The following is a 144,179-nucleotide window of genomic DNA, read 5'->3' as shown; positions in this document are numbered from 1 at the left end:
TGAAATAAATTTGCAAAGCAGTTGTGTAGTTGAAAACTTAGCTTCAACCTAACCTATTTTAAGGTGGTGCATTGGGTAGGAATGATAAGCTCCTTGGATGCTGCTGTGCTCTTCCAGCACCACTAATCCAGAATCCAGAATGATAAGGTGGCTACTTATTCCTTGGAAATTAAGTGTCTCGATCAGAAGAATGGCAGAGGAATCTGGGCACTAATAAATAATTATTGCTACGACAAAGGTGAACAAAGAAAAGTAATGAAGAACATGGGTTCTTTTCTAGGATGCATAATTGAAAAGTAACTGAACTGTACTATGCTTAAATATAACCTTGGTTGGATTACACTTAGTTCTGTGAACAGTTTGGATCTCCATACTGTGAAAAGGATTTACAGCAACTGGAAGAAGTTTAGATAAACAGATTTATTAAAATGGTATTGGAAGTGATAGGTGATGTCAGTCATGAAGTAATGAATGGTCTGGTGTTCCTTTCTCAAGGGAAAATAAAGTTTTTTTTTAAAATGGGGTGGGAGGCACAAAGATCTTAAAAGGTTATAAAAAGGTTTGATAAGGTAAACTTTCCACAGGGCAACTATAACTAGGAACCATAAATAAGAGTTTTTGATAAATCAAATAGCAAATCCAGGTGAAACTACTTGACCAGTATAACATACTTGCTCCTAAGAAACATTACAAGCAAGAGTAAGCAATTCAGCCCTTCAAGCCCACTCCACCATTTAACATGATCATGGCTGATCTTATCCTGGTCTCAGCTCCACTTTCTGCCTGCTCCCCACAGCCCTTTATCCTGTGCTTTCAATGGAAGCATATCCATTTCTTCTTGACTCTGTTAATTGATTCTGTGACCGCTGCACTCTGTGGCAGAGTCCCACAGATTCACAACCTTCCAAGAGATGCTCATCTCAGTTTTAAATCTATCTTCTCTGACTGTACAACTATGCCCTCTTGTGCAAAATTGTCCCACAAGAAAGAACATCTGCTCAACACCACCTTAATAATCCCGTTTAGCATTATATATACCTCAATCTCATTCTTCACCCCCCCCCCCCCCCCCAACAAAAAGCTCATTCTACTGAACTCCAGTTGCTATAAGGCCAGTGGGGTGGGAAGAGTCCATCTTCCTTCCCACTTATCTGCTCCACCCTCCCCACTGACCTATCACAATTACCTGGTGAACACCTCAGGACCCTCCAATCCCATGGCATCAATGTGGATTTCACCAGTTTCCTCATTTCCCCTCCCCCCCCACCTTATCCAGAACCAACCTTCCAACTAGGAACCACCCACTTGACCAGTGCATCTTCCTTCCCATCTGAGCTATCACCATTACCCCCATTTCCACCCACCCATCGCACTCACAGCTAACATCCCCCCCCAGCCCCACAGCCTCATTCCTGATGAAGGACTTTTGCCTGAAGCGTCGACTCTTCTACTCCTCAGATGCTGCCTAACATGCTGTGCTTTTCCAGCACCACATTCTCGACTCTAATCTCCAGTCCTCGCTTTCACCTATCACAATTATCCCCCACCTACATCCACCTTCCCACATACCTTCCCTACCAAGCCCCACCGCCACCTCCCTCCACATTGCTTCAGGCCTAAGCTCTTCAACAGCATCGAATCTCTTGCTCCTTGATGTTGCCTGACCTACTTTGCTTTTACAGCACCACCCTTTTCGACTCTGTATTGAAGAGGAAGCTTGATAAAAATGAAGGAGTTGGGGAAAACAAGATACATTGATGCAATTAAATGAAGAAGTTGAAGCATAAGCACTGGCATAGACAAGTTGAGGCAAAGACCTGTTTCTATGTCGTAAACACTTTGTAGTCATGTCCAAAAATCCACTTCAGGTTTTTGATGTCTACATACATCAGGTATTGATTTGAGTTGTTTGCATCATGAACACATAGCACGCAGATGGAATAGGCAATGCATTACAGATTACATGCTGATGTTCCACACACCATGAGGTTACACAACTGCTCGCTGAAGAACTACTAGACTAGTTGTTTCTTCTAACAACTCTGTCTCCACAACTTCCCCAATCAAATCTTAAAATTTTCAATTGCAGCACAATGTAATTGTGTCTTAAATTAAATGTTTGTAAGAAGAACTGAAAAACTAACTTGTTGGCAACTATGTTTTAATCGATACAATGTGTCAACAGTCACTTAATTATACAAAAGTCTTTATTAGACTCAGGCAACTTAAAAATTGTTCAAACTATTTATACAAATGTCAAATTATCATTTGTAATATCTAGTAATAGTCTCCAGATTGAAAGAATGGCAGGAAGAGAAACACACTATTTCAAGTTGTCTTTACTATAACTTGTACAAAATATTAACCAAAATTAAAAATATAGAAGCCACTTTCAATGATATCCTTTTTAAAAAGATCAACTCTTTTGTGATCAGGTTTCAAATTAACAAAGCCATGTTGGAAAAAGCACTGATTGAAGTAATGTACCCCAACAGTCAGTGCTTGGTCCATTTGTGTTCTCTGTATATTTAGATACTTGCACTTGGGTATAGAAACATGTTAAAGTTTGCCAACATCACGAAATTAAGAGGTTACATAAACATTGAGCAAGACTACAATGGTTGGGCAAGCAGATGGCACATGCAATAAACTTAATCTGCAATGTGTAATATATTTTGGAAAAATGATAAGAAATGAGAGTACACATTTAACAAAACAAGAGAGAAATGAATACATGTAAACAGCCACTCGTTGAAGTAGATTATTCCTACAAATAAATGCTGATTCTGAGATTAAGCAATAAAGTAAAAAGAACTGACTTTTATAAACAATTAGTGTAAATAGATAAAGATGCAAAATACGATTAAGCTGCAATCAGACTGCTGACTGCAGGCCATCAGACCCAAATTGTGGCCACAGAACAAACATAGTATATGGATGCATCAGGATGATGCTAAGAATGAGACAAATGCCAAAAATATGAGAAAAGGGATACTGGGACTAAAGCAAGTTTCAAAAGGGACTCTTGTGGCACAGTGATGGCATCCCCAACCCTAAATCAGCAGGCCTGGTTCAAGACCACCTGCTTCAGGTGTTATAAAATCTCTGAACAGGTTGATTAAAAATATTTTTGATGTTTCAAGGCACTAAAGCAGAAACTCAAGAAATGTATCCCATTTGAGTAAAAAAAAAACTAGGACTCAATTTTCAATTATTACCAAAATGAAGAGAAATGGATTCCATAAATTATTGTTGGAACTGACAGCTAAGATTATTTAAACTACTTTCAGGAATACGGAGTTGGTATATTTCAGAAGGACTTGAGATAGGTGCAAAGAGTTGACAAGGGATAATATCAGAACTGAAAACTTATACCCAGTACAGCACTCCACCACCTTCTCAATGGCAGTTGGGGAATGGGTAACAAATGCAGGGTTAGGCAGCAACACTAACATTCCATGCATTGTTTTTTTTTGAGGGAACAAAAAGAAAGTGGCTAAGGAGTGATTAAAAAGCTCCTTAAAATAATATATATTCAGTGCGCACGCGCACACACAGTTTCTACTTGTGAGAAAAGCAAAACTAAGGCCATCAACATACAAAAGCCACCACAAACCCAAATGCTGAATTCATGACATATTTAGCAAGAGAGGGGTGAAAATAGCATAGAATTGTAGGAACAGACCATTCGGTCCATTGAGTCCACATCAATTCACCAAAGAACATCCCACTCAAACCTACCCTATCCCTGCATATCCCATGACTAATCCACCTAACCTATACACTCCTGCACAACATGAGACAATTTAGCATGGCCAATCACCTAAACTGCACATCTGTGTACTGGAGGAGGAAATCGGAGCACCCAGAGGAAACCCACAGACACAGGGAGAATGTGCGAACTCCACACAGACAAGTCACCTGAGAGTAGAATCGAACCTGAGTTCCTGGCACTGTGAGGCAGCAGGGCAAACCACTGAGCCACCATGCCAAGATGTGGAAAATACTAAAACAGGGGATAGTTGTATAGTGTTAATTGTAGTGTAAATATACTTAAAAGGAAATTAGATAAGCATGGAGGAGATGGAAATAGAGTGATGGAGCTAAATGTCAGATGGGGAGAAGTCTCAAGTAGAACATAAATACCAGCATGTGCTGAATGGTCTGTTTGTGTGCTACATATTGCATCTAATTCTATGCCACATGAAATGTTTTGCCACAGGGAGTAGTTGAGACCTTAAGATAGACAAGGACTAAAAGGAGCTGAAAATGTGTTGCTGGAAAAATGCAGCAGGTCAGGCAGCATCCAAGGAGCAGGAGAATCGACGTTTCGGGCATGAGCCCTTCTTCAGGAATGAGGAAAGTGTGCCAAGCAGGCTAGGTAAAGGTAGGGAGGAGGGACTTGGGGGTGGGGTGTTGGAAATGCGATAGGTGGAAGGAGGTGAAGGTGAGGGTGATAGGCCAGAGTGGGGGTGGGGGCGGAGAGGTAGGAAGAAGATTGCAGGTTAGGAAGGTGGTGCTGAGTTCGAGGGTTGGGACTGAGACAAGGTGGGGGGGAAGGGAAATGAGGAAAGTGGAGAAATCTGAGTTCATCCCTTGTGGTTGGAGGGTTCCTAGGCGGAAGATGAGGCGATCTTCCTCCAGCCGTCGTGTTGCTATGGTTTGGCGATGGATGAGTCCAAGGACCTGCATGTCCTTGGTGGAGTGGGAGGGGGAGTTGAAGTGTTGAGCCACGGGGTGGTTCGGTTGGTTGGTCCAGGTGTCCCAGAGGCATTCTCTGAAACATTCCACAAGTAGGCGGCCTGTCTCCCAATGCAGAGGAGGCCACATCGGGTGCAGCGGATGCAGTAAATGATGTGTGTGGAGGTGCAGGTGAATTTGTAGCGGATATGGAAGGATCCCTTGGGGCCTTGGAGGGAAGTAAGGGGGGAGGTGTGGGCGCTGACCTGACCTGCTGCGCTTTTCCAGCAACACATTTTCAGCTCTGATCTCCAGCATCTGCAGTCCTCACTTTCTCCTAAAGGACTAAAAGGAAGATAGGAGAGCAAAAGAAAAGTTCCACAAACATCATAAAAAGATTAATTGCTCTAGTTTTTGCTTACATTTTCACTACTGTACTTTGGAACCCATTTCACAATATTTACAAATATTTCAGTATATGTTAATAAGATGCACATTTAGACCTTTGGGTTTGGCATTCATTGTCATGGAGTTGGCTTTTATAGCCAAATCCAAATATTAAACTTAAATTGAACATTCACAGTCTAAAACTTTTTTCCCCACTTAAGCATATTAAGAAATACAAGCTTGCCAGCTTTTGAATGAACCAGTTGAGTTACAATGGCACAAGTTGTCTTTCCAAAAGTAACTTGATGTAAATCAGATCAGAATTCAAAAGCCTTTATCAACTAAGGGCTTTAAATAAACTGTACAAGTCCATGGCGACATTATGGACAGACCTTCAGACATAAAAATCGAGAGATTATTCCGAAATGCATTTACCAAGTGCCGAGTTGACAAAGGCTTGGAACAAAAGCCTGCACAGCTTGACAAAATATCTGTCATCTTCTTGCCAACTGAGAAGTTTCAAAGTCTTCGCGAGCATTTAGGCTGCCTGAGCTTTCTTTCCTGCAGCTCACAACTAAATCGCTATAAGGGAGCACTTTAAAAAAAAAGGCAACACAAAAAAAAACCCCTCTTGTCGTCGCCAGCATCGTAGACGATCAGAGGACTTTTCTTTTTATTAAAATAAAAACCGAGACGGTCTACTTCCATCTTGCAAAACATCTAAGAGCCAGTGAAACCACATAATTTCGAAGCGCTCGCCGCATAACACGGGGTTGGCAGGAAATAAGAAAGACATGTATGTTTACATTCTGAGCGCGCTGTGTAATTAATTAAAAAAAAAGTTAGAGGAGATTCGGCTGGAAAGCCGAGTTGAAGTTTGATTGTGAGTTGTCATTCTGCAGCTGGCCGCTGACGGCGCCTGCCTTGTCCCTTCCCCCCGCAGAGAGAGAGAGACTCTTTACTGGAAAACACACAAAGACTTTCACCCCCCCCCCCCCCCCCCCCCCCGGCCGCAACAGGAGACAGAAAAACCCTCCGGTTAACAGCTGCCAGACAGGCCGGCGCTTGGCACCCTAACTCCGGAGGCCCGCGCTGCCGCCACCCCACCCCCCGCTCCCGGCCCGGCGGAGAAACCAGAAGCTCAAACAAAAGAGCGGTGCGCACCGGGTTCGGGGCCCAGCCTCAGATCCCCGGACTTTCCTAAACCACGGACCGGTCAAGGGGCCGCCTGACAAGGGGATCGGGACTGGCGAGCCAGGCCCTCGCTTACCCGCTTACTGTCGTCGTGTTTGACGGAGGAGCGGGACGAGCGGGTCCGTGACGAGATGCGGCTGCTGATCAGCTCCGAATCCAGCACCGAGTTCCGCCGAGTCCGCACCATTTTCCTCTGTCAGACCCTTAGTTCCCGGCCGATCCAGCTCTACGGATCGTTGGGCGCCATTTCTCCTCTTGTGTCACTCAACACAACGGCAATCGGGCTTCCTCGGCTCGGGCTGGCGGAGGCTCGGCTCGCGTCGGGGATCCTCGGCTCGGGCTGGCGGAGGCTCGGCTCGCGTCGGGCTTCCTCGGCTCCGGTGGTTGGAGAATCGGCCACGGTCGGAGATTCCCTGCTCGGGCTGGGGAGGTTCGGTTCCGATCGGGGATACTCGGCTCTGGAGGGCAGGGACTCGGCCGCGGTCGGATATCCTCGGGTCGGCCGGTGGGAGACCCAGCGAGGATCGAGAGTCCTCGGGTTGGGCTCGGGTAGTCCCGGCTCGGGCTGACGGGAGGAGCTTCGGTCAGGATCGGGAATCCTCGGCTCGTGCTGGGGGTGACTCGGCTAGGGTCGGACATTCCCGTCTCGGCCGTGGGATGCCCGTCTCGGGGCTGTCGGAGACTCGGCTCGAATCGGAGATCCTCGGGCAGGGTCGGATATCCTCGCTGTTTGCAACACGCAGGGTCTGAGTGTTGAGTGAGTGACAGGGAGAGAAGTCAATGTGAAATGTCAATTGAAAGCAGGATCATGAACCTGGGTCACCTGTCTCAGAGGCAGGGGCATTATCACTACATCACAAAGCCCCAACACTCCACGCTGCCTTAAATTGACATCTAATATTGCTTCCACTCACTTGTTCCAGAGGGGTGTAGTAACATCTCTGAGTCATTTAAAACAAAACATGGGATTGGCATCACCCACTAGACAAAATTAGACAGACCAATTTTAAGACAGACAGATATCTGAGTTGACCTCACTTATTTAGTCTTTTGCCAAATAAATAATTCCATTAAAAGGGCCAGTTGGCTGCACACCTCGCCTGTGATGCAACATAGGTTCAATTCCTGCACCAGCTCAGGTGACCGTGACTCCCCTCACCTGAGGCACAGTGACCCTCAGGTCAAACCACTGCCTCCAATGACAGAGCAGTCTGTGGCAACCTTACCTTATTTTTAATTCCAATAATTCATCTTCAAAACTTAAAATGTTTTTCAAGCTCAACAGTAAGTTGCATTGATGTAGTGGTTTAAGATAGGAAGTCCCACAGTGTTAGGGTTTGTTTTGTATTAGAGGGTAGGTTAATAGTTAGGAGATAGTAGTTGTTTTGTGTTTATTTTCTTTTTTATTATACTGAAATTTGTTATTAATTGTATTTTTCAATAATTTTATATGTTTGTAAAGTTAAAAAAAATTGCTAATAAATATATTTATTAAAAAAGATAGGAAGATTCTTGGTATAACAGTGTGCAGTTGGCACTTTCTCCCTTTGTCTGCATGGGTTTCCTCTGGGTGCTTCAGTTTCTTCCCACAGTCCAAAGATGTGCAGGTTATGTGGATTGGTGATGCTAAATTGCCCATTATGTCCAGAGATGTGCAGGCTCAGTGGATTAGCCATGGGAAATGCAAGGTTACAAAGATTGGGTAGGGGGCGCTGTGACTGAGTGGGATGTTTTTTGGAGGGAAGGTGTGGATTTGATGGGCTGAAACGCCTGCTTCTACACTGTAGGGATTCTATGCTTCTATGAACAGAATTATCAGACAAACCAAATAAATAAATGTAAAATCACCATAGTTCCAAAGGACCAGAGGGCTGCTCTGTCGTTAGAGAGAGATGATTGGTGGTGATTTAACCTGAGGGACACAACACCTTTGGCACAGGTAGTATTTTTCATGGTAACCTGAGCAGGAATTAAAACCACACTGTTAGTATCACTCTGCATCGCAAACCATTCATCCAGCCAAATGAGGTAACCGATCAAACAAACCAACTGTAATATCAAACCATAAGACCATATCAGCGGAAGTAAGGCCATTCGGCCCATCAAGTCCACTCCGCCATTCAATCACGGCTGATGGGCATTTCAACTCCACTTACCCGCATTCTCCCCGTAGCCCTTAATTCCTTGTGACATCAAGAATTTATCAATTTCTGCCTTGAAGACATTTAGCATCCCCAGCCTCCACTGCATTCTGTGGCAATGAATTCCACAGGCCCACCACTCTCTGGCTGAAGAAATATGAAGAGTATAAAACAAACAACTGCAGATGCTGGCGATCTGAAAAAAAAAGAAATTGCTGCAGAAACTCAGCAGGTCTGGGGCCCGAAACATCGATTTTCCTGATCCTTGAATGCTGCCTGACCTGCTGTGCTTTTCCAGCAATGCACTCTCAACTCTGATCTCCAGTATCTGCAGACCTCACTGTCTCCTATCCTGTTTCGGAATGACTTCCAAGACCCAACAATCTAACTTAAGATTCCACTTTCCAGAGGTACTGTCGCACACCCCTCACCTCCCCCCCCAAAAAAAACAGTGAATGTGAGCTTGGCATCTTTGCATTGTTGCTGCACATGATCTGCCTATGAGCATCTGGGGTAATAATCGCTTCTGAAGACAGTTTACAAGGAAAACATCAATAGTCAAATGTTTCAGTGGATTGAAACAGCCCACAGGAATATTGTGCAAAGAGCTGTATTTGATTCAAATTTAGTGTTTAATGAAGCTTAACGCCCATGCAACCAAGTGGCTTTACAGTTTTTAATGTACAGCTTGGAGTAGCAGATTGGAGGCTTTCTCAATAGATGGCTGGAGATATCCAATTTCCTCCTCATCACCAACACTTTCTCCTAGCTCACTTGCGTTCTTTGCAGTCTCTTCCTTAAAGTGGGCGAGAATCTGTATACCCCATCCCCATACCCCACCCGTCTGTGCACACTGTGCTGGTTGTAAACATTTTTCTACTGCAAAGGATAAAAATAACACAAGACTTTAGCATGCACCATGCTTGCATTCATATACACAGACAAGGATGTGAATCCTTAGACTGTTCATATGCAATGCTTATGAGAAGAGTGTGGGATAGGGGATATTATGAGTTAACAGGCTCAGAATGAAAGATCCTTCAGTATAATCAAAGACTTTGAGTAGATGCAAATCAATAAAATTTTACATGATGTCTGCGACTGATATTCCTGTGAAAGGTTCATCCTGAAGTCACTTTTTGTTCTTTGTAAGCCTTTGGTGAGAAACAATCAGATGTGTAGGTTCTCCAAGCTGTGATATGTTAGAGAACTGGCATGAACATTATGTCAGTCCTTATTATAAGTGTGAACCCTGGCAGATTTGTACGAGGCAGTAGTACAGTGATGCAGGTAGTGCAACTTTGAAAAATGCAATAAAGACATTAATTGTACATGAGTCATCCTAAGGAGAGGCCTGGTATCCAGTTTGTGTACATCAGTCTGTGCAGTGGTAAACTTACAATACAAACATGCACTTATAGCATCATGAAGCATAAGTAGACAGTGATGAGTCGTTTGACAGTATGTAGTCTTGAGGGACTGGATCCAATCTCTGCACTGGTTCCTATAAGCAATAACATGCACAGCCATCTTGAAGACATAGAATCTGAAGGAAGCCTTCATTTCTGCATCACCATTCTAAGTCCACCTTCCTGTCTTTTCCCTCAAACCTCAATTCACTTACTGATTAAAAGACTGTCTACCTTAGCTTGAATATACTTAATGGCCCAGCCTTCTTTGGTAAGAATTCTGCAATTCACTACCCTCTGAGAAAATAAATTCCTCCTTATCTCTGTCTTAAATGGATGACCCCTCTTCTGAGACTATACCCTCCAGTCCTAGACTTTTCCACGAGGGGAAGCAAATTTTCCACATTTACCTGTCAAATTCCCTAAGAATCCTATATATTTCAATAAAGTGACCTCTCATTCTTCAGACTCCAGTGAGTAAAGGCCCAACCTACTCAACCTCTCCTCATAAGAAAATCCCTTCATACCTGGAATCAACCTAGTGAATCTTCTCTGGACTGGCTCCAATGGTAGTAAATTGTTCCTTGTGTAAGAGGATCAAAGTTTTACATAGTATTTTAGTTGTGGTCCAACTAATGCTTTTTGTAATGTGAACAAGCACTCTCTATTTTTAAACTCCATTGCCCTTGAAATGGAGGCCAACAGTTGCTTTCCCTATTACCTGCTGAACTTGGCTGCTGGCTTTTTGAGATTCTTGCACAAGGATCTGCAAATCCCTCTGTACCATCGCTTTCTACAATCTTTCTCCATTTAAATCATATTCATCTCCTCAGTTCTTCCTTCCAAACATTATTTTCATACTGTCAATTTTTTTGCCCATTCACTTAACCTGACTACATTCCTCTTTAGACTTTGTGCAACCTGCAAACTTGGTAATAGTCCATTCTCTTCCGTTGTCCAAGTTATTAAGATGTCATTACTGGTAATCTCACATTCCCTCTAGTGTAGATGCCCTGCAGGAGCACCTGTCGGGAGAGACAATGCTAGTGCATACCTCCAACATTTCTAGTGGTGACTGAATGTAATGAATCACTGTCCTTGAAAAGAAAAAGCTTCGAAGGAGTTTTGAAAATCATGAGTGACATGGACTGAGTGCATGAAAAGAAACTGTTCCCACTCCCTAATGAATTGTGAATCAGAGGGCATAGTTTTAAAGTACTTTGCAAAACAAGCAAATTCCTGAAGCATTTAACTGGTTATTTAAATGGAAATAATGTGCAGGGTTACAGGGAAAAGGCAGGAGATTGGCACTAAGTCAAAATGTGCAGAGAGCCATTGCATCATGATGGACCAAATGACCATCATCTGCACCATGCTAATTCTATGATTCTCTAATGTTACCAGGTTGTAGAGAGTGAAGTATTGTCTGGTTGCCTTTTAAATATGGTGCTGGAAAATCCCAACAATGGTTGGGAGACTGGGAGGGAGTGGAGTCTGAACTTCTTGCCTGCTTGCCCTTAACATTGAGCATTTTACCCACATAACGAATGTGTAATAGGCTTTGGTCTTCCAAATTTTTAACTGCAGCACGTTGAGGCTCATCCAGTGGACAGAACAGATCACAGTCATTCAGCTCCTTGAGCTCTTTTTGTTCACCATTCAAAGAGATCCTGGCTGATCTGTATCATAACTTTACCATCTGCATTGGCTCCATATTCTTCTATATCTAGGAAAATAAGCTGTCAATCTCAGATTTCAATTTATGAAAAAATCCTAGCATCTGCTGCTTTTTGTGCTTCTACTACTTTTTGCACAAAGAACTTTACCTAGAACCTTAGAGTCATACAACACAGAAACAGGCCCTTCAGTCTAATCAGTTCATGCTGACCATAAACGCAAATTAATTATTATAAACTAAACATGTCTTATCTTCTAAAAGGCCTTTTATGATTTTAAGATCATGTTATCTTTCACAACTTTCTCACCAGCAAAGTAATCTTCTCCCTATCTATTTAATTTTTCAATATCTATAAGCTTTTCAAGTAATCCACTAACACTGAATGAATACACAAATCTAGTTCTTCTAATCTCGCCTCATAAAAAACCTGTGGGCCCTAGTAACATTGTGATGAACCTGCACTGCATTCCCTTCAACACCAATGTATACTTTCAAGGTGTGGTCCTCAGAATTTGGACAATGCTGTAGCAATTTGTCAGGGTTTGTTTAACTCCACCCTCCAAAGTCCCAACCTCAATTGCTTAGAAGCACAAGGCCAGAAAGTGAATGGAAATACTGCCTTCTCCAAAAAAGAAAGGCTTACAATTATGAAGCATATAATCTCAAACTGCTTGCAAAGCATTTGCAAAGTTTAGGCACTGTTTGTAAGAAGTGGGATAGCCAATTCAGACACAGCAAACTCTCTCAAATCACAGCTTGATAATGATCAGTAATCTTGATTGAAGGATTAATACCACCCAGTATACTGCAGTTGACTATCCAGTTCTTCTTCAAAGTATTTCTTTCGCATCGAACAAATGGACTTGTAGTTTAAATTCTCATCCTAAAAAAAAGATGGTCCCTCCAACTGTACAGCACTCCTTATATATTGTACCAGAGTCTCAGTCTTTTAGATTAGGTTTCTTACTGTGTGGAAACAGGCCCTTTGGCCCAACAAGTCCACACCGATGCACAACCCACCCAGACCCATTCCCCTACATTTACCCCTGCCCCTAACACTACAGGCAATTTAGCCTGGCCAATTTACCTAACCTGCACATTTTTGGAGTGAGGGAGGAAACCAGAGCACCCGTAGGAAACCAATGCAGGCACGGGGAGAATGTGCAAACTTCACACAGTTAGTCGCCTGAGGTGGGAATTGAACCCGAGTCTCTGGTGCTGTGAGGCAGCAGTGCTAACCACTGTGATACCATGCCCCCCACAAGTCTTGATAGGAGACAAGCTAGAAAAAGTTGCAAGTTTATGAATGGGACAAGGGAGATCTTCAAAGAAGCTTATATTATTGGACAAGGAGAATGAAGGAATACAGCACTGAGACCTGAACAGATAGTCGTAATCTGAATGACAAAATGTCTGTCAACTTCTTGTAATGTATATTGTTGGGGATGAGGATGAAGAGGCCGGAGGAGAGAAACGTAAGAAGAAAGTTAGTGTTTGAGAAAAAAAAGAACACCAATGAAGCTGCAATGCCAAGCTTTTATAAATCACCAGACTGTCAAATTTAAAAGAGGATCATTAGCAAATAACGTATATGAAGACAAATATAATTGAGTTGCTGGTTTCTTCAAGAATGCACCAGTGGGTCTTAGGAGTCATAGTTTGGAAATCCAGATTTACAGGAACTGCTATGTGTCATACCACAGAACCGCAGGTGCAAAAGGAGACCATTTGGCCCATCCTATCTGAACTAGCTCTTCAAATGAGCATAATTACTCACTACTAATCTCCTGCTTTTTCCCTATACTCTTGTACATTATTTTTATCCAGATAATTATCCAGTACCCTTGTGGATGCCTCAATAGAACCTGCCTCCACCACATTTCCAGGTCGTGCATTCCATACTCTAACTACTCACTGTCTAAAACAGTTTTTCTCACTTTGCATTTGCCTGTTCTGTAAATCAGTTCAAATTTGTGCCACCTTGTTCTTAATTCCTTTTACAAGCAGGAATAGTTTCTCCTCATCTACTCTGTGTAACCCCTCCTCATGATTTTGAAAACTTTTGTGAGGTCTCCTCTTAGCCTTCTATTCTCTGAGGAAAACAATCCCAACTTCTTCAATCTATCTATCCTCTTAACTGGCACCATTCTTCTTAATTACTTCTGCACACTCTCCAACGTTCTCCATGTTTTTCTACAACCTCTACCATCGGGGAGAAGGTACTGAAGCCTGAACACACACACCAGCCAGTTTCGTTACAGTTTCTACCCTACTGTTGTCAGAATACTGAATGGACTCACAAACTCTTAACATTCGCCTGTACCTCTATTTTTGTCTTTGCCACTGTTTACCTATTATTTGTTACCTATGCTATTTAACTCTGTGATCTGCCTGTATTGCTCGCAAGACAAAGCTTTTCACTGTGCCTTGGTACACGTGACAATAAATTCAATCCAATGTGTCCACATTTTTCTGTAACATTTGCCCAAACATGTACATAATACTCCAGTTGAGGTCTAAAAAGTATGTTATACAAATTCAACATTACCTCTGGCTCTTGATGTCTCTACCCTTATTTCCTGAGCTGAAGACATAGCAATCATATTAATTCCTCTCTCAATTTGCCGTGCCAAGTGATCTGTGCACATATATGCTGACACCCCTATGTTCAGGCACACTTTTAGAATTGTAGCCTATTTTATATTTTGTTTCAACTTATTCCTACTAAAATGTGTTCACCTCACATTTCTCTGAATCGATCCCCATCTGCCATCTATCTGCCCACTCCACCAACTTGTCTATGTCATTTTGGAGTTCTAAACTGTCTTCTTCACAGTTTATAATTCTTCCAAATTTTGTGTAATCTGCCAGCATTTACATTGTTCTCTGCATACTAGAATCCAGACAATTGATAAATACCAGGAAAAGTAGAAGTTCCAGTACTGACCCCTGAGGAACTGCAGATAAAACATCCTCCAGCCCAAAAAATGCCCACTGACCACTACGGTCTGTTTCTATCCCTCAGCTAATTTTGTATCTATTTGCTACTGTCCCTTTTATTCTCAGATCTATAACTTTCCTAACACGTTTGTTGAGCAAAACTGTATCAAATGCTTTCTGGACGCCTATGTACATTTCATCAATACTGTTACCTCCATTAAGCCTTTCTGTCACCTCTTCAAAAAAGCCCAGGAAGGTAGGTAAATGCAATTTCCCCTTTAGAAATCCATTTTGGCTCTTCTAATCAACCTTTTTCCACATGGCTGCTAATTCTATCCCAAATAATTTGTTGTAGGAGCTTCTCCACCAGTGAATATGCCTGTCATAGAGGAGGATCTTAAGAATCTGGACAATTCTACCAAACTTATGATTTTTTAAAATGTTCCACTTGGTCATTGGCAGAATGCAGAAGCCCAATTATGCTTGAGGGGGAAAAGTGACTCAATATTCCAAACGCTGACACAATGTTTTCCTAGCTAGAGCCAAGAATTATATCCCAACATTTTCAGGCAATAGTGTTCTGGTTGTTCAGACCATCTGTTTGACTTGGTGTATCTCCACAATCCGCAGTGTGCCTGTATTATGTTCAATCATATTGTTTAATTAAGCATTTGCACGCTTGGGCAAAATATCACGCCCACAGGAACAGATGCCAGAGATGACAGATGTACCACACTGAAGAATGCAGCATTAATAGCAAATTCTAAAACAATAGCAGCAGTATCGCTTAGATGTTGTATCTCAGTCATGACACAGATCTCTTTAGCTGAAATAATAACAAAAAATGCTAGAAATACTCAACAGTTTATGACCTGAAACACAGAGCTGAATTTCATAGGATTTCATAGGAAATCTAGGAAAATCTAGGATTGGAAGAGGAACCGGAACAAAACTAAAAAATATCAAGTTGGGGCAGCTCCTTGACACATTTGAGTCTCTGAAAAATCTTGCCAATGGTTAGTTTCAGCCATTCACATGGCATTGTTGGAAGCTGGTTAAGCTAAATTAAGTGTTAAATTAAGCGCAGAAGAGTTGACCTTGAAACCAAAAACACCACTAATTTGCTATTTAGGAAATTTTACAAACAAGTGGTAGTACTTCAGTAAACGTTATTAGGCTATAAAGTAAATGTCCTGAGAATATGAAGGATGCTACATAAGTAGACAGACAATGGCCTAGTGGTGTTATCATTGGATTATTCATTCAGTGACCCAGATAACGTTCTGGGGACCCAGATTTGAATCCTGCCATGGCAGATGTTGGAATTTGAATTCAATAAATATCTGGATTAAAGAGTCTAATAATGACCATGAATCCATTGTGGATTGTCAGGAAAAGCCCATCTGGTTCACTATTGTCCACTGGGGGAGGAAACTACCATCCTTACCAGATCCGGTCTATACATGACCCCTGATGATATGGTTGACTCTTAACTGCCCTCTGGGTGTTTAAGAATGGGCAATAAATGCTGGCCTGGCTAGCAACGCCATCATCCCTGTGAATTAATTTTTAAAATACTTAAGTTATTTCATGTGTGCCGTGACTAATATAATCTGAGAACTGAAGCCAATCTAATTGTTAAATTCATAAAGTTGAAAGTGAACCAACAGGGTTGGTTTTCCAAACATACTTTCAGGGCATGGATCCTCCCTTGTCTTAAGCCTGAAATTTTTCAATATACACTTAAGCCAAGAAATGTCTTTTTAAAGTATGTCTTGTGAGTAAACTTAATATTTGATAAACCAGACTAACCCAAGAGTCCATTGATCTCATGGTCGGAGACATTGGAGCCAAGCTGAGTCAGAAGAACAATATTAGAATCTCTTACCTCAGTGCTGTCCAACAAGAATCAAATTGGAGGGACAATTGGAAGGAGTGAGAAAAGACAGAGAGGAGAAAGAGGGTGGATGATGGAGTACTGAGTGAAAGGAGGTAAGTAACAAAGTGAAGCAATATATGGGGTGGTTCTGCTGATTTAATCTCTTTTTTTAACATTTGTGGCATCAGCACAATCTACGATTAACTTTCCTGTCACAGTGATAGTTATTTCTCATGTTCTAGCTACCCATAAAAAAGGAATATGTTGCCAAAAAACAAACGCACAGAGAATTCTGTTTTCACTGTACTCAAAAGCTAAGTTATAGAAACCTCAGTCACAACAAAAACCTGAAAGCTTTGTTCCTTTATAAACCCCAGAGGAAAAAAAATTCTCAGGAGTTGCATGACAATAAGGATTACCAATGAATTTTCATGACGGAGATTTCCTTTTAAATCCCTCTGTACTTATGCAATTTAGGAGATATATCAAGGAGATAGCCCAGACTCCACCTTTTACTTTATTTAAAGGCAAGTGTAAGGTACTGTGTTCCAGATGTGATTTGATTGGTCACCACTAGGCTTTAGGCAAAACACTTTATTCTTACAGTTAAAATACACACAAAAAGAAGAATTGGCATAATTTTAACTCTATTGAAATACTTAATAAATGAATATGTTATTTCATGAAATCATCAAATGTACCAATATAGCAGTATCCCATAAATACACCCTTGGGAAAGGCAAATTCAGATTTTCCTCATGTGCTATCTTGCTTCCAGACCAAGAGAAAGGAAAGACTGAAAGAAACAATTTTGCAGCAGAGAGAGAGAGAGAGAGAGAGAGCAGTACCGATCAGCTTCAATAGCCACCTCCAAACCCCAACTGAAGGCAAAACTAAAACCCTGGATCTGTAAGCCTGACTCCGTTAGTCTAAATTTTTTTAAAAATCGGGAGTTCAAAGCTATTTGCCTACTGTTTCTGAAGCAGACATTCTGCTACCATTGTGTGAACACCTCTCTGCACGGGAACCAGAACAGAACAAATCTCTCTTAAAATGATGATGAACATATGCTAACGGAGAACCTTATTTGGTCTCAACATCTATAAGGCAACAACAAAGGGAGAAGAGCACCAATTTGAAAAAACACTGCTCAATGTATTTATAGGCCTCGAAGAGTACTCCTGGATCTTAATGAGGCGAGATGAATGATAAATCCTCCTCTCTTCGTGTGATCATCCTCTTTCCTGTAAGAAACTACAGGCTCTAGTGCAGGAGAGGAAATCTACCTGACAATCTAACATGAAAAGTCCTATTGCCTTAAACAAGACCTCACTTACTGGACCATAGAATCTAAATGCAAGTTACACTGATGTGATGGACATATTTACAGAGACTGTGAGAAAGACCCAGATGTTAGGTCTTATGCTTTCGAGATACTGACCTGTTTCCCCACAAAATTCAAATGATTTTTAAAACTACTCAGTGGCTGGGCTAGCATTTATTGGGCATTTATTGCCCACACCTAATTGCCATCAGAGGTTAATGCTGAATTGCTATATGAACTGCTGCCATCCATTTGCTGTAGGTACACTCATAATGCTGTTAGGGTGGGAGTTCAAGGATTTTGACATAACGATGCTGAAAAAGTGATGATGTATTTACAAATCAGGACGGTAAGTGTCTGGGAGGGGAACTTGCAGATGGTGATGTCCCCACATATCTACTGGCCTTGTCCTTCTAGATTGAAGTGGTCATGGGTTTGGAAAATGCTGTCTCAAGAGCTTTGGTGAATTTCTGCAGTGCATCTTGGAGATGATACACACTACTGTCACGCAGCATCGATGGTGGAGAATGTGAATGTTTGTGGATATGATGCCAGTCAAATGGACTGCTTTGTTCTGGATATTGTTGAGCTTTTGGAGTGTTGTCAGAGCTGCACTCATCCAGGAAGTAAGGAATATTCCATAATACTCCTGATTTGTGCCTTGTAGATGGTGGACAGGCTTTGGAGGTGTCAGGAGATGAATTAATCATTGCAGACTTTCTAGCCTCTGAACTGCTCATCTAGCATCCATGGAGAAAAGACAGTGTTAGTGTTTTGAGTGATCCTTCTTCAGAATTTCAGAACTTCTGCAGTTCTAACGAAGGGCCACTGGACTTGAAATGTTAACTCTGCTTCTCTGTGCACATGCTGCCAGACCTGCTGAGTTTCTCCTGCAATTTCTGTTTTTCTTTCAGGTCTTCAGCATCTGTAGTTCTTTGTTTAATTTGTATAGCCAGTCCAGTTCAGTTTCTTGTCAAGGTAATCCCCATGTTATTGATATTGGGGGCGTTAGTGATGGGAATGCCATTAAATATCAAGTGTGAATGGTTAGAATTTCTTTAGTTTGAGCTAGTCATTGCCTGGCACATGTGTAGCACAAATGCTACTTGAAAGTTTTGGCCCAAACTTAGATGTTCCCTACCTTTGGAGATGGATTGCTTCAGTATGTGAAGGGTTATGATTGGTGCTGAACAGTGTGCAATCAACAGGAAACATCCCTGCTTCTGACCTTATGAGGGAGGGAAGGTCATTGATGAAGCAGAATATTGGTACAACATCGAACACTACCCTATTAACGTATCCTGGGGTTGACGTTATTGACTTTGAACAACCATGGCCAAGCTCTTTTCTGCCAGGTATGACTCCAGCCAGCAGATAATTTCTCCTCAATTCCTCTGACTCTAGTTTTGCTAGGGCTCTATGATGTCACACTTCATCAAACATAGGCTTGATGTCAAGGTTAGGTTAGAGTGGTGCTGGAAAAGCACAGCAGGTGAGGCAGCATCCGAGAAGCAGGAAAATCGACGTTTCGGGCAAAAGCCCTTCATCAGGAATGAAGGCAGGGAGCCTCCGGGGTGGAGAGACAAATGGCTTTTAAAAAAAGTTTGGGTCCAAACTGTGCTGGTTTGAATGTAGTCCGGAGTCCATGTGGGATCAGTTGGTTACGGAGGCAAGCACTGAGGCTGTGTTAACGAGTCTGTTTCTAGCACATGGTTGAAGAGCTTCAGGGCAGAGGTGGTGACCTGGGGGTTGCAGTGAGAGAGAGAGAGACGCACTGAGGTTCTTGTGGAGAGAAGGAGAATTTCTTCAAGGTAAGCATCCTTGCAAGAGGCTTCGCAGTAAGGTTAAAATCAGCTCGGCAAAAGTGAGGACTGCAGATGCTGGAAATCAGAGTCTAGATTATAGTGGTGCTGAAAAAGCACAGCAGGTCGGGTAGCATCCAAAGTTCGTCACTTTTACTTCACCTCTGTACTAGCACTATTCTTTCCGTGTTTGAACCAAGATTGTAATGAGATCAGAAACCATGGCAGAAACCAAGCAATGCTTTAGTGAGCAGGCATAGTGAATTGTGATTAAGCTTTTCTTCAGTATTAACCCTTTTAAACCCTTATACAATCACGAGTATGCCTCAGATTTAGTAAAACAATTGTCAGGGAAGTATATAGAAAGGACATAACCTTCCAATAAATTGTCTTCTTCCATGAAAAATTATTCATACAATGACAATTCACTGATAATGCCTCCACTTTTGGAATAACAATAATAATCCAAATATTCATCCATGCCTCTTCACATTTCCTTCAAGCATTTTCGGTTTTTATTTCAAATTTCAAGCGATTGCTTTTGCAACTCTTTTGTGATCTTGTCAGATTGAGCTTCCATAGAGCAAGTTAGGGCCAACATAAAGGCACATTTAAAAGGTGAAAATGTATTTGCACACTTTGTAATTATTCCCAATCACACAAGAATTTCTAGGAAGTTGACATTTCAAATGCATTAACTAGAATTTGGTGGAAAAGAGAATATTAACCCTTAACAAAAAGATGGCAATCTCCTTCACCTTCTCCTGATACTTCTATATTTCCCTTTCCTCAATGAGTTCTCTGCTCCAGCAAAAACTCCTCTTCCAGCTGACCTACTTTCTCCTCTTGCAGAGACATCCATGGTTACTGAGATTTCCTCTTGTCTTTAGAGGACGATAGAAGCCAATAGAGTTCTCAACACTATAACTTAATCTTTTGCTGAATAAATCACGAGCCTTGTACCTAAATGAGTGTCTGAACTACAAACCCATGCCACACATAAGACTTTGAACACCTGAATAGGTTTTGTCGGAAATATATTTGATTCAAAGTAAAACTATGCTATAATCCTCCGGAGTATTGTTTAAACCTATTAAACATACTAATACATTTTGTGCAGAAAATTACTGTGATCACTGAAGCCTTATATTGTGAAGTGTCTTCCCAAACTGAGATAATGGAAATTGTTACATATTAAGGATTTGTAGCATTTAATATCAGTGAACACTGTTAACTTCAGTTGTAAAGAAATCTATGGTATCTATTCATTTTGAAGCTGCTTTTGTAGTTTGCATTGTAACAGTATGTTCTAGTCATTTTGCTATGTTGTGATAATCCAGATGAATAAATTTGGGATTTCCTGCACATATGTATCTCGACTACTGATTATATCGTACACTGTCCATGTTTATCCATGCGGCTAAACACTGCAGTGAAACTTGTGGGGTGTCCATGAGAAGAATATGCTGCATTGAACCCTTCTCTTTTTTTTTATTCATTCATGAGCTGAGGGCATCATTGGCTAGGTCAGCATTTATTGCCCACTCTTAATTGCCCAGAGGGCAGTTAAGAGTCAACCACATTACTAGGTCCGGAGTCACATGTCGGCCAGACCAGGTAAGGTTGGCAGTTTTTCTTCCCCTAAAGGGGCATGAGTGAAGCAGTTGGGTTTTTCCCACCTCAACGTTTGACAATGATTTTATTAGACTCTTAAATCCAAAGTTTTTTCTACTGAATTCAAATTCCACCTTCTGCCATGGCGGGATTTGAACCCAGACCCTCAGAACATTACCTGGCTCTCTGGATTAACAGTCCAGTGATAAAACCATCAGGCCGTTGCCTCTCTCAAGCAGGGAGAACTGCACACTTATCTGGGGCCATTTAATGCCCAATGATCTGCATGTGGCCCTATTGTATACCAAAAGACAATTAGAAAACTGTGGTGAGAAACTCTTCTATCACTTTCCAGAATTCTTTCAACAGCCTGAGATCTATGTTAGTAGGATCCAGCAACCATTCCATTTCCATTTATTGTTTTCATCCTTTGTTACAGGTATCTCTGCTTTTAACTGGGAGGAGGGACGGTAAATAGTAGAGTGATTTGAATGAATTGAAATTTTCACTGGATTGTTCTTCATTAAGAATATTGAGGGTCATGGAACAAAGGTGGTGAATGGAATTGAGGTACAAATTGGCAGTGATCTCATTGAATGATGGAACAGTGTTAAGCAATTTTATTACCTATTTTCACTTGCAGATATCAGATACATATCAATGAGCATCTCAGGAAGAATGATAAATAATGTCTTAATGTCCATATTGCATGAACAAATTAACATGACAAGGCTAAGAGCAAATGGCACATTGACACATTTTAAATATCATTTATGCTGTTACGGCATATGTTTATAAGTAAGACTTGGGTCTAAAAAGGAGGTGGAGCAGTGGCTCAGTGGTTAGCACTGCTGCCTCACAGTGCCAAAAACATGGGTTTGATTCCAGCCTTGGGTGACCGTCTGTGTGAAGTATGCACATTCTCCCTGTGTCTACGTGGGTTTCCTCCCACAATCCAAAGAGGTGTGGGTCAGGTGAATTGGCCATGCTAAAATTGCCCATAGTGTTAGGTGCATTAGTCAGGGGTACATATGGGGAATGGGTCTGGGTAGGTTACTGTTCAGAGGATCGGTATGGACTTGTTGGGCCGAAGGGCCTGTTTCCATACTGTAGATAATTTATTCTAAATGAAAGAAGTATGCATCAAACATTTTTCTGAAACACATGTTCCTGGTTGTCATAGATAAAAATAAAATAACAAGAAGTCTTTGACATCTGCTATAGATCAAGCCAGCAAACCAGAGGCAAGCAAAAATAGGAAGTAAATTAAAGGATGGAAGTAGTTAACCAATGTAAGCCCTTATATCATGAAAGACAAAGAAATTGCTGCATTTGTTAGTGGATAGCACATAACTACACACAAAAGAAAAGTAAAAGTCATGCAACTGTGGTAGAAGATTCTATTATTAGATATATGTTCAGGGAAACTGCAGACTTTGTTTTCAAATGACCAAATTGAACACTATTGTAGAGATGATAAACTGCAACTTAAAGTAAATTGGTCTGTAACTAGTGTTTGCATACAGCTAATTACTCATCCTCAGGATGTCCAAAAATGCTTCACAGCTTTACTTTTCTCAAATCTAGTCACTTGATATCTTTAAAAAGGCACTCGGCAAAGTTGTCCCAACCTCATTGAGATAAATAACTTGTGTATGTATTTTAGTGGTGGTTGAGTGATACCTGTCTTCTAGCACTAAATTCTAGAAAACTCCCCACTCTGCCATGTGTGGGTGGGTTTCCTCCGGGTCCTCCAGTTTCTCCCCACATTCCAAAGATGTGCAGGTTTGGTGAATTGGCTATGCCAAATTGCCCAGGGTGTTCAGGGATGTGTAGGTTAGCTGCATTAGTCAGGGGAAATATAGAATAATGGGATAGAGGAATGGGTCTGCATGAGAAACTCTTCAGAGGGTTTGTGGGGACTTGTCGGACCAAAAGACCTCTTTCAATGCTATAGGCATTCTATGACTTCTATGTCTTCTTCTCTGAGTAAGTACAAGTAGGTCTTTAACATCCACATGTGAATGAGGCAGACATGGCCTTGGTTTCATGTCTAAAAGATAATGTTCCGGAAATTCTATCTTTGTTACCCTAAACTCTTGTCATCACTGCTCTAGAATGTTGATACTTGCAAAATTCCAGGAACTACAACTCCAAAAATGCAGCCCTCTCAGGGGTAAGCCTAAGTAGCAGTCCAGGTAATGATGTCAGATCTAGAAAAGGTGCTTGAATTCACAAGTTTAGACTGGAACTGCAAAAATAAGTACCAATTGCACTAAGCAAATTTAATAGTTAACAAGTGAATGGATCACTTCTACTGCCTTTGAATGTAATGTAAACCAAACCCTGGGTCAGACAAAGAGCTCTAACATCTAATATCGGTTGTAAAAACCAGTGTGTTGGTGTTTTCCAATCCACCCATTACTTCGTAAGTCAACTCTCAATAATTTGAAATTATTTTAAGCAGACAAGTTCACATATGAAGACAGATTTTCAAAATCAGAGAATCACTTCAGTGTGGAAGCAGGCCATTCAACCCATCCAGTCTGCACCGACCATCTGAAGAGGATCCCACCCAGGCCCATTCCCCTATCCTATCCCCCTGCATTTCCCATGGCTAATCCACCTAACCTACATATTCCTGGAGGCTACGGGCAATTTTGCCAAACCTGCACATCTTTGGACCATGAGAAGAAACTGGAGCACCTGGAGGAAACCCAGCAGACACAGGGAGAATGTGCAAATTCCACACAGTCAGTCACCCGAGGATGGAATCAAACTCAGGTCCTTGGTGCTATGAGGCAGCAGTGCTAACCTCTGTGACACCATGACATCCAAATATAATGTTGAATGCTTATGCTTGCTTCTGTGTTATCAACTTAGGGAATCACAGAATTGCTATAGCAAAAGAAACCTGCTCAAAATTTTGTTTGCAACAGGTGACGTTTTGCTTTAAAATATAGAAAATGTTACAATGGAGCCAGGAGAAGCTTCTCAAATGCAACAGGGTCATAATTAGTCCCCTGCCACACCTGTGCTGCCCCAACACCCCTCCTCACTGAGATCTACCTTGGGAATCCCGTATTCAGAAATGGTTGAGCTAGCTGTGAAGCCATGATTGGCATTGCTAATTCATTCAGCAATTGGAAATGAAACACATTTCCCAATTTCACAGTTGGCTTTGGACTCCATGGTTAAGGCACACTCCATGTGTCAGTGGTTATCCACCCAGCTAGTGAATTACCTGAGTCCTTTTGTTATTATGATTTCAGTACAAGTCACGTTAAAAGTTATATGACAAACACAGCTTCTTTCAAAAATACAAGATACTTTTCTAAAGTGAACTAAAGAAAAGTAACCAAGATTATATATGTATTTGCCAAATGCTCATTGAATGATTTGGAATGTTGTATTAAGTATGGAGTTGGAACAGATTAGTAAAAGTGCAGTTTGCTGTTTTGGAAGATGCATGCTAAATTTGGCTACTTTGTTGATTTACTGTAGGGTGCTTATTAAAATGTACTGGCAAACCTTTAGAGGAAGGGAATAAAGCAGAAAAATTCCTCTGATATTCCAACAAAAAAGGTAAGATCCTTATTTAATGCACGGAATGCGTTGCCAGCAGCGGTGGTGGAAGTAGAGTCATTAGGGACATTTAAGCGACTGCTATACATGCACATGGATAGCAGTGGGGGTTGAGGGGTGCGTAGGTTAAATTATTTTTTTTTCATTAGGATTAACCCTCAGCACAGCATCGTGGACCAACGGGCCTGTTCTGTGCTGTACTTTTCTACGTTCTATGTTCTATGTTTTCTAATCCTTGCCAAGATATAGAATGTCACTTTTTTGTTCCTGAGTAGTAGTTTCTGCACAACTTTGGAAGTGGGTTACATGTGCAACATGAACAGGAGTTTCTTTTGTTTTTAATAAGTTTGTGTTTTGCATAACAAGAAAATATTTATTTTGAAACTTTATTTTATACATTTTCTAACACACCCAGCATACACCCTTTTTAATCACTTAACCATACCAAAAGGCTCACCAGATCTTCTCAAAATATATGCTTGTCCTGAATAAGTCTGCCTATCTCGCACCTCCTTGCACTCATCCATCTCTCCGCGACTATCACAATAATTAAACGTCTTGACACAAGTGTCAATCCAGTTGCCCTTCTCTGAACGTTTCTCAGCCTGCAATATTTTGAGGAGAAAGTGAGGACTGCAAATGCTGGAGATCAGAGTCGAGATGAAAGGCTTATGCCAAAACATTGATTCTCTTGCTTCTCGGATGCTGCCTGACCTGCTGTGCTTTTCCAGCATTACACTCTCGACTGCAATATTATCAGCCATGTCAGGGGAGAAAAAATAGAGCCAGCATTCTAGATAACCTGGGTAAGGCCTTGAATGACAACAGAATCATCCCCCCAGTGTAAATAGAGGCTATTTGGCCCAACAAGTTTGCATCAACCCTCCAAAGAGCATCCCACCCTATCCCAGTAACTTTGCATTTCTCATAGGTCATGCACCTAGCCTGCATATCACGGGAAGATTCAGCATGACCAATCCACTGAACTTACACATCTTTGAACTGTAGGGGGAAATCGGAGCACCCAAAAAGAACATGCAAACTCCACAGAGATGGTCACCCAAGGCTGGGAATGAACCCAGGTCCCTGGTGCTATGAGGCAGTAGTGCTAGCCATTTACACACAGTTCTAACAACATTCAATGAGTCATGAATGCTGGTGTACTGAATTAAGTTACATAACACTCATAGAACATAGAACATAGAACAGTACAGCACTGTACAGGCCCTTCGGCCCTCGACGTTGTGCCAATTTGTGACAATTCCTGAAGAAGGGCTTATGCCCGAAACGTCGATTCTCCTGCTCCTTTGATGCTGCCTGACCTGCTGCGCTTTTCCAGTAACACATTTTTCAGCTCTAAGATCAAACTAACCTACATATTCTACATTCTGCTATCATCCATGTGCCTATCCAAGAGTCACTTAAATGTCCCTAATGTATTTGATTCTACTACCAGTGCTGATAGTGCATTCCATGCACCCACCACTCTCTGTGTAAAGAATCTACCTCTGGCATCTCCCCAAAACCTTCCTCCAATCACCTTAAAATTATGCTCCCTCCATCCCGGGAAATAGTCTCTGGCTATCTACTCTATCTAAACCTATTATTTACTTATCTATGCTACTTAACTATGTGATCTGCCTGTATTGCTCACAAGATAAAGTTTTTCTCTGTGCCTCGGTACACGTGACAATAAATTCAATTCAATTAATCTTGTACACCTCATCCTTCTTCACTCCAATGAGAAATGCCCTAGCTCCCTCAATCTTTGTTCATAAGACATGGCCTCCAGTCTAGTTAGTATCCCGGTAAATCTCTTCTGCACCCTCTCTAAAGTTTCCACATCCTTCCTGTAATGAAGCAACCAGAACTGAACACAATATTCCAAGTGTGGTCTAACCAGGGCTTTGTAGAGCTGCGGCATAACCTCACAACTCAATCTCCTTGCTAATGAAAGCCAACACACCATATGCCTTCTTGACAACCCTATCAACTTGGGTGGCAACTTTGAGGGATCTATGGACATGGACCCCAAGATCGTTCTGTTCCTCCACATTGCCAAGAATCCTGCCTTTAACCCTACATTCAAATACGACAGTCCAAAGTGAATCACTTTGCACTTTTCCAGGTTGAAGCCTTGTTTCAAATTTGTATTTCCTTTTAAAAAATAAGGTTATTATTTCTTCTGGTCCATACACAGTTGAGCTTAAACCTAACTACAATGCTAAATAAAATAAGGGTAAAAAACTGGTCACTCCATATAAAAAATAATGAATACTGGAACAGTCCTTTTCCTCAGTTGAACATCGAGTGTACGGACTGTACCTCTGTGGTTTGTCTTGCTTGCGGAATGTTCCTGGCTTTGCAGCTACAGCCTAACTATTGTCTCATTCTAATGCTTTACTTGCATTTTGTACAAAATAACATTCCCTTAGAGCTTGCACAACATCACTTCAGTCATGTGACCTATTAATTGTCAGCTGTTAAATGATGAGGAAGTGATCTTCTTTCATAAAGATTCAGTCGAGCTTTATTTGCTGTGAAGTGTCAAAATGCAACTTTAATATTTGTTGTAAAATGCCAGAAATTTGGCTACCTTTAGGTTCACTGCGTAATGTATAAAAGTTTTGGTGTACTTATCGGTTTTGCTTTTTACTTGAGGAAGTAATGATGGAAGAGCAATTAACTCTAAACCTGTTTTGGTCACCCTGTTCCTCCTTCCCCACTCAGAGACTCGTTCTTCATTCCCGTAGTTGCCTCTGTGCTTCTTTCTTGCTCCACCTATCAGAATCTCTGCCCCCGATCTCCCTTTTCCTCTTCCCTTCTCCCACACCACTCAAATTCCAATCATTTAACCTCATTGCTCTCTCCTATCATCTTGAGCTCCACGCTTTAAACTCTAGTCTCATTACATCTTTTTCTCTCCCACTCTCTCTTCCAGCATCAATTTCCCCTGTAGCCCTCTTCCCCATTTACCATCCCTCAGGTCCTTCTTACCCACCTTCTTCAGTCCCCCTTCCTAGCACTCTCTCAACTCCCTGTATCTCTGGCTGTCCTTCGAATATGTGATTCCATTTCCAGGACTTCTCTGTTCTTGACAAAAATTATCTCCTTAACCCCTCCCAATATTTATCAAGCTGAGCGAAAACAAGGCAGACATGGGCTTGTGATGTGGAACAAACCGCCATTGCTATTTATGACATTTATATCGATTTATATCAAGGATAGACAACACAAAAAAAAAGTGAAATTGGAATCCTTCTCACCGACACAGTGGCTATTTTTATGTGAAATGAATTAAAATGCACAATGGAGTCATGCAGCTCTCTTGCTGTTTCAGTCATGAGAGGAATCTCTGGGGGTGTTCATTGAAGTGAAAGCCAATGTAAAATGATGATTGACATGTTGGTAAACTCTTCTAAGAGAAAGTGAGGACTGCAGATGCTGGAGATCAGAGCTGAAAATGTGTTGCTGGAAAAGCACAGCAGGTCAGTGCAGGTGTACCTGGACTTTCAGAAAGCTTTTGATAAAGTCCCACACAAGAGGTTAGTGAGTAAAATTAGGGCGCACGGGATTGGGGGCAAAGTACTAGATTGGATAGAGAATTGGTTGGCTAATAGGAAACAAAGGGTAGTGATTAATGGCTCCATTTCGGAATGGAGTGACCAGTGGGGTACCGCAGGGATCCGTGCTGGGACCGCAGCTTTTTACAATATATGTAAATGATATAGAAGATGGTATCAGCAATAACATTAGCAAATTTGCTGATGATACAAAGCTGGGTGGTAGGGTGAAATGTGATGAGGATGTTAGGAGATTACAGGGTGACCTGGACAAGTTGGGTGAGTGGGCAGATGCATGGCAGATGCAGTTTAATGTGGATAAATGTATGGTTATCCACTTTGGTGGCAAGAACAGGAAGGCAGATTACTACCTCAATGGTATCAAATTAGGTAAAGGGGCTGTTCAGAGAGATCTGGGTGTTCTTGTCCACCAGTCAATGAAGGCAAGCATGCAGGTACAGCAGGTCGTGAAGAAGGCTAATAGTATGCTGGCCTTCATAACAAGAGGGATTGAGTATAGAAGCAAAGAGGTGCTTCTGCAGCTGTACAGGGCCCTGGTGAGACCACACCTGGAGTACTGTGTACAGTTCTGGTCTCCAAATTTGAGGAAAGACATTCTGGCTATTGAGGGAGTGCAGCATAGGTTCACGAGGTCAATTCCTGGAATGGCAGGATTGCCTTACACGGAAAGACTGAAGCGACTGGGCTTGTATACCCTTGAGTTTAGAAGACTGAGAGGGGATCTGATTGAAACGTATAGGATTATGAAAGGATTGGACACTCTGGCAGGAGGAAACATATTTCCGTTGATGGGGGAGTGCCGAACCAGAGGACACAACTTAAAAATACGGGGTAGACCATTTAGGACAGAGATGAGGAGAAACTACTTCACCCAGAGACTGGTGGCTGTGTGGAATGCTCTGCCCCAGAGGGCAGTGGAGGCCCAGTCTCTGGATTCATTTGAGAAAGAATTGGATAGAGCTCTTAAAGATAGTGGAGTCAAGGGTTATGGAGATAAGGCTGGAACAGGATACTGATTGGGAATGATCAGCCATGATCATATTGAATGGCAGTGCAGGCTCGAAGGGCTGAATGGCCTACTCCTGCATCTATTATCTATTGTCTATTGTCTATTGTCTATTGTCTATTGTCAGGCAGCATCCAAGGAGCAGGAGAATCGACGTTTCGGGCATAAGCCCTTCTTCAGGAATCGAGTTGGTAAAGTTGGTAAACTCTGCCCACTCAGAGCTAAGAGGATGAAAGTTAGGTGTGTCAGGAAGTCAATTCAACACACTATGAACACTGAAAATAAGTTAATGCTGACAGAGGCAATGTACTTGTAATATAAATTGCAACAGTGTCGTTCTACAGTACCACTGATTGCAAAAGCACAATAATTCCTGCCACATCCAACCAGCTCATCCAGAACTGGCCAGAAATGGTTCTGCAATAGTTTTGAGGCTTGGCAGCTGCTGTGGTATAATTGTTTGTACGTCAGGGTGGATTTCACAACAAACAACACTGCAGAAAGCTGCACACACATTTGTTGGAAAGCAAAAGCTAGCTTCTTAATTTTTGAAAACAGCACCAATTGCAGGGGAAAAAGCATGTTGAGGTCAACCACGCAAAGCTTCTGTTGCCAGTCTGAATGGACAGATGGAAGATACCGTGGAGCAGGAGAATCGCCATTTCGGGCATAAGCCTTTCATTAGGAATGAGATCTTATGCCCGAAACATCGATTCTCCTGCTCCTCGGACGCTGCCTGACCTGCTGTGCTTTTCCAGCACCACACTCTCTACTCTGATCTCCAGCATCTGCAGTCCTTACTTTCTCCCAGATGGAAGATACAGCCCATTCAGATCCGGACAGCACAGGAGGTGTTCTTACCCAGATATCCTGGCCCAATAATCACTAATGATACCATGGAAAAAAAAACTCTTGTCTTGTAATGTGGTCACCCTAAAAACAGTAGTGCTGCCTCTGCTTCCAAATTTACTGCTACCTCATACTCTCAGTCCTATCAAGCTAAGATATCATAATTTTGTTTCTTATCTGGTGCGCAGCATCCAAAATATTTTTATTTCCTTTGTATGTAGTTGATCTCAAGCTTGTATTATCGAAATGGGTCCAAATAATAGCAGATGATTTGAACTTTGCTGAACAATTGCCTAGGTTTTGTGGTTATAAAGAAGGTGGACTGTCAACGTTTGCCATCTTATGAAATGGCGCTCGCACACGTGCAGTTAAACACAGAAATCCAAAAGTTGCTGTCGGGGGGAGATTATGTTCCTCCACAAGGTGCAGACTTTGCACATGCAATTGATCTGTGCGTAGCTTTCCTACATTTGGGTGTGTGCAGTATTCTGTTATAGAGATCAATGATTTGAGGGGAACTTCAACTTCTTACACTCTATTATCACTTTTAAAAAAGCATTCAAAATATGTCAGTTTGTTGAATTAGCTGCAGCTGGGTTTTAAGCAGCATATTGTGCCATTCTGTAACAGTGAACAACATGTCTGGAAATGAAAAACAGACACTAGAAATATGAATGTTATTCCCTTCATTTTGTCATAACAAAAATAAATAAAATGGTCGTTAATTTGTATTATGTTTGAGTGCTTATGACATTTCAGATTTTACTGAAATCCATGTATATATCCCAAACTTCATTTCACTCTGTACAAAATTATTAAAATGCGAATAATGGTTGGTGCTTTTTACTTCCTGGTTTGTCATCCTGTTTGACCACTCAGCCTGCTCAATAACTGCAGTTTACTTGGATGCCAGAGATTTCCTCTAGCTGGCACCAGACTGAATCAGATGCCATAATAATCAACAACAGCTTGTGTTCTTATAGTACCTTTCATGTCATAAAATGTCTCAAGGTTTCTCACAGGATTGTTGTAAATAAATAATTGGCACAGAAATGTTAGCATATATTCGGGCAGGTTATCAAAAAGATGGTTTTGGGGAAGATGTGAAAGGTGAAATTAGGGATTTAGACAGGTTATTCCAGAGCTTTGGATGGTGCCAGTTAAAGGCACAGGATGAATGGTGGAGCAATTAAAATTGAGCATGTGCAAAGAGGCAGAATTAGAGGAGTGGAGATATAGGGTCATAGGTCATAGAGCATGGCAACAGGTCCTTCAGCCCAATTTGTCCATACCAACCAGGTTTCCTAAACTGAAATAGCCCCATTTGTCTGCATTTGGCCCATATCCCTGGAAACCTTTCCTCTCCATTTACCTGTCCAAACATCTTTTAAATGTTGTATTTGTGGCTGTATCCTACATTAATGGTGAAGTGTGATGGGCAAGCTTCTCTCGAGGTAAGTACATTTCTGGAATTCCAACTGAAAGGAGGAGTGCATAATTATCACTGAGGAAATAAGCCTTGAACTATGATCTAAAAGAAGTTCCTACATAGCGCTATGTTCTGCAGGGCGGGTGGAAATTTGGTTTACTGCCTGTGTCTTTCTTAGCCTTTTTCAAAAAAATCATCCTTATTCTGGAGGCAATCTCTCTCCTGAACAAGGGCTTGCTTCCCTGAGGTAGTTTTCTGGGAATTTGAAGGAAAGTTTTTTCTAACTCTGTTAAAAATGTCTTTTTTAAACATGAGCTCATTGCTCACTAGTTGCAGAAGGAGGTTTTCCTCAGTTAATACTCAATTATTTTCTCCATGTTTTAATTTGGCAGTTGTTTAAACAGGGTGTCCTCCCTCAAAACACCAAGCTCCCTTACTCACCACATTGCTAAGCTTCCAATCTGTGTCTGACTGCATTCACTTTTGAGCTGCTGTCTTCCTGTATGTTGAGTATTGACTTATAAATCCATCCAACAAGTGCCGATGACAGGCGATAAAAATGGGGGAGATTCTGATCAACCACATGATCAAAACAATTGGAACCTCAACCATCACCACCAAAGCTCCAAGACACAGCATGCATGTAAACGAGCCTGTCGCCATGGTAACTCAGATTCCTTATTGGCCAGTGTGGACCAGATTGCTGCCAATAGCTCGGAGTTCAATCATCGTTGAGGCTGGGGTAGATTCGGTCCCACTTTGTTCCCCTACCCTTGGTGGAAGTTGGGATATTATGGGTTTAATCTGCCTTCAGGCAGAGAACTGAAGAAGTGATGAGGTGGAGCTAGATGCTGTCCATACATACATGGAAACTAATGTTGCGTTTTGGGTGACGAGGTTGAGTAGTGTGTAATTCAGAAATTGGAGGGGCATATAATTCTTGAGCAATACCTGAGGTAATAGCCTAGGAGCAGGAAGAGAAGCCAGTGATATGGATAAAAATAGAACAGGAGAGTGCAATGCCATCCAATTCAATTATGCTTATTCACAAGGCAATTGATTGGATAAAGGCTTTCATCAAGTTTTTTTTTAATGTTCCTTTTGTTTATACTTGATGCAAGCAAAGGTCTTCAGTTGTCAAGTGACTAATCTTGGGAAATTGTATTTGTTATTTTTCAATTCTACCAGAGCCTCTAGCATACAAATTTTAAGTTCTAAATAAATGGTTCCCTTCAACTAATATTCTTAAAAATTATGTAACCTGTATTAAGTAAGCAGATGTGGTAACGCTCTTGCCTGAGTCAGTAGATTAGCATTCCAAGCCACACTATAAGAGTTGAGTGTGCAAGTGAGACCAGCCTTTAAGTAGTTATGATGGTGACCTCCCAGTTGCGTAAAAGAATTCTATGCTTTTTATCTCAAAGAGCATTGCAGTTCAATGTTTTATCTCTCAATCCACACCAAAAATATAACATTCCTCTTTTGCTTTTTACAGTATGTGACTGAATCCTGAATTTCCTCAGTTACAATAAAAAACAATTTCAAGATATTACATTGCCTGTGAAGTGGTTTTGGATATTGTGAAAGGTATTATTTAAATGCAAAGAGCACTTTCTTTTATAATTCATATTTTTATTATCTGACAAATGCTAAGCATAAACGTAAATTATAACCTTAAACTTTGCGTAATGTTCTTTGGCATATTAAGATGAATGCAATCATCACATTGTTCATGTATTGATTTTGAGGTGTGTGGGATGATGTATCATGCTAAACTCAGAAGTCCTTTGGATTAACACAGCGCTAAAGCAATCCTGTGACAAAAGGTTTTTGCAACAGTGTTTGTAACATGATATATATGAGAATGATTCTGGCTGAAAACAAATTCCAATGTATGTTTTTAAAGCTGAGGAATTTTTAAAAAATAGACAAAGATAGGTTTTTAATTTAAATATTTAATCTTAGAGACATTCAGATATATATGTCATTCAGTTTCACATGTTAAAATAAGCAATTCAGCCTACAGTAGTATACAATACTTCTTTTTATTCATTTGTGGGATGTGGACATCACTGGCTGGCCAGCATTTATTGCTGTCCTTAGTTGCCCTGAAGAAATAGTCTTAAATCAACTCAAAAACAAATTAGGTCACTGAAAACCCATCTGAATAACATTATAATATTGCAGCTCTTTCAGGAAAAGTTTTTTTCCAGTCACTTCTAGTTTTTTTCACAGGAGCAATCTTTTGCTATTGATCTTAAAGATAGATTTTCTTGGGACTTACGGAAGGCTGACTTTACAATGGACAATTGAGTTATGATAAAGGCTTTTGAAGCCTTCTATCTACTGTCCCCATTTATCTTTCCACCTTGGAGGCTCCCCGCCTCCATTCCTGATGAAGGACTTTTGCCCGAAACATTGATTTTCCTGCTCCTCGGATGCTGCCTCACCTGCTGTGCTTTTCCAGCACCACTCTGATCTAAACTCTGGTTTCCAGCATCTGCAGTCCTCACTTTTGCCTAAAGGCTTTTGAAGCAAACAGTTAATTAAAAAAGAACAAAGTTAAAAATCAAACGACCCAGGTTGTAGTCCAACATGTTTAATTGGAAGCACTAGCTTTCAGAGCGTGTGGTTATGGCAGATCCCAAACTGAGCATCGATGCACAGTTTATTCCTTTACAAGGGTTGCTTAATAGCATTATTGATGACCCTTCCATTACTTTGTTGATGATTGAGAGTAGAGTAGTGCGTGGCAATTGGCCAGGTTGTATTTATGCTGCTTTGTAGTGGTACAGGACATATCTGGATGATTTTCCACATTGTCTTTTAAATCCTACATTGTAACTGTACTGCAACAGCTTCAGTAGGCATGTAACTCATTCTGGAACAAGACTGCTATACAATTGCTGAAAGGTGTCAGAGCCTATCGTCTTTGCATTATCCAGTGCCTCAGGCATTTCTTAATGTCATGTGGAGTGAATCAAATTTGTTGATGATTAACATGTGTGATGCTGGGGTCTCTAGAACTAGCTGAGGTGGATCATCCATTCAGCACTTCTGGCTGAAAATGGATGCAAACACTTTCGCCTTGTGTTCTTGTTGGACTCAACCATAATTAAAGAGTGAGACTTTTTGGGACCTTCCACTTCTGGTTAATTGATTAACTGTCCACCACTATCATGTCTGGATGTGGCAAGATTGCATAGTTAGATGGGATCCATTGGTTTTGATTTCTGTTGCTATGTGGTATGCAAGTGGTCCTGCCTTGAAGGCGCATCAGGTTAATACCTAATTTTGAGGTATACATGATACTGCTCTTAACATGCCCACTTGCTCTCTGCATTGAACCATGGGTGATTTCCCAGCTTGATGGTAATGGTGTAAAGGATATGCCAGGCCACAATGTTACAGCTTGTGATTGAATACAATTTTGTTGCTACTGATGGCCCACAGTGCCTCATGGATACCCAGTTCTCAGTTGCGAGTTTTAAACTTGTCTTGTTTAGCATAGTGGTAATACCCCACAACACAACAGAGAGTATAGTCAAAACGTGTGGTGCTGGAAAAGCACAGCCGGTCAGGCAACATCTGAGGAGCAGGAGCGTTGATGTTTCAAGCATAAGCTCTTCATCAGGAATGATTCACAATGCTGTTGGTCTGCAGTAACATGGAAGCTAGACCTGGCAAGGATGGTAGATTTCTATCCCTGAAGGGCATCAGTGAATCAGATTGTTTTCTTATGACCATGGACAGTTACATGATGGCCACTAGCCCAGATATAGGACAGATATCAAAGGTAGTTTCTTTACTCAGAGTACTAGGGATATGGAATGCACTGCCTGCAACAGTAGTAGAGTCGCCAAATTTAAGGGCATTTAAATGGTCATTGGATAAACATATGGATGAAAATGGAATAGTGTAGGTTAGGTGGGCTTCAAATTGTTTCCACAGGTTGGTGCAACACTGAGGGCTGAAGGGCCTATAATGTTCCATGTTTTATGTTCTATGTTCTAATCCAGTGACCTTGCCATTAAACTCTTTCTCCTCTATGTGTGAGAGGTCAACAATAACTTGCTCTCTCTTTGTGAGGATGCAGCAAGACTCCCTGTCAAAACCAGGAGCTTCCGAAAACCATTCATAAAGCAGTCCACAGTATTTCCATAAACTTTAGAATAAGCGAAGTTAGTCTGAAGCATCATATTGGCAAAGTGAGTGCCTGAGTATTTTTAATATCTCAAGTGTGGGGACAGAGGGGAGGTTTCCACATTGTAGCTGAATACATGTTATTTGATGAGAAATGAGCCAATGTACTGAATGGGTCTGCATTGTGCTAGTTTCAAATTTGTGCCACAGGCAGCTGTGATGGGTTCTGTGTCACAATTTGGCTAGCTGGTACTGTTGTGGCACTCAAACATAATGCTCTTGGTATAGTAGCACTCTCAAAAGATCATAAGATATAGGAGTTGAATTTGGCCATTCTACCCATTGAATCTGCTCTGCCAATTGATCATGGCTGATCTATTTCCTATTTTCCTACCTTCTCCAAGTAGGCTCATTAAAGTTCCGCCTGGGAACCCTCCACCCACAAGGGATGAACTCAGATTTCTCCAGTTTCCTCATTTCCCCTCCCCCTACCTTGTCTCAGTCCCAACCCTTGAACTCAGCACCGCCTTCCTAACCTGTCTTCTTCTGACCTCTCCGCCCCCACCCCCACTCCGGCCTATCACCCTCACCTTGACGTCCTTCCACCTATCGCATTCCCAACGCCCCTCCCCCAAGTCCCTCCTCCCTACCTTTTATCTTAGCCTGCTGGACACACTTTCCTCATTCCTGAAGAAGGGCTGATGCCCGAAACGTCGATTCTCCTGTTCCTTGGATGCTGCCTGACCTGCTGCGCATTTCCAGCAACACATTTTCAGCTCTGATCTCCAGCGATGCAGTCCTCACTTTCTCCTCATGAAAGTTGTGCCAGAAAAGGTTGGAAACACTGCTTTCCCCATGCAGACATCCTCCGTCTTTATTAGTGACAGGTCCAACATCATTACAGAGCCACATTTCTTCATCAAATAACTTGATATTGGTGACATTTTAGTATTATAAAGTATTACCTCTTGGCCCTGTCCTCTTTTCTCATCATTGAGACCAACCATCCCCCACTTGAATTCCCATGGAAGGAAAAGAAAATAGAGAAATTTTCAACTTACCATTGTGGAAGGCTGGTGACTGAAGCTGCTCATTATGCATTTTGCCTGATTTTCCATTCTATTGAATTGAATGAATTTAATCATACTTCAGGAAAATTAATTTGACATAAACAAATGAAAAGTAATTTTCTGTACCCTATTTTTGGTCTGTCAGTCTGCATTCATCAGCTATAAGCACACATCATGTAATGAACTAATATAATTGCACTCATTAGTGAATACTTGGGGTCCTAATTATCTTGGAGTCTTGTATTCAGCAATTATTTTACATGTCAATGCTGTAATACATGTAATTGTATTTTATATCAGATTCAATTCAGAAAACATTTAAAGAATTTGGGATCACTTGATGATGTAACTTGGGAAAGTTCTACTCTGCTATTCTGTGTAATAAATTATAATGAATCTCCATATGTTTTCTGTTTACTGTTAATGTTGGGGTCAACAAGGATAAGATCAGGGTGAGAATGTACCCTTAGATGGGTGATTCTTCACAGAGAAATCAGAGATGAAACCCAAACACTCTGGTTTGGGGATGGCTGGGGCAGGATCCAGATGGTAGCCTGCAGGTATATCATTTTCAGAGACAAAAAAAACTGCAAATGCTGGAATCCAAAGTAGGCAAGCAGGAGGCTGGAAGAGCACCGCAAGCCAGGCTGCCTCAGGAGGTGGAGAAGTCAACATTTCAGTGTTATGCCAAAAACGTTGAGTTCTCTACCTCCTGATGCTGCCTGGCTTGCTGTGTTCTTCCAGCCTCCTGCTTGCCTCCTCAGTAAATCGTTTTTGGCCAACTAAGTATTGCATCATGGAGAGGTTACAACAAGAAGCAAGAATGTCAAGAATGGAAAAAAGGGAGGTAGTTTTAAACTCTTTGTTTCAGAGTAGAACTTGACCGAATGGAACTCTATCTTAGGTATCTTATACTCAAAACCTAATTTGACTTAAATTTCTTCCTCTGCCATTTGGCAGAATTTCTGTTGTTTGGGCTCACATTTCTAGAACATAACATGCCTGAGGTGGTAATAGTTTCTTTGTTGCAACATCTTTTGCTTATGAGGAATTCAAAATTGAGTCACTGCCACTGGAGGAAACAAACTTACACAAAACAATCAAAGTGCAAAGAGCGATAAAACTGACTAAATATTTCACATCCTATTAGCTAAGAATTTTGCTTCTGTTATCATGAACTTTTTTTAAATTCAAGACCTACATGCAGCCGCAAGAAAACAATGGAAGTACTAACATTAAATGGAATCATTATTGGGATGCAATTGAAGTACTTTATATTAAATTTGCTGCAAAAAATAAATATCCTTTCTGTATTAACTATTTCCAGCCTTTATTATGGTCAACAAGTCCTCTAAACACAAAGTGCTGAACAGCAATTTAAATTATAACTGGCAGCATGACAGATTCCCTGCAAATATGAATACATTTGCAAAGGACTTCTGTTCAATTTTTCAAAATATAGTGTTTGCTACCCAAAGGAAAACAGCAGAACTTGTAAAAGAAACTGTTTAATTTGCACTATAAAGCAAATGGACTGTATTGGCCTGGCCCATTAGAGACAGGCTCAGATTTTCAGAGAATTTGGATGACTACAGACACTTTTAAAAATGGTCGGGAAGAACAGGATGGAGGTGTGCTGCCCTCATTTCTGGCCAATAGTAATCTGTCCACTAGTTGAAAGGGGTGGAGTAAGAATCATATACGTGAGAAGTCCAAACTCAATGGAGCTATTTGAAATTAATGCTGAGTTGAAACAGACCCCATATCCATTGTTCCAATGACTTTAATCTGCAGTGTGGGAGTCACACATTTATGGAGATGTAAATGAAGGGTGGAAATGCCTGGTTTAAGTGTCTTTACCTGAACTTACGTAAATATCCAGCCCATTAAAAATGAAAAACGCATGACTGCAGCTGTCAGTTAAAGTAAAACAAACTTGCTGCTGAAATGCATTGATCGACATACTGAAAGAACTCCAACAGAGGCTGGTATCCCGTCACCAAGTCACCCTTTATTTCCCGTGGAGAGTCCTTGACACTGGTCCAGCTTATTCCCCAAGCTCAGTCAGACTGGCGAGGGTGTCCCCTTCCATCAGAATACCCTGCAACTCTTATGCGCTGCTTGCTGCATTTTCCAATGACAAAGTAAATTGCAATGCCTGTTTGAAGTCCAGTCGTGTTTTAGCTAGTAAGTGCTTTGGCATAGTTACATCATTAATCTCACTGTCATCGCCACTGAAAAACTCCAGAGACTGATATCCCGTCACCAATTCACCTTTATTTACACATGGAGAGTCCTTAACACTGATCCGGCTTCCTCAGAGCCAGCTCTCAGTGAAGAGATCCTCTGACACTCCTGCTTCTTTTTGTTTCTCTCTTCCCCTACACTATCGCCAACAACAGTGGTGCTTATTTTTCCCCCAGCACCCATATTGTGTGTGTGTGCTGGTGCAGGACACAGTGAAGAGTATGTAATTCTGTTTTAAATATTCCACCACCAGGAAGAAAGGAAACATCTGAGTTGCCAGAGACAAGCAGAGCCCTTCTCAACAAGTGTAATGCTGGGTGATCAAAAAAAAAGTGAAAGGGAGGGCAGGGATTAAATCAAAATAGAGTTGGAGGGGAACAGTCCTGTTTCTTATTTTTATTTGGAAGCACTAGCTTTCAGAGCACTTCACATGCATAGTACTTGACACTGATCCAACTCTCTGAGAGCCAGCTCTCAGAATGAACAGAACCTCTGACTCTCCTGTTTATTTTTTTTTCCCTCTTTTTACCCCCACACTACCACCTAACTGCGGAAGTGCTTATTTTTTCCCCAGCACCTATGCTGTGTGTGTGTGCAGGTGTGAGACACAGTGAGAGACACAAGGTGCACAAATCTTTATTCAAATTTCCACCACCAGGAAGAAAGGAAACACCCAAGTGGCCAGTGACCGGCAGTGCCCTTCACATCAAAAGGGCAATGTTGTGTGATTAAACAGTGAAGGGGAGGGCAGGGATTAAATCAAAATAGAGTTGGAGGGGGAAATAAACAGTCCTGTTCCTATCTGTCAGCCAGGATTCGCTGACTGGATCAGATTAATAGTCTCAATCAGGGACATCATATTCTATAAGGTCCACCTGCCTGACCTCATTACAATGGCTACACAAACTATCTGGTGTACCTCCTGAAAAGCCATTAATATCTGTTCCTGCAGCTTGAGTAGAATTCATTGCTGACAGGCCCCTTATCAAATTGGTGGAAGTGCTGAGTTCGCATTTTAATTGACAGTTTCAGATGGATTAAAAGGATTAACAATCCTTATTAAAGGATTAACAGTCTTTGATGAGGTAACAGAATGGAAGTGACAGAAAGACAGAGCAAACAAATCTTTGGGGATGGGTTTAATGAATGAGAGTTTTGTTTCTGTCCCATTTGTATGATTGAAAGATCCATTAGATTGTCAGAAGTTAATTTTTTTTAAGTCCTTAGATGTTCCTGAGGTCTGCTTTTAATAGATACTAAGCGAATGGCTTTGGAGATAACATGGGGGTAAGGGATGACATGAAAGTATGAGATATCAAGATGTTGTTGTTGGACTGATGTGGTATGAGGGCTAGAGGGCTTCACAGCTTTTAAAACAATGAGAGCAAAGTCCCAGAGAGTTGCTGTGGGCCTTCTAACCAGCTGCCTTGGCAATTAACCCCATGTCATCTCCAATTTGCTCCCTTAGATTCTGCAAAAGCACCAGAGGATTGGAAAACTGCCAATGTGATTCCACTATTCAGAAAGAGAGGGAAGAAAAATGCAGGTAACTCTGGGGGTTAGTTGAACATCTATTGTTCGAAAGTATTGGATTCAATTAATAAGGAAGAATTCGCAGGACATTTGGACAATCATAATCTAATCAAACAGAGACATCAAGGCTTCATGAAACGGAAATCATATCTGACTGATTAATTCCAGTTTTTTTTAGGATGCCTCAACCTGAATGGATAGAGGGGAAGCAGTAAGTGTGTTGTATTTGAACTTCTAGAAGACATTCAATAAGGTACTCACAAAAGGTTAGGTCATAAGATGGAATTGGAGGTAGTACATTGGCATGGGTAGAGAATTAGCTAACTGGCAAGAAACATTGAGTGGAGACTTTTCAGTGTGGTGGTTCCTAGGAAGCTAAATTATGAAAACCGCAGTAGTCATTCTGTAGGAATTACTGTCAGTCTGCTAATACTGAATGAACCATCTGTCAACAACACCACCCCAACTGAAGATTGTTTGGATTCACAGTGGTTATTTGAGTTGATTATAATCTCCAAATCCATAAAAATGATAATTGGGAATTAGAGCCCAATTGCTGATCATCGATCTGGAAGACAACACAAGCCTCCAACTTAGTTGATAGACTGTGTCCCTGTAGATATGGGGGATGATGAAGCCCTGTTAAAAGGTTTATGCTCAAAACATCGATTCTCCTGCTCCTCGAATGCTGCCTGATCTGTTGTGCTTTTCCAGCACCGCATACTAGACTCTGATCTCCAGCATCTGCAGTCCTCCCTGTGTCCCTGTAGAGCCTACTCCTTCCGTGTGTTTTATTTCAGTCAAGTTTTAGAGTAAGATGGTTTCCCTTGAACACTAAAATAATTAGGTGGTCAATGTTTTTCTATATAAGTAGGAGGTAATGCAGGGTGTTCATTTGCTATATGCACATGTCGTCTGCTGTATGACCAAGGGATGAGCATTTGGCTATCTACTCACATTATCTCCCTTCATCAGTGTGTGTACCTTTGTTGGGCTATAGACTAGTGCAGCTCAGCATTGACTCCTACATCTTTTTAGTTTTAAAGTTTTAACACATTTCAGTTAATTGATAAGATCACAGTAATCCTAAAAATGAAAGGCTTTGACTACTCTGTAAAGAAGAACTGCCACATAGGGGTGAAAGGAGGGTTACTTCAAAAGAATTTTGAAATATTTTGAAGGGACCAGTGAAGTTTTTTCATTGTAATGAAATGCCAGAGGATTAATTAGCTCATGAGGAATCCAAGAGTAAAGAAGGACACTTGGTTGAAAATTTTCACCATAAGAGTAACATAGCTGTTGAACAAGTTCTTGGGAAATATATTTTTTAATCAATCTCTTCAGACATGTTATGACACACCTCTGGCAGGTGAGGGATTTGAATCCAGACTTTCTGGCTCAGAGATAGGGAAACTGGTATTTCCAGGCAATCTCCCATTCAAGCATTAAACAGGCTTGAGTCTGCTTAGCTAAAAAGATCAGATAAGTTCAAGTGCTTTCAGACAAGTCTCCCAGCAGGCATTAAGCTATCAAATCGGGGAGTATGAACAAATTGAATATTCAATTAAATGTACTTTGGAAGGGGAAGACTTTGAAAGATCCGTTAAGAAGGTGGAGTATCAAAAACAAAAGTGTATGAACTCAGTTCTTTATTTGTGCAATTCCTGCAGAATTTTGCACATGATTAGAAATTTCCTAGGAATGTGTCACTTAATCAATTTCTCAGATAGGCAATTATACATACAAGGTTGGAGCCAGAAATAAAAGAAACACTACCAAATGATGGAATAGGAGGGGCTGGGACCTGTTCATGATATGATTTGGATGATAAGTAATAGTAGCATAATAATTAATGTCTGTAAAGTTTGATTTTTCACCAGTTTGGAATATAAGTGTGACCCAAGTTATAACATTTAAATTGAATTGAAAAATGAATCTATTTTATCACATATATGACTCTTGTTGTGGAAAATGATAAAAAAATAGTTCAATTTGCTCACTATCTCTTATATATCAAATAATACTAGAAATGAACAGTTGGAGGTGCTATTTGATAAGTTTTACCATTTAATTTTCACGACTTGACTTTTTGACTTCTTGGTTTTTATAATAAAATTCTGATGATAATGTTGAAAGGGTTGGGATGCAAATTCCAAAACAGTTGCTCAGTTGGTGTGTCAGCATCCCTTCCAAAGTGCCAGGAGGAAGGTGTGAACACTGTTATACTGTTTTATTTTGTAGATTTTCAGCTCAACCCATATATTTGCACGTACATTTTCTGCTGTCTAATATTCCCCTGATATGCATTTTAAAAATGTATTTGTACAACACTTTCATGAATTTCATTGGGTCTTCAATTTGTTCTTAACTGTATGAATTTTGATTATGAAGCATTTAATTACATTTGTTGCATGAATGATGAACACAGAAGATGGCTGATACATGCACAGTGCAAAGCTTGGTGCATTGATCATAAAAACGTAAGAAGTAGGATTATAAGTAGGTCACTTGGCCACTTTGGATGCTTCCCCACTCAGTAAGGTAGTGGCTGATCTGACCTTAGGTCCACTTTCCTGCCTCCTTTCCCCAGCCTGTCATGTCAATCAAACATCAGCCAGGAACATAGGCATCTAGATGGATATATGAATAGGAAAGGTTTGGAGGGGTATGGGCCAAATGCTGGCAAATAGGAATAGGTTAATGTGAAATATCTGGTCAGCATTGGACTAGTTGGCCCGAAGGGTCTGTTTCCGTGCTGTACTCTAGTCAATGATCAATCTCCAATAATCTCTGGATAAGAGAATTCGAAAGGTTAATAGCATTCTGTGAGGAAAACATTCTCCTGATCTCTGTCAAAAATGGGAGACCCCTGATTTTGAAACTTCTCTAGTTCTTTATGACCCTAGTGTCCTATCAGCATTTACCCTGGCAAATCCCTTCAACATTTTATCTGTTTCAATAAGGTCAGTTCTCACTTCTAAACTGAAATGAGTATTGGTCAAACCTGAGAAGTTTCTTCAGAGGTAACCCCTCCATCTCAGGAATCAGCCGAATGGCTTTCTTTGAGACTAAATCTAGACACAGTTAAGGTCAATGGTTTATTTGTCTTCCTGACTGCATGCTAAATTTTCCTTCCAATAAATGTCCCTCCACTTAAGTAATATTCTGTGCTTCCATTGTGTGCCACAGTGAAAACTCCTACATTTTCCCATATTTGTGCACCTTTCCCAAATTTTTGCATGCCCACTTTATCTATTTCCATATTGCATATATTTTGTATCTTCTTCAAAATGAGATTTTATATCTATCATTGTATTGTCAGCAAATTTGCCCACAATCCAATCATGTCCCTTTATCCAAGCTGTTAGTATAGTTTGTAAATAGTTGAGGCCCAGGCAATGACTTCTGTAGTATTCTACTAGTTACAGTTTACTAACCTGGAAATGACCCATTTATCACAACTGCTTACTTTGCTTAGTCAGTCCTCCATCCATTGTGTTATGACACAGAGACAGACAAACAATCCAAAGCTGCCTTTCTACATCTGAATGTATGTCTACACAGTAGAAGTAAACTGTTAAAATCCCCCAAAATAGTCACCCCAATGGATCTTAATCAGACTTTTGCATTACCAATCCTAGACTTTGCAAATAATTAATTTCCAGACATTGGTTTTGTATCTTAAACAAAACTCTCTACATGGACTTTAATAAAGTCTTTGACAAAGTTCTGCATGACAGGCTGATTAGTAACTTTAGATCTTATACAATTAATGGTAGGGCCATGGGGGGGGGGGTTTGTTGAACAGAGAGACCTAAGGGTTCAGAAACAGTTGTGTGGAAGTTGCGTCACAGGTAGGCTGCATTGTTCAGAAAGTTTTTGGCACACTTGCCTTCATTGCTCAGAACATTGAGCATAGGGATTGGAATGTCATGTTGAGTTTGTACAAAATGTTGGTGAGGCCATTTTTGCAGTACTGTGTACAGTTCTGGTTGCCCTACTATAGGAAGGATATTGTTAAATTGGAGAGAGTTTGAACGATTTACCAGGATGTTGCTTGGACTGTACAGTTTGAGTTATAAGTAGAGGCTGGATTGGCTTTGACCTTTTTCACTGGAGTGTAGAACATTGAGGGGTGAATTTATAGAAGTTTGTGAAATCATGACGGGTATAGATAAGGTGAATAGACAAGGTCTTTTCCTTAGAGTGGGGGAGTTCAAAACCAGGAGGCATATTTTTAAGGTTAGAGAAGAAAGATTTAAAAGGGACTTGAGGTACAAAATTTTCACAGAGGGGTTGGTTCATATGTGGAATGAACTTCCAGAGGAAGTGGTAGAGGTGGGTACAGTTACAACATTTAAAAGATATTTGGACAGATATATGAATAGGAAAGGTTTAGAGGGATATGGGCCAAAAGCAGGCAAGTGGAATTAATTTAGTTTGAGAAACTTAATCGGTGTGGACTGGTTGGACCAAAGGGTCTGTTTCCATGCTGTATGACTCCATGATCCTACAAGTTTATGACTCTTAATTATTTATTAGATACCCAATAATTTTAGCAGAGAGAAAATTAAACAGCTGATTAATTTCTGTGCTTTAAACCCAAAACATTTGTTTTAAGCTTCCATTCACACAAAAAGACAGGCAGACAAACAAACATAGCTAAGGGATAAATGATCAAAATGAATGGTGGTGCAGGCTCAAAGGGGAGAATGGCCTACTCCTGCACCTATTGTCTATTGTCTAAATAAAAGATTAAAAAAACTGGACAGATTACTTAAATAGTTTTCATGATGCATTGTTTCATAGGCAAAGATATAACCTCCTTGATCATTTTTCTGAAATATTGATTAGGGTCAAGTTCTCTCTTCATGTTTGCAAAAGTAGCAATGCTTCTAACACAGCTTTATATCCTTTGGACTTCTAGACTCTGGCATATCAGCTTAGGTAGGAAACTCAAATCTGTGTGCTGTCTCAGCATCAGCCCAGAACCATCTCACAAAGAACATATATCGGGAAAAAAATGTTAATTCAGCCTTCCACCCTGATAGACTGAAAGAAACCCCCCGAGGCCTCAATTATTATTCAACCATTGCCATCTACTTGAATATAGTGTCTATTCCAGACTTGCCAGAACTAGATCCCAGGAACTGACCTCATTAACAGCCAACTCCTGCTACTTGTTTTAAACACAATACTCTTCCTGGTGTTGTTGTGTATGGTAGAATGCTTTTAATCAAGACTCAGCCTGCAATGAGCCTCCAGCCCGAGCTTGTTTGGACTGATCTTTTTCTTTTACCACAAGCTGCCACACAGTCCATTAGTAATTTCCAGCTTACAATTCATAATTAATAAAAGAATAAAAATAAAAATAATGGGGCGGCCCTGGGCTCAGTGGTTACCACTGCTGCCTTACAGAGTCAGGGGTTCGTGTTCGATACCAGCCTCAGGTGACTCTGTGTGGAGCTTGTACATTCTCCGTGTGTCTGTGCAGGCTTCCCCTGAGTGCTTGGTTTCCTTCCACAGTACAAAAATGGGCAATTTAGGTGAATTGGCTGTGCTAAATTGTCCATTGTGTTCACAGATATGTAGGTGAGGTGCATTAGTCAGGAGTAAGTGTAGAGTAATAGGGTAAGGGAATGGGTCTGGGTGGGATACTCTTCAGACGGTCGATGTGGACTTGTTGGCCTGAAGGACCTGTTTACACACTGTGACGATTCTATGATTCTATGAAAGATCGGTAAGGGTTTTGACTATTGCTGATATGTGACTCACAGCACTGTGAATACTTAGTTTGCATAGTAACCTCTCATATGGTGCTTATCAAATGTCCTTCTGAAATCCTCAAAGTAACCAAATAAGTTAGTCAAATGCATTCTTACTTTCACAAGTCCATGCTGACTCTGCTATATTTAGTTATGATTTTCTAAATATCCTGCTGCCACATCCTTAATAATGGTTTCTAGCATTTTACCAATGACAGATGTCAGGCTAACTGGCCCACAGTTTTTGCTTCCTATCGCCTTCTTTGTTGAACTAATGTGATACATATGTGGTTTTCTATTACACTGGATCTTGCCAGAATCTAGGGGATTTTGACAGCTCACAACCAGTATTACGACCACCACTTGCTTTAAGATTCTAAAGTGCATACCATCAGGTCCAGGGACTTGTCAGTTCTGAATCTCATTACCTTCCCCAGCACTTTTCTTTCTGTGATCATGATTATTTAAGTCCTTTCCTGTATTTTCTACTATTCTAGGGAGGCTTTTGTGTCTTCCATTATGAAAACAAGTACAAAATATGTGTTTCCATTATTAAACCCCCAGTCTCACTCTCAAAGGGATCAACATTCAGTTTAGATGCTCTCTTCCTTTCAGTTTACTTAGAGTTGTTTTTACTGTCTGTTTTCATATTTCCTGCTGATTCTCTCTCATCTCTAAGTTCTCCCTCTTTTTTCAAATCTTCATTGCTAGTTTCTAAAAGTCTCCCAATCTTGGCCTAACTCTTACCTTTGCAGCATTTTCTTTCAGTCTGATACCATCGTAACTTCCTTAGTCAACCACAAACAGCACATCCCTCTAATGGAGGCTTTCTTTCTGAACAGAATCTATTGGCAAGTCCACAATGTGTGATGGAGAGGTGATTGGAAGGAGTCCAGCACCAATTTGGCACAGGGCTTTGCATTGAGAACGCAGCACATCCTTCCAAGGGTGGAAGCAGTGGCCAATGAAATTCATAACCATGATGCAGCATTTGATGACCAATGCTCATTGCAGCAAAATCAAAAACCACCTGACATCTGGATGCTTAGCAGAAGGTCAAACTCCTGCCTTCAAACCTCTGGATATCACCGGTCAAAGGATCAGGGTGTGACAGCAGTCCAGCAATCTCTCCATCAGATCACAAAGCACCATCAGAGATATGGGAGGGTCTCCAGAAAAATAAACTTGGTTGTCTTAACTCACCTTGATGGAATCTGTCCTCCCAAGACTGCATTCTGACAGTAACTTTGCCCTTGTCCTTGCCAGCCAGTTCTGACTGCTGTCACCCTTAATGACGTGGTATAATATGAAGCCGAGCCTTTCAGAGCCAAATTTATTGGAGGTTATCTTACAAGATGATTTATAGTCTCCCCTACTGAAATTCAGGAGATTTTCTTCACTGAATCTACTGTGATATCACGACATAAGGTCTGCTTGGCTGGCAAAATCACATAGAAGGCAGCAACTAAGGCAGTGCACCAAGATTTACATTTGCTTGCTGTATGGTACAATTCCATCGATAAATTTGATTTGTAATATTTAACTTGTTTGATTTGTGCTTTGGCATTGTGGCCAAGTGGACATTGTGAAGGTCTGGAATGCAGAATAGCTAAATTGTCGGACAGCTGATGAATGGAACTTGTCCAAAACCATGAGGTAAAAACAATGACTGCAGATGCTGGAAAGCAAATACTGGATTAGTGGTGCTGGAAGAGCACAGCAGTTCAGGCAGCATCCAACGAGCAGCAAAATCGACGTTTCGGGTAAAAGCCCTTCATCAGGAATGGGCTTTTGCCCGAAACGTCGATTTCGCTGCTCGTTGGATGCTGCCTGAACTGCTGTGCTCTTCCAGCACCACTAATCCAGTATTGTTCAAAACCATGTCCAAGTCTTTGTTTGTGAAGATTAACTGGCTGTTTTTTTATGAGGAGGGGAGTAGACATCGCAATGTGAGCCTCACGCCAATACTTCCAATGCTTGTTCAACATCCAGCATTAGATGAGCAGAGTTTTCAACCCCCAGCATAAACTCCATTCCACTGACTCCACACTCTTCCCAGCAAATGTTTGAGCTAAAGTAAACTGTTCATAATTTTGATGTCATACTTCACCCTAAAATAAGCTGCCAAACACCTATTTGCTTCCCCTCTATAACATTACTAAACTTCAATTCTGTGGAGGGAAGGAGTCAGAGGAGTGGATTTTATTTTTTTCAGGGGGAGCTGGAGGTGCACAAGTTGAGCATGGGTAGACTTGATGAAAAAGCATGTAAAAATTTCCTGAACATAGAGTAATGGAACTATGTATTCATCATTTATTGACCTAATTTATAAAGATAGGGTCAAGATAATTAATATAGTTGCACTCTGATTAATGCGATATGATCCACATTATTGATGACTGACTGTTGATGGAAAAGTGTATGGATTGTTGACATGTAATTGGATCATTAATGCATGAATAGCAAATTACTTTTGACAGTAATCGAATCCTGATTATTGATGCAAAAGTGGTTTGGTAATGAATTGAAATAAATCTGATTCATAATACATTATCAAACCGATTATTGATGTCATAATTTTCTTATTACTGAAGAAACTTTCAGCTGACTATTAATGCAATAGGAACCATGTAATAAGATCCTAATTATTAATGTAAAAGAATCCCAATTGTAATGTAATTCGATATTTATTATTTATGCAAAACTATCTCAATTTTTAGAAGTGATGGTATAGCAGTAATGTCAGTAAATAAGTAATCCAAATATTAGTGCTTGGGTTGGAAACATTGGCCTAATTCCTGATGAAGGGCTTTTGCCTGAAATGTCAATTTTCCTACTCCTTGAATACTGCCTGACCTGCTGTGCTTTTCCAGCATCACTCTAACCTTGAATCTAATTTCCAGCATCTGCTGTACTCACTTCTGCTGAAGTAAACCAAGGCTGAAGTACTGGGAAAAACAGATCCATCCATCTTCAAACTTAGTTTAGTGCGTCATGTGCTCCCAATGTGGTCTTCTCTACATCGGGGAGACCTAACGTAAACTGAGGGAATGGTTCTCCAAGCATCACAGCCGGGTCCACAGGGGCCAACCAGACCTCCCAGTCACCGTCCATTTTAATTCCTCCAACCACTCCCTTTCTGACATGACCATCCTTGGCCTCCTCCATTGCCAAAACAAACCTCAGCTCCTATTCGAGGAACAACATTTTTATCTTCTGCCTGGGTACGCTACAGTTCAGGTGACTCGACATTGAGTTCTCCAATTTCGAATTCCCTCCCTATCCCCTGACTTCTTTCCCAGCCCCTCCCCCTCCCTTCCACTGCTCCCTGCCAGAAATAGGATTCATTCTTCCTATTGACCAACCAGGTCAAACCCTCTACCTGTCTTCACCTATCCCCACTTCACCACCCTTCCCCCACCTCCTCCTTTATCTGCAGCTTCTCCACACAGACACCCAAAGTCCTGAAGAAGGGTTACACTCGAAACATTGACTTCCACACCTCCTGATGCTGACGGGCTTGCTGTGTTCTCCTCCTATCTACTTTGAGTATCACCATGGCAGATGATGAAATTTGAACTCAATAAAGAAATTTGGAATTCAGAGCTAGTCTAACAGCAACTATATGACTATTGACATTAGTTTACTAATATCCATTTGGGAGGGCTTGTATATCCTTGAGTTTAGAAGACTGAGAGGGGACCTGATTGAGACATATAAGATAATGAAAGGATTGGACACTCTGGCAGCAGGAAACATATTTCCGCTGATGGGTGAGTGCCGAACCAGAAAACACAGCTTAAAAATACGGGGTAGACCATTTAGGACAGAGATGAGGAGAAACACCCAAAGAGTGGTGGTTATGTGGAATGCTCTGCCCCAGAGTGCAGTGGAGGCCCAGTCTCTGGATTCATTTAAGAAAGAGTTAGATAGAGCTCTCAAAGATAGTGGAATCAAGGGTTATGGAGATAAAGCAGGAAGAGGATACTGATTAGGAATGATCAGCCATGATCATATTGAATGGTGGTGCAGGCTCGAAGGGCTGAAAGGCCTACTCCTGAACCTATTGTTTATTGTCTATTGTCTATTGAAATCCACCATCCTCACCTGGTGCACCCTACAAATGACTTCAGACCCAGAGCAATTTGGTTAACTCTTAATTTCCCTTTGAAATGGTCTAGTGTGCCAATCAGTTGAAGGCCCCCAAGTAGGAGTGGGTAACAAATGCCAGTGACACCAACATTCCAGACAAAGGTTTTCAAAAGAGATTGCTTATGCAATAGTTAATGTAATAGATCTCCTATCATTGTTGTCATGGAATCGCCAATACTGATGCAATAGGATTGTGATTATTGATGTAACAGAAGGATAATTATTAATGCATTATGATCCTATTTATTCATGCAAGATCAAAGTGAATATTGAAGTAACTGGTTTATACAGAAATTTTAAAAAATGACAACCCATTCACAAGGTTTTTCTGGAGCAGCCAGGCCTTGGACAACAATTACTTAGACCATGTCCACCAAAAACAATCTTCACAGCAGTTAGAAATCAGTCTGCGCTTCACGATCGCCACTTCTGCCTCAGAGCTTCCAAGCTCCAAGTTTCATCGTCCAACCCCAACGGGAGTTCCACCAACAGTTTGAGACGACCTAGTTTACTACAGTTACTGGACAGTGAGTATTGTAGTGTTCAGTTTGATTGGCAAAAATTAAGGACTGCAGACGCAAAGTGTTTAAAGTCATAGAAGTAGAATGACCAACATAGATGGGAAGCACGTCCAGTACTAGGTAGAAAGGGAATGCAATAGATGAACAGGTATTTACGGTAATAGGCAGGCAGTGAGTATGACAGATGGATGGTATTTTAAAGTAATAGGCGGACAAGGAGTATTAGGTGAAATTGAGGACTGCAGATGCTGGAGCTCAGAGTCAAGATTAGAATGGTGCTGGAAAAGCACAAGAGGTCAAGCAGCATTCAAGGAGCAGGAAAATCAATGTTTCGAGCATCAGGACAGAGTATTTATTGTAGTGAGTGGATAGTGGGCATTTTTAACAGACAGTATGGAATATCGGACCAGCCATGATCTCATTGAAAGTTGGAATGGGTTCAGTGGGCCAGAGGGTCTGTTTCTGCTCTTATGTCTTATGTCTTATAGCATAAACTAGGGTTGTTTTCCTTGGAACAGAGGAGACTGAGGGCAGACATAAAATGTTTAATATTATGAGGGGCTTAACTAGGGTCAACAGGAAGGTACATTTCCCATTGCTGGAGGGAACAATGAGAAGGGGACATGACATACACTTGGGATGGAAGGTTTAGAGGGTACATGAGGAATTTTTTCACATGGAGAATGGTGGGAAGCTGGAACCCTACTGTCTGTGAGGGTGGTAGAGGCAGAAAACCTCATAAGAGTTTAGAAGTGTTCAGATGTACACTTGCAATGCCAAGGCATACAAGGCTATGGGCCACATGTTAGAATATGGAATTAGATTAGCATGCTTGTTTTTGACCAGTGCAGACTCAATGGACAGAAAGGCTTGTCCTGTAGAATCTGTGACTGTATAGCTCACAACAAAGACATAATCCAGTGGGAAGGAGATAAGGCAACCAGGAGGGGAGGTTGTGTAGGTTCGACCAGTACCTGTTGTAATACATAAGCATGAGAGGTGACCTTATTGAAACTTACAAGGTTCTTAGGAGACAATAGACAATCGGTGCAGAGTAGGCCCTTCTGCCCTTCGAGCATTCATTATGATCATGGTTGATCATCCTCAATCAGTATCCTGTTCCTGCCTTATCCCCATAACCCTTGATTCCACTATCCTTAAGAGCTCTATCCAACTCTTTCTTGAAAGTATCGAGAGACTTGGCCTCCACAGTCTTCTGGGGCAGAGCATTCCACACAGCCACCACTCTCTGGATGAAGAAGTTTCTCCTCAACTCTGTTCTAAATGGCCTATCCCTTATTTTTAAACAGTGTCCTCTGGTTCGGGACTCACCCATCAGCAGAAACATGCTTCCTGCCTCCAGAGTGTCCAATCCTTTAATAATCTTATACGTCTCAATCAGATCCCCTCTCAGTCTTCTAAACTCAAGGGTATACAAGCCCAGTCGCTCCAATTTTTCAACGTAAGATTCCCGCCATTCTGGGAATTGACCTCGTGAACCTACGCTGCACTCCCTCAATAGCCAGAATGTCTTTCCTCAAATTTGGAGACCAGAACTGCACACAATATTCCAGGTGCGGTCTCACCAGGGCCCTGCAGAAGAACGTCTTTGCTTCTATACTCAATTCCTCTTGTTATGAAGGCCAGCATGCTATTAGCTTTCTTCACTGCCTGCTGTACCTGCATGCTTGCTTTCATTGACTGATGTACAAGAGCACCTAGATCTCGTTGTACTGCCCCTTTACTCCATTAGGTGTACTCAACTTGACTCCATTAGGTAGTAATCTGCCTTCCTGTTCTTGCCACCAAAGTAGATAACCACACATTTATCCACATTAAACTGCATCTGCCATGCATCTGTCCACTCACCTAGCCTGTCCAGGTCACCCTGTAAGCTCCTAACATCCTCCTCACATTTCACCCTGCCACTCAGCTTTGTACCATCAGCACATTTGCTAATATTACTTTTAATACCATCATCGATATCATTAATGTATATTGTAAAAAACTGCGGTCCCACTGGTCACCGCATGCCATTCCGAAAGGGAGCCGTTTATCACTACACTTTGTTTCCTGTCAGCCAACCAATTTTCAATCCAAATCAGTATTTTGCCCCCAATACCATGCGCCCTAATGTTGCTCACTAACCTCCTATGTGGGACTTCATCAAAGGCTTTCTGAAAGTCCAGGTACATTACATCCACTGGATCTCCCTTGTCCATCTTCAGAGTTACATCCTCAAAAAATTCCAGAAGATTAGTCAAACATGATTTCCCCTTCATAAATCCATGTTGACTCTGACCTATCCTGTTACTGCTATCCAGATGTGTTGTAATTTCATCCTTTATAATTGACTCCAGCATGGGATGGGTTAACTCCAGGAAGGGTGAGAGAGGTCGGCACCTAGGGCAGGAGTCTTTTGTGGATATACCCATTTCAAACAGTCTTACAATGCTGTTTTTGAAAATGTAGGGGGTGATGGATTCTCAGGGGAATGTAGCATGAACAGCCAAGTTTCTGGTATTGAGACTGGCTCTAATGCAATGAGGGGTACATCAGCTTCCAAGAGATCAATTGTGTTAGGGAATTCTGTAGTCAGAGGTACAGACAGACGTTTCTGAGGCCAGCAGAGAAAAAGCAGAATGGTGGGTTGTTTCCCTGGTGCCAGGATCAAGGATGTCAGAGAGGGTGCAGAATGTTCTCACAGGGGAGAGGGGCCAGCAGGAGGTCATTGTCCACATTGGAACCAACGACTTTGAAGGGAAAAAGTTGAGACTCTAAAGGGAGATTACAGAGAGTTAGGCAGAAATTTAAAAAGGAAGTCCTCAAGGGTAGTAATATCTGGATTACTCCTGGTGCTACGAGCTAGTGAGGGCAGGAATAGGAGGATAGAGCAGATGAATGCATGGCTGAGGAGTTGGTGTATGGGAGAAGGATTCACATTTTTGGATCATTGGAATCTCTTTTGGGGTAGAAGTGACCTGTGCAAGAAGGACGGATTGCACCTAAATTGGAAGGGGACTAATATACTGGCAGGGAAATTTGCTAGAACTGCTCAGGAGGATTTAAACTAGTAAGGTGGGGGGGTGGGACCCAGGGAGATAGTGAGGAAAGAGATCGATCTGAGACGGGTACAGCTGAGAACAGAAGTGAGTCAAACAGTCAGGGCAGGTAGGGACAAGGTAGGACTAATACATTAAACTGCATTTATTTCGATGCATGGGGCCTAACAGGGAAGGCAGATGAACTCAGGGCATGGATAGGAACATGGGACTGGGATATCACAGCAATTATGGAAACATGGCTCAGGGATGGGCAGGACTGGCAGCTTAATGTTCCAGGATACAAATGCTACAGGAAGGATAGAAAGGGAGGCAAGAGAGGAGGGGGAGTGGCGTTTTTGATAAGGGATAGCATTACAGCTGTGCTGAGGGAGGATATTCCCGGAAATACATCCAGGGAAGTTATTTGGGTGGAACTGAGAAATAAGAAAGGGATGATCACCTTATTGGGATTGTATTATAGACCCCCCAATAGTCAGAGGGAAATTGAGAAACAAACTTGTAAGGAGATCTCAGCTATCTGTAAGAATAATAGGGTGGTTATGGTCGGGGATTTTAACTTTCCAAACATCGGCTGGGGCTGCCATAGTGTTGAAGGCATAGATGGAGAGGAATTTCTTAAGTGTGTATAAGACAATTTTCTGAATCAGTATGTGGATGTACCTACTAGAGAAGGTGCAAAACTTCACTACTCTTGGGAAATAAGGCAGGACAGGTGACAGGAGTGTCAGTGGGGGAGCACTTTGGGGCCAGCGAACATTATTCTATTTGTTTTAAAATAGTGATGGAAAAGGATGGACCAGATCTAAAAGTTGAAGTCCTAAATTGGAGAAAGGCCAATTTTGACGGTATTAGGCAAGAACTTTCGAAAGCTGATTGGTGGCAGATGTTCGCAGGTAAAGGGACAGCTGGAAAATGGGAAGCCTTCAGAAATGAGATAACAAGAATCCAGAGAAAGTATATTCCGTCAGGGTGAAAGGGAAGGGTGGTAGGTATAGGGAATGCTGGATGATTAAAGAAATTGAGGGTTTGGTTAAGAAAAAGAAGGAAGCATATGTCAGGTATAGACAGGATAGATCGAAAGAATCCTTAGAAGAGTATAAAGAAAGTAAGAGTATACTTAAGAGGGAAATCAGGAGGGCAAAACGGGGACATGGGATAGTTTTGGCAAATAAAATTAAGGAGAATCCAAAGGGTTTTTACAAATATATTAAGGACAAAAGGGTAACTAGGGAGAGATCAGCAAGGCGGCCTTTGTGTGGAGCCACAGAAAATGGGGGAGATACTAAATGAATATTTTGCAGCAGTATTTACTGTGGAAAAGGATATGGAAGATATAGACTGTAGGGAAATAGATGGTGACATCGTGCAAAATGTCCAGATTACAGAGGAGGAAGTGCTGGATGCCTTGAAACAGTTAAAAGTGGATAAATCCCCAGGACCTGATCAGGTGTACCTGAGAACTCGGTGGGAAGCTAGGAAAGTGATTGCTGGGCATCTTGCTGAGATATTTGTATCATCGATAGTCACAGGTGAGGTGTCGGAAGACTGGAGGTTGGCAAATGTGGTGCCATTGTTTAAGAAGGGTGGTAAAGACAAGCCAGGGAACTATAGATCGGTGAGCCTGGCCTCGGTAGTGGGCAGGTTTTGGAGGGAATCCTGAGGGACAGGATGTACATGTATTTGGAAAGGTAAGGACTGATTCGGGATAGTCAACATGGCTTTTTTGCGTGGGAACTCATGTCTCACAAACTTGATTGAGTTTTTTGAAGAAGTAACAAAGAAGATTGATGAGGGCAGAGTGGTAGATGTGATCTATATGGACTTCAGTAAGGCGTTCATCAAGGTTCCCTATGGGAGACTGATTAGCAAGGTTAGATCTCACAAAATACAGGGAGAACTAGCCATTTGGATACAGAACTGGCTCAAAGGTCGAAGACAGAGGGTGATGGAGGGTTGTTTTTCAGACTGGAGGCCTGTGACCAGTGGAGTGCCACAATTGGGTCCTCTACTTTTTGTCATTTACATAAATGATTTGGATACGACCATAAGAGGTACAGTTAGTAAGTTTGCAGTTGACACCAAAATTGGAGGTGTAGTGGACAGCGAAGAGGGTTACCTCATATTACAACAGGATCTGGACCAGATGGGCCAATGGGCTGAGAAGTGGCAGATGGAGTTTAATTCAGATAAATGCAAGGTGCTGCATTTTAGGAAAGCAAATCTTAGCAGGACTTATACACTTAATGCTAAGGTCCTAGAGAGTGTTGCTGAACAAAGAGAACTTGGAGTGCAGGTTCATAGCTCCTTGAAAGTGGAGTCACAGGTAGATAGGATAGTGAAGAAGGTGTTTGGTATGCTTTCCTTTATTGGTTAGGGTATGGAGTACAGGGGTTGGGAGGTCATGTTGCGGCTGTGCAGGACATTAGTTAGGCCACTGTTGGAATATTGCATGCAATTCTGGTCTCCTTCCTATCGGAAAGATGTTGTGAAACTTGAAAGGGTTCAGAAAAGGTTTACAAGGATGTTGCCAGAGTTGGAGGATTTGAGCTATAGGGAGATGCTGAACAGGCTGGGGCTGTTTTCCCTGGAGCGTCGGAGGCTGAGGGATGACCTTATAGAGGTTTACAAAATTATGAGGGGCATGGATAGGATAAATAGGCAAAGTCTTTTCCCTGGGGTTGAGGAATCCAGAACTAGAGGGCATAGGGTTTAGGGTGAGAAGGGAAAGATATAAAAGAGAGCTACGGGGCAATTGTTTCACGCAGAGGGTGGTATGTCTATTGAATGACCTGTCAGAGGATGTGGTGGAGGCTGGTACAATTGCAACATTTAAGAGGCATTTGGATGGGTATTTGAATACAAAGGGTTTGGAGAGATATGGGCCAGGTGCTGGCAGATGGGACTAAATTGGGTTGGGATATCTTGTCGGCATGGACGGGTTGGACTGAAGGGTCTGTTTCCGTACTGTACACCTCTATGGCTTTATGACTCTATCTTTCCCACCACTGAAGTCAGACTAACTGGTCTATAATTCCCTGCTTTCTCTCTCCCTCCTTTCATATAACACCAGGTGTTGTGTGATTTTTAACTTTGTACACCCCAGTCCAACACCGGCATCTCCAAATCAAGCTTTCTTATAAAGTGGGACAACATTAGCCACCCTCCAATCTGCAGGAACTGATCCTGAATCGATAGAACATCAGAAAATAATCACCAATGCATCCACGATTTCTAGAGCCACCTCCTTCAGTACTGTGGGATGTAGACCATCAGGTCCCGGGGACTTATCAGCCTTCAAACCTAACAGGCTCTCTAACACCATTTCCTGGCAAATATAAATTCCCTTCATGTCAGGTCCTTCAGCCACTGTTACCTCAGGGAGATTGCTTGTGTCTTCCCCAGTGAACACAGATCTGAAGTACCAATTCAACTCTTCTGCTATTTCTTTGTTCCCCGTAATATTTTCACCCGTTTCTGTCTTCAAGGGCCCAGTTTTAGTCTTAACCATTTTTTTTCCTTTCACATACCTAAAAAAGCTTTTACTATCCTCCTTTATATTTTTGGCCAGTTTACCTTCGTACCTCATTTTTTCTCTGCGTAATTCCTTCTTAGTAATCCTCTGTCGTTCTTTAAAAGCTTCCCAGTCCTCTGTTTTCCCACTCATCTTTGCTATGTTATACTTTTTCTCTTTTGACTTTATATGTTTCTTAACTTCCCTTGTCAGCCACGGCCACCCCTGCCTCCTCTTAGGATTTTTCTTCCTTTTTGGAATGAACTGACAGCATAGATACGGAAAGGTTGTTCCCTTTTTCAGAGAGTTTAGGACCAGAGGGCATAATCTCAGAATAAGGGGTTGTATGTTTAAAACAGAAATGAGAAGGAATGTGTTTTCCCAGAGGGAAATAATCTGGAATTGTTTACTACATAGGGCTGTTTAGGTTGGGTCATTATGTTGAGATAGACAGATTTATAATTAATAATGGAATTAAATGTTATGGAGAAATGGCAGGAACACGGAATTGAGGATTGTCAGATTAATCATAATCTCATTGAATGGCAGAGCAGACCAGAAGGCTTGGATGGCCAACTACTGCTCCTATGTTTTATGGCCTTGTTATAAATGGGCAGTATTTATTGAAATAGGTAGACAGGGAGTATTATAGACAGACAGTGGTTACAGTAATAGGTGGACAGTAACTATTATAGACACAGTGTTTTTGGACTAAGTGGATGGTGAGTATTTAGATGAACAGTGTTAACTCCAATAGGTGGACAATGAGTATTATTTGGACAATGGTTGCTGCAGTAGGCAGATAGTGAGCTTTATAGAGAACAATATACACTCTAAAGGTGGACAGTGAGCATTTTTGACAGGCATGTTTTATCTAATAGGCAGATAAGTAAATATTCTACACTTTTCTTAAATTTTACTGTGACATGTACAGTAGTGAAAAGTATACAATGTTGCCATTCCTGGCACCATCTTAAATAGAAAGATACCTGGGTACAAAAACTCACCAAGGTACAAAATCACATACAGAGATAAATATCAAACAGGGACATTATAGGCTGAAAGTGATTACTGTCACAAGTAGGTAGTATTATAGATGGACAGTGTTTGCTTTAATAAGTGGACAATATTATAGATGGACAGGACCTGAAGAAGGGTTACACCCTAAACGTTGACTTCTCCACTTTCTGATGCTGCCTGGTTTGTTGTCTTCTTCCAGCCCCCTGCCTGTCCACCCTGGATCTGCAGTTCTTTTGCCTCTAACCAAGTATTATACTGTAATAAGTGGCCATTGAGTATTTCAGGTTACAATGTTTACTGTAATAAGTGGACAGTCAATATTATAGACTGAGAGTTTACTATGATTGGTAGACAATGAGTATTATAGTTAGACAATGTTTACTGTAATTGGTAGACAGTGAATATTATAGATGGACTTTACTGTGATTAGTAGACAGTGAGTATTATACATGGACAGTGTTTACTGTGATTGGTGGACAGTGAGTTTTATGTTTTTTTCTTTTCTTATTTTTATTCCTTTTTTTGTGTTCTAACCCCCACACTACTGCCTAACTGCGGTAGTGCTTATTTTTTTTTCCCCAGCACCCATGGTGTGTGTGGTCAGTGAGTATTATAGTGGGACAATGTTTACTGTGATTGGGGGACAGTGAATATTATAGATGGACAGCATTTACTGTGATTGGTGGACAGTGAGTATTATAGATGGATAATATTTCCTGTGATTGGGGGGACAGTGAGTATTGTAGAAGAAAGTGAATAGCTGGATGTTTACTGTGATTGGTGGACAGTGTCTATTCTGGATGGGCTATATTTACTGTGATTGGTGGACAATGATGACCACAAAAGTTGGACAGTGAGTATTATTGGTGGGCAATGTTTTATGCAGTTGGACAGTAAGTGTTTTTATTTGGGAAGTGATTTAACATATTAGGTGAGCTGTAGGTATTTTGGGGCAAGTGGGCGTTGACTGTGCTGGGTGGACATTAACGGCTGGTGTTTATTGTAATAGGTGAGCAGTGGGCCATCTCTGTGCGGTAGTCTACACGCTGCCGTAAGCCCGCACAGTGAGCCCAGCAGGCGGAGTGTGGGACAGGAAGAGAAGCGACAGCGATTACAATCCGTGTTTACAGCGAATATCCAGAGATGATGGGAGAGGAAAGTGCGTCTTTCGAAAGTGTTTTTATAAACCAACCCACTGCTGAGACCAATCCCAAACTCGAAAAAGTAAATATTTGTTTTGATTTTTTTTAAACTTTAGAACTTGAGGTCTGTCAGTGAGATGTACTGCGTGATTCTGCACCAAATCAGAGGGAGATCTGAATGGAATATCTCTATGTTGCCTGGATTTTACGTGTTTGGTTATGTTTTTTTTGAGAAAATAATGAATGCCGCTTTAGATTTTAATGTAATAATTGTGCGAGAAATAACCAAAATGCTGTTTGATTTTAAATCCATCATTATTGTAGCCACTTTGAAGGAAAATAACAAACCATTAACAGAAATAAAACAAAAAGTGTTGGAGAAACTCAGCAGGTCTGGCAGCAGCTGTGTGGAGGAAACAAAGTTAATGTTTCGAATCCAGTGACTTCTTCTGAAGAAAGACACTGGACCCCAAACTTAAGTCTGTTTTCTCCACACAGATGCTGCCAGACCTGCTGAGTTTCTCCAGCAATTTCTATTTTTATTCAGATTTCCAGCATCTGCAGTTCATTGTTTTATTTCACTGTTCTGTACATCACCATATATTTTTTTCAGCCAATGTTTTGGACATTCTGAGGGAGGTATATCATGTTAAATCAAACAAGGCAGAGAATAGGCCACCAACCTGCATGTCTGCTTCACATGAACTGTTCAGAATAGAGTGATACACTTTATAAAGACAGTACTTCACACTGTAGTGGAACTAAACGACTGAAGGGCTTTTGCCCGAAACATCGATTTTCCTGTTCCTCGGATGCTGCCTGACCTGCTGTGCTTTTCCAGCAACACACTCTCGACTCGAATATCCAGCATCTGCAGTCCTCACTTTAGCCTGAGGGTGGAGTTGATGCGTGCGTTCTTATTTGGGTTAGACTTTGCTATGAACTCCTTTGACAGTATGTCAGGTGTGACTTGTTGAGTTTGGTGAAGTACTGATGCACTGCCACCAAATGAAGGTTTGAACTGACCAGCTCGCAAACAAATTGTGTAACCAAATCTGAACCAGTCTGTTATCAGCATAGTTTCTAGATCACTGTGGTACAGTCGGTTGGAGAAATAACTATTCTCAGTTACATAAAGCATTGCCTAATAAGGAAAAATAAATGTCAAATTATCAAGCTGGTGTCTGGTAATGGTAGTCATGATTTGGAGATGCTGGTTTGGATTGGGTTGTACAAAGTAGTGCAGCGCTCTGAAAGCTAGTGCTTCCATTTAAACCTGTTGGACTATAGCCTGGTGTTGTGCGATTTTTAACCTGGTAATGGTGTAGCATTGGACTTCATACTCCCTTCCAACCTTCTTCACTCCATGTTAAATTTATGTTAAAATATCTCCCAGCTGTGTTATAGTTCATCCAAATCTCGACTGCTTTTTTTCCCAATTTACACCAAATCCAGTTCACTCTCATCTCGACTGTTTCATTGGTGGCCCCTCACAGACAAAGATAAACTCTCAGGGTGAGTCTGTAGGTGGCTATACAGACCAATGCTTCCACTGTAGGCTCTGTTACACTTGGGGCATGGGATGGTCATGGAAAGAGCTGGGTGGGGCATTGATGTGGCTGGATGTACCTTTCCCTGTCTTCTCTTGGCTTCCACTTTTTCCTGACGAAAGGTGTTTGATCCCTTCCCAGATGCTCCTCTCCCACTTTGGATGGTCTGGGTCTAGTGATATCCATGTGTCTGTGGGAATGCTGCACTTCTCCAGTGAGGCCTTGTGGGTATCTCTGATGCACTTCAGTGACTCGCATGCCATTTCGGAGCTGGGAGTAGAGCACCTGCTTGGGGAGTCTCGTGTCAGACATGCAGATGACGTGCCCAACCCCATTGAAGCCAATCAAGTGGGGGACGGTGTTGGAGGGTTGGTCAGTGCCTCATTGCTTGGAATGTTGGCCTGGTCGAAAACACTGGTATTGATGTGTCTGTCTTCCCAGTGGATAGGAGAAAGTGAGGACTGCAGATGCTGGAGATCAGAGCTGAATACGTGTTGCTGGAAAAGTGCAGCCGGTCAGGCAGCATCCAAGGAGCAGGAGAATCGACGTTTCGGGCATGAGCCTGAAGAAAGGCTCATGTCTGAAACGTCGATTCCCAGTGGATACGTAGGATCTTGCACAGGCAGGGTTGGTGGGACTGCTCCAGTGTCTTCAGGTGTCTGCTGTAGACAGTCCATGCCATATAGGAGGATGGAAACACCACAGCTCTGTATACCATGAGCTTGGTGTCAGATCTGATGTTGTTGTTCTCGAACAGCTTTTTCCTCAGGCAGAAGAGGGCGGCACGAGTACACTAGAAACAGTGCTGGATCTCTTCATCCATAAATGCTTTGATTGACAGGATACTCCTGAGGTATTAGCGGTGATTAGCATTCTCTAAGGCCTTCCCCTGTACCTTGATGATTGGAGATTCACTCCACAATACCAAGACAGGGTTGGTGGGAGACCTTCATCTAGCGGATGTTCAGGGTGAGACCCATTTGCCTCCATTAAGGTGCTGACGGTGGTCTGGAGTTTGTCCTCTGAGTTTGCACATCTGTAGACATCATCCACGTACTGTAGCTCAAAGTTTGTGACAAGATTTGTAGCTCGGGTGCTCGTTGTTGTGGTTCTGTTTGCCGAGCTGGGAATTAGTATTGCAGATGTTTCGTCCCCTGTCTAGGTGACATCCTCAGTGCTTGGGAGCCTCATGTGAAGCGCTTCTGTGATCTTTCCTCCGCCATTTGTAGTGGTTTGAATCTGCTGCTTCTGGTTGTCAGTTCCAGCTGTCCGCTGCAGTGGTCGGTATATTGGGTCCAGGTTGATGTGCTTATTGATTGAATTGTTCATACACCAACTAACCACAAAACGACACGATCAGCTATCCTTAGTAGCCACACACGCAGATGACAAGCAACATGAATTCGACTGGGACAACACTACTATTATAGGACAAGCCAAACAGAGAACAGCCAGGGAATTCCTAGAGGCATGGCACTCATCCACAGATTCAATCAATAAGCACATCGACCTGGACCCAATATACCGACCACTGCAGCGGACAGCTGGAACTGACAACCGGAAGCAGCAGATTCAAACCACTACAAATGCCGGAGGAAAGATCACAGAAGCGCTTCACAGGAGGCTCCCAAGCACTGAGGATGTCACCTAGGCAGGGGACGAAACATCTGCAACACAAATTCCCAGCTCGGCGAACAGAACCACAACACTGTAGCTCAATGACACTGGTTGAGGTGACTTTGGTTTTTGCTTGAAGGCGGTGTGAGGTTGAATAATTTTCCACTGGTTCTGTAGATTAGCTCCACTCTAGTGGGGAGCTTGTTGGTGGTGAGCTGAATCACTGCAGTGAGATAGATCAAGAACAGTGTTGGGGTGATGTGCAGCCCTGCTTGACACCAGTCCAAATGGTGCATGGGTTGGTGGTTGAGCCACTTCCAAGTCATCGTGGAACAGGCGAAGGATGGTAACCAACTTCATGGTGCAACCAAAGCAGATAAGGTCTTCCCTGTTGAGGTATTGACGTGTGAAATGAAGAGCTCCTGCTGCAGCTACATGCCCAGAGGAGAGCATCCTGGGAGAGCTCTGATATGCCACAGTAGCAGAAAGAAACCCCAACTTCTAGCTGAAACCAAGAGAAAAACTGCCTATGACAGCAACTGCTTAAAGCTAAACCTAAAATCTTAAGAAAGAAAGCCTGGTCTGTTAAAGCTGGCAACAACCAGCCAGGCTGCCTCTATTTTTCCAACTTTTAAAAAAATCCCGAGGCTTCACAAGCTGTTTACTTTCTTACAGACAGGTCGTTACATCTCATTCAATCTCTTAATAATAAAACCCAGGATAAAATAACCTTTGAAAGCTACAGCATCATAATAAGTGGAAGTCTTATATAACATGCATGTTTGGTTTTGAAAAACGAAACCACATTCTAGTTGAACCATATTAATAAGAAAGCTTCTATTTTTTTCCTATGTTAAACTAGAAAAATGAACACAAAAATAAAATTATCTCTTTTGGGGGCTGGAGCAATAAGCCATGCATAATATAAATGGTTGGTGTGTTGCCTCCCAGGTACCAGGGTTCATGTCATGTTTTTGGGATCCTTGAGGGGAAGGTGGCGCAGCCCCAGGTCATGTCCACATAGGCACCAGGTAGGAAGAGAGATGGGGATTTAAGGCAGAAAGTCAGGGAGCTAGCTTGGAAGCTTAGAGTTAGAATAAACAGAGTTGTTATCTCTGGTTTGTTGCCTCTGCCACATGCTAGTGAGGCGAGGAATAGGGAGAGAGAGGAATTGAACATGTGGCTACAGGAATGGTGTAGGAGGGGGGGTTTTGGATTGCTGGATAATTGAGGCTTTTTCTGGGGTAGATGGGACCTTGACAAACAGGATGGTCTTCATCTGAACCAGAGGGATACCAATGCCCTAGGGGGAATATTTGCTAATGTTGTTCAGGAACCTGAATTGCAGTTCGAGTAGACAGGAGGTTGAAAGTAGTGAGGTCCGAAATAAGGTTTCAAGGTCGCGAGAAGGCACCAGCAAACAAGAATTTGGTTTGAAGTGTGTCTATTTCAGCAGCAGGAGCATCCGGAATAAGGTGGGTGAACTTGCAGCATGGGTTAATACCAGGGATTTCAATGTTGTGGCCATTTCGGAGACATGGGTAGAGCAGGGACAGGAATGGTTGTTGCAGGTTCTGGGATTTAGATGTTTCAGTAAGAACAGAGAAAATGGTAAAAGGGGGTGGGGAAGAGTGTGGCATTGTTAGTCAAGGACAGTATTACTGTTGCAGAAAAGAGATTTGATGACTCGTCTACTGAGGTAGTTAGAAACAAGAAAGGAGAGGTCATCCTGTTGAGAGTAGTAGGGGCATGGAACGCACTCCCTGCAGCAGTAATATACTCCGTAACTTTATGGGCATTCAAATGGTCATTGGATGATCATATGGACGAGAATGGAATAGTATAGGTTAAATGGGCTTCAGATTGGTTTCACAGAGCAGTACAACATTGAGGGCCGAAGGGCCTGTACTGCACTGTAATGTTCTATGTTCTATAAACAAATGTACAATACATTAAACTGAATAATAATTGACTTGCATTGTGTTTCATTTTTTTTCAAGGTAATAATGGCAAGAATAAGAATAATTACATTTGTCTGCTTTAGGATGAAGAAACAAGTAAATTGACCATATGTAACAAGTTATCCTTTGGAATTGGAGGTATTCCATATGAGATGGTTAGAAGTATTTTAGGATTCTTCCTGCAAATGTTTCTACTTGATGTTGCACAGGTATATATACAGTATTCAATAGTTGTCATAAGTACATTTTTAAAAATCTTTTTGAGAGCTGTTATTTATGTTTAACCATATATATTAATTGAGCTGATTGAGTCTACCAGGCAACATCCTAGTAAATCTCCTCTGAACTCTTTCCAAAGCTTCCATGTCCTTCCTATAATGTGGTGACCAGTATTGTACACAGTACTCCAAGTGCGGCCACACCAGAGTTTTGTACAGCTGCAGCACAACTTCACGGCTCTGAAACTCAATCCTTCTAACAATAAAAGCTAACACACCGTATGCCTTCTTAACAACCCTATCAACCTGGGTGGCAACTTTCATGGATCTGTGTACCTGGACACCGAGATCTCTCTGCTCATCTACACTACCAAGAATCTTACCATTCACCCAGTATTCTGCATTCCTGTTACTACATGGCTACAATGTACAAATGCTTATCATATGATGAGTTTCATCATCAGCTTAAAAGTTTTGCAGGGAATAGCCTAGAATGCATGAGTAAATGGGCATGGTGAGAGGATAGGTAGGTACGTTGATGTAACAGCATGAATCAATAGATGGGTGAGGTGGTTCAGTGGCAGGGTTAGCTTGGTGATGTGGCGAATTGGTGAAGCGGCTGGTGTACAGGATGGCAGATCGGTGAGGTGTTACATATGTAGGATGATAGGTGTGAAAAGTGTCAGGCAGGTAGGGTGTTAGTTGGTTAAGTGGCAAGCAATTAGGGTGGCAGGTGGGTGAGCTGAAATGTTGGTGTTGTGCTAGGCAGATGAGTGAGGAGTGGATCAGGGTAGTCTGGGGAGAACAATAACACAGCCTTCAGTGTGTGTGTATCTCTCTCTCTCTCTCTCTCTCTCTGTTTTCTGTGTCTCTGGAACTTGTTTCCAGTTCCAACCTGCTCAGTTGGCTGAGATCCAGTCAATTTCATTTGAAAATAACTCCTCAGCTCCTTCACATCATTTCTTGATGTGAAATTATGCAGCCATCCTTGTAAATTAAAACCAGTTCTTCCTCCTTGACTCCACAGTTTTTAAAGATGCAAAAAAAAATTATTCAACTAACAAGAGTTCACTATCATTTTGGGATAGCATGTAATCAAAGACAGTTGTGCATTTAACGTATTCCTTTATTTTCCTCGTTTAAATTAAGAAAGACTTTAATGTTAACTATTACCTTATTTCTTTATTTTTCTACTTATTCTATGAAGTAATGCTTAATTTCTTAACTTTGTGTTTCTCTTACTACTTTGTACCTGAATTTATGTACCTCAGTGTCTTGGTACTTGAGATGGCACCTTGTGTGGCAACATTACACCTTTTTCATATACTCCTGTACTTCTATACTTGAGTACACATGACAACAAAAATAATCTAAATCTAATACACCAAGACAAGTTTTGAACTAATTGACATATGTACCTACATTTAGCACCTTCTTGCAGACACAGAAATATGCTTTTCATGTTGCATGAGTATTTTCCAAATAGGTACACTGTCAATGAAAGCTATTTATTTACTCGCATGCTGGGTATTATTTTTTATTCATTTGCGGAATGCTTTAACTATCCGTACCTGGCTTTGAGTAATGAGCTGCCTTTTTGAGCCAAGCTGTTCATGTTGTGTAATACACCCAAGTACAGTAGGAGCTGAGTTCCAGGATTTTCACCCACTCTTGGAGACAGAGCCAAAATTTGTGGATTTACACAAGCTGGTAAGTAGCTTGAACATTTGTGCGATAACTCTCACTGTTCTTTCCAATTCCGATGTAAGTTTATTTGTACCTAACGAGAAGAAAAGGTCACATATAATAGATGAGAACAAATGTGAACCAGATGGAATTCTTTCAGTTACCACCTGTTGACTTCCTGTGAGGAGCGAATTATCCAAATTCTGTGATGGAAAGCTGTACTCTGTTGGAAAAGAAATGAGAATTGGAGGGTTTCTCCCAACTCAGAGACAGTGTTATTTTGCTTATTTTTCCTTCTCTTCTACTCTTGCACTCATGCACTTACATAATCTATAACACAACAACATAACACAGATTGAACTTGATTGTCTTGATAGAATATTGTTTTCTTTGGCTTATTTGTCATGAAAATGCACTGGGAATACTTTTGTGTTGCGTTTTTGTTGGCCTGGCATTACCAGGGCTGCTATGAAGAGTCTAACAGTGGTGTTTAATTCTAAATTGTTCAATGTTACTTCATAAGGTGGGCTGTTCATCTCAGAAATTAGTCGAGTAAACTACCTATACAGCAATTATATTAAAATTTTCACATTGTGAGACCAAACGATTCAAATGCTTCAGATGTGGTCTCACCAATGCCCTGAACAACTGTAGGAAAACTTCCCTACTTTTATATTCCAATCTTCTTGAAATAAATGATAACATCCCATCGTTTCTCCAACTTGTTCGTTTATCTTCATACAAATTTTATGTGATTCATCCAGGACATTGCGATCTCTCTGTAGGAGCTAGATCTTCAATCTTTTTCCCTTTAGTTAGAATTCTGCTTTTCCATTCTTCCTGCCAAAATTGGTAAATTGACATCTACCCACGGTATACTCCATGTGCCAAATTTCTGCCCATTCACTTAACCCATCCTTTATAGATTCCCAATCTCTTATCAACAACTTACTTTTCTATCTACCTGTGTGCCCAAGTTTGGTTTCTGGTCAATGCTAACTCCTGGATATTGATATTAGGGCATTCAACAATGGTGACACCTTTGACTGTCAAGGATAGATGGTCAGATTCTTTCTGTTTGCCGTGTGCTTGTATGACATGAATGTTAGGAGAAAGTGAGGACTGCAGGTGCTGGAGATCAGAGCTGAAAAATGTGTTGCTGGAAAAGCGCAGCAGGTCAGGCAGCATCCAAGGAGCAGGAGAATCGATGTTTCGGTCATAAGCGCTTCTTCAGGAATGAGGAGGGTGTGCCAAGCAGGCTAAGATAAAAGGTAGGGAGGAGGGACTTGGGGGAGGGGTGTTGGGAATGTGATAGGTGGAAAGAGGTTAAGGTGAGGGCGATAGGCCGGAGAGGGGATGGTGGCGGAGAGGTCGGGAAGAAGATTGGAGGTCAAGAAGGCGGTGCTGAGTTCGAGGGTTGGGACTGAGAAAAGGTGGGGGTGGGGGGAAGGGAAATGAGAAAGCTGGACAAATCTGCATTCATCCCTTGTGGTTGGAGGGTTCCTAGGCGGAAGATGAGGTGCTCTTCCTCCAGGCATCGTGTTGCCATGGTCTGGCATTGGAGGAGGCCAAGGACCTGCATGTCCTTAGCGGAGTGGGAGGGGGAGTTAAAGTGATCAGCCACGGGGCGGTTGGGTGGGTGTCCCAGAGGTGTTCTCTGAAACGTTCCGCAAGTAGGTTGCCTGTCTCCCCAATGTAGAGGGGGCCACATTGGGTGCAGCAGATGCAGTAAATGATGTGTGTGGAGATGCAGGTGAATTTGTGACGGATATGGAAGGATCCCTTGGGGCCTTGGAGGGAAGTGAGCAGGGAGATGTGGGCGCAAGTTTTGCATTTCTTGCGGTTGCAGGGCAAGGTGCCGGGAGTGGAGGTTGGATTGGTGGGGGGGTGTGGACCTGACAAGGGAGTCACGGAGGGAGTGGTCTTTCCGGAACGCTGATAGGGGAGGTGAGGGAAATATATCCTTGGTCGTGGGGTCTGTTTGGATGTGGCGGTAATGACGAAGGATGATACGATGTATCTGGAGGTTGGTAGGGTGGTAGGTGAGGACCAGTGGGGTTCTGTCCTGGTGGTGATTGGAGGGGCAGGGTTCAAGGGCGGAGGAGCTGGAAGTGGAGGAGATGCGGTGGACAGCATTGTCAACCACATCTGAAGGGAAATTGCGGTCTTTGAAGAAGGAAGCCATCTGAATTATTCGGTATTGGAATTGGTCCTTCTGGGAGCAGATGCGGCACAGGCGAAGGAATTGGGAATATGGGATGGTGTTTTTACAGGGGGAGGAAGAACGCCTAATCTTCCGCCTAGGAACCCTCCAACCACAAGGGATGAATGTAGATTTCTCCAGCTTTCTTATTTCCCCTCCCCCGCACCTTATCTCAGTCCCAACCCTTGGACTCAGCACCGCCTTCTTGACCTGCAATCTTCTTCCTGACATCTCTGCCCCCACCCCCTCTCTGGCCTATCACCCTCACCTTAACCTTCTTCCACCTATCGCATTCCCAACGCCCCTCCCCCAAGTCCCTCCTCCCTACCTTTTATCTTAGCCTGCTTGATAAAGAAGGGCTTATGCCCAAAATGTTGATTCTCCTGCTCCTTGGATGCTGCCTGACCTGCTGCACATTTTCCAGCAACACATTTTTCTGGCATGAATGTTCACTGTGTTATGAAAGCTCATATTTAATAATTTTTGTGGACTTGTGTTTCAGAAGTTGTGGATACTTGGATTGAGTGTTTTTAATTTAAGGATACTGGAACATTTTTGTTTTAATAACGTATTTCTTGGTAGCTAAGTGTCTTGAAATATCTGCTTAGTTACTAGAGGACACCCTGCCGAGGGGTCAAGTTCCAATGTTTTCTTTGAACACTTTGTGGAGTGGTTGCTAGCGAGCCTGATGAAGGAGTGGAGCTTCTCAACCTCGGTCTCTTGATTCTGTAAAAGGAGTTTGGTGCAGTGCCACATTACAGACAGCCGAGAAAAGGTGAACTTCATGGAATGCAGAGACAGCATAACGTGGAGGCAAAACTGTCTGAGTGATCGGAAACAGAGTAATCATTAATTGGTCATTTTTGGGCTTGCAGAGAGTTTATAGTGGCATTCCTCGGGGTCATTATTGGAACCAATGCTTTTCTTAATAAATATTAATGAGTTAGATCTTGGTCTACAATGGTCAATTATAAAGCTTGCAAATAATACTAAGCTGAGAGGAAATCTGTGTAGAACTTAAAAAGGACAGAGACAAGTTGGTGGACTGGACAGACTGATGATGTTCAAGACAGAGAAGTGTGAGGGGATGCATTTTTTTAGCAAAAATATGGGCAAACAACGTAAACTCAGGACACGATGCTAAATGGGTTGCTGGAGCAGGGGGACCTCGGTGTGTATACTTTTCTTTTTTTTTCTTCCGTTCATCTCAAATAACAGCATGATGCTAGAAATTCTTACCCAGGCTCAAAAATGACTGTTCCGATCAAATTTATTCGGGAGTGTACTTTTCTGTCATCACCATTTAAATAGCTTCACAGAGGCTGATATCCTTTCATCAAGTTACCCTTCGTTTACATGTGGAAAGACCTTGACACTGATCCAGCTTACTCAGAGCCAGCTCGCAGTGTGACACGATGCCTAACACTCCTGCTTTTGTTTTTCCTTTTTTTTTTCTTTTTTTTTAAATTCCTCAGTGTGTATATGCTGTAATAATGGAATGTGGAAGACTCCCCAGGTATGTCCTGTACACAGGATAAATCGAAACTGGATTACTACCACACGTTGACCTCTATCCTCACGAAAGTGATGGAAGTTGTCATCAACAGTGCTATCAAGCAAAACCTGTTCAGCAATAAAGTGCTCACTGCAGCTCAGTTTGGGTTCACCAGGGCCAATCAGCTCTCGACTTCATGACAGTCTTGGCTCAAACATGGCCAAAGGAACTGAATTCCAGAGGTGAGCTGCAAGTGACACCCTTGACATCGAGATTGCATTCTAACCAGAGTCATATCTTCCAATAAGGAAGATGGTCATGGTTGTTAGAGGTCAGTCATCTCAGCTCCAGGATATCTCTGCAGGAGTTCCTCAGAGTAGTGTCCTAAGCCCAAACATCTTCACCTGCATCATCAAAGACCTTTCCTCTAACATTAATTCAGAGGTGGAGATATTTGCTAATGATCAGCACCATTAGTAATTCCTCAGATACTGACGCTGTCCATATTCAGAAGCAGTATAACTGGACGATGTCCAAGTTTGGGCTAAAAGAAATGGCAAATAACATATTTGCCACAGAAATGCCAGGTGTTATGGACTAGGCCGGACCACTCACAACATTCTTAAGCAGGCAGCCCCAGACCATAACTTTGCAATTTGTTTCAGTAAGTGTACAGTGAAAATTGCCCAGAGTAAGTTAGCTAGGTTGACTACCAGGTTTTAAAACAGACAAAAATTTATTCACAAAGGTACACAATGAAACACAAAGAATAGAATAAAGAATACCTAAAGAACTCAGTCTATTCAATCTAGACTTAATTATGCTGTTCCAAATATACACAACAATCCAAATAAGCAAACCCCTTAAACACAGTAAAAATGAAACAAAGGCTTACAGGTTGAAGTTAGAAAGGCAGAAGGAGAGAGAGTTTAGCAGCCTGCTTCCACACAGCCCACTGCTGAACTCCCTAACTCATTCTGGACTGAACTTGTCAACTTCCCCCGCCCTTGACTTATACAGGTTACTTCTATAAACATAAAAGCTTTGGCCTAAGTTTAATCTCTTTACATATAAACAAAACGTCCTCTAATCTCTGTACCAAACCCAGCCATTTCAGAGCCCGACCTGTTTATGGCCCCTTTGAAAAAACCCAAGGACACAGTATCCTTGAGAAAAGGAACAGCTTTTAGAAAATAGACCAGCTTTGTGACACTGGCAATGAGCACTTTATATAAGAGACAATTTAACCACTGCCCCTTGATATTCAATAGCATTGCCATCACTCAATCCCTCACCATCAACATCCTGGGGATTATCATTGATCAGAAACTTAACTGGATTTACCACATAAATACAGTGTCTCCAAGGGCAGATCAGAGGTTAGGAATACTGCAGTGAGTAACTCACCTCCTGACTCCCCAAAGCATGTCTACCATCTACAATGCACAAGGAAATATGATGGAATACTCATACTTACCTGGGTGGGTGCAGCTCCAACTACACTCAAGAAACTTGACATCATCCAGGACAAAGCAACATGCTTGATTGGCACCACATCCACAGGCATTCAATCAATCAATCATTGATGTGTAGAAGTGGCATTGTATATGAGTTGCACTGCAGATGTTCACCCAACATCCTTAGACAGCACCTTTCAAATTCATGACTACTACCATCTTTAAGGACAAGGGCATCAGATGTATGGAAACAGCATGACCTGTAAGTTCCCCTTTAAGCCACTCAACATCCTGACTGGGAAATATATCATCATTCCTTCAATGTTGCTGGGTCAAAATTATGGAATTCCCTCCCTAAGGGCGTTGTGGGTGTACTTACACCAAATAAACGGCTCCGGTTCAGGAAGACAGCACACCACCACCTTCTCAGGGCTAATTAGGTATGGGCAATGAATGTTGGCCCAGCCAGCGACACCCAGCTCCATGAGTGAACAAACATAAATAAATAAAGCATACAATATACCAGGATTTACTAATACGGTTATAGATTGCATCAGCAATGACATATTGCTAAACTGGTATATTTGTTTGACTTCAGCTGCAGTATTGTGTAAAGTTCCGGGCAGCACATTACAGGAAGGATGTGAGTACATTGGAGAGAGGGCAGAGGAGGTTTGTGAATGTGGTACCAGGGATGAGAAACTTCATTTATGAGTTGGAGATGCCAATGTTGGACTGGGGTATACAAAGTTACAAATCACACATTACCAGGTTATAGTCCAACAGGTTTAATTGGAAGCACAAGCTTTCGAAGCGACGCTCCTTCATCAGGTGGAAGGAGAGGCACTCCGAAAACTCGTGCTTCCAATTAAACCTATTGGACTATAACCTGGTAATGTGTGATTTGTAACTTCATTTCTGAGGATAGACTGGAGAGGTTGGGACCGGAGAAAAGAAAGCTGAGAGGAGATCTGACAGACATTTTTAAAACCAAGAAATGGAATGGATAAGGAGGAACTGTTCCTGCTTGTAAAAAGATCGAGAACAAGAGGGTATGGATTTAAAGTGATTTGAAAAGAGGCAAATTAGAATGAGAAAAAAATGTTTTCAGTCAGCAAGTGGTTTGGGACTGGAATACACTGTGGAAGTGCGATGGTGCCATTGAAGTATTCAAGGGATAATTATTTAAAACAACATGCAAGGGTGTGGGGAAAGACAGAAGAGTTGGACAAAGTCATGTTGTTCATTTAGAGACCTGGTCCAGACAGAATAATACATGTACAGACCCCTTCATCCAAAATCCGAAAGAACTCTGAAATCCAAAGTTTCATTGTGAAGTTTTTTTCTGTATAACAAGGTTGTTTGGCATGCAAACAGGTGACCCAACTCCACACCCACTCAACCCACATCATTCAGATGTGACATGGTGGCGTGGCCCAGCACTGGCAGGTGTCAGTTGTGTCTCAGCCATTTGGTAAAGTTTTTCTTTATTTCAGTGTGAAAGTGTCATTTATTCTGAAATCAGAAAAATTCCGAAATCCGAAAAACTGGCCCCAAGGATTTCCGATAAAGGATTGTGCACCTGTACTACATTGTAACATTTCTGTGATTCTGTGTGGTATTTGTTCTGTGTTTTGTGCACAAGACATTCCTGGATCAGTTTTTCATTGCCATGTACATGTCAGTATTGTAGATGTTCTAGACTCGCTTAGCTAGGGGAACAGCTAGTTCTGGAGCACGTGGCTTCAGCAGGGTTTATTTTCTCAGTAGCTTTACCCAGAAGGGCTCTCTGGCTGCTGATGTCTGTGTCTTAATGGCTGGCTCAATGTTCGTTATCATATCCCACAGCCTGGGATTCCCTTGTCATAAAAAAATGATTTCACTGCTTTGCAATTTGTTGCCTGCTAGTCGGGTACTGGTAGCAAATATTTTGCCTGCAACACTATGAATTGCAGATGTCAGCAAAGCACAAAATAAAATTGGGTTTGCAAGTAAGTACAAAAACTGGGCTGCTGCTGAAAGCAGAATAAAAACAGTATTGTAAATAATACAGAGATAAAATCCTAATGACCGGTAAACAGAGTCAAATTCTAGAAGTATAATAACACTCTGTTTAAGAATGCAGCCTCATCAGCCAGAGCTGGGAGTTACTGAACTGCTTCCACCTGGATGCCTAGTAATGGATCTTTCAGACAATAGCTCAGAATTTGCTAGAATTATGTATTTGCTTCTGAACTCCATAACTGAGACTGTTACACGAGGTGATTTGTCAGTGACAAACTTATGTACACTAGAATATGACACAGCAACAGCAATTGAGAAACCGCTTGCAATCAGTTCTGATTTTTATCATTACAACATCACTGCAGTATCTGACCATTTTAATTTTCCTGGTTCACAAAGGCATCCATTCAACCTGTGATTCCAATTTTGCAGACTTACCAAAATTCTGGTAACCAGGTTATCCATTTTGTTTGCTGAAATTGTTGAAATACAACTAGTTTAAGCATCGGAGTAAGGATGTCTTGGAGTAGTTATACAGGGTTTTGGTGAGGCCACTCCTTGAGTATTGTGTGGAGTTTTGGTCTCCTAGTCTGAGGAAGAGTATTCTTGGTCTTGAGGGAGTCCAGTGAAGGTTCACCAGATTGACTTCCGGATGGCAGGACTGACATATGAGGAAAGAGTGGATAGACTGGGCTTGTACTCGCTGGAATTTAGAAGAATAGAAGGGATCTCTGAGAAACATATAAAATCCTGATGAAACTGGACAGGCTAAATGTGGGAAGAGTGTTCCCAATGTTGGGGAAGTCAAGAACTAGGAGAAAGTGAGGACTGCAGATGCTAGAGATTAGAGTCGAGTGTGGTGCCGGAAAGGCACTGCAGGTCAGGCAGTATCCAAGGAGCAGGGGAATCGATGTTTTGGGCATAAGCCTTCATCAGGAATGAGATTTATGGGCCGGGGGGGCTGAGAGGAAAACAGGAGGGGGGTGGAGATGGGGAGGGAAGGTAGCTGAAAATGCAATAGGTAGATGCAACAGGGGAGAAGGTGGTAGGTCAGAGAGGAGGAATGTCACCTACTGTATTGGATGCTCCCAATGTGGTCTCCTCTACATTGGGGAGACAGGATGCCAACTTACAGATAGTTTCAGAGAACATCTCTGGGACACCTGCACCAACCAACCCCAATGCCCTGTTGCTGAACACTTCAACTCCCCCTCCCACTTCACCAAGGACATGCAGGTCCTGGGCTTCCGCCTTGCCAAACCGTAATCACCCAACCCCTGGAGGAAGAACGCCTCATCTTCTGCCTTGGAACTCTGCAACCACACAGGATTAATGTGAATTTCACTGGTTTCCCCATTTCTCCTCCCCGCACCTTATCCTAGTCCCAAGCCTCCGACTCAGAACTGCCTTCTTGACCTGTCCATCGTCTTTCTGATCTATCTGCCCCACCCTCCTCTCCAATTTATCACTTTCTCCCCCACCTTCATCTACCTATTGCATCCTCAGCAACCTTCCAACACCCCCCTCCCCATTTATCTCAAGCCTCATTCCCGCTGAAGGGCTCATGCCTGAAATGTTTATTCTCCTGCTCCTCGGATGCTGCTTGACCCGCTGTGCTTTTCCAGCATCACACTCTCGACCCCAAAGTCTAGAACAAGGGTTTACAGACTACAAATAAGGGATAAACCATTTGGGACTGAGATGAGGAAGAATTTCTTCATTCAGAGTTGGGAACCTGTTGAATTCTCTCCAGTGGGAAGCTGCTGAGGCCAGTTCATTAGATAGATTCAAGAGGGAGCTGTTTGTGGCCCTTGTGGCTAAAGGGATCAAGGGGGGATGGAGAGAGGGTGGGAATGGGATACTGTGATTGCATGATCAGCCACAATCACATTGAATAGTGGTGAAGGCTCGAAGGGTCGAATGGTGGAGTGGGAGGGGGAGTTGAAGTGTTCAGCTGCCACAGTGTAGGGATTCTATGACTCTATGAAGTGACTCTTCATTCATCCTTCACACAGCACCAAGTGTATGGTCAGGTTTTACAATGCACGGAGAAACAGGTCACCTTATTTTGCTCCATTGAAATCAAAGTCAGGTGAAATTCCGACAAGGAACACAAGCTTTCAGATATTGCCAATCCACCTTTTTTTGTCAAACCAGCATCTGTAAAACTTTATCTAAGTTCTTACCATGCTGTCATCTTTTGTGTAAGACAGCGCCCACTCATTTTATGAAAATAATGTATTACTCCATGCCATGTGTATATTCTCAAGGCAATGCAGATGCAATAATGTTCTATTTCTATCCCCATGAGTGGACTTTGTTAACAGATAAATTACACTTTGAATTGAGTGATGAATATTATCTCATATTAAATTGAAGCCAACCACACTTACAAATGCCCAGACATAGAGCATATGACCGGAGTGTACTTTACTGTAGATGCTGGAAATATGAAATATAAAACAGACAATTCTAGAAATACATAATAGGTCAGGCAGCAACTGTGGACAGAGAGGAGAATCAATGCCTCAGGTTCGTAACCCTCACCCTATTCTGATAAAGGGTGACTGAGCTGTGTTTATCACTGCATTTAATTTGCCAGATGTGCTGAGGATTTCCAAGACATTATTTTTCTATTGGAGCAAAAAAAACCTATGTTTGTAAAAAGGAAAGTCATGGTTTAACCAAATTATTGGAGTTCTTTGTAGAAGTAACGTGCTGTGGAAAGAGGATGCTGTACTGTAACTTAATTTCTAGAAGACATTTGAAAAGCTGCCATATCAAATATTATGGTGGGATATAAAAGCTCAAGGTGCAGGGTAACACTCAATGATCAGCTGGCTAACAGGAACAGAGGGCTGGTATAAATGGGTCATGTTTTGTTGACGATATGTAATAGGCCTCAGTGTTTTGCAATTCATAGAAAAGACTTAGATGAAGGGACCAAAGTTATAGTTGCTATATTTGCTGATGACACAATGATAGGCAAGTAATTGGTGAAGAGGACACAAGGAACATAAAGAGGATTGGACAGTTTAAGTGAGTGGGTAAAGATCCGGTAAATGGTGTGTAATGTGGGAAAATATGAGATTGTACGCTTTGGCAAGAAGAATAAACAACAATGCATTTTATTTAAGTGGCAAGAGATTGCAAGCTCTGAGATGCAGAGGAATCTGGGATTCTCTTGAACATGTATAATAAAAGGTTCAAAATATATGCAGTTTGGCAAGTGATTAGAAAAGTTAAGTGAATACTATCCTTTCATGTCAGGGGAATTGAATATAAAAGGTTAGGCTTCAGTTATACAGAGCATTGGTCAGGCTACAACTGGAGTTTGTGTAAACTATTTGGTCTCCTTATTTAAGGATGGATGTAAAAGAAAAAGTTTACCAGAACAATATTGTGAGTGGATTGCCTTATGAGGAAACATTTGACAGGTTAAGCTTGTACCTATTGGAATTTAGAACAGTAAAATGTGACTTAATTGAAATGTAAATATAAGATCCTGAGGAACCTTGTGAGGTTGCATGTGGAAAGAGTATGTATTCTTGTGAGAGAATTTAAAATTAGAGATAAAATGGGTTCACCCATTTAAGATAGAGATGAGGAGAATTCGTTTTTGTTTTCAGAGAGTAATGAGTCTTTGGAACTCTCTTCCACAATAGGAAGGGGAAGCAGGGGCTTTGAATCATTCTAGGGCAAAGTGAGATGGATTCTTTACAGAAAGGAGGCAAAAAGTTCTTGTTGGTGGGTGAGAATATGGAGTAATTAGATTAACCATGATATTACTGAATGATAGAACAAGGAAGGGCCCAAGTCCTGGTCACCAGGGGATGGAAGAGGTTCCAGGTCTGAGCTAAGGAGTTGAGTTCGATGAACGTTGACCTTGCATTCGCCTCTATTGGCATACATGTGGAGCTGACCTCTATTCAGAATTCATTTGAAAGTGGTGGCATGCAATGGTAGTTGTGGGTTAAGCTTACTTTATTTTCAGCTAAGTGCTAGTTACATTGAGTTTTTTTGGAGAAAATTTTACTACAAGGTCTATCAGGTTTTCTCATCATACCTTATCAGTTATGCCTCATGAACCACTTAACCCACTCCTATAGTGTCGCACTTGTTCAGTTCTAGCCCCATCCCACCAGAGCCACTCACCACTGTCAGGAATTGACCAGCAACGCGGGTGTCAACTTTAAAAAGCTGCTGTACACCCAAAACTGCCCTGCACAGTCCTTGACATTATTTGCAGACAATATTGAACGATGGAACTGGCTTGAAGGAGCAAGTGATCCCTTGTTGCTCTTAATTAATACATCAATATGTAAAACCATAGAATCCCTACAGTGTGGAAACAGGCCATTTGGCCTATCAAGTCCACACTGACCCTCCAGAGAGCATCCCACCCATCCCATATTTCCCACGACTAACCCACCTAGCGTGCATAACCCTGGGTACTATGGGCAGTTTACTGTGGACGATCCACCTAACCTCCACATCTTTGAACTGTGGGAGGAAACCCATGCAGGCACAGGGAGAATGTGCAAACTCCACTCAGAGGGTGGAATTGAACTTGGGTCCCTGGTGCTATGAGTCAGCAGTACTAACCACTGATCCACCAGGCCACCATATATACATTATTACATGGCCCCAAGTCTATGTTAACAAGGAAGGAGAAGGGGTTTGGGTCTTAGGAGCTGACTAACTCTGCGTGCAAGCCCCTGGACTGGTATCAGGGGCTGCTCTGGACTTACAATAGCAGGAACACCTCAGTGAAGTCTATCACTCATGACCTCACTGTGGACTGTTGGCAAAAAGGACAAACTTCCCGGTTTGTGCCTATACTAAACAGTACAGTAATATGGCAGGGCAGAGGCACCTGAAGGACCATCAACCTAGTGAAAGCTACTCTTCAGTCTGCCCAAAACTTGTTGGCCTTCCAGAGCAAGGAGCTGACCCTGACCAAGTGTTGCAGACTGGCACATTTGGGGCAGCTGCGACCAAGGCACTTTGGGGAAAGGCCACTGTCTGAGGTCTTCCTGCTGAAGGTAAATTGGAGTCCATTCAGTTATTGGAACCTCCCACTACCTCAAATATATGTCAATATAATCTTGCACAAGTAAGAAATGCCTTGGGTTTGTTTGTTGCTTAGAGTCATACTCCAATGTTTGTTTGTCTCTTCATATGCTACTGTTCAGCACCGAACTGCTTCAGTGACCATGTATGTATGTGAAGATATTTTTATGAATAAAGTATATTTTTGAAATTTAAAAAAAAACCTCTGGTGGAGAGGGGAAAGTGCAAGGTGGGAAGACAAGGACGGAAAACTGTGACCAACCAGGCATGCTCCGAGTGAGTGTGCACATAGGTAGCAAGTGATTAGACCAGGCCTACAGATTGGTGCAGTACATTAGCTGGGAGCATGCCCCTGAGCATGCACTTAAAAATGTGTTGCTGGAAAAGCGCAGCAGGTCAGGCAGCATCAAAGGAACAGGAGAATCGATGTTTCGGGCATAAGCCCTTCTTGATTCTCCTGTTCCTTTGATGCTGCCTGACCTGCTGCGCTTTTCCAGCAACACATTTTTAAGCTCTGATCTCCAGCATCTGCAGTCCTCACTTTCTCCTGAGCATGCACTGTCAAGAATCATTTTACTGATGTTTTGTCTTTGTGGAACAATTTTCAGTGATTGATTCTTTGAAATAAAAAGTAATTTAATTGCAATGACAGTTGCTGGTGCTCTTAATGTTGAGATAAGCCTCCCTGGATTTCTCGCAGAATCATGCCAAAAATCTCACCTTCACCCATTTCATCCAGACATGCGTGTGTGTCTGTGTGTCTGTGTGTGCGTTTGTGTATGACTCAGTATGTGTCTCTATGTGTGTGCTGAGAAGTGTGTTTGCATCAGAATTGATAAATTTGTGAACTCGCATACACGCAGACACATGCACAAACCCATGCACATACACCCACACACACCCATGCACATACACCCACACACACATCCATGCGCATACACACACCCATGCACATACACCCACACACACACCCATACACACACATCCATGCGCATACACACACCCATGCACATACACCCACATACACACCCATACACACACATCCATGCGCATACACACACCCATGCACATACACCCACACACACACCCATGCACACACATCCATGCGCATACACACACCCATGCACATACACATGCAGACAGAAAGACAGACAGACACACCCATGCACACCTACAGAGGTGAACCACTTCAGTTAGAAAGATAGACTGCAAACAGTGTGACTGTTTTCCTTGGAGAAGACCAGGCAAAGAGACCTGACGGAAGTTTACAAAATCATGAGGAGTCAGGACAGAATAAGTAGGGATAGACATTTCCTACCCTTCTTTAAGGATCAACAATGCGAGGGCAGTTTAAAACAGTTTTGAAAAGAAGCAAACATTAGAAAGCACTTTCACACATGGGTAGTTAAGGCGTAGAATTCACTACCTGGACATGTAGTAGAGGCGGGTTCAATTGAGGAATTCAAGAGGCCATTAGGTGATTATTTGAATCAAAATAATATGCAAGTTAATGCAGGAGAATGGTTGAGTCATGTTGCTTGTTTGGCGAGACAGTGCAGGTACAGTGGCCTCTCCATGCACCATTATAGTTCTGTGATTCTTCAGTAAACTCTCACTCCAGCTTCATACCAACAACCTCTTCTCTCCTTCTCCTTTTCCTGGTATAGACAGCTTCTTCCCCCCACTGCAGACAACTTGATCCCCAACAGACAACCTCTCCCTCAAAGCCTCTCTTGCCTTTTGCCGATTTGTGATGGCCCTCCGTGTTCAGGCCTCAGGCTGAATGAAGCCTCTCACCTTCACACTGTTCTGTGTTCACCCAAATGTAGATTGTTTCTAGCATCATACAGCATGGAAGCAGACCCTTTGGTCCAACTTGTCCATGCAGATCAAATATTCCCAAACTGAACTAGTCCCATTTGCCTATGTTTGGCCAACATCCCTCCCATATTTGCTGTTGATAGCAGAAGAAATCATTTCCCTTTCACCGTGATAAAGTGAAAAATGAATGCCCTGATTAGCCCAATCCTGTATTTCTATTTTGTGAGTTGAAATACTGTATTCTATTCACAGTTAAAAATACCTTTTGTTCTTGTTTTCAGATACCTCCATTTCATACTTCTTTTATATTGTTCTTTGGAAGAGTTTGTGATGCTGTCACTGATCCTGCTATTGGATGCTTAATCAGCAAAAGCAAATGGACAAAGATTGGGAGGTTAATGCCATGGTGAGTAAGCTTTATACACATTTTGAAACCCTAGCTCCGTGGTGAGAACCATTTACTGTTGCCACACATTTGGAGTGTGTTGTAAAAAAGAGCTTTGAGATCCCACCACTATTTAGAGTGCTACAGTCTTAGAGAAATAAAATTAAATAGATAACCAGGGCAAAAGAAAGACTCAGATTGAACAAGGGTTAGTACTTTCTTTATTATTCTCATTTGATGGGCCATGCACTCCTGATGTACTCAATTTATACAGCAAGATGGAATCTTGAACACCTATTCTTTAAATTATGAAATGCAGTCTGGGGCCAGACATATATCTTCCATGGTGTGAAACTCATATTTTAGAGTGGGCTCATTATGACCCTGGAATTTGTGCTTTGCAAAACAAAGTCATCTTGATGTGTGTGCACTGGGCGTTTACATGTTTTGTGGGTCTACATAATCAGTGGCACCTTTCAAAGTTAAGTTGGTAGTATGGCAGAACTTCACTCTGTCAACATAGAGTCCATTTAAATCAAACAAGTTGTTGAGGTTGATCAAGCTGTACCACCACCTTCTGAAACAAATGTATATATATATATATATATATAAAATAGGAAGAGTCATACAGCACGGAAACAAATCCTTCGGTCCAACTAGTACATGTGACAATGTTCCCAAACTAAACTAGTCGCACCTGCCTACATTTGGCCCATATCCCTCCAAACCTTTCCTATTCATGAACTTATCCAAATGCCTTTTAACTGTTGTAGCTGTACCCACTTCCATCACTTGCTCAGAAAGTTCATTCCACACATGAACTACTCTGTGTAACAACTCTGATTGCTTGCCAATCACTTTACCTAAACTCCTCAAGATTTTATAAACCTCATTAAAGTAACCCTTCAACGTCCTATGCTCCAGTGAACAGAGTTCCAGTCTTTTCAGTCTATTTATAGAACATAGAACATTACAGCACAGTACAGACCCTTCGACCCTTGGCATTGCACCACCCTGTGATACTAGTTTGAAACTCATCTAACCTTCTCGTCCATATGCCTATCCAATGACCATTTAAATGCCTATAAAGTTGGCGAGACCACAATTGTTGCAGGCAAGGCATTTCATGCCCCTACTACTCTCTGAGTAAAGAAATCAGCTCTGACATCTGTCCTATGCCTATCACCCCTCAATTTAAAGCTATGTCCCCTTGTGCTAGCCATCGCCATCCAAGGAAGAAGGATTTCACTGTCCACCCAATTGATTATCTTATATGTCTCAATTAAGTCACCTCTCAACCTTCTTCTCTCTAACGAAAACACCCTCAGCTCCTTCAACCTTTCCTCATAAGACCTTCCCTGCAAACCAGGCAACATCCTAGTAAATCACCTCTGCACCCTTTTTAAAGCTTCCACATCCTTCCTATAATGTGGTGACCAAAACTGCATGCAATACTTCAAGTGCAGCCGCACCAGTGTTTTGTACAGCTGCAGCATGACCTCATATTTGCAAAACTCAATCCCTCTACTAATAAAAGCTAACACACCTTATGCCTTCTTAATAGCGCTATCAACCTGGGTGGCAACTTTGAGAGATCTATGTATATTGATGCTGAGATCTCTCTGCTCATCTACACTACCAAGAATCTTACCATTCACCCAGTAGTCTGCATTCCTGTTACTCCTTCCAAAGTGAATTATCTCACACTTTTATGCATTAAACTCCATATGCCACCTCTCAGCCCAGCTCTGCAGCTCATCTATCTCCCTCTGTACCTTCCAGCTCAGCGATCAATGTGGTTTTCACCAATTTCCTCATTTCCCCTCGTCCCCACCTTACCCCAGTTCCAACCTTCCAGCTCAGCACTGTCCTCATGACCCATCCCATTTGTCTATCTTCTTTCCCCTCATCCACTCCACCCTCCCCTCAGACCTATCACCTTTACCACCACTGCCATTCACCTATTGCACTCTCAGCTACCTTACCCCCCGCTCCCCCCTCCCCCCCTCCATTTATCTCTCTACACCTGAGGTTCCCAGCCTCACTCCTGATTGAAGGCTTTTGCCCTAAATATTGATTTTTTTTGTTCCTTGGATGCTGCCTGACCTGCTGTGCTTTTCCAGCACTACACTCTAGGTTCTAATCTCTAGTATCTGCAGTACTCACTTTCACCTATGTCCCTCTATAACCTACAACATCGTTCGGCACTATCCACAACTGTACTGACCTTAGTTTTGTCTGCAAATTTATTAACTCATCCTTGTATGACCTCATCCAGATCGTTTATAAAAATGACAACAGCAGTAAACCAAAACAAATCCTTGCAGTACACCACTAATAACTGAACTCCAGGATGAACATTTACCATCAGCCACCACCCTCTGTCTTCTTTCAGCTAGCCAATTTCTGATCCAAACCACTAAATCGCCCTCAATTCCATGTCTCCATATTTTGTGCAGTAGCCTACCATGGGGAATCTTATCAAATGCCTTATTGAAATCCATATACACCACATCAACAACTTTACCATCATCCAGCTGTTTTGTCACCTTCTCAAAGAATTCAATAAGATTTGTAAGGCACGACCTACACTTCACAAAACCATGTTGACTATCCCTTATCAACTTATTCCTATCCCTTATCAACTTATTCCTGTTGAGATGATTATAAATCCTGTCTCTTATAATCCTTTCCAACACTTTACCCACAACCAAAGTAAGGCTCCCTGGTCTATAGTTACCAGGGTTGTCTGTATGTCACTTCTTGAACAAGGGGACAACATTTGCGATCCTCCAGTCTTCTGGTACTATTCCTGTAGACAATGACGACATAAAGATAAAAGCCAAAAGCTCGGCAGTTTCCTCCATGGCTTCCAAGAGAATCCCAGGATAAATCCCATCTGGCCCAGGGGATTTATCTGTATTCATGCTTTTCAGAATTTCAAACACCTCCTCCTTGTGAACCTCAATCTCATCTAGTCTAGGAGCCTGTTTCTCAGTATGTTCCTTGACAACATTTTTTTTTCCAGTGTGAGTACTGAGGAAATCATCATCATTTTATTATCATCTAGAAAGGAATAATTTGATTAGGGACAGTCAACACAGTTTTGTGAAGGGTTGGTCATGCCTCACTAACCTTATTGAGTTCTTCGAGAAGGTGACAAAACAGGTGGATAAAGGTAGGTGGTAGATGTGGCATATATGTACTTCAGTAAGGCATTTGATAAGGTTCCACATGGTAGGCTATTGCACAAAATATGGAGTTTTGAGATTGAAGGTGATTTTGTGGTTTGGATCAGAAATTGGCTAACTGAAAGAAGACAGAGGGTGGTGGTTGATGGGAAATGTTCATTCTGGAGCTCATTATCAGTGGAGAGCTGCAAGGATCTGTTTTGGTGCCACTGCTGTTTGTCATTTTTATAAATGATCTGGATGTGGGCGTAGAAGGATGGGTTAGTAAATTTATAGATGACACAAAGGTAGGCAAAGTTGTGGATAGTGCAGAAGGATGTTGTGGGTTACAGGGGGACATAGATAAGATACAGAGCTAGGCTGAGAAGTGACAAACAGAGTTTAATGTGGAAAAGTGTTAAGCAGTTCACTTCAGAAGAAGTAACAGGAATGCAGAGTACTGGGCTAATAGTAAAATTCTTGGCAGTGTAGATGATCAGGGATCTAGGTGTCCAGGTGCATAAATCCCTGGAAGTTGCCATCCAGGTTGATAGGGTTCTTAAGATGGCTTATGGTGTGTTCGCGTTTATTGATAGGGGGATTGAGTTTCGGAGCCATGAGGTCATGCTTCAGCTGTACAAGACACTGGTAAGGCCACACCTGGAGTATTGCGTGCAGTTCTGGTCACAGCATTATAGGGAGGATGTGGAAGCTTTGGAAAGGGTTCAGAGGTGACTTTATGAGGATGTTGCCTGATATGGAGGGAAGGTGTTACAAGGAAAAGTGGAAGGAACTGAGGCTGTTTTCATTGGAGAGAAGAAGGTTGAGAGATGACTTAATCAAGACATCTTAGACAATCAGAGGGTTAGATAGGTTGGACAGTGAGAGCCTTTTTCCTTGGATGGTGAAGGCTAACACAAGAGGACATAGGTATAAATTGAGGGGTAATAGATTTACGACAGATATCAGGGGTAGTTTCTTTACTCAGAGAATAGTAGAGGCATGGATCGGCCTGCCTGCAACGTTAGCAGACTCGCCGATGTTAGGGGCATTGGGCATACGTATGGATAATAATGGAACGGCGTAATTTCGATGGGTATCAGATTAACTTCACAGGTCAGCACAAAATCAAGGGCTGAAGGGCCTGTACTGTGCTTTAACGTTCTATGAAAAATATTCACTTAGCGCTTCCCCTAACTCCTCTGACTCCACACACAACTTCCCAAGACTGTCCTTGGTTGGTCCTAATCTTAGGTAAAAGCAATGACTGCAGATGCTGGAAACCAGAGTCTAGATTAGAGTGGTGCTGGAAAAGCACAGTAGTTCAGGCAGCATCCGAGGATTAGGACCCTTGGTCCTAATCTTACTCTAGTCATTCTTTTATCTCATATATACCTATAGGAAGCTTTAGGGTTTTCCCTGATCCTGTCCTCCAACAACTTCTCATGTCCCCTCCTCGCTTGTCTTTTGGTCTTTCCTAGCTACATTGTAACTCTCAAGCACCCTAACTGAACCATCACATCTCATTCTAACGTATGCCTTCTTCTTCTTGACAAGAGATTCAACTTCCTTGGTGAACCACAGATCCTGTGCTTGACAACTTGCTCCCTGTCTGTCAGGTACATACTTATCAAGGATCCGCAGTAGTTGTTCCTTGAGTAAGCTCCACATTTCAATTGGGCCCACCCCCTTCCTTCCTCATCCTATGCATTCTAAATCTGGTTTAAACACATTGTAATTGCCTTTCCCACAGCTGTAGCTCTTGCTCTCCAGTGTATACCTATCCCTATCCATCACTAAAGTAAACATAACTGAAATGTGGTCACTATTATCAAAACGCTCACCTACCTCCAAATCTAGCACCTGGCCAGGTTCATTTCCCAAATCTAATGTGGCCTCACCCCTTGTTGGCCTGTCTACATACTGTATCAGGAAACCCTCCTGCACACAATGGACAAAAACTGGCCCATCTAAAGGACTTGAACTATAGTATTCCCAGTCAATATTGGGGAAGTTAAAGTCTCCTATAACAACTACCCTGCCTCTCACTCCTATCAAGAATCATCTTTGCTATTCTTTCCTCTAAATCTCTGGAACTATTCAGAGGCCTATAGAAAACTCCCAACAGGGTGACCTCTCGTTTCCTGTTTCTAATCTCAGCCCATACTGCCTCAGTAGAGGAGTCCTCAAATGTCTTTGCTGCAACCGTAATACTGTCCTTGACTAACATTGCCCCACCCCCACCTCCTTTACTATTTTCTCTGTTCTTACCAAATCATCTAAATCCTAGAACCTGCAACAACCATTCCTGTCCCTGCTCTTCCCATGTCTCTGAAATGGCCACAACATCGAAATCCCAGGTAAAACCCATGCTGCAAGTTCACCCACCTTATTCTGGATGCTCCTGGCGTTGAAATGGACACACTTCAAACGTACGTTTTGCTTGCTGGTGCCCACTTGCAATCCTGAAACCTTATTTTGGACCTCCCTACTCTCAACTTCCTCTATACTCCAACTACAATTTAGGTTCCCAACCTCCTGCTGAATTAGTTTAAACCCACCCAAAAGCATTAGCAAATATCCCCCCAGGACATTGGTACCCCTCTGGTTCAGGTGAAGACTGACCTGTTTGTAGAGGTCCCACCTACCCCAGTTATCCAAGAATCCAAAACCCAATTATCCAAGAATCCAAAACCCTCCCTGCTGCACCATCCCTGTAGCCACGTATTCAACTCCTCACTCCCTATTCCTCGCCTTGCTAGCAGGTGGCATGGGCAACAAGCCAGAGGTAACAACTCTGTTTGTTCTCGCTGTAAGCTTCCACCCTAACTCCCTGAATTTCTGCCTTCACCCCCCATTTCTCTTCCTACCTATGTCATTGGAGCTGATGTGGACCACGACTTGGAACTGCTCCCCCTCAAGGATCCTGAAAACACGATCAGAGACATCATGAACCCTGGCACCACACCAACCAAGAGTCTCTCACATTCCCACAGAACCTCCTGTCTATGCCAGAGACCTGTGGCCCATTGCTTACCCCTGGTAAGTCATCTCTCCCCCCCCCCCCCGCCTCCCCCAACAGTATCCAAAATAGTATTCTTGTTATTGAGAGCTGGGGAAAAGGTAGCAAAGAGTATAATAGGTGAATGGGGATGGGGGTGGAGGTGATAGGTCAGAGAGGAGGGTGGGGGAAGGTAGCAAAGAGTACAATGGGTGGATGGACGTGGGGATGAAGATGATGGGTCAAGGGGGAGGGTGGAGCAGACAGGTCGGAAGGGAGATTGGTAGGTAGGACAGGTCATGCGGACGGTGTTGAGCTGAAAGGTTGGAACTGGGGGGTGAAGTGGGGGGAGCGGAAATGAGGAAACTGTTGAAGTCCACATTGATGCCCTGGGGTTGAAGTGTTCCGAGGCGGAAGATGAGACGTTCTTCCTCCAGGCGTCTGGTGGTGAGGGAGCAGCGGTGGAGGAGGCCCAGGACCTCCATGTCCTCAGCAGAGTGGGAGGGGGAGTTGAAATGGTGGGCCACGGGGCGTTGTGGTTGATTGGTGCGGGTGTCCCAGAGAATGCTCCTGATGAAGGGCTTTTGCCCGAAACGTCGATTTTCCTGCTCCTCGGATGCTGCCTGACCTGCTGTGTTTTTCCAGCACCACTCTGATCTAGATCTGAAACTACTCTGGTTTATCTTGACTCCATTTGTTGACAGTAGCTGGATGTTATGAGTCACGTTCCCTGGTCATCAAGAACTGTCAGTTGAAACTGTCACGTTTGTGTGGGATTTTGTTCCCACTCTCACCGAGCACCCTTATGAATAAATTGTCAGGTCCTGAGAAGTTATTCGGTTTCACTTGTTGAAATTGCTATTGGCGTATTAATCAGTTTACAGGAAGTAAATGTGATAATATCAGCTCTCAACCAGTTAGGTGTTTTTGTTTGACTCAAGTCCTTCAGGTTCTTCAACATTGTGGTCACAAATGAGAAGCATGATCAGTCTAAGTTGATTATGCACAGAATGTAAAGCTCACTATCTCAATCATATCATGTCTCTATGGAAACAGTTGTCCCCGTACAACAGACATGAGTGTCAATAAGGAAAAATTCCACAGATAATATATGAATTAGATAGAAAGTGAAGCTGAGAGCATAAACAGAGCATGCAAATGGAAGATTATCAGATAAAGACCAGCTAACAACTGTTACTATTCTAGGGATGAATAAAAGCATTGGGGAGAATTTTATCAGGGCCTGAACAATGTTGGATATGGTGAGAAACATGTCAGGATCATGTGAGAAGTCTGATGAGGCCTTTCTCAGTAAAGGGAACAACTCACTGTATCTTCTCAGCAGGTTCCAGGTGTAAAGGTGAGATTCTCACTAGAGGGTTAAGGAGGATTATTGTTCGTCTATGTCCTTGTGAACTGCATATCTCCCCTTAATAATAATCAGCTTCCCATTTTACCAGCTGTCCATGAGCAGATGAGACACTGAGAATTCTCAGTGTGGCTATCAGAGCAGCCATCTAGTGACCCCAGCTCACTGCTTGCTCTGAACAACCCCCAAAACAACATCTCAGGGCACAATACACGGGCATCAGATACAGTCCTGTCTGTAGTCACTGGCATCTGATATTTGTCGATGCCTCAGGATCCTCATGGCACCTCTCTCATCCAAAGGAAAAGACAGAAGTTATACATAACTCTTTAAATTGTCTTGCATTGGATCCAGAAAGATCACCGAACCCAGTCTAAAATCCCAAGTCACTGAACTACAGAATCTGTACATGATTGACTGTATGTATGAATCTCACTAATGCTTTGTGTGTGTATGTATGCGCGTCCGCGTGTGTGCTTGTCCGTGTGTGTGTGTGTGTGTGTGTGTGTGTGTGTGTCTGAATTGGAGTTTTATTTTATTATATTCAAGTAATCACATAAAGTGTATAATAAATCCCATTCCCTTTTCTCCTGGGACTTCCAAGAAAGCCTGTTTGTGTCTGTCTGTTGGATTCACAGCACCTAAACAGTTGAACACTTGCTAAGTATTAAATTCTTTTGGAATTGCCTGTTGCTGACTATTGAGAGGAGAACTGGGAAGGCACCAATCCCCTTACCTGGATGTAACAAGGGTGCATTACATTGTGATGCATTACTGTAAATGCCTCTTTCTAACCCGAAATATTTTAACTAACCTTAAGAAACTGGACCAGAGTAGGCCATTTAGCCATGTGAACTCACTGACTGTTTGGTAACATTAGACAGACTAGATTGTGTTTTCCTCCTCTCTCCACAAGCAGCTCAGTGAGTCTGACTCTCACTGCAACCCCCAGGTCATCTCCTCTGCCCTGAAGCTCTTAATCTTCCTTCCCATTTATCCGGTCCACCCTCCTCTCTGACCTAGCACTTTCATCCCCACCCCCCATCCACCTATTGTACTCTTTGCTACCTTCTCCTACCCCTCTCTCTGAGCTATCACCTTCATCCCCAACCTATCCACCTATTGTGCTCTTTGCTACCTTCTCCTTAGCCCCATCCCCCCTCCCATTTATCTCTCCACCCTGGAGACTCCCTGCCTTCAGTCCTGATGAAGGTCTTTTGCCCGAAACATTGATTTTCCTCCTCTTTGGATGCTGCCTGACCTGCTGTGCTTTTCCAGCACCACTCTAATCTAGACTCTGGTTTCCAGCATCCGCAGTCCTCACTTTTGCTGAGCTGATTTTAACCTTCCTGCGAATCCCCTTGCAAGGATGCCCACCTTGAAGAAGTTCTCCTTCTCTCTCCACAAGAATCTCAGTGCGTCTCTCTCACTCACTGCAATCCCCAGGTCACCTCCTCTGCCCTGAAGCTCTTAATCTTCCTTCCCATCTATCTGCTCCACCCTCCCCTCTGACCTATCACCTTCATCCCCATTCACCCATTGTACAGATTGCAGATACTGGATACTGCAAGGACCAATGCCTCCAAACCATTAAGTTGTATCTGTGTCTCAGAACTTATTCTGGATAAACTTAATTTTACACTATGGTGATATATAATAAGCAATATCAGGGAGTCTACTCATTATATAATCTCCTGAGGCTCATTCATAATAGAATAAATCTGGTGAGGTGTAGGTGCCTGCTGAGATTCCTGAGGCAATGTAACAGGTTTTCTCTTGGCCAGTTTGGCTGATTATGTCCTGGCTAGGTTCCAGCAGGTAAAAGCAGTCGTTTAAGTATGGCATTTATGCATTTGCAGGTGGTTCTGTAACAAACATCAAGCAGCCAGTTAGGAGATACAGACCATCAAATATGTGCTAAGGTGTGCTTGAATATCACTCAAACCTGTATTATGTCAGATCTAGAGTCATAGAGAGCTGTACAGCGTAGAAACAAACCCTACAGCTTTATGTAGATGTGACCCACAAAATTGATAGTTTTGGGTATGGAAAATGGACAATATAAAGTGCAATCTCACCTGAAAAATAAAATTCATCTTCTGCCACTGTTCAGTAACTGGTTAAAAACTGAACCTATAACTTAGAATGCACCCAAAAACGGAATAAGGCATCTGACTGTGTCCAAATGCAAACAATCCGTATAATGAAGATGTCAGCGATTCAGATTTCTACATCTTGAGTTATAAGCTTTGATCTGCTTAATGCAGGATGAATGAGCTATTGGTTGTACCGCAGCCCAGGTCTCTGATTCGCTATCATGCTCAGTGTGGCCTATTCAAATGACTTTTCGAGGAAATGTTGGAATGATTCCTGATGGAATCATCTGGGCATGAAACAGCAGAATTGACAGCTTTAATCGCAATATTCCAGGAAATTCTGGGTAAACACTCAACGTTGAGATTGTCTTACCATAATGAGCATTCTGGGGGCAGTAGGTCAATCTTAATGAAGATTGAGGAAAAATAAAAGGTGAGAAATATCCATCCTACCCATTGGAAAAATAGATTGTGTCAATATGTATAACCACACCCTGCCAATGTGCTAGCCATCTCCCTGGATCTGCCTCAGCCATTTTTCTGATGTATTTATGGCATGACTGGCTAGGCCAGCATTTACTGCCCATCCCTAATTGCCCAGAGGGCATTTAAGAGTCAACCACATTGCTGTTGGTCTGGAGTCACCTGTAGACCAGACCAGGTAAGAATAGCAGTTTACTTCCCCAAAGGGCATTCGTGGACTGGATGGGTTTTCCCAACAATTTCCTGGTCGTCAGTTCTAGATTTTTATTGGATTCAAACTCCACCACCTACCGTGGCATGATTTGAACCTGGGTCTCCAGAACATTACTCGGATCTCTGGATTAACAGTCCAGCAATAACGCCACGAAGCCATCACCTCCCCCTGTGAAGGTGTTGGAATAATGAGGAGGCCAGCATGGCATTGTGTGACTCCAGTACAGCATCTTGTGAGCAAGGAATTGACAGCTGCTGTATTGTATGCTGTGTAAACATTGTGTCACTGCTTTGTTACTGTTTAATTCATATTCCGGTATGTGTTATTGCAGGATGCCTGAACATATGTTTCAGCTGAATCAGAATAACATGCTGTCCACCACGTGAACTCCTTTTTACCATCTGACTATCCTGTATGACTCTTGATTATCTGGAAGAATTACAAGCACTTTGGGATTGTAGGACTGAGGACTATAAATAGATTCCACTGGTCATACAAACAAAATTGTTTTCAGTTGTTTTTGCAATGTCTCCATGATAGTGTCCTTTAAAGACTTCACTTTACATACATACTGTTTTCTTTTTCAAAGGAGTCACATGGTTAAACACATTTTAGTTAGTTCACATTACAATGTTTTTTATTTCCCAAAGTATGTTATTGGCAGGACTCGTTACAGCATAATTTTGCAGCCAAATTGCTGCGTGTTAAAAAAGCAACAATATTGGTGATCAAAATATAGTAAAGTATCAGCATAATTCAAGCAAACAGTTCTGCATGAGAGTTTGATGATGGGAAATTAAAACAATAAAAAGAGAGGAAGGAATGTTGTGGTTCTGTTCGCCGAGCTGGGTGGGTATCGGGTCCTTCGTTCTGGTGAGTTGTTGTCTGAGCATGGCTGTTGGTTTGTGTGCTGTTATGAGTCCTAGTGGTCGCAGCAGTCTGGCTGTCAGTTCAGAAATGCTCCTGATGTATGGTAGTGTGGCTAGTCCTTTGGGTTGCGGCATGTCCTCGTTCCGTTATCTCTCCCTTAGGCATCTGTTGATGAAATTGCGGGGTATCCGTTTTTGACGAATACCTTGTATAGGTGTTCCTCTTCCTCTTTTTGCAGTTCTGGTGTGCTGCAGTGTGTTGTGGCCCTTTTGAATAGTGGCGAACAGAACCACAACAACGAGCACCCGAGCTACAAATCTTCTCCCAAACTTTGAAGAGGAAGGAATATTTGAAAGAAATGATTGAGCTTGAAGAGAACCATATGGATTAAACTTAAGACAGAATAATTGCTGTGAGTGAAGGAAAAGATCTAATCTCAAATGTGGATGAATTGTTGAGGCTGTTATGGTGCAGTGGTAGTGTCCATGCTCCTGAACCAAAAGGCTGTGGGTTCAAGTCCCACCTGCTGCAGAGGTGGGTAATAATATCTCTGAACAGGTTGATTAGGAAAAACATGTTGAATTTAAAAAAGATCTCAATGAATTGTCGGGGTTCTTATAATGCAATGGTAGTGACCCTACTTCTCAGCCAAGAGGTCTTGCTCATGTCTCACCCGCTTCAGAGGTGTGTAATAATATCCCTGAACAAGCTGATTAGAAAATAGCTGGAGATTAATTGTGTGCTGTTCACAATGATAATCAGAAAGGATAAACAGTCCTTGTAAACAATGTAACATACCATATTCTGCTCATCAGCTCCTTGTGCAGTGGTTGGCACACAACTAGTTTTAATTCTGAATGATTGACAGCTCAAAGGTCAAAATCCTTTTGGCTTAATTAAATCCTGGAGAATATTCTCGAGGTTGAGCTCGAGTTGCTAGTGGAGCAAATTGACGCTGACCACTGGTATGCAAACAGAGGCACGGAGCGAAAATGAACCATGTTAATTAAGGGCCCAGTTGCCGTGATCATGGTTTTTCTTGGCTCAACGTCAACAAACTCTATAATTAAAAATGCTGTCATCGATGGCCACAGACAACATCGAAAAGATCCCAGTGGAGCAAACCTAGCTCCTGCTTCTCTTTATTGTCAAGCATTTTCACCAGCAGAGCCTAAAACCCTACAGCCTGCAGTTATACTCAGTAACCTTGATCATCTGAAAGCTATGGATGGGGAGTATTTTGTTCAGATAATCGAATGTTTGGATAACACACTTTACCCAAGCATGGAGACCTTGAGATCTTGTTCGGATAATCCAAAACTCAGATAACCGATGTTTGGATAACTGAGGGTTGTTCTGTACATGTGAACTGCCTGATACCATTATTCCTGCTGAGATCACAGATGTCTGAAATATATCGCCAATAGATCTGGCTGTAGCTCAAACGCATTTGAGATTACTCACTGTTACATTGTTAAATTATTCTGCAAGAGTTAGTAACTATCTTGTTATGCTTATGTATACAGAATTCTTTTATGTATTGTAACCTCCTTAAGATTGTTAATTTTGGATCAGCACTGAACCATTCAGATGTTCTCTTTACATGCCAGGGGTCATCTCTCACAACTGCATCACAGTCAGCACATCAAAACAACTTTATATCACTTCCCAGTTTATAACATCAAAAATGGAATATTTCTTTCAACACAGAAGATAGGGTGCCATTATTAATCCTGGCCATTGTGATCCATCTGCACGTGTGCAACTTTACCATGGTCAGATTATCCACTGATGGTTTTCTCAACCGTTAAGGAATAAATCTTCAGAGGTTTTACAGCAGAAAGGAGAGAATGTTCCCTTGTTTTATTTCTAAACAAATAAAGAGAGGGAGGTTGGACAATACAAACAAAGCATTTCCTATGAAGTTAAAAAAGTTAAATGAGAAAGTTTAAGGTTTTTCAACTCACCTGTAGGATGTGGGCATCACTGGTTGGTCAGTATTTATTGCCCGTCCCTAGTTGCCCTTGAGAATGAGGTGGTGGACTGTTTTCTTGGCCAGCTGCAATCCACGTGCTATAAAGAGACCAATATTGCGTTTAGAGAGAGAATTCCAAAATGTTGACACAGCAAACCTAAAGGAACAGCATTAGATTTTCAAGTCAGGATGGTGAGTGTCTTGGAGGAGAGCTGGCAGGTGGTAGTACTCCCATTTATCTGCTGCCCTTGTTCTTCTGGGCTTGGAAAGTGAGATCAAAGGATCTTTGATGAACTTCTGTAGTGCACTTTGCAGATAGTAAATACAGTTGCTACTGAGTGTTGGTGTAGAGGGAGCGGATGTTTTGGATGTGATGCCAATTAAACAGGTTGCTTGGTTCTGGATGGTGTCAAGTTTCTTGAATGTTTTTGGAGCTGTACCCATCCAAGCAAGTGGGAGAGTATTCCATCATGCTCCTGACTTGTGCCTTGTAGCTGGCTTTAGGAAGCCAGGAAGTGAGTTATGTGCCACAATATTCCCAGCCTCTGGCTTGCTCTTGTAACCACTGTATTTATGTGGTGAGTCCAGTGAATTTCTGGTCAAAGATGTTGATAGTGGGGCATTCAGTGATGGTAACACCATTGAATATCAAGGGGTGGTGGTTAGATTGTCTTTGATTGGAGATGGTTATTCCCTGGCATTTGTGTAGCATAAATGTTACTTGCCACTTGTCAACACAATCCTTAACACTGTCCAGATCTTGCTGCATTTGAACCTTCATCTACTGTATCTATTGCACCTGATGTGGTCTCCTGTACATTGGGGAGACAGGATGCCTACTTGCTGATCATTTCAGAGAACATCTCTGGGATACCCGCACCAACCAACCCCACCCCCTCCCCACTCCGCCAAGGACATGCAAGTCCTGGGCCTCCTCCATCACCAAACCCTTACCATCCGACACCTGCAGGAAGAACGTCTCATATCCCACCTTGGGACACAGCAACCACATGGATTCAATGTAGATTTCACAAGTTTCCTCATTTCCCCTCCCACACGCCCCCCCCCACCCGTATTATCCCAGTCCCAAGTCTCCAACTCAGGACCGCCCTCCTAATCTGTTCATCACCTTTCCAACCTATCTGCTTCACCCTCCTCTCACCTTCATCTACCTATTACATTCTCAGCTACCTTCCCCTTAACCCCACCGCCCTCCCATTTACCTGTCAGCCCCCTGGCCCACAACCTCATTCCTGATGAAGTGCTTATGTCTGAAACATTGATTCTCTTGCTCCTTGGATGCTGCCTGACCTGCTGTGCTTTTCCAGCACCACATTCTCGACTCTGATCTCCAGCATCTGCAGTCCTCACTTTCTCCTCCACATTTGAACCTTGACTGCTTCAGTATCTGCTTCATGTTTGCTGTGTCAACATTTTGGAATTCTCTGTCTGAATGCAATGTTGGTCTGTCTATAGCATGTGGATTGCAGCGGGTCAAGAAGGCAGCTCACCACCCCCTTCTTAAGGGCAACTAGGGACGAGCAATATACTGGCCAGCCGGCAATGCCCATGTCCTACAAGTGAATGTACAGTGCTAAACATTGAGCGATCATCAGTCAACATCCCCACTTATGACCTTCTGATGGAGGGAAAGGCATTGATGAAGCTGCTGAAGATGGTTGAGCCTAGGATACCCCCTGAGGAATTCCTGCAGGAATGTCCTGGAGCTATTATGGTACACCCTGCAATGTTGAATGTTTAATGTGTCCAGTGTTTCAAAGTTTCAAATAGATCAGAAACAAATGCAAACATTGCTGGAAAAGCTCAGCAGTTGTGGCAGCATCTGTGCAGAGAAATCAGAGTTAACGTTTTGGAGGTTCAGTGACCCTCCCTCAAAACTTTCTAATATATGTTTTCTATCAACCTTAACTAAAGGATGAAAAGGTGACAAATCACTGATACTGATCTCTCAGTAATAAATCTATAATAGTCTGAGGATTTGGTTTATAAATATTCTCCAGTATTGTGCATAGGTGTGCAGTACACCATCTAGTGGTGATATTTGGCTACTAATGCAGCTCACCAAAACTAAGTTTTCAGGTCACTTGCATCTTGTTTTTCTAGAACCCTTGTTCTGTTCAAATTGCTTTCTTGTTTAGATGCTTAACAATAGTGTTTACACTCTAAAGGTAATATTGGAAAACTGCTGAATGTGCATTGTACTTCATATGCACTCATTCTTTCTGTTATGAGTCACACAGCACCAGGCTATGGTCCAACAGGTTTTATTTGAAAGCACTAGCTTTCGGAGCACCGCTCCTTCATCACCACCTGATGAAGGAGCAGCACTCCGAAACCTAGTGCTTCCAAATAAACCTGTTGGACTATAACCCGGTGTTGTGTGATTTTTAACTTTGTCCACCCCAGTCCAACACTGGCACCTCCAAGTCATTTCTGTTTAAAGCATCACAAAGGAGCTATATAAAAGACTGTTTTATCCAAAACTCTTGAATACAATAAAACTTCATAAAAATAAGTGTTCAGAAAATATTGTAATCCCTTGGACTGACTCTATTTTTGTTGTTTTCACATATTGTACCCTCAAGTCCCTGGAAATCGTGTCATGCCTGTCTGATGGGAAACAAGAGAAATCTTTGGAGATGATGGGAAAGATAGTTAACAATAGCCATTTGCACCAGCTTTCTGGGGCTTTGATCAAGTTGTGATGGGAAATTGGAAATTCAGGGTCAGTGTCTTCTTGGCGTTTTGAGTCTGACTGCTTCTATTATTCAACTTGTAAATAAATCTGACCACTACATTTCCCTGTCAGCATTGATCTGCTGGTTCGAATCACGACCTTGTGACATTCCAATGCACATCTTACCAAATAAAATACTTTTGCAAGTGCAGTTACTGTTATAATGTTTGGCATTTCCCAGAAAACATAGCAAATTCATACTTAATTAATTCAGTGTCATTGACGCAATTAAAGTGCGGTTCTTAATTCCTCGGGTTCTATCACATTCCGACAGTGCTAAAGTCTCTAACTTTAGTTCATTGGAGATTTGTTTTGCAAATAGAACTTTATAGACATGGGAACAAAGCAATTTGCTGAAAGAGCATCTGAATTGTAATTCTTTAGAATACCAGAGTTTGCAGTAGATGTAGGGTGCAAAACCATATAAATATTTTTAAACAAGCACCATAGTTTGTAATTAATCTGCTGGGAAATCAGTGAAGTTGGGAATGATAGGTAAATGTAGAACTAATTTTGTTCTGAATATCAAAGAAATCTTTATAAGTGCTTCTCGATAAATTAGCTCCGAACTGACAGGATATTTCCCAGTGAATGTGTAACTCCATTTTCGAGTGTGGTATTTTTAAATCATCAGATACAAGGAGAAAACTGAGCTCATAATGAAATGTTAATTCTAAGAGCTTAAATTTGGCCTGGTTTAGTTTTGCTCAGTTTAAGTCTAGTTAATTTTATACAAGAGGTGCTTTTGTCATACGAATTGAAAATGGGGATGGGCATAATACACACGGGGCAGAATTAATATGAAATAAAATACTGATATTTTTATAAATTATATTTTGAAAATATCTTGTCCTCACATCTAGTGAATGAATTGAATTATTAAATCATTGTTCCCTTAATTGTGAATTTCTTTTCTGAAATACGTCCATTGTTGTTGAATGGATAAACATTCTATGTTTTGGCCTCAACTACTTTCTGTGGTAACAAATTCCATAGGCTCACCACAGTCTGGGTGCAGAAATTTATCCTTGTCTTAGTCTTAAATGGCTACCCCATTTCCTTAGACTGTGACTCTTGGTTCTGGACTCCCCTATCATCAGAAGAACCTTCCTGTGTTTATCTAGTTCTGTTAGAATTTTATAGGATTCTATGAGATCCACTCCCACCACCACCACCACCAGGCCCCCCAGCCACGTCGCCCATCATTTTTCTAAACTCCAGTGATTATAGTCCTAACTGATCTAGTCTCCCCTCCTGCCATCCCAAGTATCAGGATAAACTTTTGTTGGACTCACTCCATATCTCAAAATTATTTCCTGAGATAATGAGACCAAAAATGGATCACAATACTCCAGGGGTGGTTTCAACATGTCCTTGTACAAATGCAGAAAGACGTCCCTAATCCTGTACTTGAATCCTCTCGCTGTGAAAGCCAACATACCACTTGCTTTCTTGACTGCCTGCTGTACTTGCATGCTTACTTTCAGGAACTGGTGTACAAGGACACCCAGGACCCATTACACCTCCCCTTTTCCCAATCTATTGTCATTCGGATAAGGATCTGCCTTGCTGTTTTTGCTACTAAACCCCACATTTATCCACATTATACTGCAGCTGCCAGGCATTTTCCCACTCACTCAACTTATCCATGAAGCATCCTCGTCACAGCTCATCCTCCTTCTCACTCTGTAAGCCTGGAGATACTACGTTTAGTTCCCCCATCTAAATCATTAATATATATTATGAATAGCTAGCGTGCAAACAATGACTCACTGGGTACCCCACAAATCACTGCCTGTCACTCGGAAATGCACCCCTCTATTCCTACTCCTTGTTTTCTGTTCTGTATCCATGACAGTAAACTACTGCCAATCCCATGGGCTTTAATTTTCCATGTTAATCTTTTATCTGGGGCTTTTCAAAAGCCAACTGAATGTCCAAGTAAACTACATTCCCTGGTTCCCCCTTATCAACTCTGCATTCTTTGAAAAATCCAAGTAGACTTGTCAAGCATGGTTTCCCTTTCGTAAATCCATGCTGACTATGTCTGATCCTGTCACTGTTTGTCAAGTGCTCTGCTTCATTTTAATGGACTCTAGCATTTTTTTCCCACTGACAGGCTAATCACTCTAGAATTGCTTCTTCTCTATCTATCTCTCTTTTTTGTAACATGGTGTGGTTACAACAACTGCCCTGCAATCCATAGGAACTGTTCCAGCGTCTATAGAATTTTGAAAGATGACCACCAATGCTTCCACTATATATGGGATCACTGCCTTCAGTACTTAAGAGTAAAGAAGAGTGAGATTAATTGATCTGCCCCAAAATAGCCATGATAAACTGAATGGCCTCATTAGACCTTTACAATTCTTTCACCCAATGATAATCTTATTTTAAAAAAGAAATTTTATTTTAGTATCATCACCTGTTTCTAAAGAAGTAAGATGCTTCTTTTATTTGGTATCCATAGCCCTGTATGGATTACACAGTAATGAAATAAGACATGCTCTAAATTAAAACGTGCACACTCTGGGGAGAAGTTCCAAAAGAACACATACTTTTCCACCGTAACCTCACCAGAAATCTCAAGAGTGTGGCATAGTGCTCCATTTGCACCACCTTTAGGGGCATCTGCAGCTCTCATGCCACAGATCCAATGAACAAGTGGGAGAATCCCCACAACAATTCATTCACCAATTATTTAATCGATGAGGAATCGTTTTGAAAGTTCTTAGCTGTGAAGTCCACAGAGCATAAACAAAATGTTCAAACATTTTTAATTTAACATGCCCCCTGATTCATCATTCACACATCTCTGTAATTGACACATTGTCACACATCTGTGTTTTTCAAACAGAACATGTAATTTCACCTCTGAGCTATGGACATCTAACAGGATGCTGGGCATGGGCAAAAACAATTCGAATTCCATAATGTAGCTCAAGAAGAATCAGTTTGTCTGTCAGAACAATTGTCACAGTCCAAGTTTCACCTGGATCTTCAAATCATGAAACTTTTGTTTTCCATTTAAAGTATTTTCACCATGTGAAATTAAAATAATCTTGATTCAATGCATAATTCAATGTGCGAAGTTTCAATTCAAAATAAAGATAGTGAGGGATGTAAAGGCTAGTACTTTTTAGCTGAATCCCAAAATATGCTTTAAGCAAGTAATATGATTGCAGGAGCCATTTAGAGTAAAGAGGCCTGACCTTTTTCATTAAGTTGGAATTAATGACTTTAGCATTCCAGTAATTTTTTTTGCATTTCTTGTATTCCTATGATCCACTTCAAATCTATAATCCATCTTCATTTGTGGCAGCCTTTCTGGCATCTACCCTGCAAGGAATAGCCCCATTAACCAAAGAGCAAGCTGAATACCTGCCTCTGCAACATGAGATTTGGGATGGTGTATTGTTAGACAATCATAGTTTCATAGCAGCTTTCAATGTAACTAGTATTGGTGTACAAGTTAAGATAATTAGTATTAACTATTTATAGAATAGCATACTAGTTAAATTAAAGCTTTATTTCCATGTGCTTTCCATGAATTATTAGCTTTTTTAAATCTGATTCCTTTGGGATGATCATACTTTGTGTTGCACTCTTGAAAAGATCATTGGAAACTTGCTTAATGCAGTCATCTGTCTATTGAGGCAAAGATCATTTGATTCTTCTTAGAATCACTTAATGCTAAGATATTGGTGACTTTGAATTATTTTCCTTTTCATTTATATGTGGGATGTGGGTGTCGCTGGTGATGTCATCATTTATTGCCCATTCCTAGTTGCCCTTAAGTTGGTAGTGAGCTACCTTCTTGAACAGCTGTAGTCCACGTGCTATAGCTTGACTCACAATGACATTAGGGGAGGAATTCCAGGATTTGGACCCAGTGACAGTGAAGCAACACCAAGTCAGGACAGTGAGTGCTTGGAGGTGAAATTTTAAGTGGGTGGTGTTCCCATGTTTCTCCTACCGTGTCCTTCTAGATGGTAATGAATATGGGTTTAGAAGGTACTGACGTAAGAACCTTTTGCAAGTTCCTTCAGTGCATCTTGTAGACAAAACACACTGCTGCTACTGAGCACTGATGGTGGAAGGAGTGAATGTTTGTTGATGTGTAGGGGCTGCTTTGTCCTGAATGGTGTTGAGCTTCTTGAGTGTTGTTGGAGGTGCACCCATCCAGGCAACTGGAAGTATTCCATGACACTCCTGACTTGTGCCTTGTAGATGATGGACAGATTTTGGGGGTGGGGGTCACAAGGTAAGTTATTCGCCACAGGATTCCTAGCCTCTGACCTGCTCTTGTAGCCACAGTACTTGTATATTTAAACTAAAACAAAACAAAATAAAACAAAGAACAGCAGGTGCTGGAAATCTGAATCACAAATGTAAATTGTTGGAGAAGCTCAGCAGGCCTGACACCATTTATGGGGGATGGGGGGTGGGGGGGAGCAGAGTTCTGTGACTCTTCATCGGAATGCTCTGCAATTCTGTTTTTGTACTATATGGTTAGTCCTGTTCAGTTTCTGGTCAATGGTAACCCCCAGGATGTTGACATTGGGGATTCAGCCATGGCATTGCCTTTGAATGTCAAGGACAATAGTTACATTTTCTACTTTGGAGATGGTCCCTGTCTGGCTCGTGTGTAACATGAATGCTACTTGCCACTTGTCAGCCCAAACCTAGATGTAGTTTGGAGTCTTGATGCATTTGGAAATGGACTGCTTTATCATGTGAGGAGATGGATATAATTAATGCTGTTTTGATGTTGAATGTAAGTTGCTGATTTTCGTCTAGCTGGTGATACATTGCTGCAATAACTTTTAGGGCAAGATAAGGCATTATGCAACCCTGTAAAACACTAGCAGTCAGGAAATTATAAAAAGGCCATTTTGATTCTGGTAAGTACATAAGACCACATGTGAACCCTGGTTCTTTTGGATGCTTGACTCCAATCAGTTCCATATCCTTGCCTTCCTCTTCAAAATATGAAAGTAGAGATGTTATCATGAGAAGTTGATGTTCTGTGCAAAGTAGTACTTTCTGCAGAGTTGAGTGAGACTATCAACAAAAATTCTGACGAAACCCCATGAGAGTTTTCAAGGGATTTTCAGACAAAATGGTATCAGCCTGCAGTGATGCCCTCAAATTATCAATAATTGTTTTGAGTGGATTTGAGATGGAATTTAGGTGAAAAGTGTATTAGAAAATTAAGCATGCTGCTTGACCTCATTTATGTGTGACTGTGAGACTGATCGAACCATCCGTCAATAGAGGAACTGATTGGTGCTTTTGACAGGAAGAGGGGTGCAGAGTATAATCCAGTAGATTATTTTTTGGTCATTTTCACATTATTGTTTATGGATGAGTGCAAATCAGCTGCCATATATTCTGTATTGCAACAGTGCCCTGTGAAAATATCGACATCACAAAATAATTGTTATTGATCTGATTCGATTTACAATGTCACATGTACTGAGATACAGAGAAAAATATTGTTTTGTGTGCTAACCCGACAGACCATACCTTCCATAAGTACATCAGGGTAATAGAACAGAATGCAGAATATAGTGTTACAGCTACAGAGAAGGTGCAGAGAAAGATCAACTCTAGTAAACGAGAGGCCCATTCAAAGGTCTGTTTGATAACAGTGGGGAAGAAGCTGTTCTTGAATTTGTTGGTACATGTTGTTTTGTTATAACCCGCATTTCGTCAATGTGAATTCATTGTTACACGATTGATGAGTTGAGGGGGCACAGTTTCTAAAGTGCAGAGTTTTAAAACATATGTTGGCTATAACGCAATTACAGCACCATCACTTTAAGTGCTGTTTCTAAAGCGCAACCTTCTGCCCCGATGGAAGAAGGTGGAGAAGAGTATAATCAGGGTGGGAGAGGGCTTTTGCTTTCCTGAGGCAGCGGGAAGTGCAGATGGGAGTCAGTAGAAGGAAGGCTAGTTTTCGTAATGGACTGAGCTGCATTCACAATTCTCTGCAATTTTGCGTGGTCTTGGGCGGAGCAGTTGCCATCCCAAGCTGTGATCCATCCGGACAGGATGCTTTCTATGGAGCATCTATAAAAATTGGTAAGAGTCATTGTTATCTGCCCATTATTATTATATTGTTAACCACATTCATAATAATAAAAAATAATTGGCAGAATATGATACTAGATCATGATGCTGACACCACCAAAGCAGAAATGCTTTAATGCTTTAACAATTAATATCAAAGCTAAGGTCACCATTTTTCTGATTGCAAACACTAGACATCAATTCCTGCTTGTTATATTTTGGGCAAGGTAAAGGTTGCTTCTTGTGTATCTGTTATTGAAATACAAATGTATAATAAAACAGTATATTAATTTACTTCATCAGATAATTTGCAGTAAATCTTAATAAATATTGTCTGGACTGACACATGTAGCTGTTTCTTACATTGAACAGTTAAATTGAACCTAGCTGCAGATCATATTCAGTTGGTAGGCTTCCATTGAAAGACATTTGAGCCAAATTAGCATGGTCATGTCCAAGAAGTGACCTCTGATAAGAGGAATACTGGATGTTAGGTTCCACTGTGATTGCGAATTTTCTTCTTAAAAGTGTTTTTTTTAACTAGTTATTAACTTTTGTGCTTTCTTTCAGGATAATTGGGTCTGCCCCTTTTGCAGTTTTATCCTACTTTCTTCTTTGGTATGTGCCGCCATTCAGAAGAGGGAGATTTTTGTGGTATATATTCTTCTACGGTCTGTTCTCTACTCTGCTCACAGTAAGTACCCAGAATATTCAGATAATGTTGATTAAGTTATTAAAGTGTGATCTATCAATTGGATTGTTACTAGTTCTTAGGATGTAATGTTCTTCAGTACCTCAAAATATGATGATTGAGCTAAGTGAACCATGAATTAAGTAAATTTAGAATATAACTTGAGCATTAGTAATCATTCAATTATGATTACTTCTAATTTACTTATAATAATTACTTAAACTATAGTAACTCAATTATTATGTTGAGACCAACACTGAGAATTAAATGTACAGATTGTGAACATTAAACGTTGCTGAGAGAGACATGAAGTAAAAGCTTTTAGTCTTGCACTTGTCAAGACTAAAACAAAGGAAAACCAAACTCAGATAACGTGCAATTTATAAACAAATTCCTTTTGCCTCAAAAGCACTGGGCTCTGTGCTTGAAAAAATGTAACGTCTAGTGAGCACAAATGAATGACATTGCAAACCTGACTGACAATCTTGAATTACCTAGCACAGTCTATATTATTTATTAAATACTGTTCCGTAGCAGAATAACCTAATGCTGATTATTATCAACACAGATTATAGTCAAAGGAACTTGGATAATTAAATAGTTGATTGAAATAATGGTGATGAATTTCGTGGAGACTAATGTAATGTTGACTGTCATAGAAAATGTAAATTCTTGATCAGTTAAACAATTACTGACTTCAATTGAGCTACTTCTAGGTTTATAAACTGATAGTTGTTTTTTAGTACATTGCATTGTTATGTTCTCAGAAGATAGTCTCTTTTCCGAAACTGCTGATTTATTCAAAAGGAAAATACTAATGATGCTGGAAATCTGAAATAAGAATAAAAGGATAAACAACAAGTTAAAGGAAAAGAATTAACATTTTAAGCCTGAGACCTTTCATCAGAAGTAGGAAAAGTTAGAAACGTAACAAATTTGAACAAGTCAAAGGGTGTTGGTTGGAAAAATGAACAAAAGGGCAGATTTATGATTGGGGAGAATGGCAGAGAAAATAAATGCCAAAACATTTCATGGTGCAATGCCAAGACAGTAGAAGTAAAGAAACAAAGAATGTGTCTCGAGGAGGTGTGATTTACAGGATCCTCAATAGCTGCTAAAAGCAAACAATGGAAGAACAAGAGACAAAAATATAGAACATGGCAATCGAGGCCATAATCAAAAGTGATTGAATTTAGTGTTCAGTCCAGAAAGTTGTAAAGTACTCAGCTGACAGATGTCGACATGTTCCCCCCTGAAGTTTCATTAATCTCTGTTTGAACAAGACAGGTAGATCAGGCGAGAAAGGACAGGGTGTGGTAGCAGGGGAAAGAATTAAAACTTGAAGTGACTTGGCCTCACACTTGCAAACTAAACAGATGTTTTCTACAAAGTGGTCAAACCCAGCCTGTATTTAGTCCCTCCATTGTGGAGGAGCCCATGCTGTGAGCCAAAAAAACAATGTACTAAATTCTAAAAAGTGCAAGAAAATTTCTATTTCCCTTGAACTGATAATTGGGGTCCTGGACAGTGAGAAGGAAAGAGGTGAAACAGCTGTTGTTTCATCTCCTGTGTTTGGATGGAAGGGTTCTGCAGGAATAAGATGTTTTTTTAGAGGTGATGGAGTACTTTGCTCTATGATAGCCAGGTCCATTCCTTAGTAACCATTAACTCCCTTTGCTTTATCCAATATCAGCAATTTGTGCCATGGTGTATGAATAAGATGTATGCTGTGAGCATACAGAGTGGCACTAAGTGAGTGAGCACTGAGAGAATATGTGAGCAGCCCTGAGCTGGAGTCTGGGAGCTAGGCACCTGTCCTGACGCACCAAGTGTCCATTTCAATGCTGGTCGCCAGTATGCCCCAAAGTGCAGTCTCGAAGTGCGAAAACATCCTGTGAGTAAATCAGAGATGTAATTTGAGGAATTAACCAGACTGACAGGTGTCAGATGAATTTGGAGTTCATACAGTCACTGCCTATGGAGTGAACCCTTGAGATGTTGGTGCCAGATATCCAAATTGGAGGAGCACACGAATAAGTGGTGAGTTGGAGTTGCCAGCTATGAGGTGTGATCTGCATTAGTTAGTCTGACAGCAAGAAATAATCTCTGTTAATAGGCATCTTGCTGCTCTCCACAGTGACAATCTCATCTCAGTGCCTGGAGCTCAGCTACAAAATACAACTAGTTCTTCCTGACATTGAGATATGTCTCATTTGACCTTACACATGATTTCTCACCATCTAAGTCATTCAAGAATCCTGTAAAGTTCTATTCTGAGTTTCAAGATCTTTCAAATTGTGTTAGATACAAATAGTTTGGTTTGTTCTATTTCATGTTCGCTTCTTTCGTGTAGTAAATGGTTGTTTTATTATTAAAACCAGCATTATGTACTTTTGTTTCAGTGAAATTTCAACATTTTAAATAATATAAAACAAAGTATGATCTATTCAGTCATATTTCAGTTTGGCTTCAAACTCATCCAGTTGCAATACCATCCAGCGGCATGGTGGCTCAATGGGCAGCACTGCTGCCTCACAGTGCCAGGGAGCCAGGTTCAATTCCAGCCTTGGGTGACTATCTGTGTGGAGTTTGCACATCCTCCCTGTGTCTGCGTGGGTTTCCTCTGGGTGCTCTGGTTTCCTCCCACAGTCTAAAGGAGTGTAGTTTAGGTGAACTGGCCATGCTAAATTGCTCATTGTGTGCAGGGATGTGTAAGCTAGGTGCGTTAGTCGGGGGAAATATAGAGTAATAAGTGTAGGGGAATGGGTCTAGTTGGGATGCTCTTCGGGGGGTTGGTGTGGACCTGTTGGGCCAAATGGCCTGTTTCCACACAGTAGGGATTCTAATTCTAATTCTAATATCAGCTGGGATCAGAATACAGGTCTTCAGGTTATGAAGACTTTAGGTCGGAGGATGTAAAGGAGATGTCTCATTTTTTATAAAGGATGCCAGAACCATTGAAAACTACAGGGCAAACTAGGTTGCCACTAGAGGGACAAATGGTGGTAAAACTAAGTGGATGCATGAAGAAGAAAGGCATAAAAAGCTGTGTTGGTGGGATTAGATGAGGAGGTGTGATTGGAGACTTATGTGGAGCTTAAACATTGACACAACGTATTGGGCCTTCTTTGCAGCTCCTGTGCTTTAAACACAATGCAGTGCATTGTCATCACTACCTACCGCTAACAGTTTTGTGAAGAAATGGGTGCCTCTCTATAGTATCTGCAGCATCTGATTTAGTTTGAAATGTAATGTTTATTTCAAACCAAATGCTGGAAGTGAATGTTTTGTTGAACTTGTATGTTATCAGTAAGTGAAAGTCAAATTACTTGAAAATATTTGGACGCATGGTTGTGAAAGTTTCTGCCTTACACAAACACACACTTTCTTGATAACAGAAATTGCTGGAAAAGCTCAGCAGATCTGGCAGCATCTGTGGAGAGAAATGAGAGTTAACATTTTGGGTCAAGTGACCCTTCCTCAGACCCATTCTGAGGAAAGGTCACTTGGCCGGAAATGTTAACTCTGCTTTCTCTTCACAGATGCTGCTAGACCTGCTGAGCTTTTCCAGCAGTTTCTGTTTTTGTTTTTAATTTATACCATCCACAGTTCTTTCAGTTTCCCTTTATTGAGAATCTGGTTCGTCTGTCTCTTGGTCATCTTATTCTTACTTACTACCAATTAGTTTCTAGAATGCAATTCTTCTTGTCTGTATTCAAATTTCATTCCATCCTAACTCTCTAACACAAGATTTCTTCCTGCTTTTTAGACATTACCGTTTCACATTGCCTCATCCAGAAAATATTAGCAGTTACTTTCAAAGTTCTTGGGATAATTTTCATGCCAGATTGTAACTTATTCAAAACCTCAGCTTCTATTCCATGGGGCATGGGTTGGGGTGCTCAATGTTCCTGTTGTCACCAAGTGAACAGTGAGTGATGATACTACAGCCTGTTTTAAATCCTGCCCGATACAAGGAAGTTGGGGACTCTATTCTAGAGTAATCACCAGACCTGCTTGTAAATCCTCAATCAAATATTGTAAAGAGTGAAGAAAGTTAATGGTTCCTGCTCCAAACTTCATACCTTAGCTACTTACTCCATCCATCCCACTGGCAGCAATCCAAGGTTAAAATCTATTCATCTTGGTGTCACATTTCGTCCTAAGGTGAGCTCTAATCTCAATCGCTAACCTCTATAGCATCAAATGGCCTTGTCCCTGCTGCTGATTCTCTCACTTGTGCCTCTGTTATCTGTAGACTCAACAATTCCAATGTACCTTTGACTGGTTTTACCATCCGTAAACCTGGCCAACCAAAACTTTACTGCTAACTCACAGCAAACCCTATGCCTCTATCACCCCTGTGCTCACTGCATAAATTGGAACCACAATACTTTCATCCTTCATTTTAAACCACTCCACAGCCTGGCCCTCTCTGTCTCTATAATCTTTTCCAGGCCCCCACACCTCTGAGATATGTTTGCTGCTCATATATTGTCCTCTAATGAATTCCCAGTGTTAATTGCTTCACTGTTGCTAGTTGTACCTTCAATTGTTTAGGTCCCAAGCTCGGGGATATCCTCCCTAAAATGTCCCACAACCTCACTTTCCTCTTCAAGACATTTCTTAAAAGCTACTTCCTTGGTCAAACTGTTGACCAAAGGGTTCAGAAAAGATTTACTAGAATGTTGCCAGGGTTGGAAGGTTTGAGCAATAGGGAGAGGTTGAATAAGCTGGGGCTGTTTTCCCTGGAGTGTTGGAGGCTGAGGGGTGACCTTATAGAGATTTATATAATAATGAGGGGCGTGGACATGATAAATAGGCAAAGTCTTTTTCCTGGGGTGGGGGAGTTCAGAACTAGAGGGCATAGGTTTAGGGTGAGAGGGCTATAAAAGATATAAAAGAGACCTAAGGGGCAACGTTTTCATGCAGAGGGTGGTACGTGTATGGAATGAGCTGCCAGAGGAAGTGGTGGAGGTTAGTACAATTGCAACATTTAAAAGGCACCTGGATGGGTAAGTGAATAGGAAGGATATTGTTTGGAGGGATATTGGCCAGATGCTGGCAAGTGGGACTAGATTAGGTTGGGATATCTGTTTGGCATGGACGGGTTGGACCAAAGGATCTGGTTCCATGCTGTAAATCTATATGACTATATGACCATTTGGCTGAATATTTCCTTATGTCTTTTGGGGCCATAATTTTGCTTTGTAAGCTTCTATGAAACACCTTGGGACATTTCAGTAGGCTGGCGGTGCTTTACAAATGTAAATTGTTGCTATTGTTATTGCCATCAGAACTTGCTTTGAATAGGCAAAATACCCACTTTTACAATTAGAACTGATTGAATACCAACTGCTCTGAATGACCTGATGAAAGTATGTATGCTTTCATCTTTAAATATTAAAACAAAATCTATAAAAACTTTTTGAAACCAAATAAAAATTTGTTATCAAAGCCACCTGTTAAACAATGTGTGATCTGGGACAGAAATGTTTATTATTGTAACATTTCTGCCGGTAGTCACTTTGGAATGAACTTCACTGGGATATTCTTGGAGAACTGTATATGATGAGCTGTATCTCTTCTTTCAGTGTTACCAAGTGCCTTATTCAACTCTCACTATGTTTCTGAGCTGTGACCTGAAGGAAAGAAACAGTGCAACTGCCTTCCGTAAGTTAAATTCTTCTGACAGAATTTCCAGTAAAATTAAATAAATTTAAGACAGATTTTTTTGGCCCATCTGAAGCTATCTGCTGGGAATGGTGAGTAGAGCTATTCAGATTGTCAGTAGACTCTTAACAAGATACAATGTGGTCTCTACTTGCCTACTATATTTATGCAAAACATCAGCACTTTGCAACTCTATGAGTTGCATTTTTTGAATTATAAAAAATAAATCCTGTAAGCTAACACTTTGCATTGTACTTACCAGAAGATAAGCATAATAAAATCAATTGGAACCCTATTAGGTTACAGTCAGACAATGCTGTTGGTTCCAATGTCTTATTTTGAAATTGATTGTTTCAGATTTAGCGTACTGCTTCAAAGAAGATAATTGTACAAGAAAAATGAACAGATGGAAAGATAAATGGTTATAATCATTATAATGAAGGCAAGGGGCCTCATTGAGATATTTAAATCAACAACTGGCTTCCCATCTCTGTTAAAACTGGCATTGAGGGAATTAGGGTTTGGTTTAGGTTCCAGTTTAGTTATTGTTAGCATCCCTTCTGATCAGATCACTTCTGAGGACTTAAAACTGTACCTTCACCACTGCCCTCTTTTAGAGTCCATGTTCAATCTTATCAGAAATCTGCAAAGTGTCAGCTTTGTTGGGTTTTGAGGAGGGATTCTGTCCGAGGTCTGGCAAGTTTTCTCGTGCTGTCAATCCAAACTCACCTTATTAACTGGAGATACCACATTCCTATGGCGTGACAATCATCCATTGCTAGTCCGATTCTCCTGCTTGTCACAGCTCAAAGTACTGCTGGGATATCCCAGGATCTGAGGCTGCTGTGAAGCAGTGGCAGTGCCCCTAGCTCTGAGCCAGGAGGCCCAGGTTCAAATCCCACTTGCTCCAGAGGTGTGTAATAACATCCCTGAGCAGGTTGATCAGAAAATGAACATCCTGGAATCTTCTGGTGCCGCCTTTAAAAGGCTGTTGTGTACATGGTCAGACATTGGCAGTCTGGAGCTATATGGTCTGTATGGTTTGAGACATTGTGTGGCAGACAAGGAGAAATGGGCACCTTGCTTTCTTGACAGACACCCTGGTGTTTGGGGTGATGCAAAGGAGAGGACCAGCAGAGGATAGCATGTTCCCAGACCGTGCCCACCTTGTCTCAGATTGCCTCCCAGGTCAGTGCAGATACAAACATCTGGAAGAGCATCCAGCCTTGCCACACCTCTGCTCTGCCAGGTTAAGTGCCACCATATTCTCTCTACTGCCTCAAACTCAAATCTACCTTTGCTACTGCACCCACCTCTCAGCAAGGATCAAGTTTCACTGCTCTCATTATTGCTAGCGACATCTTCCCTCATTCACTCCATCGGCCCCACCCCAACATTCCCCAATCCACGCACATGCACACACACACACTGACACACTCACGTATACACACACACACACTGACACACTCACATATATACACACACACAGAAACACACACAGAAACACACTCATACACAAACACACAGACACTCTCCCACACACACATACACACACTCACTCACGCAGAAACACACACACACACACTCACACATATCTTGTACACAGATATACACACACACTCACACACACATGCGCATGCACACACTCATACCTGCCCCTCCAACACACATACAAACACACTGTCACACATACACACTCTCACACATGCAAACACACACACACACACCCTAACACATACAGACACACACACACATTACAAACCCTGCCCACCTTCTCACTTGCTTTGGGCACCTCCTAATGTCCCTTTATCCACATGAGCACTAACAGCTGTGCCACCCATGTCATTTGATATGATCTGTCCCTTTGTCTCGTTCCAGGAGAAAATGGCTCACTGTAGAGCCGAAAGAGGGTTGAAAGGGTGGGCTGTACCTGACCTTTAGCCCCTTGCCCCCCTCATTTTGACGGTGCTAATGAGGACTAGGACTCATCTAGTGGAGATGCAGAAATGTACATATTTAGGGCAACCGAGTAAGAAGCATTGTCTTCTGTTATGCTACTTTTCCAACATCCCCCAGCATGAATGTGCTCTAAACATGATGAAATCTCAACCCCTTGTTCGTGCCACATTCTCTGTCTTTTATCTCCTGCAGACACAAGCAGCAAGACCATGGTCTCTGCAGCTAAGAGTGCATCACTGTGAGACATCCCCTTTCTCCAGCTCTAAGCAAGAAGCCACAGCTCTTTCACGGCACCCCACTCCCCCGACTAGCTCACATACTGACAACCTTGGAGGTGGGTTTGGAGGTTAGAATAAGTTGGTTAGATAGATTAGAATCGATCGCACCTCCTGCTGAGTACACCACTGCCACATCTGCAAAGTTGGCCAGGGAAGAAATTCCCTACATCGCCGGCACTCGGAGGATTGTCAGAGACTGGATACCTGCTCTGCCCCAGGCAGGAGTGGTGCCTGCGGTGTTGGCAATTCCAAGCTTCATTGAGAAGAACAAGCAAACACAGGAAGCAGCAATCAGATTTGTCGGGATACCGGATAACCTGACCAAATGACTGAAGAACTGCAGGCATTACCATTGGGAAGTTGCTGCCTCAGGAACAGGAGGGTCTAGTTGCCTCTGTGAACAAGTTGGTGCTGTCACTGAGAACACATTAAGAATCTGCTGGAGGGTTTGAGTTAGAAGGAGAGGCTGAGTATGTTAAGACTTTTTTAGGAGCTTAGGATGTTGAGGGTTGACCATATAGAGGTTTATAAACTCATGAGGGGCGTGGATAACTTGAAAGCCAAGGTCTTTTCCCTGGGGTGGGTGACTTCAAAACTAAGGGCCATATTTTTCAGGGCAAGAGGAGAAAGATTTAAACGCATCTTGGGGCGGGGCGGGGGGGGGCAGCGTTTTCACACACTTGGTGGTTTGTATGTGGAATAAACTGCCAAAGGAGTGGTCGGTGCAAGTATTGTTAGAACATTTAAAACACATTTGGACAGGTACATGAATAGGAAAGGTTTAGAGAGATATGAGAGAAGGTGAGGACTGCAGATGCTGGAGATCAGAGTCATAAAGTCTGGCACTGGCAAAGCAAAGTAGGACTGGCAGCGTCCAAGGAGCAGGAAAATCAACATTTTGGGCATAATCCCTTCATTCCTGATGGAGGACTTATGCCCGAAATATTGATTCTCCTGCTCCTCGGATGCTGCCTGACCTGCTGTTCCCTTCCGGCGCCAAACTTTTTGACTTAAAGGGATTATGAGCCAAATACAGGGACATGGGACTAATTTAGTATGGGAAACTTGATCGGTGTGGATGAGTTGGACTGTCCTCATGCTGTCTGACTCTATGACCTGCCCAACATCAATGGCAAGGTGACAGCAGGAAACAAAGAACCTTGATCTCAGTTCAGGTCCCATTGCTCACAAAGGGACAGGCTATTGTACAGCAATAGGCCCACCCACCAGAGGCAAGGCAGAGAGACGATGAGTATCCACATAGGGACAAAGTGAGTGAGCGCTACGAGAGAAAGTGAGGATGCTGACAGTGCAGCCTGTACAAATCAAGAGACGGATATTTGTCCCTGTGCATAGAGTATGACAATGATGGAAGTGTCTTCACTTCACAGTCCAGCATTAAAGTAGAAAACCGCATTGTGAGTGGAGTGGATTAGGGATAGGCCACGATGAAGCAGTGAGGCTGGTACATAATAGAGGCAAAAAGTGGGTACTGCAGATGCTGGAGATCAGACTCAAGATGATTCCTGATGAAGGCCTTTTGCCCGAAACATTGATTTTCCTGCTCCTCGGATGCTGCCTCACCTGCTGTGCTTTTCCAGCACCACTCTAATCTTGGTACATAATGGATACCAACATCTGTGGAAGGGGGCACAGATGTGTGAGCAAGTGGTCACTGTCCATGGGGTCAGATGTCAGTGGCTGCTGTCTAAGATGGAGGCACAGAGGAGCGAGCAGTGAGCCGGAATCACCACATACCCGCTCTGATTTTCATATCAAGAATTCTCGCCGCTTGGTTTCTCTCCAGCATATCAATGAGGCAAGATGAGGTACAAATCAGCCTCTCACTGCTCAACTGACCCACCAGTGGCCACATCGTTCAGGGACTGGGAAAACTCTGGGAATAGTCTAGATATTCTGATGGCCACACAGTCACTGGAACAGCACAGCCTAGAGTCGTATGTCAGGATCACAAGAATCCTTGATACAGCAGACTCCAGGGGAAATGGCCAGGAAGTTGAAACTTGCAATGGAAAATTCCAATGCATCTGGGACACCCTTGAAGTTGTAACTTTGGGAATGCCGACTTGGTAAAGCTTGATATCTATCCAGGCAAGTTAGTAAATGAAATACCTACTCTAACTCCTTGTTAACAATTAAATTGCACCTCTCCCCAGTCACTACTATTCCCCAACTATATCCCCCGAATCATTGACACTGCCAAGATCCCTGATAATCATACTCCGAACAAATTCCACCTTCCTTTGCTAGCTGGAGTTCTCCAACTCAATATCTCCCCACTTACATTAAGGACTCATTCACATATGTGGCACCCTGGAATTCTACCCATCACAACCCAACTCACCCACCTGACACCCTGACTGCCTGGCACATGACCGACTTCACCCACTTGCCATGCTATTTACCTGGAATCCCACTTACCATTCACACTACTCTCTCATCCACTTGCCATCCTGAACTCTTAACTATCTGCCACCTTAACCTCACCCTTACCTTAATAACCCTGTCAAAGTGACAGGACGTGTGGCTAGTTATAAACGTCATAGAATACAACACATTGACTTCATTGAAGGGGACATTGTCTCCAATTCCCTCCGCTGGTGGATTAATTGTCTCCTAGATGGAACACCTCTTTCCAGGAATCTCCATCACCAAGGACATCTCAAGGTTAGTGCAAAAGCATGAACCAAACCAGGATTGGAAATATGGCTTCCAACCCCGATTGGAATCTCGGGGGCAATATATTAGTTTGTTTCTGTAATAAATATTGTGTGAACTCTGTGAAAAAAAAATCTCTGTTGTAGAAAAGGTTGCTTGACAGTAAACTTATTCTGTCAAGGTGTTGGCTTGTCTAGGCATGAACTGGCAATACTACATTTCATTGTGATGATTAAATGGGACTTTACTTCTATTTTAATCTTTCCTCAACAGGTATGACAATGCAAGCCATCGGAACAGTGGTTGGAGTTGCAGTTCAGGGACAGGTTGTAGCAGAGAATCATGTCTCCCATCATTGCTTTGAACGTAACATGTCATCATATTTCATTGTTAACTCCACAGGTATAAGCAAATTGTTCAATGGCAACACTAGTAATCAGCATATACTGGAGTCTATCCTTGAAATGGTAAGCAGTTCATACTAGAATTCCAGATCATTTACAGTGAATTGATATGAGATGGTGAAAGTGGAATTTGTGCCTCTAGTGATGGATTGCTGAATAATGACGTTGCTCTGAGAGTATGGTGTCAGGTGTACGATTGATGTATCCCAACCAGCAGAGTTTGTTTTTAGTTACCAGTGGTTCGGTGATGGGCATGTTTTGCCCACTCTCATAATTTAAAAATTACCCTGCCTACATTATCCCATTGTTCTTTGTTTCTTCTGCAAACTTGGACAGATGGCTGGCTCATCAGTGTGTTCACCAGGTCATTCCTAAAGGTCATATCGTTACCTGGGGCTACTAGTGTCAGTCATGTAGCAAGCTCTTCTCTGCATCACAGCATCATGGGTTCATATCCCACTCTCGCACTTGACGAAAAGATGGTTAAAGTTAGCACTGCAATGTAGGACTAAGGAGGTATTACATGAAACTTAAACTTTGTAGAACAACACAGGAGTCATCTCCCAAATCCTGGCATTGTTTATCCCTGGATCGACATTGAAGAAATGGGTTCTCTGGTTATTGATAAATCCTTTGTTAAATTCTTTCCTAGAAATCTAAGTGCAGTACATCCATCAGTTCACCTTTATCTGTTGTTTGTTAGTTCCTCAAAATACTCCAACGAATTAATCCAATATGACTTCTCTTTCACTAAACCATGTTGACTCTGCCTGATTGAAGACAGTTTTCTAATTTCCTTGCTATAACCTGCTATGATTGATTCTAACACTTACCTATCATAGATTTTAGGCTAACTGGCCTGTAGTTTCCTATCATCAGTCTCTGTCCTTTCTCAAATAGAAGTCATGTTCTTTATTTTCCAATCAGATGGGACTTTCCAGAATTTAGGAAAGTTTGAAGAATTAAAATCAATGCACCTACTTTCTCATAGCTACTGCTTTTAGTACCCCAAAATTATATTCACCAGGGCTAAGGAACTTGGCAGATTTTAGTTCTTTGTAAGGCTGCCCTGGTGAATGTGATTGTTTTAAATTCCTCAGTCAGAATCTCAAAGTAGTTATGATGTCGAAGATTTGATCCATTGTGTCTGCACTAGCTCTCCAAATGAACACTCTATTTTACCTTCTGATTCATGATTAGTTCTGTGCTGTTATTTGTATCCTCTGCAGTGAATGTTGTCATAAAATCTCTGCTTAATTCATCTGCCATCATTCTATTTTCCTTTAGTAATTTCCCAGACACTCTCAAGAGGACTAATACTCATCTTACGTACTCTTTTCTTGGTTAAATACCTTTACAAACTCTTATTTTTTGTTTTAATATTTCCAGCAAGCTTTCTGTCATAACTCAACTTTCCCTTTCTTACTAAACATTTAATTATTGACTGTTCTTCATATTCCAACCAATTTTCAAATCGGCTACTTATCTTTAGGGAACTATGTGTTTATTTTTAATTTGCAATCATCTCAGCTGATGATATTACAAGTCAGATGACAGAGTCAACCCTAACTTAATAGATCGTAAGTTTATTTTTCTCTTTCTGTTTGTGGTGGATATCCATTACTGGACATATACAAAAGAGGCTGCTAATGTTCTTTACATGACATCATTTCTTGAAAATGCTGTCTTTAGCTTACTATTAAAAAATGATTTCTTGACCTCTCAAAAAAGGTCAGATCTTCACATAACTGAAGACTAAAATCCATGCCTTCCTCCATCTCATAACCTCAGTTTACCAAAAATAATGTATTATGAACCTTCATTCCACTTGTCCACAGAAAAGAAATTAAAGCATTTTAGTTCTTCACAGAACTGAAAATAAAAACCCTTTTTTATTTCTCCGACTTGTAACCTAAGTTTTCAAGAAATATATTATGAACCTTCATCACAAATTTCTTTATTTAACTCTAGTTGGTGTGTCCTTCCCTTAGAATCTCTTGTTTTCTCTGTCTCACTGGAATGTTTCTTTTCTGAGAGTTCTTACATATGTCCCTAAAGACCTGTCACTGTATCTCTGCTGACCTATCACTTAAACTAGTTTACCTGTTCACTTGACCAACTCCTCATACCATCATAATTGCTGCCTACTTATGTTTTAACCACTTGTGTCCCTTAACCCCCTTTAGTAATTTAGACATTTAATCCCTGGAGGATTTAAAGTCAAAACATAGTGTGTCAATTCATTCAGCTTTATTTGAAACAACAGAATCATTCCGAATTTTAGTGGTAGTCGATGGGAATTATAATCATGAGAAATACATAATAGTTATTTGATCTGATATTACTCATTTTAAATTACCACCTGAAATAAAATTATCCTTGATGTATATCAGATGCATGTTAGAAAATGTAAATAGCTTTTGAATTCCTTGTTTCTGATATCTTGATGGAATGGTTTTAATATTACCATCTCTCCTTTTACAGAGGGAATTATACATAATTGCGAGTGGTGCTGTAGGCAGTATTTATCTCTTTTGTATGATTATTCTGTTGTTTGGTGTGAGAGAGAGAGATGGTGAGTAGCTTAGCGCACATATGGAGTACATTCCCATAGCAAAAAGTTTTTTGAAGCACACTAATAATTTAGTTTCAAATGAGGATGCTTTGTAAATATGCATTATTGCCTCAAGATGGAGCTTTTTCAGCAAGTGGGGTTCCTGAAGTAGCATGCTTTGAGATAACTGCTGCAACACATTATTTTGATCATGGGACAAAGCATAATCTATGGTTACATACATTCTCCTGTGCAGTCCTAGAAATTTACAGAATAACCTCCCTTGACAAGTTAATTATGGCAGCTTGAAATATCTAAATTCAGAGCTTTAATAATGCACGTCCTTTGCTAAGCTATAAATAGGATGTTCTTGAAGCAATTTCTTCCCATTTATTTTAATAACTGATTAGATAATGGATAAAAGCAGTGACATTTCAATGAGTACAAATTGATAATCCTAGAATTGCACAACAGTGTGCTGACAATGGACTGACATCTCAAATGCAAATTTATTCTTTCTGTTTACAAATATTTTAATTTAATTATCTGTTTTATTTCACATTCTCAGCAGTTTTGGGGCAATACACAAGCAGGACAATGGATGAATATTGGATATATGCAAACAGAAATTCAATAGAATAGTGTAGATATTCCTATAAGGTGAAACAGATCCATATCCAAATTTAAAGTTCATAGGAAATTTAAATGCCTTTACGCTTCAGCTATTGCACTCTGGCCTGACTCGAAAAGATATGTATTCATGTTCCAGTCTAGAGAACTTGCTCTAGGCTAATGTGTTGGTACAGAACTGAGAGAATGCTGCATTATTACCACACAGTCCTTCAAGGAAGGTGTTAATCTGAGGCCTGTTAATTTCCTTGACACAGTGTGACATAAGGGACCCTCTGGTATTCTCATCAATATCAGTAACACGAGTAAAACATAAATAAATCGGTCAAAATGAAACCATTCTGCGAAAGGTGTGGTGGCGCAGTGGTTAGCACTGCTGCCTCACAGCACGAGGAGCCCAAGTTCAATTCCAGCTTCAGGCAACTGTCTGCATGGAGTTTGCACATTCTCTCCGTGTCTGTGTTTCCTCCCACAGTCCAAAGATGTACAGGTTAGGTGGATTGGCCATGCTAATTTGTCCCATGGTGTTCAGGGTAGGTGTTTTATGCAGGGTTCGAGGGCAAAGTAGGAATGTGGCTGCAATGCTCTTCAAACGGTTGGTATAGACTTGATAAGCAGAATGGCCTGTTTCCACACTGTAAGCATTCTCAGAAAATATTGATTACACAGCACTTTGAGGTGCTATGTAAATGCAAGTTCTTCCTTTAAAAGGCAGCCAAAAGATCTACTAGGGTAAAGAGCACCATAAAAAATATACATCATGTATGTGGCTCATTAATGGAATTTGAGGAGTTAAACCTGACACTGGAAGTTGAAATATTTTTTCCATTGCTGCAAGTGACTTCAGGCCAAAACGCCAACAGATTAATTATTTGGACAAGAGGGAGGAAATTGAATCTATGATGTCCTCCAGACATTTGCAATTGGTTAAACTCCTGGAAGGATTTATTCAAGGTGGAGTTGGATAGATTTTTTATTGACATGAAAACCAAAAGTGATTGGGGCGAGTGGTTTTAAGACCACAACTAGATGAACTGTGAACTTACTGAATGGTTTGAAGCCAAGTGCTGTTGAGCATTTGATCTGGTTCTGAAATCTCAGCCTTTGCTCAGAAACAGTAGTGAAGGAAGAATTCTTGAGTGGTGCAAAGAAAACAAGGTGAAATTGGAATGGGAAATAAATTCCTACAAGGGAGAAGGATAAACATTAAAGGGGTAACCTGAACTTAACTTATCGGATGGGAAATTGACAGGATTGTATGAGTCAGCATGATAAATTTCATCGCAGGAGGAAATGAGCGAACAATTGTATTCTGTCAGTTTCTTGCTGTGTCAGATAAATTAAAATTAGCCCCAAGGACTTGCGTTTATATCACATTTCTTGATATTTCTGAACAATGTTTCGAAATGCATTTTGTTCCTGAACTATTTTGAAGATTTAAATTAATGATTGATAAAAACACAAGGACATTGAAAGAGGACAAAAGATGCATATTTATTTATTTTAATAATGTCAGTTTCATGTAGCCTTTATCCTTAAACGTTATTCTGAATGCCATACTATCCAATCCAATTTGAAGTCTGATCAATCAACATAATGTTATCTTTTAATGGGTATTTTGTTTCACTTACTAGTTAATCTGTTAAACAATCAATTTAATGAAATGCAAATGGTAAATAGTTTGATGTTCCATTTTCTTGGTTAGACCCCTATACTAAGAAGTCAGAAAAACCAATTCCTTTTCTGAAAGGAACCAAACTTGTGTTGAGATACAGCCCTTACTTGAAGCTGACGGCATCTTTCCTCTTTATATCCATGGCTATTAAGGTAATCCTCCTGAGCATTTAAAGATGTTTCATACGGGAAACATACTGTTCTGACACATTAAAAGTGTAAGGAGTCTCTGGATTTTACACTTTGCAATGGATAGTGTGGGAATGTAAAAATAACTGTAGCATTTCACAAATTAATTCTCAGGGTGTGAGTGTTGAGGACTCACTTATTAGTCCCCATTTATTAGTCATTGCTAATTGTCCCTTGAAAGGAATCTACAGAACTTAGTGACTTGCTAGGATTGTTCAAAGGGAGTTTAAAAGTTAATTGCATTGTTGTGCATCTGCACTGACCCAGACTGAACTAGGGTGGCAGATTTCCTACCGATAGGTTTCTTTGTCTCATGTATTCATTATAGATATGTGACAATGCTGACTGTTTAACAGGGTTATGTTGTCCTTGTTATTTTCAAGAGGTGCCGAAATGGCTAACAGACACTGCCTAAGTCAACAGTCAGGGGAGGCCTTAAGGTTGTTTTCAAAAAAAAACAGTTGCACAATGAAAATGGACTGGCCAGTTCTCCCAGTTCAAGTTTTCTGTAGTTTGGTTTAGTTTTAGCAGTCGAAATGTGTGGCGCTGAAAAAGCACAGCAGATCAGGCAGCAGCTGAGGGACAGGAGAGTCGACGTTTTGGGCACAAACCCTTCATTGGTTTTAGCAGGCACTCAGCCACCTAGGAAAGCAGTGAAAAGAGGTTCCATTCTCCAGCAGAGGTCTTGCCTGAACTTTGTCCCTGAAACCTCTCCTGCCTGTAAGAACCTGTGTTTGAATTTACCTTTTGCCAAGAGGTGTGGTTATGGGATGTTGCGGGAATTGGAACAGCTTTGTTAAGGTGCGATTTTAAGTCAGTTGAGTTTTCAAATTAAGTTATTCTAAATCTGTTTCCTTTTGTTCATGTTTCAACAATAGTATGTAAATAAATTCTGTTTTGCTTAAAGCAGAGTGGTTTCACCAGCTGCATCACTCTGGGAATATTCGTGTTACATCTGCCTTTTAAAAAATAAAATTAGTGTCTGGGCTACCTTCTTAAAATATTTTGAGGGGGTCTGGCCTGGTCCATACCAGATACTTTTTGTTTTAATCAGATTTTTGAATTAGTTGAATTTAAAATTCCCAACTGCAGGATTTGAACTTAAGCACCACCAGACAAAAGAGCAGGCCTCTGGATTACTGCTCCCATAATATAATCACTATGTTACTGCACTGGAGTGAAAGTATTAAAAAGCAGATCTCTGAAATTGCTGAAGATTTGAAAGAAAAATAGAGAGCCTTAGCAGGTCTGGCAGTATCTATGGAGAAAAAGCAGAGTTAAAGTCAAGTCCAGTAACCCTTCTTTAAAACTGATAGTATGAAAATTGAGAAGTATTACTATATTTGTGCAGAGTTTTGGTGAGAGCACATCTAAAATACTGTGTGCTTGCAGCCTTGGTCTCCACATTTATAAAAGGGTATACTTGCATTTATAGCAAATGCTCATGAGGCTGGTCCCTGGAATGAGGGTGTTGTCCTCTGATGCGAGACAATGTTTTCCGGAGGTTAGAAGAATGAGAGGTGACCTTCTTGAGACATGCAAGATTTGTGAAGAAGCTTGATAGGGTAGATACTGAGAGACTGTTTCCATTGGTTGGGGAATTTAAAACATGAGGCACAGACTCAGCATAAATGGCTGATCATTTAGGACTGAGATTGCAAGAAATTAGTTCACTCAAGGAGTTGGAAATCTGTACAATTCTCCATGCCAAAGGGTTGTAGAATTTCAATCATTGGATACATTTCAGGCTGAGATGGATTTTGTTTTATCTCTCAGGGAATCTAATAAAATGAAGAATAAGCAGAAATATGGAATTGAAGTCCCAGCTCAGCCATAATTGACTTGATGGACCATATCCTGCTCCTATTTCTTGTGTTCTTTAGCAGTTAAGTGTGAAAATCAGGAAGTTGCTATCAGTCAACCTACTCCTCCAGAAGCTTCACTATATTGGTACCTCACAGAGAAATTACAATCACTTATTCGTTAGATACACACTGGACCTGTTGGAAAATGTTACGGGGTTTGTCCTTTCAAATGTAAGTGGTCCTGCAAGACTCCTTATCCATTTCTCAGTTTGACTGGTGAAGGAAATACATTGTTGCTTTCCCAGATAACGTAGGCTCCAAGGTCCCTGTGGAGATTGTACCCAAATGGATTTCTAATTATTGTAAATGGTGGTGCAAACCTGCAGTGTTTTGTGCAATAGTGTCAGGACACTGAATGGTGATTGCCATCAGTTCACTTTTGACTCCAACATCTGTGTAGATTTTTTAATTACTCTCATTTTAATATTTTTAGTTTTGAAGATTTTTTTTGTATAACTATTAACTAATGAACAAGACGAATCTCTGTATGAACAAATCCAGTGTTTATTATAATAGATTTATTTTCTCACACCCAGGTTTTAGAGGGGAACTTTGCTCTGTTTTGCACTTATGCTGCTGATCTTCAATACCATTATCAAAACATCGTACTTGTAATTCTGGTATGTTTATTTTTAACATTTTGTTTTCCTTTCCATGTGAATACATACACTTAGCGCTGTCACATGTTTGAAGATGAAGGTATTTATTGAAGTAGCAATGCAATAAAAAAAAATTCAATCCCGAAACATTTTAGTCAGAATCTAGGTTTTGTCTGTATTTGGAATTAATCATTAATAGAAAGCTGACTCAGGACATGATGAAGTGTGATCATGGAATTTGGCAGAACTACAGTCTCAGACATGAAAATTTTGAAATTGATAGTAGTATCGCAAACACCTTTGAAATTGGTGGTATTGTAGTGAGAATTGTGAAGTTTATACCGTACTGAGTATTTTCATAGAGTCACACAGCATGGAAATAGACCCTTTGGTCTCCACCTCAACTAATCCACACCAACCAAGTTCCCAAACTAAACTAGTCCCACCTGCCTGCATTTGGCCCATGTCCAGCTAAACCTTTCCTAATCATGTACTTATCCAAATGTTTTTTAAATGTTGTAATTGTACTTGCATACACTAGTTCCTCTAGCAGTTCATTCCACACACTAACCACACTCTGTGTAAAAAAGTTGCCCCTCATGTCCTTTTTAAATTTTTCTCTTCTCACTTTAAAAATATGCCCCCTGGTTTTGAACTCCCACACCTTATGGAAAAGACCTTTGCTATTCAATTTATCTATGCTCATTATGACTTTATAAATCTCTACAAGGTTACTCCTCAACCTCCTATGCCCCAGTGAAATAAGTCACAGCTGACACAGCCTATGTTTATAATTCAAACTTTCCATTCCTGGCAACATCCTAGTAAATCTTTCCTGAATCCTCTCCAGTTTCATATACCAGGGGGACCAGAACTGCACACAGTACTCCAGAAGAAGTCTCACCAATTTCCTGTACAACCTCAACATAACACCCCAGGCTTGACCTATGAAGGCATACACTAATTGCTTTGTCAACGGCCTGTCTATCTGTGACGCAATTTCAAAGAACCCCTTGGTCTCTCTGTTCTACAACTTTGCCCAGGGCCCTACTATTAATTGTATAAGTTATTCCATTGTTTGTTTTACCAAAATGCAATAACTCACATTTATCCAAATTAAACTCCATCTGCCACTTGTCAACCCATTGATTCAATTGATCAAGATCTCTTTGTAATCTTAGATAGCCTTTTTCACTGTCCACCTACTACCAATGTTGGTGTCATCTGCAAATTTACTAACCATACCTCCTATATTGTCAGCCAAATCATTTATATAAATGACAAACAAAAGTAGACTCAATACTGATCCCTGTGGAACACCATTGGTCACAGACCTCCTGTCTGAGAAAAACCCTTTACTACCACCCCCTGTCTCCCAGCATAATGCCAAGTTTATATCCAATTGGCAAGCTCACCCTGAATCCTCTGTGATCTAATTTTACTAGTTGGTCTACCAATTTGTAGACATAGGAACTTAAAGGTTATAAATGACAATTACAGTGAAATAATTCATTTAGTGAATACACAGTTTTCTGAATATTTATGATGTTGAAAGTTTTTAGTTAAATATAAAATTGAAAACACAATTAGTAGTTGCTGCAAACAATATTTTTCTGAATTGTGGATTTTATTGTGGAGTGCTTTATTCATGTTTCTCAAATAACAGACCGTCGTTAGATCTGGATTGATCAAGTCAATCATTTTGTTTCCCATTACAGGTAACTGCTGTGATGATTGTTCCCTTTTGGCAGTTTTTTCTGCAAAGGTTTGGAAAGAAAATTGCTGTTTACTTGGGTACTATTGTACGTATTGATTTTTTTTCCATATCAACTTTGTACTTTGGGATATTGATTTCCTTTATTGAAGTGTACTAATTCCTCACTGAAGGAATACTATCCATAAAAAGACAGCATCCCCATTACCAATGGGGGGAGCAGCATTTGTATAGACTTCAACTCAGTTTCATTCTGTGCTGTTGGCAGTTCTCAGGCTAGCTTATGGCTCAGTTCCTCACCTAACTGGTGAGCATCAACAGATAACAATATAGTATATACGAATGGGAATGGGAAACTGTGTCCCAATGACGTGACCCCCTGTGCATCCAATAGATGGCAGAAAGGAACAGCAGACAAGTGCCCAGGTGATCAACCTGGATGAGATCAAATGTTTCAGGTGTTAACCAAGGATCGAAATTGTGACTTTCATGGTCGTTCTGTAATTTGGTGGTTTTGTTCACTTAATCCATTAAGGGCTAAAATACCATTGGCAAAGGAGGATACTGGTCTTGGGCCCAGTAGTGGGTATGACGCTGGATCTGCTTGATGTCTGTTCCATGTACTATTGGGTGCAAAATTCAATTGAGGAAGGCATTGAGGCTGCCAACGTTGAATCAGTGTACATGAAAACTTAGACTTTAGCCTTCACAGAGAGAAGTGACCACTGTCGTATGGATATACAAACTTTCTGTGCTGCGTAAGCTGCTGCTCATGATGAAGCGTGCAGCAAATATCCTCCTTCAGTCGAGGAAACTACAGGGCCTGCTAGTTCCAGCCTGGTCTTTCCTGTTCTCTATTTTGTCCGGAATGTATTAAAGGTATGAAAAAGTTCTTGAGCACTAAAAGACACAGAGAAATAACACTATTAACTTACTGTGTATTAAAAACTAGAAGTTGGATCCTAAAACAAATTACAGATTCCTGTTTTATTTTGTTGTACTTTTCTCTGTTTATAGTGGTTAATTCCATTTTTATTCTTGATGGCTTCGCTTCCAAACAATCTAATTGTGGCCTATGTGACAGGAGCTTCCTCTGGTCTGAGTTTTGCTTCATTTTTTCTGTTACCATGGTAAGTGACATTGACTTATTTCCTTGCTTTGAATTTATACATCCAATAGTTGATATTGTACCATTGCCATTTACACCCTCAAATCCAAGACATATTACAACTGAGACAGGAGGAGTGCACTTTCTCTCTCTCTCTGATCTCATTACTCTAAAGGTGACAACATAAATTTTATTGTTTAACTTAATTCCTGATATTGCCAATTATATGCCTTCTTTGTATTGAAGTTAGAACAAAAATAGGTATCAATCAAATCTCTTAAAAAAAAGGAAAATGATAAAATCACAGAGTTTACAGCACGGAAACACACCCTTCGGTCCAACTCCTCCATGCCGACCAGATATCCTTAATTAATCTTGTTCCATTTACGAGCATTTGGCCCACATCCCTCTAAACCCTCCCTTTTTATGTACCTATCTAGATGTTTTTTAAATATTGTATTTGTACCAGCCTCCACCACCTCCCTTGGCAGCTGGTTCTGTACATGCACCATCTCTGGCACGGAAGGGGTGCCACGAAAAATAACCAGCAGGTGTTGCTGGGATCTTAGCAACCTGCAGTTTGCATTGGAAAAGCAGTATTGAAAGATCTTCCAGTTTCGCTTCAAGAGATGATATGGAGGAAGGCGGTATTGGACTGGGGTGTACAAAGTTAAAAATCAGACAACACCAGGTTATAATCCAACAGGTGATGAAGGAGCAACGCTCTAAAAGCTAATGATTCCAAATAAACCTGTTGGACTATAACCTGGTGTTGTGTGACTTTTAACTCTCTTCAAGAGGGCAATGATTTTCACGCTGGATTCACAAGGACCTTTTTCAGAAACACAAGACCTGAGCTTGGAGCATCTTCACTTTGGCTGACTGGTCACTATATACTCCAAATCATTTCCGAATAGTAAACTGCAGCTCAACAGTCATAAAGCAAGGCAGGGGTTCTTCAGTAAACAAACAACTATCACAAGAGTCCTGAAGAAGTGTTCATTCCCATAAAGGTTGACTTCTCCACCTCCTGACGGTGCCTGGCTTTCTGTGATCTTCTCGCCTCCTGCTTGTCTATATTACAGGAGATTTGACTACCTAGAAATGGCTAGTTAACAAAGTCCTTTCATCAATCTCTTTAAAAAGCGATTCCAGGTATTCACAATCCTTCAAAGACACCTATAAAAATTACTAAATATGAAGTCTCCATTATAGGAAATAGGTGCAGAAGTAGGCCATTCGGCCCATTGAGCCATTACCATTCTGTAAATCATAAAGTTATTGCCTTTTGATTAATATACTTCTCTGCAGAACTTCTTTTTGTACAGAATTAATTATGATAACTTTTTTTCTGTCTCATACCAACATGAGTGAGTTATTTCACTGTAATAGATTTTACCCAAATATGGTAATTTATTTTGATCTGTTTGTAAAGAAGGCTGTAATTGCCTTGACTATAAATTTCCAATCTGGAAAGATGAGGAATTTATTCAAACAAAGCCAGAAATTGCTGGAGAAACTCAGCAGGTCTTTCAGCATCTGTCGGAAGAAAGCAGAGTTAACTTTTCGAGCCCAGTGACTCTTAATCAGAATGTTCTTAAGTAGAGTGACCAGACTCAAAGCAATAACTCTGCTTTCTTCCCACAGATACTGCCAGACATGATGACCTTCTCTAGCGATTTCGTTTTCTGTTTCAGATTAGATTAGATTACTTACAGTGTGGAATCTCCAGCATCTACAGTTCTTTGACTTATTTCTGTGGAATTTACTCCTGTCTTTTCTTTCCAATCATTTTTTGTGGATTCACTCCTTCTCCTGTGTCAAAAGTGTGCGTCTTGCAGCGTTTCTCGTTCCCTCAAGCTTTTGACCCTTTAAGCCTTCCAGAGGGCTCAGCAGCACATGCCAGCTGAGAGGTGACCTCAGTGCAACTGATGGTAACAAAAATGTCATTAGGAAAAGGTAACGTGTACTTCAGAAGTGATTGATTAGCCTGTCAAAATCTTCCAGCTGGTGTACTGAGAGCAGAGGAACAGAAGAAGACCTGCCCTCTACCATCAAATTGGAGAGGTGCCAATCTTCATGTAGTTTGAGACAGATGTCACTTGCTGCGACTACCTCAGCCATACATTTGGAAAGGTCTGTCTGCTCTGGTCTAAGGCTGATGGGGATTAAACTCTACAGCGTTCATGAAGCAGACACCCTGGAAATTTGTAAGCCTGAACTTTTCATAATGTTAATTTAGTTATTTTTTAAAACCCCTCATTATTTCAGTCGGTCATTAACGTGCTCCTGTGGAACAGGTGCTATGAGCACTTGTGCACGCATGCACTGATCCTGCTCAATAACTCAATGTCAGCTGAATTGAATATTTCTTTGGCACTGGTGCTGTTTTACCCTTGACACACTGCAAATCTTGGGGGAGGGAGGATTAGTGTGGAGTTTTGGATTCTGGCCAATGAAAGCCTGCAGCTTTTCTGATATTGAGGGAGCTCTTGGTGAGGAACAGAGAAAGGAAGAATTAGGCAGAAAGCATCACTTAGAGAGATCCCTCCTTCTGCATCTATTCCAGAAAATCTGCATATTATCAGAAAGCTACATGAATGCTTCACTTCATTAAAATGTCTCGCATAGATTGTAAGCTGCAACAAATAGCTTTAAAATACTATGGAAAAGTCTAATGTGAGTATCATAGAATTGCTACAGTGTGGAAACATGCCCTTCAGCCCAACAAGTCCACGCAGACCCTCTGAAGAGTAACCCACCCAAACCCATTTCCCTATTACTCTCACATTTAGGCCAGACTGATGCACATAACTGACACATCCCTGAACACTATGGACAATTTAGCATGGCCAATTCACCTAACCTGCATGTCTTTGGACTGTGGGAGGAAACTGGAGCATCCAGAGGAAATCCATGCATGACGCGGTGAGAATGTGCAAACTCCATACAGACAGTTGCCTGACGTTGGAATCGAACTCAGATCCCTGGCACTGTGGCAGATCCATCGTGCTGTTCCTGGATAGACTACAGACACAGGACAGGATAAAGACAAACCCATCCCATTCTACCCTGCAGATGCCTTTTCACTAACATCAGGGAGTCTGTGCCAAAATTTGGAGATCTGCCCCATGGCCATATATAGTCAAGTTCACAGAATCCTCATTTCTGTGCCTGAGTTTATTGTTTCTTACTGACACAACAGGCCCTACCAGGTTGCACAGTGGGCTGTACAGTCACGAGGGAGTGACATTTGGAGTTCTCAGCATTAATTTTAGACCCAGTGAACTTTCACTGCATTTGGTCAAACATAAGCAAGGAAACCTCATGCTGATCACCACATCCCACCTCTCTCAACTGATGATCACTATTCCTCAATTTAGAACACCACTTCAAAAAAACACCAGGGTACAAACAGCACAGAATGTCATCTGGGTGAGGCAATTCCATGTCCATGACCAAGAACAGTTTGGTAACACCACAATTGACCAAGCTGTCCAAGATCTGAAGGATATACCTGATGGACTGAGCCTGAGGCAGATGCTAAGAGAAACAACGAAGGAAGAAATCTATTTTACCTTGTCCTCCCTAATCTACTGCTACAGATCTACAGATCCATTTGTCCATGACATTGTTAGTAGAAGTGATCATCGGAGGAGAAAGTCCCATCTTCACACAGGGACACCCTGCAGTGTTATATTTCAAATACCATTATGCTAAATGGCATGAATTCAGAACAGTTCTGGCAGCCAAGAACTGGACATCTATGAGGGTTTGTGAGCTGTCGACAGCAGCAGAATTATACTCAACCAGAATCTGTGATGCCATGTCCCATCATATCCCTCAACCTACCATTAACATCAAACCACACAGTCAACTCTGGATGAATGAGCATGTTGGAGTGCATGCCAGGTGCAATATCAAATGCCAGCCTGGAAAAGCAACGACACAAAACTGCAGTAATGTTAAATAGCAGATGCAGCTTGCTACGAACAGAGCAAAGCAAACCCACAACCAATGGATCTGATCTAACTTCTACCAGATCCACTCATGAATGATAATGAGAATTAAACAATTGCTAGAGGAGGAACCTGCTGCATAAACAACCCACCTTGAATAATGTTGGAGACTAGAACTTAATTGCAAAGCACAAAGTTGACGTATTTGAAATCATTCATACAGAAGTGCTGAGTGAGATGATCTAGTTCGATCACCTTCTGAGGACTCCAACATCATTCTGGCATCTGAAATGTTAAAGATACTGAAAACTGCAAGGATGTTGGGTACTGACAATATTCCAGCTGTAGTGATGAAGGTGTGTGCTCCAAAACTAACTTTGCCTCTGTAGCAATATAGTTACAATGCTGACATCTAATAAGCAAAGTTGGAAATTGTCCCAGATATGTCCTGTCCAAACAAAAGGACAAACCCAACCTGGATATTAACCTAAAAATCTAATATGTTCATCCTGCAACATTCCAGTTTCTTTTGCCTCCACCTGTTTGTTCCACCACCTATAGTGAAGCCAGTATTCTTGAAACTGTCTTGTCATGTCTGAAATGAAATCAATTTATTCTGTTGGATTTGTTTCACTTCTCCCACTACAACTTCTCCATTTACTGAGTAACTCTTTAATCCAAGTCTGTATAGTGAGATTGGTTTGTAACCTCCATGTGTACATCCAAATAATATTTTCTTCTTCATTAACACCTCTGGAGGCAAATAGCATCACCAGCCAGCATTTGTATCTCTCAATATCTTGATTGGTTTACCTTCATGATTTAAATCACAAATAAATATCTCACTTTTGAGATAAAATATTTAGGACTTCGAATGGTCTGATTCTCCTTTCTCAATATTTGAATCAGAACCTTCATGAATCATCTGAGCCATTGCTCCCTTCCATTTACATTCTAAGGAAACGTGTTCTTTTGCTCTTCTGCTGGAGTATTAATACTTATTTCCTTTTACCTTTTCTGAAGATTCCTTAGGCATTCCTATAACTGCAATCTACCTTGCAGCATTTGGCTTTGATATGTTGTCTTATTTCAATTGTATGTTAATTTTTTTTGATTTTAAACTTTTTGGTTTTAACCTTGCTTCATTATGACTTTAGAATCCTTCTGTCTGTTCCTTTAAAACTAGTAACTCTTCCATCTGCAAAATTTCTCTTTCTCCATTGGGGATCTGTAATTGTCTGTGTAAGAGTTTCATATATCTGTGTCAGAACTGCTGTTTCTCTAGTTTTTAAAAATTAGTTTTTAAAAGAGTAAAGAAATGACCTCTGACATCTGTCCCATATCTATCACCCCTCAATTTGAAGCTATGTCCCCTCGTGATAGCCATTGCCATTAAAGCTTTTAAATTTGCTGGAAGACTTTTTCTGATTTTTTTCCATGGTTATAATTTCCCTAACATTCTCATTTTTCTTCTTCAGCTTTTTTCTAATCAACTGATCTTACAGCATTTCCTTTTCCGTTGTAAATTCTACAAATGTCTGATTAGGTTTCTTCCTTCTAGTCCCTGCATCTACAATGAAATCCGAGTATGGTGGAAAACTCACCTGGATGAGTGCAGCTCCACCAACACTCAAGAATCATCACAGCCAAAGCGACCCACCTGACAGACTCCCCATCCACACTGACTCCCTACATTCCCTGTTATACATTGTCAACATTGTACATCAACATGACGCACCTCAGGTACCTGCCAAGGCTTCTCTGAAGACACTTGCCAAATGCACTGCTTCACAGGATGAGATGAGCAGATACATTCTCACACCAAGTTGATTGTGATTCCTTCACAAAAACAACAGGAATCCTTCCCAGAAAATGATCACTAAAGTCATTTTTAAGTTGCTATATTACCAAGGTCAGTTAGGACTTGTTTCTATCTGAACTAGAGCAAAATCTTGGGTCTGTTTCACACACAGCAATCCTGCCAGGTGGGATCTGAAACAGCATGACCACCTTGTGAATTTTATTGGTGCTGCAGTCATGACATTATAGATAATTTATTTACTACAGTTGGCATCTACACTAGAAAGATAAGTTCTAAGATTCTGTTTAGCATTCCTGACATTATATACATCAGAGGTGACGTTATAGACTTCATTGTCAACTTAGACCTGTTTATTTCTCATTACAGGTCTATGCTGCCTGATGTTATTGATGCTTTTAGACTTGAAAAGCCGCAAATAAAGGGACTGGAAACCATATTCTGCTCATTCTATGTCTTCTTCTCCAAGTTGGCTAATGGAGTTTCTATGGGATTGTCTGCACTTAGCCTTCAGTAAGTGATTCAAACATATTTGCTAAACTTACATAATTTCTTTCCTTAAAACAATTGCATTATCTTACTAAGTAATGATATGGACTGTAAATAGTGCCACCTGCTTAAAGGAAACACACTCTTTTAAAAAGAGATTTTGTGTATTGTACTTATGTGTCAGTATAAATGAGTGTCACATTCAACTTTAAATCGTCGAGAATCAGGTTTAGCATGTTTGGATGAAAAATGAAACTCTTAACTTTCTGTCACTCACCATATCTGAATTCCACTTCCTCAGAAACATCTCTTTCCAGCATCACTGACATACAGGCCAGCCTAGACACCCTCTTGACAGTAGTTGCTTGATAATCGTCTCAGTTGTTCTCCTTAGCTCCTGAGTTAGACAAATGGTTAAACTGCAAGAGGAAAAGGCACAAGAATGGAACTGACGAATTATCAGATCAACCATGATTTCTTTGAATGGCAGGGCAGATTCTATTTTTGTCCCTACATCTTATCGTCAATCCAATGATATACCATGTAAAATGATTGAAAAGACAAGCACATGTTAAAGTCTCACTCAGAGACTAATTGTTAGGAGATGCAGGAAGTCAACATCCTTATGGTTTTTTGTAAAAATTGAGCAATGTAGGAAACTTCATGTACTGTTACATTACCTGAGAGTCTAGTTCAATTTATAGTTGACTGGAACTAAGTCACGTAGATTATTCTGTCTTGAGACTTAATGGTTGTTTTGACTGTAACTTCATCCATCTAACTAGTGTTAGAACTTTTACACAATACGAACAGTACAAATTACCTGTAATTAGAACTGTAAGATCATAAAATCTAGGGGATAAGATAGCATAAGAAATAAACAGATGGAGTAAGTGTCAGAAATAAAGTTTCATGATGTTTGTGTCCTAGTTTTGCAGGCTATAAAACTGGAGCATGTGTCCAGCCCCAGTCTGTGGCTGTCACCCTAAAACTACTAGTGTCAGCTTTGCCTGTGGGACTGATTATCATTGGGTTAATAATATTCCGGTTTTATCCAATAACAGAAGACATCCGAGTGAGAAATGCACTGGCACTCGAAGAGCTAAGGTAGATATTTCTTGAATAATGGACTTCAGTAATGTTTGCTCAAATCAAAGAAACAGTACAGCTCAGTGGGCAAACAGCTCTGCTCAGAGTTAGAAATTCATTTTTAGGATTAGCTGGAGGAATCTCAGGGATGTAGTCTAAATAAAATTATAATACTGAACTTTCATATGGCATATCTGGAAAAAAATCATTACATATTCTTCAAATATTTGGTAAATGCAAATACTATGTTTTAAAAAGTACAATGTGATTTTGTTTTATTTAACTTGAATTGCTATTTCTACCAAGTTAATACTGGAGTGTCTTTTTTTGTTTTACAGACAAAATGTCCACATCAGTGGTCAATCACTGAAAAATGTGGAGAACGTATCATAATAAATAGCAGGACTGAGCTATGACAATCACCTATAAGCCATAGATTTCAGAGTATGCAGGGATCATTACTGCTGCAACACTTATGTATATTACACTAACCACACTGGAATTTGCATTTGTTTATATTTTAGTGCAATTTCTGGATATGTTTTGTTAACCTGAAGTAATGAATTTATCTCAAATAAAAATAAGAGTAGTTGCTATGTGGAAAACTGATTTAATAAATTGTAAAAGATTGCATTTATGCATTTCCTTTTATTTACTAGCTTTTCCAGAGTTTAATTTATTGCATACTGTTAACCTTTCCTTTTCAGACTCTAAAGTGATGTATCAGTGAATAGATTTTATAATTTTGATGCATACTCATTGCAGGTGATGACTTCCAAATTGAAGTAGACAAAAGATGGAAAACTACTGGCCTGAACCACTCTATATATGATATTCCCACAAGCCACTGAATGCTGAGAATCCTTAGCTGCGAAGATGCTTAAATTCCAAGGAATGTGAACATCACTGCCAAAGCCATAAAGCCCATTATGTACTGCCTGTGTGTGATTTCCCTTGAGAAGGTAGCGCTGAGTTGATTTCTTGAACTGCATGATATCTTGAACATACAGAGTGGAGGACTGGAGTTAATGGAAAGTGAAATTAATTGAGTAGTATAATGGTCAGTCAACTCACTACTGATTGTTTTATTCCACCTCCATAAGTTAAAAATCAATCTTCATATGTCTCATAAGAGATTAATGGATGAAAAGTCATTGGACATAATTATATTTTGCTCAGGGTACTGAACATAACTCACAAGTGACTTAAGTGTTTCCAGGTGCTTAAGGTATCATTACAAGGTTGTCCACTTTGGTTTCTGTCTGTCAGCCGCACTCCATTCTATCAACAAGCCCAGATTCTAGGAAACTACACATTGTAGATACATGAAAATTGGCTTTACACTCTTAGCTTTTCTATTAACAACAAAGTATAATGTGTTTCTCAACTGAGTGCAAGATCGAGAAAATGTTGTGATTGCATTGTGCTCTCCAAAAAGAGGAGTCAGTGGTCAGCTGGAAAAGAAAAGTACTTGCAAACTCTCTTCAGTAGCCATGTCCAGGTGAATAGTCTTTCAGGAATGCCCACACTGACATCCATGTTCTGACTGTCCATATTCAGTCCTCTTGGTCCAGGACAGACTTAATTAGTTACTCCTAACATAGGAAGAGATTAACAACTAGCTAGGGTAGAAGGTATCAAAGAGATATATCCTACATTACATTGTGATAGATCTCACATTCTCAGGTAGGAATTTATTTAGTCATGAGATTTGATCTCTAGGTACAATTTCTGAGTTGTGTTTTTTATATTCAAACATAATCAAAAAGGTGGTGAAAGAGCAATTGTTCCTGTTCAGGAGCAATTATTCCCTGTTGTTTTATTGTTCCCAAAAATAACAATCTAGGCTAAGAATCATGAGAAACTAGAATAAGTTCTTGAAAGATGGAGTTTTCGAACCCTTATTAGGCAGGATCTAAGCTCTGCAATCCTGACACATCCAGTCGTGAATGGTGGTGGATGATTAAACAACTCATTGGAGGAGGAAGCTCCAAAATATCCCCATCCTCAATGATGGAAGCACCCAGCACATCAGTGCAAAAGATAAGACTGAAGCTTTCACAGCAATCATCAGCCAGAAGTGCTGAGTGAATGATGCAACTTGGCCTCCTCTAGCAGTCCTCAGTATTACAGATACCAGTCTTCAGCCATTTCAGTGCAGTCCACGTGATATCAAGAAATTGTTTGAGGCACTGGATACTGCAAAGGCTACAAGCCCTGATAACATTCTGGCAAAAGTACTGAAGACTGGTGCTCCAGAACGTGCCATTCCCCTAGCCAAGCTGTTCCAATACAGATACAACACTGGCATCTACCCAACAATGTGGAAAATTGCCCACGTATGTCCTGCACATTACAAGCAGATGAATCCAACACAGCCAATTACTGCCGCATCAGTCTCCCCTCAATCATCAGTAAAGTGATGGAAGGTGTCATTAACAGTGCTATCAAGCAGCACCTGCTCAGCGATGTCCAGTTTGGACTCCACCAGAGTCACCCAACTCCTGACGTCATTCTAGCCTTAGTTCAGACATGGACAAAAGAACTGAATTCCGGACATGAGGGGACAGTGACAGCCCCTGACATTAAGACTGCATTAGATAGAGTGTGGAATCAAGGAGCGTTTGCAAAACTGGAATCAATGGGTATCGGGGGCAATTCTCCAATGATTAGAGTCATACCTGACACATAGGAAAATGGTCGTGGTTGTTGGAAGTCAGTCATCTCAGCTCCAGGACATCTCTACAGGAGTCCCTCAGGATAGTATCCAAGACCCAATTATCTTCAGCTGTTTCATCAATGACCTTCCCTCCATCATAAGGTCAGAAGTGAGGATATTCATCAATGATTGCACAATGTTTAGCACCATTCATGACTTCTCAGACACTGAAGCAGTCCACATTCAAATGCAACATGATGTGGACAATATCCAGGCTTGGACTGACAAGTGGCAAGTGACATTTGCGCCACACAAATGACAGGCAATGACCATCACCAACACGAGACAATCTAACCACGGCCCCTTGACATTCAATGGTGTTACCATCACTGATTTCCCCCATTATCAACATCCTGGGAGTTATCATTGATCAGAAACTGAACTGGATTCACCACATAAAACACAGTAGCTGCAAGAATAGGTCAGAGGCTAGGAATACTGTGGCAAGTAACTCACCTCCTGACTCCCAAAAGCCTGTCCATCATCTACAAGGCACAAGTTAGGACTGTGATGGAATACTCCCCACTTACCTGGTTGAGTGCAGCTCTAACAACACTAAAGAAGCTTGATACCATCCAGGGCAAAGCAGCCCACTTGATTGGTACTCCATCTGCAAGCATCCTCTCACTCCACCACCGATGCTCAGTAGCAGCAGTGTGTACTATCTACAGGATGCTCTGCAGGAATTCACCAAAGATCCTCAGACAGCATTTTCTAAACCCAAGTCCAAGTCCACTTCCATCTCAAGTTCTTCTCCAAGCCACTCACCATCCTGACTTGGAAATATATTGCTATTTCTTCACTGTCATTGGGCCAAAATCCTGGAATTCCTGCCCCCTCCACCACCTCTTCCCCTCCCCCCCCATTGCATTTTGGGTCAACTAACAGCAGATAGACTGCAGCAGTTCAAGAAGGCAGCTCACTACCACCTTCTCACGGGCAACTAGGGATGGGTAATAAATGTTCGCCCAACGAGTGATGCCCACATCCCACAAAAAATGAATAAATAAGGTATTACTATATTAGATGGATTGATTTCCAACTGGAAGAATGTAAGCTCCCACACCATCGTCCAGAAAGGCTCATGTTTTGGAAAGCCAACAATAAATATTTGCTTGCCCCAAACTAGTAAAATGAGCTGCTGTAAATCAAGCAGGAGGAGAATATTGGGCAAGAGAAATCTAATTTGGAGAGTTTACAGGCACAACTCCAAGTACTCAGCCGAGTAGCTCCCTCTCCTCCCTGCCTCCAATAATAATCAATAACGTTCAAACAAGGACCTTCCTGAGCATTTGCTTATTTTGGGTTACTCTTTTGACTAGGTTCACTTGGCAGGAAAGCAACAAGAGCTTCGCTGAAAAACCTTCTGATTAAAACAGTAGTCTTGCCCCGATGACATTATCTAAATGTAATTTGCATCTTTAAAGAGCCTGCCAGTTTCCCTCAAAGTCCCCCTTCTTTGCTCAGGAGATCACGGTGGCTTAGTGGTTAGCACTGCTGCCTCACAGTTCCAGAGACATAGGTTCGATTCCAGCCTCGGGCAACTGTCTGTGTGGAGTTTGCACAATCTCCCCATTTCTGCATGGGTTTCCTCTGGGTGCTCCTGTTTCTTCCCACAATCCAAAGATATGCAGGTTAGGTGGATTGGCTGTGCTAAGTTGCCCATAGTGTTCATGGATGTGTAGGCTAGGTGCATTAGTCAGGGATAAATATAAGATAATGGGTCTGGGTGGGTTACCCTTCGGAGGGCCGGTGTGGACTTGTTGGGCTGAAAGGCCTGTTTCCATATGTAGAGATTCTATGATTCTAAAGTAGCATTGGAATCTGCCAGAAGAGAACACGCAACTTGAAGCATTAACTCTGATTTCTCTCCACAGGTGCTGCTTGACCTGCTGAGCTTTTCCAGCAATTTCTATTTTTGGAAGAAAGAAAGGTGTTGGATGCTAATACCCAGGCTGACCTTAACTGCTTATCCACATAGTTTCTGCCCACATGCACAGTTAAAATCGCCTCTTTAGAGTTCAAAATGTAAATGAGCTGGATGATTAAACAATAATAAGAGCAACAGTATTTTGCATTTTATAAATGGGTTTTCGAATATAGGAGTGAAGAGGAAATAATCACTTTGTATCATTTTGGCCATAGATACTGTGTACGGCTTTGGGCTATTCATTATAGAAAAGTTGTTAAAACTATGGAAACCATCCATCGGAGAATTACCAAAACAATAACAGAAGTCATAATGTGGGGAAAACTTGAGACGCGGAGACGATATTAGCTAAAAATTTGTTCTGTTCCATCTAAAGTCTATTGACACTCATCTTTAACCTCAAATACATACAGACCAGATGAGAGCAAAAGAGGGATTGAAGATAATAAGAGATGTGCAGATATTTATAACTAAATACTCTGCTGTTGATGAATATGGAAATAAAGCTGAAAATATCATTCATAAAATGATATTGGTCAGCTGAAATTACAAATATCCATCAATTTAATCATCGGAAAATGAAGAGCTCTACAAATCAAGAGTGCACCGCCTTCTATTATCAATTTTTCCAGTCCACAGACTGGACCAGATCAACCTTGAAGAGCTCCTATGAGTCTGGATGGTTTATTTTCCTTACACTTTAGATTGGAGAATATTTTTGCAGCAGACTGTCTGAGGGAGTTTGCTTTTTTTTAATTCATTCACGGGAATGAAGGTGTCGCTGGCTAGGCCAGCATTTATTGCCCATCCCAGAGGGCAGTCAAGAGTCAATCACATTGCTGTGGGTCAACCTTTTCATGGAGGGTGGTGCGTGTATGGAATAATCTGCCAGAAGAAGTGGTGGAGGCTGGTACAATTATGACATTTAAAAGGCATCTGGATGGGTATATGAATAGGAAAGGTTAAGTTATATGAATAGGAAACGCTGACAAATGGAATTAGATTAATTTAGGACAAGTCAGCATGGATGAGTTGAAGCGAAGGGTACGTTTCCGTGCTATACATCTCTATGGCTCAATGACTCTGTGGAGTCACATATAGGCCAGACCAGATAAGGTTGGCAGTTTTCTTCTCTAAAGGACATTCATGGTCATCATTAGACTCTTAATTCCAGATTTTTATTGATTGATTGATTGTCACATGGACCAAAGTACAGTGATAAGCTTTGTTTATGGGCAGCACAGGCAGATTATAGTAAGCAAGAATGTACAGATCAAAAAGACTTAGTCAGGGATATACAGGTTACATTGCACAGGACATGCACTGGGTGGGATCAACATTAGCAAGGTCAGCATTATTTGAGGCTAGAGAGTCCATTCATCAGTCTAAAAACCACCAGGAAGAAACTGTTCCTGAACCTGCTGGTGAAAGTATTCAGGCTTCTGTATCTTCTGCTTGAGGAAGGAGCTGTAGGGGATCAGTGTGGGGTGCAGTGGATATCACCTGATGAAGGAGCGTCGCTCCGAAAGCTAGTGTGCTTCCAATTAAACCTGTTGGGACTATAACCTGGTGTTGTGTGATTTTTAACTTTGATGATGTCGGTAGCCTTTCCACACAATAAGATGTCACCATTTGCTGTGGTGGGATTCAAAGCAAGGACATTACCTGGGTCTCTGGATTAATAGCGATATCACTGTGAGTGATGTCACTTGTAAACACTTCCTTCAGAAACAGTGCCGATAGAAACCAGTCCAGTGCTCTGATTGAAGATTCTACATCCAATAACACAGTGGCTCAGTGGTTAGCACTGCTGTCTTACAGCACCAGGGTCCCAGGTTTGAGTCCAGCCTTGGGCAACTGTCTGTGTGGTGTTTGCACGTTCTCCCCATGTCTGCGTGGGTTTCTTCCAGGTGCTCCAGTTTCCTCCCACAGTCCAAAAACCTACAGGTTTGGCCATGCTAAATTGTCCATAGTGTTAGGTGCATCAGTCAAAGGGAAATGGGTCTGGGTGGGTTACTCTTCGGAGGGTCAGTGTGGACTTGTTGGGCTGAAGGGCCTGTTTCCACACTGTAGAGAATCTAATCAAAAAGAAACTCTTGCATTTGGTCATCGAGTCAGAAGAATTTCCAGTTCCATGAACCGGACCTTTGAAAATTATTGCCACATTTCCAGGTGGGCAGACTATATTAGAGTCAAGAGCAGGTCAGGCAACAGCAGGAGGAGCAGGATATCCGCCATGACGAAGGCCTCCAAGCCCTCCATTTTTTCCTCCCATGCCATCCCAATCAGTACTCTTCCACTAACACCCTCATCTGCCTGGCTGAACTGGTCCTCACCCTCAACAACTTTTCCTTCCAAACCTTCTACTTCCTCCAAACCAAAAGGGTAGCCACGGGCGCCCGCATTGGCCCCGGGTATGCCTGTCTCTTTGTCGGGTACGTGGAACAGTCCATCTTCCATAGCTACACCGGCAACATCCCCCACCGTTTCCTCCTCTACGTTGATGACGGTATTGGTGCTACCTCGTGCTCCTAGGTTGAACAGTTCATCAACTTCACTAACACCTTTCATCATGACATCAAATTCACCAGGACCATCCCAGACACCTCCCTCTCCTTTCTGGACCATCTCTGGTGACTGACTAACCACAGACATCGGCTACAAACCCACTGCCTCCCACAGCTTCCTGGTCAGCACCTCCTCCCACCCTGCCTCCTGTAAAAAAGTCCCTTATTCTCAATTCCGCCTCTGCCATGTCTGTTCCCAGGAGGACCAGTTCCGCCATTGAACTTCAAGGAACATAATTTCCCCCTCCTATGTGGTCAACAATGCCCTCCAGCACATCTCCTCTACTCCCTGCACCTCCGCCCTTGAACCCTACCCTTTCCAATGCAACAAGGACAGAACCCCCGCGCCCCCCCCCCACCCCGGTCCTCACCTTGCACCCCACTAACCACCTTATACATCATATCATCCTCTGCCACTTCTGACATCTACAAACAGACCTCACCACTAGGGACATATTTCCCTCATCACCCCCATCATCGTTTCAGAGAGACCATTCCCTTTGCAACTCTCTTGTCATATCCACACACCGCCCGGTCCCCCTCCTCCCCAAATCAGCCCACACCCCATACCTTCCCTTGCTACCGCAGGAAGTGCAAAACCTGTGCCCACACCTCATTCCCTCACCTTCGTCCAAGGCCCAAAGGATCCTTCCACATCTGACAGAAATTTACCTGTACTTCCACAAATGTCATCCACTATATCGATTGCACCTGATGTGGTCTCCTCTACATCGGGAAGGCAGGACACCAACTTGCAAATCATTTCAGAAACATCTCTGGACACACACCAACCAACCCCACCACCCTGTGGCTGAACACTTTAACTCCACCAAAGACACGCAGGTCCTGGGCCTCCTCCATCACAAACCCTAACTACCCGATGCCTGGAGGAAGAACGCCTCATATTCCGCCTTGGGACCCTGCAACCACATGGAATTTCACCAGTTTCCCCATTTCCCCTTCCCCACCATAGCACAGTCCCAAACCTCCAACTCGGCACTGCCCTCTTGACCTGTCCATCGTCCTTCCCATCCATCCGCTCCAACCTATCACCTTCTCCTCCAACTTGATCTAACTATTGCATTCTCATCTACCTTCTCCCCAACCCCATCCCCACCTCCCATTTATCTCTCAGCTCTCCGGCCCACAAGCCTCATTCCTGATGAAGGGCTTATGCCCAAAAAGTTGATTCTCCTGCTCCTCGGATGCTGCCTGACCTGCTGTGCTTTTCCAGCACCACACTCGACTCTGATCTCCAGATCTGCAGTGCTCACTTTCTCCTAGGACTATATTAGAGATCAATCCTGGTGACCTCAAAAGTATTGGAATGGGTGCTGGGAACAGAGACGGGTTGTGCAGATGGCCTGTCTCTAAGCTCCAAAACTATCTTGGAGATCTTATTTTACAGAAAGCAAGAAAACAAGAACATGCCTCCAGCCTTCACAATCACCCGTGCCACCTCAAGCCCCTTATGCCTTCCAATCAAATCTATATACCCGTACTCCACTCCAAGAAACCTTTATATTCTCCGAGTCAACCTTTGTTCTGGAACTCATCCCCACAGCCCCTCATGCCCTCTATATCACCCTGTGCCCTGTACCCACTCTCACAATCCTTTATATCCCTTATACAAATTTATCTTTAACTCTTCCCAATCTGTGGCACTCACCACAACCCTTTTCTCATAACCTGACAACTCATCTTAGACACATCTGAGGATCCATGCAAAGATGAGATAAAATAAAGTTACAGGAAATAAGGTTCTAAGTGTGTATTGCAGACTTAACTACATTGAAATAAACAAATTAGTTGACGTTTTGAATTCGACTGGGCATGTTTTCAGTAGAGTTTAGAAAGTTACGAGGGGATCTGATTGAAATGTATGAAGTTCCAACAGGACTGGACAGTCTACATGCAGGGAAAATGTTTCTCTGGTTGGAGGTCTAAAACCAGGAGTCTCAATTTTAGGATATGGTAGGCTTTTTAGTGCTGAGATGAGGAAACATTTCTTAACTCAATGCATAATGGTTCTGTGCAGTTCTCTACCACAGAAGGCTGTGGAGGCCAAGTCACTGAATATATTCAACAGAAAGTTTTTATTTTATTTTAAAGGTATCAAGGGGTAAGGGCAGAAAGCAGGAATATGTCATTGAGGTAGGAGATCAACTATATCATGTTGAATGAGAAAGCAGGCTTGAAGGGCCGAATGGCCTACTCTTGTTCCTAGCTTCTTTGGGTAAAAGCCCAATTAATACATTTACATTCAAGTAATACCTTGCAATGACAAAACATTTCATTAAAGTCCACAATCCTGCAATAGCATGCATTGAAATTCATTTCAAACTATCCACAAATCCATGTAGCTGTCAATCAAACTGTGAACTGGCAGCACCCGGCCCATTTCCCTCCAAACCCTTCCTATTCATATACCCATCCAAAAGCTTTTTAAATGCTGTAATTGTACCAGCCTCAACCACTTCCTCTGACATCTCATTCCATACACGTACCACCCTCTGTGTGAAAAAGTTACCCCTTAGGTCTCTTTTATATCTTTCCACTCTCACCCTAAACCTATGCCCTCTAGTTCTGGCCTCCCCCACCCAGGGAAAAGACTTTGTCTACTTATCCTATCCATGCCCCTCATAATTTTATAAATCTCTATAAGGTCATCCCTCAGCCTCTGATGCTCCAGGGAAAACAGCCCCAGCCTGTTCAATCTCTCTATATAGCACAAATCGTCCAACCCTGGCAACATCCTTGTAGATCTTTTCTGAACTCTTTCAAGTTTCACAACACCTTTCCGATAGGAAGGAGACCAGAATTGCACACAATATCCCAACATTGGCCTAACCAATGTCCTGTACAGCCGCAACATGGCCTCCCAACTCGTGTACTCAATACTCTGACCAATAAAGGAAAGCATACCAAACGCCTTCTTCACTATCCTATCTACCTGCGACTCCACTTTCAAGGAGCTATGAACCTGCACTCCAAGGTCTCTTTGTTCAGCAACACTCCCTAGGAGTCTAAAGTCCCACAACAATATCTAACCATATCAAACCATACCTTACCTTGGCCATCCAAAGAAATGCACAAATATCAGAACAGCTCCTTCCAGGTCTACTTTGCATCAAAATCTGACTTGAGTGGAGGCAGCAGATAACTTAAATCTCCAGCTGCCTCGGTGAAGCACACACGCCCGATACACAACCAGTACTTGCCCCCACCTCATTCCTGCACCAGCAAAATTGGAAAGTGCCATGTTCACTGGCATGATCTGAGATTTCGAGGCTCACCCGCCATTTTTGCCATTGGTATGCAGCAAATTATGTTTATTGCACTGATGTATAGAAGGTATTTTTCTTCTTCATTATGATGTGAAGTTTTCCGTTTCCCTAATTTTCATTGTCATGAACTTCCATGCTGTACATCTCTATGACTATGACTCTATTAGAAGAAAACACAGCTTTTAATTTGTGCTTGATTCCGGAGATGCGAAACATGAAAACATATGCGCTATTCTTTTAAATAAAATCCTAGTTTTCACTCCTATGTTAGACAGATTATTTTTCCTGCAACCTAGTTTGCAAGAAATGTGCATTTGGGGCTACACTAATGTCAAGTTTAGAATAATCTACGTGATAATTTCTGCTTTTTAGCTATTACTGCAGCCATTATTTGATAGGTTGCGACAAAGCTTGAATTCCAATCAGAACCAAGGTCGGATAGAATTGCCTGCCAGCTTGGAAGATGAGAAAAATAGCAGATGTGTGTGTCTCTTTTATCTTTTTTTTAAGCCACAAAAGCAAATTATAGTATTCACAGCATCTCCCACTGCCACCCATTCTCACTGCACATACATCCTGCAAAGACTGAAATGGAAGGCAATTACTTTTACTGTCTGTCAAATTGTCAGTTTGACAGCTGGAGGCTATAGATGTTGAAGATTTTGGGACAGCTTATATAACCAACTTAGCTGTGCAAGCTGAGACTGAATTGGCAAAAGCTAAAAATGCCCAGCGTGAAATCTGATTGTAATTCACAGTATAAGGCACAGGATTTGGAAGCTTGAGGAAAACACTATGCAGGATTTAACTACAAGTACTCAGACTGTCTACAAAATTTCAGATCAATTGGCTTTATAGTTTTGGTTGCTACATTATTCAAGCAGTGTCCTGATAATTGCTTCCAATCTAGGCCGCAGTACTTTTAAGGGAATTTCTCTAAAATAAATACCCTCCATTTTTGAACTTCACATCTCTAAAAAGAGTTCAGAATTTTCTACAGGCTCACAAACTCAACCCAGCTGGATTCAGAATTCTGTAGGACTGGTGGCACATCCATTTCACTCTATGTTGGGTGATCATTTAACAGAAATTCAATTACACCAGTTACAAAACTGATGAAAGGCTTTTGCCCGAAACATCGATTCTCCTGCT

At 41.5% G+C, this 144,179-nt stretch overlaps 2 protein-coding genes across 7 annotated transcripts in view; one reads left to right on the top strand and one right to left on the bottom strand.

The window, feature by feature from the left end:
- atad2b (ATPase family AAA domain containing 2B) overlaps positions 1–6,564 on the bottom strand; it is a 139,560-nt gene extending 132,996 nt beyond the window's left edge. The window contains exon 1 of one of the 3 annotated variants that reach the window (XM_072562149.1): positions 6,338–6,564. In XM_072562149.1, coding sequence (XP_072418250.1) covers positions 6,338–6,448 — 111 coding nt within the window. In that variant the 5' untranslated portion in view covers positions 6,449–6,564. Of the gene's footprint in view, positions 1–5,502; positions 5,607–6,337 lie in introns of those variants that run through there. The other 2 variants (XM_072562158.1, XM_072562165.1) reach the window with 2 other exon arrangements.
- A 33,557-nt stretch (positions 6,565–40,121) lies between these two features.
- Positions 40,122–134,379, top strand: LOC140466666 (sodium-dependent lysophosphatidylcholine symporter 1-like). Of its 4 annotated transcripts, none has more exons than XM_072562139.1 (14): positions 40,122–40,248; positions 40,430–40,507; positions 81,037–81,161; positions 103,722–103,845; positions 109,437–109,515; positions 114,705–114,898; positions 117,320–117,410; positions 119,725–119,846; positions 122,284–122,367; positions 124,065–124,148; positions 125,078–125,190; positions 131,316–131,459; positions 132,366–132,542; positions 132,863–134,379. In XM_072562139.1, exons 2-14 carry the CDS (start codon positions 40,502–40,504, stop codon positions 132,915–132,917), a joined length of 1,398 nt encoding a protein of 465 aa, XP_072418240.1. In that variant the 5' UTR covers positions 40,122–40,248; positions 40,430–40,501; the 3' UTR covers positions 132,918–134,379. The 4 variants fall into 4 exon arrangements, with proteins under 4 accessions (XP_072418240.1, XP_072418212.1, XP_072418221.1 ...); XM_072562111.1 differs by lacking the exons at positions 40,122–40,248; positions 40,430–40,507 and adding exons at positions 59,562–59,752; positions 64,882–65,007; XM_072562120.1 differs by lacking the exons at positions 40,122–40,248; positions 40,430–40,507 and adding an exon at positions 59,562–59,752.
- The last annotated feature ends 9,800 nt before the right edge of the window (positions 134,380–144,179 follow it).

This window comes from Chiloscyllium punctatum, chromosome 3 (assembly GCF_047496795.1).
Source record: "Chiloscyllium punctatum isolate Juve2018m chromosome 3, sChiPun1.3, whole genome shotgun sequence".
NCBI lineage: Eukaryota > Metazoa > Chordata > Chondrichthyes > Orectolobiformes > Hemiscylliidae > Chiloscyllium > Chiloscyllium punctatum.
This window is presented reverse-complemented; position numbering and strand designations above follow the sequence as displayed.

Excerpts from the sequence above, each read along its gene's own strand:
- LOC140466666 (XM_072562111.1), top strand. The coding sequence starts at position 59,672 with ATGATGGGAGAGGAAAGTGCGTCTTTCGAAAGTGTTTTTATAAACCAA. Across the intron at positions 103,846-109,436 it reads TGTTCTCTACTCTGCTCACA|TGTTACCAAGTGCCTTATTC; the intron begins GTAAGTACCCAG and ends CTCTTCTTTCAG. Across the intron at positions 124,149-125,077 it reads CTGTTTACTTGGGTACTATT|TGGTTAATTCCATTTTTATT; the intron begins GTACGTATTGAT and ends CTCTGTTTATAG.